General features: G+C 40.8%; 6 protein-coding genes across 8 annotated transcripts; 4 read left to right on the forward strand and 2 right to left on the reverse strand.

Annotated features, from left to right (window-relative positions):
• Nucleotides 1–2961: 2961 nt before the first annotated feature.
• Nucleotides 2962–22046, reverse strand: tnpo1 (transportin 1). The gene is made up of 25 exons (XM_080510418.1): nucleotides 21950–22046; nucleotides 21717–21834; nucleotides 19806–19881; nucleotides 19025–19174; nucleotides 18201–18307; nucleotides 13012–13145; nucleotides 12196–12277; nucleotides 11391–11513; nucleotides 10439–10557; nucleotides 10041–10101; nucleotides 9603–9771; nucleotides 9269–9421; nucleotides 8920–9145; nucleotides 8571–8742; nucleotides 8277–8363; nucleotides 8055–8162; nucleotides 7495–7653; nucleotides 7331–7418; nucleotides 7134–7232; nucleotides 6940–7035; nucleotides 5039–5114; nucleotides 3949–4048; nucleotides 3791–3865; nucleotides 3407–3546; nucleotides 2962–3325 (listed from the first exon to the last, which is right to left on the reverse strand). The coding sequence occupies exons 2-24, from the start codon at nucleotides 21819–21821 to the stop codon at nucleotides 3439–3441; spliced, it is 2673 nt and encodes an 890-aa protein (XP_080366544.1). The 5' UTR covers nucleotides 21822–21834; nucleotides 21950–22046; the 3' UTR covers nucleotides 2962–3325; nucleotides 3407–3438.
• A 2780-nt stretch (nucleotides 22047–24826) lies between these two features.
• On the forward strand, nucleotides 24827–32646 carry LOC308140594 (MOB kinase activator 1B). The gene is made up of 6 exons (XM_080510436.1): nucleotides 24827–25112; nucleotides 26741–26910; nucleotides 28457–28550; nucleotides 28918–29051; nucleotides 30202–30365; nucleotides 30486–32646. Exons 1-6 carry the CDS (start codon nucleotides 25099–25101, stop codon nucleotides 30561–30563), a joined length of 654 nt encoding a protein of 217 aa, XP_080366562.1. The 5' UTR covers nucleotides 24827–25098; the 3' UTR covers nucleotides 30564–32646.
• A 2357-nt stretch (nucleotides 32647–35003) lies between these two features.
• On the forward strand, nucleotides 35004–40827 carry dck (deoxycytidine kinase; the record flags this gene model as incomplete). The annotated part of the gene is made up of 7 exons (XM_080510100.1): nucleotides 35004–35094; nucleotides 35362–35477; nucleotides 37659–37852; nucleotides 38506–38653; nucleotides 38741–38856; nucleotides 39490–39589; nucleotides 40606–40827. The coding sequence occupies 7 exons, from the start codon at nucleotides 35004–35006 to the stop codon at nucleotides 40630–40632; spliced, it is 792 nt and encodes a 263-aa protein (XP_080366226.1). The 3' UTR covers nucleotides 40633–40827.
• A 2563-nt stretch (nucleotides 40828–43390) lies between these two features.
• LOC308140731 (electrogenic sodium bicarbonate cotransporter 1-like) lies at nucleotides 43391–78149 on the forward strand. 3 transcript variants are annotated; one of them, XM_080510631.1, is made up of 26 exons: nucleotides 43391–43573; nucleotides 47905–47978; nucleotides 48863–49039; nucleotides 57285–57417; nucleotides 58688–58848; nucleotides 59197–59376; nucleotides 60230–60306; nucleotides 61573–61730; nucleotides 61824–61911; nucleotides 63892–64046; nucleotides 64702–64818; nucleotides 65037–65211; nucleotides 67273–67406; nucleotides 68566–68828; nucleotides 70366–70418; nucleotides 70575–70760; nucleotides 71397–71510; nucleotides 72158–72319; nucleotides 72467–72645; nucleotides 72912–72984; nucleotides 73988–74056; nucleotides 74801–74974; nucleotides 75067–75231; nucleotides 75358–75451; nucleotides 75750–75823; nucleotides 75957–78149. In XM_080510631.1, exons 1-25 carry the CDS (start codon nucleotides 43554–43556, stop codon nucleotides 75791–75793), a joined length of 3225 nt encoding a protein of 1074 aa, XP_080366757.1. In that variant the 5' UTR covers nucleotides 43391–43553; the 3' UTR covers nucleotides 75794–75823; nucleotides 75957–78149. The 3 variants fall into 3 exon arrangements, with proteins under 3 accessions (XP_080366757.1, XP_080366756.1, XP_080366758.1); XM_080510630.1 differs by having other exon boundaries at nucleotides 75750–75827; nucleotides 75957–76079; XM_080510632.1 differs by lacking the exon at nucleotides 75358–75451.
• Nucleotides 78150–88004: 9855 nt separating this feature from the next.
• Nucleotides 88005–89859, forward strand: LOC308140196 (neuropeptide FF receptor 2-like; the record flags this gene model as incomplete). The annotated part of the gene is made up of 3 exons (XM_080509881.1): nucleotides 88005–88332; nucleotides 88763–88862; nucleotides 88956–89859. 3 exons carry the CDS (start codon nucleotides 88005–88007, stop codon nucleotides 89857–89859), a joined length of 1332 nt encoding a protein of 443 aa, XP_080366007.1.
• Nucleotides 89860–101135: 11276 nt separating this feature from the next.
• On the reverse strand, nucleotides 101136–107886 carry LOC308140197 (putative global transcription activator SNF2L2; the record flags this gene model as incomplete). Its single annotated transcript, XM_080509882.1, has 6 exons — nucleotides 107613–107886; nucleotides 105410–105642; nucleotides 104100–104205; nucleotides 101771–101872; nucleotides 101452–101596; nucleotides 101136–101269 (listed from the first exon to the last, which is right to left on the reverse strand). Exons 1-6 carry the CDS (start codon nucleotides 107787–107789, stop codon nucleotides 101136–101138), a joined length of 897 nt encoding a protein of 298 aa, XP_080366008.1. The 5' UTR covers nucleotides 107790–107886.
• Between the last annotated feature and the right edge of the window lie 730 nt (nucleotides 107887–108616).

Here is a 108616-nt window from a genome sequence, read left to right on the forward strand (position 1 = left end):
ATTCAACAGCTTATTAAAAAAAAGAAGAAAAAAGAACATCAAACCATGTCTATCAAAATGATGTCTTTGCTTTTATTAGCAAAAAGATGAAGGCAGGTAATCTAATCAAGTTTAAAGGCTAATCGAATATCAGAATACATGAGCTCTTTGACTAGACATTCCTCAATAGTAGTGGGTGCTTTATAAAATACACTTTTTCCATAAAGCTTTATAGAAAGTCAAACTCATATTTGCAAACGTTTTTTTCTTTAAGTTGTCAACCTACTTCTTTGCTTTTGAAATTCGGTGTTACCTGTTTCTTAAGATACAGTGTATTTCTGCATTTCTATCACGAAACACCAAGAAGCCTCAAAGTATTTGCTCTCAAGGCATTGTGTAGAGATCACGCTATTTACTCTAGTTTGACAACAATCACCTTTGAGAAAAGTACATAAAGTATGTGCAAGTTACCATTTTTGAATTGTTCTTACCCCCATCCCCCCCACACACACACACACTTTGCAATTGTAATCCCATTAGACAGCTGGCAGTGTCGCACGCGTTATCGGCAACACTGATTAACACCCACAGTTATCCATTTCTAATAAGACAGGGCAAGCTCTCTTTGTTTTGAAACTAAATCTTTAGTTATTAAGAGGAGATGCATAAAGGCGTACACATTGAGGGGGGGGAAATGATCAAAACAAACAACACTGGACACCAACAGCCTGAGGTCAACACATAGAAAACACAGATTCAAGTGGTGAAACACAATGTATAGCAGCAGTCGAGTCAGAAATACAGCACAGTAATAATGGGGATTGTTTCGCGTGTTTTATAGACCAACGCTCTTTCAATGAAAGAATAACAGGACTGTGTACACACACACACATATGCACGCAGATACACACATACATGCACGCACATACACACACACATACACCTCATCTAGATGTGATTACTCCAATATTTGCATGCCAAAATGCTGGAATGTGACAGACAAAAATCACTTCAAAACACAAAATGGTGTCTCACGCACGCACGCACACATACACACACACACACGCGCACACACACACAGACACAGATGTTTGCCTCTGTATTCCATGATGTTGAATTTACCTCATTTAAATGTTTCACCTAGGAAATCAGTTACAATATCGACAGTTTTATCTGATACATTAAACAATCCAATAACCCAATTGCATCAAGATGCTTATTGCATTTGGTAAGTACATATTATGATCATTATTATTAATTTTAGCAGCAATACTTCATTAACGATCTATAAGGTCATATTCTGAAAGGTTTTGGCTACATCATTCATTTCAAGCACTTGCTAGTTAAATTTTTTTTTTCAAGTGCAAGTCATGTGCATCATAAAATATTAAAATACTGCAGTTATTACTCTGGCCAGCAGAGGAAAGAATGCTGGACATTAAAAAAAACAACTATAAAAAAAAAAGTATCTCTCCAACCCATCATGGAATACAATCAGGCCCTTTCTAACTTAAACACATAGACACTTTTGTAAAATATAACAGCGCAAACCAAGCAGAGACGTTAACATTCTTGTACTTTCACAGTATTTAAAACTATACATCCAGCTATGGGGTCAAAAGTTAAGGGAGAACACTCCAGCGAAATTCATGACAAGTTACCAAAGTCCCAGTGTTTCAATACATAAAAGATTACTGTCGTTTTTGTGGGTGAATAGAAGCTTCCCCACCCTCCCTCCCTCCCTCCCTCCCTCCCTCCCCACAATTTGTCGGGGTGTGAGGGGCCACCAACATGCAAGAGATGAAAGCATCCAAGTACCCCACAGTGACAACCAGCCTAAACGTTACAGTCATCCTCAAGATCATGCTAAGTTAAGAGCACAGGAAGCCCAGACAACCACTGACACAAGTTCAGTCCACTGAGAAACGAACATACTTAACATTGATTTCGATGGTTTGAATGGATTTGACAGCCAAACAGTCACAAAAAAAAAAAAAAATCACAGACAGGATTTGTGTCATTGAGGTGTTGAGTCCAGAAGGGAACAATTTATAAAAAAAGAAGAAAAAGCCTAACACATACACATACACATACACGTACGCAAACGCACGCGCGCGCGCGCGCACACACACACACACACACACACACACACACACACACACACACACACACACACACACACAGGATGTCAACCTGCATGCTGCTCCTTCATCTGACGGTCACGAGGCTCAGAACAAACACAAAAGGACTGAAAGCATGTAAAGCTCTTGATATGCCCGCTAATGGACGTCCACTTCACACTCACGCCACGAGCCCCCCCCCCCCCCCCCCCCCCAAAAAACCCCAAAAAACAAAAAAAAAAAAAACAACAACAACAACAGCGATCCACTCTAAAAGCTACACCACAGCCAAGATTTGACACATTTCCGAATTTCAGTGTGTAAACCCCCCCCCCCCCCCCCCCCGTCATGCTACGTTACAGCCCGATGCCGTAAAATCTCTGGAAGAAACAGAAAAGTAGTTTAAATACAAGCGACGAGATCAAGGGAGACCCTTGTCGAAGGGCGATGGCAGCCGTCGCGATCAACACACGTCACTAATCGTCAAGAGCGTTTCACAATGATACAAGCATGCTACCTAACCCCTGAAAAGCTGCTCTTTAAAGGAACATGTTGTGCTCTCCGGTGACATATTTAACAGCTTCTTGCCCTGCGAGAGAAAAGAAACTGAACTATATAGGTGGCATACATATACATTTTCTTGGTGATATGCATTTCTATTTTCCAGTACTGGAGGGTATAAAAATGCATTGTTTAGCTGTACTTAAAAGTCCTCAGCTTGAAGCTATCTCTCTATTTTGATGCGATTTCAGCATCTCTTCATAATATTTGTTGTCGTTGGAACAATCTTCTGCCTTGAAGATCATTTTCGGCATCCAATCATAACATTTGGAACGGTTTCCTTCTTCTTTTTTCTGCGTATATTTCTGTTCAGTAACCCCCCCCCCCCTTAAAAAAAGAAGACATTTGGGGAAAAGGTGAAGGGGAAAAAAAACTAACAAAAAAAAAAAAAAAATGGTGATAGACTTCATTAATTCTGACCAAGATGTGATTACAATGAATTTTCCTCCCATGATTATGTTGTTCTGCCAGTCTCTTGTGTGCCCCTTGCCTGTGCAAAGGAGCACTGAGAACTGCAGCTACCACCTCCCTCCCACCCCGTCCGCCAGGTCGTGGAGGGGGTCCGCACCCCCTTCCCTTCCCTTAACAGGCTGGCCCTTCCCCCCAGTAAAGGGTAACATGTTCCCTGGGATGGTTCCCTATTTTATCTCCCATTAGTGAATGACCTGTGGAGAGAAAGAGGCCGAATTAGAAAAAGGCTTTGCTTATCATATGCTTCAAACCGTAGTGAGAAAGAAAAAACTGACCCCAGCAATGAGGCACAGTGCTGTGGAAGCGGTTACACCCCGTAAAAGGTGGCCAGCCGCTCCTTCAGCGGCATTGGGAACTGATCTGAGAAGCGCCGCCAGTTCTCCTCGCCCACCTGGTTCTTAAACCCGTGAAGGATCTGAAATCAAACACCGGGAAAACTTTATACCAAGTCAGAACCGAGCACCGCCTTTCAAAATAGATCTCGTGCCTGGCAGGATTAATATAACTGTCGACTTGAAGCTGCAGTTACTATATTTGACCAGTAGGCGGCAGCCAGGAAACTCCTATCCAAGTTCATACGTTTCCACTGCAGAGATTCTGAATTACGTGTCATTTCTAATGTGATCTAATCTCAGAATTGTGCATTTTCAGCTTTTTACCTTGCCGAACATATCTCTGAGATCTTCCTTTGGATTTACCCAGGAGGCCACGGCATCACAGAAGAATATAAAATCCTAATCCAGAGAAAAGAGGTGAGGCACATTTCAAGATCTGCAGCTGTTGGTGGCACGGGCACGGTGTCAACGCCGACTCTCACCTGCACAACACCTCCGGGGTTCACACTGATCATAGTGCAGATTCCTCTGAACGCAGAGTCTTTCTCCTCATTGTCTCTTATATTCCGAAGAGAGGTGCACCTGAAAACAGGCACGGCCACATTTATAACACCACACATATAGTGCGCATCAAACAGGAGCAATTTGAGAAAACTTGTATGAATTCATAACTCAGTTTGAATGACTATCACAAATATATGCTCGTATATAAAACTGTATTTAAGAAATAGAACAAAAATGCCTTCCTTAATGTAAATGTTTTCTCATCATCATCATCATCAATTAATGTCTTCCTGTGACTGTTCAAAACTATGTAGAAACTCATGTGATCTACGCTGACCTGGGAATACCACAACACATGAAGCATGCACACACAACAGACTAAAGTAAAAAAAAAAAACAAAGCAAACATTTTTACATTTAACACGTTGATCTGTAATAACGTCACTGTTTTCTATAAGCAGCGTCATTCAGCAAAACCTCAATTATAGCACCTTGAAAATTACGTTACTGTCTGACTAGAGAAGGGGAGGAGGAGGGGGGGGGGCACTTTGGGACAGGCACATGCAGCTGGGTGTCTACAAAATGAGAAAGGGGAATGCTCTTCAGCATTAAACGACTGCTTCCTTTCTCTGAAACCAGCAGGCACGTGGACAAATCTGATCCCATGCATCTATTTCTTTTTTTCTTTTTTTTTTTTTTTTCTTAAAAGGTTACTCGCGACAGTTAACAATGAAAAAATTTGAAATTAAACAAATCAATGTGTAATACATGAAGGTGCTACTGAGGCAAAAAAGAAAAATCAACATAAAAAGAAAAAGAAATCACAAGTAGGACCTAAAAGAGGACAGGGTTAGTCACACAGTTGGCAATGATTACAAACTGAGAAGAAAAAACAACTGAAAAGACGTCTTTTTTGAAAGTTGAGGAAGAAGAGGAGGAGGAGGAGGAGGAGGAGGAGGAGATCAGCAGGGGGTAGAGAAAAGTGGGGGGGGGAAACAGGCGACAGACGAGAAGAGAAGAAGAAAGCAGAGAGAAGATGAATTAAATAAAAGATTGAATAATACACACCAGGGTCTTATAAACTGCTGTAGCATGGGTGCCACCTCTTGAGGACAAACGTAACCAAGACGGCCAATTGTTATTGCTAATGTAACGCAACCACGGTTACACACCACCAAACGCCAACCAAGACATGAGCAATGAGGAGGGGGAGGAGAAAAAAATAAAGAAAAAACAAACAACTCAGAGACATAAAATCAAACAGAATCTGTGTATGATAGTAAAAACAGAAGATTTCACTAGCGTTGATTATCACTGCCCCCGTCAAAGTCGTGGGGAGGAATGTAAAATATGACAGGTCTAAAAAAAGACATACAACACGTTTAAGGGAGAACACATTGACAGCTTTGACAAGACATTCATAGAAAAAATGCAAACAATGGCATCTGCTTTCAGGAATCATATGGATCAAAACAGCTCTTGAAATCATTGCTGAATTTTTTTTTTTTTTTTTTTTTTTAATCTCTAACAAAAGAAACACAGGCTGGCGGAGCTGCAGCTTGTGCATGTGACTGTCCTAAACAAAGAGATTTCTCCCTTAAACTCACAAATGTTAATTTTCCATAAGAAAACAGAAATGTATATAAATATATATTTTCTTTTTGGAAAGAAATGACATAGATTACTCCAAGCCAACTACATGGAGGGAGACTAGTATCCAGCACAGCAGGTTCTTATGAGGCAGAGAGGAGGGAGGAACCTAAGTTTAAGAGACACAAAACTATGCAACATTCTCATTAACAAACAGGCATTTATGAACAGTCCAATGACACATGCAGAAAGCAGATGGTATGCTCATTAGAGTAAAGTTCAGTGCAGGATCAGCTGATCAGTGGCAAATTTAAAGAGCGCCACGGCGCACTCCAAGAACTTACAACCACATCCACTGTTAGCTGTGGTATTGCATGACTTTCTATTTCAAATTTTAGTTCCAGCGATACACTAGTCGTTCCTGGAAGTGTCTACGATAAGATTAATGTGCACACGTGGCTGGGACAGCACATTTTGGCAATGGTTAGTTTTGCAGCCTTCGGTTCATTGTGGCATTTTCAATGGAAAGATTGAAAACGTGCAACAAACCCTTTAGAAATTCAATCAAATCATTCTTAGGAGGCTTAACTTAGTTTCAATCATCATGTATCCTGCATCAAACACTGGCCATTTTTTTAACAACATTTAACATCTATTGGCAGATATGCATCCACATTTAAAGAACAGTAAATAAAAGCAACAAATAAACTTGACAGCAAACAAACAGGAACACATTTAAAGAGTCCCTAATTTTTCTTTTTCAACATTTTTTTGGACAGGTCACACTCTACCCTTGTTCACCCCCCCCCCTCGATTAGATGGTCACTATGAAATTATAACTTCCAATTGAAAACCACAAGAGCAGCGTGTGACATCTCGAAGGTTTTAGATCATTTTCTGTTACAAGCCCTAACGTTTAGTCAGTTTAGGTGTTACTTAAAGCATTCAGGCTGAGTTATTGTTTAGTAGTTAAATCAAATATACCTTAACCAAGTGAGGCTACCTCTGTGCCAGGTTATTTTGTGCTAATAAAATGATCAAGGTTGTTATTTCCAAGACTGTGCTCTTACATGGTTAGTGTAAGTGTGCAGTTAATGCTTATGTCTCAACTCAAAATGGCCATTGTGCCAGATTTCTAATTATTACCTAAAATGCTCAGAAAAAAACATTTGGTGACAAGCAGCCAAACCTGTAAGGCGCATTCCTTGGGATGCATTGTTTAGGTGGAGATTAAAGAGCAAGAAAGGCACCCCAAGTGAGTGTGGTGAATCCTGGCTGAACGGTCCTGAGAATCAGCACCTCCTTGTGTGTGTGTGTGTGTGTGTGAGAGTGAGTGTGGCGACCTTGCTGGCTGGCTCAGCACTACCACCGAGTGGTACCTGTGTTCTCCAGAAGAGTCTTTGGGGTATTAGGCCTGTTAATGATCTCCACCAGTTGGTGCAGCACCATGGCAATGTATGGCTGCATTTCAGGCCCTGAGAGTGTGGTGGGGAATTAAAAACAAGGGTTATCTTTCTTTATTAAGACAGAATGTGAGAGTGGTGTCATGTTGAGGCGGATGAGAAGCACTCACCCATCTGTATAGCTATCTCTCCGATTGCCCAGGTTGCATTGTTGCACACAGATATTAACTCTGGGTTTAAATTAGTGCCCAGTATGGGCATAAAATCAGCTGTAAGAAGGAAATCGGGGGGGGAAAAAAACTCAGCAAACTCATTCAGAAAAGCATCTCCTGACAGTGCTTAAAAAAATAGACTGCACGTAACCTACCGATGCATGGTTTGACATGTTGGAAACAAGCTTTGGTCAGATCCCCGAGCAGCGCAAAAGAACTCTGACGCACTTCTGGCATTTTATCCTTGACAGAACGACAATCGGTGAGCAATGTGAATATAATTGGGTTTATTACGGCGTCGACTTTGACTGCTCTTTACCTGCATGCACTGGTACATGAGGGTGAGGATGTTGCTACGAGCAACCAGCTGTTCGATGGTGCCTCCCAAACCTTCGGCCAGTCCACTGAGAAGATCCAGAGCTACGATCATGAAGTCTTTATCGGGGGCCTCGTACTGATCCGGCTGTGACTGATGAAGCTGAACAGTGAAAGAAAGAAAAGATGTCAAATTAGTTTAAAGACCCAATGAAATGAAACGTACCCTAGTTCCTCCATTTATATCTTTGACTGTGAGATAACTGTTGATTCCTCTCCTCATCTTTGCAAATAGTCTAAACATTTATTTCTGGAGTCACAACCAACAACTCCAACCGACTTTGGTTTTATTAAACATGAGTTTAACCTGAAAATACTCATGTAAAAAATGAATACTAAAAATAATACATTGTTCCATCACATGGGGGCAGTAAAGCCAAATATTGCCCAAGATAGAGAAAATTAAAAAAGGAGACATGGTTTGGCTTTGCAAATTCTCCAGATTGTGTGTTTATGTGTGTGTGTGTGCATGTATGTACACATTTAAGGGTCCTACAGACTCACCATGGCCTGAGCGAGGGTTTTCTGGACTAGGTTGACACAGCGTTGGTACACAGGTTCACAATATGGCAAAAAGCCGCTCTGCAGGGCCGTAGCTACAGAAGACAGACACTGAGAAAGGAAGGCAGAGTGAGACACTAAGTGGATTATTCAATCAAACAGAAAATGGCACCTCAGCCAGTCACAAAGTATTGGAAACATATCTAAGTGTGCATAAACACTCACTTCTAATAAAGGGAAGAGGTCTTTGTCTTCATCTTTCAGCTGATTCCATTTCTGGATCAAAGGAGGCATCAGCATCTGAATGTACTCCTAAAAACATTAATACAATCAGTGTAATCCAGTTGCATATCAATATAAACTTTTTTTTTTTTTTTTTTTATAAACACATTTTCAAGGGGACTTACCAATACTAGCAAATAAAGTAGAATGAGGAAGAAGGAGTAAATTGTATGTGCTAATGTCACATTCACATAAAAATGTGAAGTGAAACTGGACGCATACTTCTGTTTTGCATACCGGTTTATTGAGATGGTGCCCCACTGAATCTGCAAGAGTTCCTATGGCGTCATAAAGAATGAGCAGGTTTTTGTGCTGGTACTTGCTGAAGGCGAACACCAACGTATCCAGGATGAATGCCAGATAGGGCACCAGCTCTGTACAAGCCTCCTCCTCTAAAGTGGCAAAGGCACTGGTGGGGAGAGAGAGAGAGAGAGAGAGAGAGTACCGAGAGGATAGGAAAGGAAACTTGAAGCAGTGTGTGACAGTAATTTCTCCAAAACATTGATAAAACTGGATGTGCATCAACTCCTGGAGGGAGAACTATGGAGTGTGAAATGACACGGCTTTCTCTGGAGCTCCTGCTCACCTGCAAGCAGCTTCTTGCACACGCTTGTTGCTATCCAGAATGCGTTTGAGCAGCTCTGTCATTAATGGCTTCAGGTAAGTATCTGGCGGCTGGCTGACAACCCAGTGTGCGTAGCGGCTCAGTGTCCAGCAGGTGATGGAGCGCACCAGGGCCTTCTTGTCAGACAAACACTGGACGAGGTGGGGGATGAGCTCGGGGAGGTAAGGGATCATTCCTTGCATGCAGCCTGAAGACAAAGATAAGACGAAAGTAGCTTCAAAACGGGCGTTTCGTCCCGTTCGGTATTCTTGGGAGCGACATTATCCCCTCGGGCTTGTCCTGAGTTTCTTCTTTCTCTCTCCTTTCTTACCTTCAGCGATAGCCCCGAGCACCAGGATGCCGGACTCTTTAACGACCCACTCCGGATGGAAGAGCAGATCCTTCAAGAGCGGCAGAATGTGCAGCAGCAGATCATCCCTGAACACGTTGGCCAACACGTCCAGTGCTGCTGCTGAACACTTACCTAACATTCAGATAAAAGCGCACACACCCACGTGCATAAAAGTGTACAGGGAAAACGTACAAATCAAAAAAGCACGGCACACACAGACAGAAGGAAAAACCTTAAGTGTGTTTCCTCGTCCTCTGTAAAACTGAAGGAGGGCTATTTTGGCGAGCTTCATTTACACAGACGGCGAACTCACGCAGATTCCAATCAGAGATGGTATCATCGTCGTCCAGTTCATCATCGTCATCATCGTCTTCCTCAATCCCATCGCCCTCATGCTGCTGGGCAATGGTGCGAGAGCGGTGGAAGCGCGGTCGGATGTCTTGCTCGTTGTCTGGGATGGCCTCATCCTCCTCAATGTCTCCCTGGTGGCAAAAGCGTGGCATGAGAGACACTTGTGGATTTGGTAACTATGTTATTTTTAACGCAGCAAAGCAGTGCATGGATTGGAATGTTACAGATACACATGAAAAACTTCAGTGGACATGAACCGGATGAAAAAGCTGTACATTGGTGGCAAACAGACATTACTCCAGTTTATTCGCCCCGCCACATACAGGACGACTGAACTGTATATCACCCGAAGTCACCGTAATTCATTTTAGTTCCAACATATTAAGCTATATAAACTGACCTTGAGCAGGATAATGTCGATCTCGGAGTACTTCATCCCGTTGACAAGCACCGGAGTGAGCCTGGAGCAGGAGCCGGGGGAAAAATGACGAGAACAAAGGGCAAGGACAGGTCAGAGCTCACAGGCCGTCACTCACATGTGACTCCTGCTGTGGGCACAGTTAAACGTGACAGTCTGGTGACAGATGTTACAAGTGAGGTCAACAGCCAGTGGGACTCTTAATCAGCTTCCGTGAGGTGAGGAAGAAGAATTTCATCCTGGCACAAGGTCTATACTAACTTATAGCCAAGGTTGCTATGAATCACCTGCCTTCAAAAGGAGCACATCGGTATCAGACTGTGTGTGTGTGTGTGTGTGTGTGTGTGTGTGTGTGTGTGTGTGTGTGTGTGTATCCTTACTGTGAGAGGTGACCACAGAGCACCTCCTTGCACACCGGCTGCTCAGCCAGTGTAAGCCAGAACTCGCACGCCTCCAGCGCAACATTCTCATCGTGATCCTGAGTCCTCTGCAGCATGTACTGAAATCGACAAACCCCCCCACCCCCCAAAAATAAATCTCCATCATCTTAGTTTCAGTCTTGTGAATGAGCTAACTGAATATTTATTGTGTGTGTGTTTGTGTGTGTGTACAGTATGTGTGTTTGGAGGGGGGTTGAGCTGCATAGTGGTAGAAAATATAAACAGATGTAGATTCTACCTTTTTAGATGTGGTGCCAGCATCAACTAAACATCCCTAAGCTGTGCATGAGGCAGTACAAGCTCACTTAACATCGTGTGAAAAAGAAAGGAGGACAGAATTATCGTCATACTGTTTGCAACAGTGAAACGTTTATCGTCGATTTGTTGTACATCCTCGCTGCTGCCCGCAAAAATGGTCTTTTCAGTCAAATATTTGCAAGGAGGGCATTCTCTTGTCATTTATTTATCAAACCAGCAGAGTGAAAAACGCATTAAAAGTGGCAAAATTATATTTGTGTTCGTGCCACAGCATCCCATGAAATGACCACAAACAGTCTCTCAGTAGTTTGCAACCATAAAACCCCTGCTGGTCGTATTCAGTTCAATTTCCCATTTGCTCAGTTTTATTTCTAACAAAACATAAGATAAATGCTATATTTTACACAGCATGCTTTGAGAAAGGATGAGGAAATTGTGGGGGGATTTTTTTTAATGCTGTGCAAGCAAGTCTTTGAGTCGGCAGGACGTCATGCGCAAGACTTTTGTTATCAGACTGAAGGAATATAATCCAATAGTGCAACTGAGTGGAATCGATGGCGTTTCAAAGCTCAAAGGGGGTTAGAAAACGTTTTCCGCGAGATCATATCAATGCTCTTTGGTCAAAGTCCCTCACCTCGATGATGTTGTGCATGTGTGGCAGGAGACGATCCAGGCGAACCTCCAGCAGCATCACCAGAGCTCTGCACACATTCTTCCTCACTTCTGACTCCTCGTCTGTTGCCAGGGCAAAGAGGTTCTGCAATAGACAACGAGGAAAATCATTACATTCTGTCAAAATCACCAACCAACAATGTTTTATTTTTTTTTGCGGGGGGGGGGGGGGGGGGGGTACCTTATCTCAGTCACTGTTAAGCCATTTCACACTTCAGCCTCTTGCTGTTTTCTAGATGGTTGATGTTGAAATGTTACTATTGAACGCAGTGAGAATTTAATACGCCTCCTTCTAATGTTTCAGGGCAATACGCAGTCTAAGAGTGACTCCTGTAATTCGACTGGTTTAAACTGCAGTTTCGGTTTCGGTTACACGTGTTAAACACACAGTACAGTTCCATAATGCAAAAGAAAATATGACTGTATTGACACTAAAAGTAAGAAATGTCAAGAGGAGTTCTTAAACGTGTGCTGTCTCTTTTTAAGTAAATGTTTAGAGTTGGATTTGGCTAAACCATTTGCCTGAAAGGTTTTGCACAAGGCCTGGAACAGATATTGACAACAAACTGTCAATACAGCAGCTGTTATTTACTCAACTCAGAGACGGTGACCTGAACGCACGATTGACCAAGCAGGAATCATCTCTTCCCTTCTCGCTTTTGGGGGATCGGTTCTCTGCTCGCCAATAAATACTTCGGTGCGTGTTTCGTGTCACGTACACGCAGAAAGGTCTGGAAGCCTCGGGGATCATTACGGTCAAGACTTGCCTCAATAAAAGGGTCGATGTGGAGCATGAGGGCCTGCGTCCTGCTGATGATGAACTGATTCACACAGGCGATAGCATGAGACCTGCGAAGAAAGAAAAAAAAAACACCACTTGAGAGTTGCATCACCGTGTTTACTCGCATATCGCGTGCTGGCAATGAAACCTCTGTCTCCACTAAGATCAATCTTTTTGCACTTCAGTCAACAGGAAATGACCAATTGTAACATCACAGATGTCTGCTCTCTCAAGAAAGGTGGCAATGATCAAAGTAACGTTGACGTTCATTCTAAGACGAGATATGTTGGAGATTTTCAAAATGTATGTGATCATTCAAGGAAGTCCAATTCTGTATTATAAATCAATACAGAGCTAGGCATCACATTACAGAAGTGGTGTTTAAAAGGGTTGTTATACATTCAACTCTGTGTAATACTGTTGTGATTCAGGTTGAAAACGCCTTTTGTCTTTCGGGGTTTTTCTTAGCCTCTAAAAACTCTTCTGATGCATTGAGTAGTTTGATACAAGCCTCTTTGTCTTGCTGGCTGCAGCTGTGATTGTGGCAGAGGACACAAACTGGTCTCTACAGTTCCCAGCAGTCTATTCTTCTGTAGTTAAGTGCTTAGACATAAGGTTTAACCTCAATATTAGTTTTTGGACATTGTGATTCATCTAAAGTGACTCACAATAGAAAAATGCATGATACTAGCTTTTAAATACAATTCCAGATTTTTATCGAAAGAACATGTTACAATAGCATATTTTTTTGAGGGGGATAAGATAGACAAGAATGGAAAGGAACCCCAACAAAATACTGTACCTAATTTTGGGACTGTTGTGCTTGAAAAACTGCAAAAACTTGGGGATCATGATGTTGAGCGGACGGTCCAACATGTCACTGTCGAGGATTTCAGCCGAGTCCTCACATATCTTCTGCAGGGCGCCAAATGCACCCTGAAAAACAAAACAAAGCCAGCAATGAGAAATCCACCATGAGGCAGTCTGGGAGATTTAATAAGTCCACAATAACAGCCGCAAGATAAGCAGGTTTTTTTAGAGATAGTGCAGTAATAATGATGATGAGGCGGAGGAGGGGGAGGAGACGGAGGAATTTAGGATTTTATTTAATCCACAACATTAAAGCAGGTTAGGCAGCAGCCATAAGCTTACTTTTTCCTTTAAACCTTTGGACGATGGGTAAATTAACATGGTTAATTGTCCATACTTCTGGAGTGAACAGATATATTGATTCCTACATAGGACATGAAGGGCAGCAATTTCTCCGCAATGCAAGCAAAATGTGTTCAGTCTCCATATTCTTCAATAGAGACCATTTCCACTTCTGCTCTAATAACCTTTAAACAGTTGCAAAGCATGCACGCACGCACGCACACGCACACACACACACGCACACACACACCCCTATTTTAATATTAGCTGCTCAGCAGATGGTTAGTATGCATGCTCACGATAGGCTGCAGACTTCAGTGTCTCGCACAAAAAAAGCAGTCTGAACAGCAGATACAAGTAACAGCACAGCACCGACACCGACGCTGTCTGAAATGTGTTTCCATGGAAACCGCTCCCATGTCGGCATGCCTTTCAGATGACAGATACAGAGCAGTCGCACACACACACACACGCAAAAAAAAAAATGCGGAGGAGCTAAAAGGATGAAATAAGACAGGGAAGGGTGTGAGGCTCAGAGTCAAGGTCACAAACAGCAGGAGACGAGGTACAGTGACGGAGAATAGAGTCATTTCTTCTTATTAAAATGCCGACTGTTCACTTGGATCCAAAGCGAATGCATGCTGAACAGACCTAAAAGATGACGGAATTTGTGGATAGAAAAATAACACTGAATGCAAAAGATAATTTAGTGCTTAGATACTCAAATTAATTTCTCTTATTATACTAGTGAGGAGATTACTTCACCATCAGGCCGGAGCCAAAAAAAACCCCCAGCAACCTAATAGATGCATTTTTTCAAAATCGAATTAAAACAATTCTCACGTATCAAAACTCGCTTTTGACTTAACAAAGGTTTTGCAGTCATGATTTCTCTCCCTCTAGCTATAACATTTCATAACTTTACTTCTCATTAGAAAAATGGAATAAAACAAAAAAACCACAAGCACCATAATGTCTCATTTATAAACAATGAGGACCTTTGATTTCATGACTTTGAATTTTTAAAACCAATAAACATGATGTTAGAAAGAGGTATTGTTTCCACTCTAATTATAGCAGGAACCTTTCAGGTTCAGTCCTGGGTGTGGATGCTGCAGTTCCTCCTGTGCATGAGTGGATTTCCTCCGGCTTTCCCCCCCACAGTCTAAAAATATGCATTGGAGGCTAATTGGTGCCTAAAATTCCTTGTACGTGTGATATGTATGTCTGTGTTTGTCCTGACCTGCCTTCACCCACAATCAGCTGGGACTGGCTATAATTCAAAGTGGGTAGTAAAAACCAACGTGCTGCAATGTTTCTCAATCGTTGCCAAGCAAGACAGACGCAGAAATTGACGTCACGATATAATGGTCATTTGTGTCAACGGAGAAGGGGAGAAGAAACAGGGAGTGGCCTTCAGACATTCCTGCGATGCTTAAGTGTCTACGGTGTAATCCTCCTTTCAAGTCCTGCTATTCAAGGTCATTCAACGTGAGAACACAAGCCGTGTCACAAGATAACTGCGAGCCAGCACAAAGAGAAGCATGCATTCGGACAGCTAAACCGCTCATTCAAAGTCCACGTCCTGGAAATTTCAGTCCCGTTTTGGTGCGGACGACCACTGAGGTGACAGTTGTATTATCATATGTGATCGTTTGCCCTCCAGAGTGCCATCAAGTTGACACTCACGACACTATTGCAGCGACGTGCCAGCTGCCATTAATCAAAACGCCTAAACCGCTCCCGGGCAGAACCTATATAAAGCCATCCAGCGACATTACACTCGGCATCCGACACACCTGCTTGTTTCTTTTTTTAGAGCATGCGGTGGTGGGATACTGCAGGGGGCTCCGCTTGCAACCACTTCTCTTAAAAAAAAACAAGCAACGCAAGATTCATAGGTACATTTGCAGCTCCGGAAGCTTTCAAAGACATTGAATTATTTTGCAATTCCATATAGTGAGCATTCTATGTTTGGGAAGCTATCATGTTACATCATTTAACCACATATCCAAGGTCTCGCTTCACACATCAGTAGACATCGTGGCTCTTGTGGGACAGATGATCATTCTGAGTGTGGATGATTCACTAACGGGAGTGATGAGGATCATCTTGCAACGGTACACTGTAAACGCACAACACGGAGGATACGCATGTAGGGTAATCAAATAGCTTGATTCACACATTCTCTTTGCTTACAATACGAAGCAAACAGAAACTGTAGACCATGCAGGAACATGAAATATATTCCAAAAATTGACACCAAAGTCCTGCTGTGGCATGAAGGCTGTGGATTATTTACACTTCTCATCTCACTATCAACAGGAGGGAAAACTAGTTTGGCGTGTGTTGTCTGTAGTAAATCTTTCAGGTTTGCTCATTTGTCCTGGAAAGCTGCAGAGATTTCATGCTATCAAACATATCACGTGTAGGCATAAAGGAAACGACAGTCGAAGCAATGACGACAACAGGGATAAATAACATCTTGTGTTTGTTGATACAGCATCTGCACACACAAACACACAGCAGGAATGAAATGAACTGTGTGAACTCCACTTGGACAATAACCCACTATCGCGGAAAAAAAAAAGGACAAATAAAAAGAACAAAGTCAGCAAACTGCTCAGCTCCTAAAAGACTGTTTTTGGGAACAACGAACAATAATCTAAGAATTAGAGGCAGATCACTGTTATTTGCTGGGACAAATGTCAAAGCACAGAGGCCTTAACATCATTTACTTAAATGTGTATATTTACCACAGATAATAACTACACATCCCATACTAAATGTCAGCTCTTACTGGTATTTTCCTAATAAGCTTCAGACTAGAGCTCAAGCCTTATTTTAACAAATGATGGAGAACAAAAGATAGAGCCAAAAGAGGCTAAATCCAGCCGCTGTCTACACTGATGACTGCACACACACACACACACGACAGTGTTTATTGCTATTTCAAATCCCCTTTTGTCACCAAGTCTAGTGGGATTTAAGCCTTTCTCTTGAATAAATGTTACACTTTTGTATCCCCCTATTATATAGTACAGTCCTGAAAGGATCCATGCTGGTATATCGCCCTCAGAAAAGCCTCTTTCACAACAAATGGTTGGCCGCTAACTTCAAAGTCAAACCATTTAAAAGCAAATTATTAGAACAATAGAAATAGCGTTCCATTAGAGAATATGAAAAACTACTAAATAAAACAAAATGTTACATCGTGCTGTTTTTAGAATTGTATGATCAATAACAACAAATGAAGCCTTTTAACTGCATTTCGTAATCTTAACCCACAATATTGTGACACTGATGTTTTTTTTTCCAGTCAAAACCGACTTGACCATCTTCGACATGAGACATTAAGAAGCTTTCCAGCCTTCAAGCTGCTTTTCATAAACATAACGAGTCTTAGGAGGAGTTTCTACATTCGGTAGCTGTTCAGTGTTAAGCCTTGCACACACACACACACACACACACACACACACACACACACACACACACACACACACACACACACACACACACACACACACACACACACACACACACACACACACACACTTCCAAGATCCTCTGCAGTAAATAGCTGACCTAAATCTCAGCTTCTGAATGAGCTTTATGCGAGAGGCTGGCAGTGGTGCTGAAAGGAGATTCACCCCCTCCAGATGCACCTATTCCTTAAATTTGTGAAAACACAGCTCACTGGGAACCATCAGCTCCACAGAGCGAGGCGTAATCCCACCAAGATACGTTTCAGTTGCCCTTTGATGCAGCTGAATTTAACCCGACGGCGCAACAAGCCACTTTATTTGTGCACGTTCTCTCGTGTAACGTATCCAAATTTGCTATAGAGGCTGATGTCACAGGCACATGCTGCTGGTAACAATATTAGCAACACAAGAGTTTATTTAAGCCTGGGAGTATGGGTGCCGCACAATTACTCGCGTCATATGATTCAACAGCCACAACAAGCTACTGTATTGTAGCTTTAGACGTCACCACAAGAGTATTTTCCCCAGAATATTTTGGGATTAACTGTTAAAATTATATTTTCCACAACAAATGATCACTTTACGCTCTTATCTGGACAATAATGCTTGTACTGTGTCGCATTCAGGCGTTAAAAAAAATGCCTGCAGAATACCAAGTAAAAAAAAAAAAAACACATGATATTGAGTAAAAAAAGGAAGAATGATGTGCAGGAGGCGGCAGCGTGACATGTCAGAAAATGGGGTCATATGGTTTTTCTGGTAAAGGGAATAAATGATTCCATGATGAATAATCTGTGGTCTGTAGCGGCAGCTCCAGCTGTGAGGCTGCCTTCAGCTCATCTGGCCAGCAGGAGGCTATCCAGATGCTGCTTTGTAGCTGAGCCAGCTCTTGCCGTTGCAACACAGATAGATAAATAAATAAACAAACAAACAAGCAAACAAACAGGCTTGCATGCATACATGTGCCTAGACTGACAAACATGCTTATGCATGGAAGATACACAGTTGTACTGTGCACTCCTTGCCTCCACCTTTCCGTGCTAAACCGTAAAAAAAAAAAAAGAAAAAGCTGCAAAAACACATTTTATCCAACTGCTAATGAGCTGAGTGTGCACAGTAAATCAAAACAAAGAATTTGTGAGCTAACCAAGGTTGGCTGCTGGATTACAGTAAAACACTCCAGTCATGTAAATAATAGACATATCAATATTTAAAATATACTTATTTATCAAACCCAGATATGTTATGCTTATGTACATCTTCCATTCACCTTCTCTGTCAGCATCAAGACAGTAGATTGAAGATGTCATCAGACTCTGCAAGCCACGAATTATTGAACCGTTCCGTCCCTCACCTCGCACGTGTTGTAGTCCTCAGAATCCAGCAGCAGGCAGAGTTTTGGCAGAAGCTCCGGCCAGTTCTGCAGCTCTCCCTTGGAGGCGATTGTGGTAATGAGGATACCTGTTATGGGAGGAATTCACTGTTAGTTACACTGGCCTGACAAACCCTAATGAGACTGCAGACAAATGTGGATTATTCAGTAATTAAAACAAATGAACCAACATAGACGGGAATAAACAAAATGCAGACTTTCATTGCTGCAATACAGTTTGAAGGAATTATACTTTAAATTTCTCTTGGCATGACACGAATTTAATGCGGCAAAATGAATAATATCAAATAAAAGTCATAGTATATATGCAATGAAATGGATTTTAAATGCTCACAAACTGGCTTGAATCAAACTAATTAATATTTTGTAGTTTATACAAAAGAACGGAGCATCTAATAAGAGCCTTTTGTGCTGTGCTCAGAGCAAGGTTGAAAAGATGGTTGATTTATACACTACAAAAGGCTATACTTCTATCCGATGAAAACAATAAGAATGAACTCCATCATTCAATAAAAATGATCATCCACCCCAAAACAAAATGCAATCCATCTGCCATCACAAAAAATGCTAAATTATAAATTGATCAATTTTATAAATATAAAATAGAAATGATTTTTATTTCAATATCCATCTTCTTCCATGAGATGTTTAACTTTAACAAGCAGCTCAAGACTAAGATGAAGGATTAAAGTCTGCAAGCGCCACCTCCCCCGGTGGACTCGTTCACATCGCTGCATTCCAGGAGCGCAGTGTCATAACCAGTCGGTAAGGAGGGCAGAACTTACCCACGGTGGCCCGAATGAGGGGGGAAGAGTCTCCGATGTTCTGGAGGCACTCGCTCTTGATGAAATCCGACACGCCATTAGGGAAGTTCTGATAGTGGGCTTTCACATTATTCTTCAGTATCAACCCGCTCAGCGACCGAGTGGGTTCATCTTGGGAGAGCAAAAAGAAAATAACTCATGAGCAGTGAGTCAAAAGCACAGGTACAGTCAGGATAAAGGTTACTCTGCTGCGAAGGTTAGACGGATGACTCAAGCCATTAGAGACTCGTATTGCCATCAAATTCCGTTTCGCTCGACAATAGAACAGTGCACAAAAACATGAGCAAAAGCGTGTTTTAGGGGTGGGATGCAAATTAGATGCTAATAAAAGAGAACCTTTTGGCAAATTATGCAAATGCTATACTTTATGAATCACGTCACCAAAATCTAGATTTATTATTCTATTATTTTCTTGCTCGCTGCATCCCTGATATGGCATCCCAAAATCTCTTACCGCAACTTAACATTTGGGTCATCTACTGTGCACAGTCAAGCCAAAAGTTCAGCGGGGACAGGAATTAGGTTTAAAATTAGAGTGACCCATATTCCGAGTGCTGCCTCATCTGCGGCCGCCGGTTCAGCCGAGTCACGGCCAGACAGACCTGTCACTGAGCCGTTACGTAAAAGTGACAGGCTTCATTCTGTCCGGTGCCGCCGGAGGAATCGAAGAACACGATGCACACAAGAGTGGTAGAAAAAAAAAAAAAAAAAAAACAACAACAACACAGGGCTGGCAACTTACCTTCTGATTTTAACTTCGTCAACACGAATATTAAATAGTTGTTAAAGTCTGGATACTGGTTCAGCTGCTCGAGTCTCTGGGAGAAACGGTTGAGGAAGACAAAAGCGCCAACTGTACATACAGCAGGTATAAAGGCTATGAGTGTTTTACCACAGCAATGTCTGTGTCATCCAGGGAAATGTAGACAGACCTGTGTTTATCTGCTGTAATAGCATAATTACGTATGTGTGTGTGTGTGTGTGTGTGTGTGTGTGTGCGGAGAATGGCCGGATGTTTGTAAGGGGCCATAAATATGTCATTTGGCGTGAGTGAACATACACGCTGACAGCCAGATGGCGTCTTTGGGGCCACAACAGCGGCTTGTCTGCAAGTTAATGATGCAGTACACACAAAGAGTTACATAAGCAAATCATTGAGGATGAGCATGCAGGCAGACCAAACGCATAAGGGCCGGCACGAAGCAGATGATCGCTTCCTCAATAGAAAAACATGTTGGAAATGGGCAATAAATAATGATTGAACATTTGCATCTGTGGCACGGCTTTTCAAACAAGCTGCACGGATGCTAAGAAGCAACAATAAGCAAGGCACACTGCTGACTCTTAAATGCTAATCCATACGAGCATGATACATTTACCTCAGGGAAAACAACTGCCTTGTTTTCACAAATGATTGCGTGAGTAATCCCGTTAATTCAGAGAAACCACAGATGATCATTCTGAGATAATCGTCTGATTAATTCAGTCAAAACAAAGCCATTTTTCCAGTAATCTTTTTTCCCCCTCAAATTGAATTAGGACTGTGTTGGGTTGGGTTTTTGTTTTTTTTGTGCAAAATCGATTGTTTCTGCAATTACCAAAATCAGCATTTTAGTGCTTAAACGTAATGCTTTAAACAAACATATAGAGCCTGAGGGCAATGCTGCATATGAACATGCAGAATCTGATGTGATCCAGTAAAACAGCTTTGCTATGAACTACGCTCTCCTCAAGGTCATAACGTTCACTTTTGCTTAATCTCACCGGATAGGTTTAAATTGGTTCTCGGGGCGAGAGGGGAAAAGAATTCAAACTTCTTTCTAAGAGTTTGTCGTTATCATGTATGTTAATAGGGTGGCCGGTCAAAAATTAGAAACACCTCTCAATATAATGCAAACAAGTTCCAGGGTGTCACAGAAAAATGAGTACACGGTGACCTTAGGTCACAAATAATAATTTAGAAATGTATTTTTTGAGATTTTTTAACCTTTGAGCTGCTGGTACATGTGAATAGTGTTACATCTTATCTATAAAACATCTTAATAAAGACTGAATATTGTTTACCTTGTGCTGTGCAGGATAACAGATAACATTAATTATGTCTAAGTGACTGGAGACGCTATGAAGGAATTATTAATAGAGTTATTAAACTGTTATTGCAGGAGTAAATATTTTACTGCAATTATTTGTTGCACACAAAATGTGACAGAAGGGCTTTGATATGAATATGTTCTATAATGAATCTACACAGTCCAGGTATTGTAGACACCCTTGCAGACACGGTGTGTCGTTCCTTTATTTTGTATGCTGCACCTCAATGTAAATAAATGACGGATCGATTCTGCATGCGACGCCTGCTCGTGACCTCAGCCGATGCCGCCTACCTGTGGCGATACAGCACGGTCACGACCTGCTTCATGTCCAGCATGTCTGTGTTTGGACAACAACCCCCCCCCCCCCCAAAAAAAAAAAAAATTAAAAAAGGAAAGCAAAAGCTCCAGCAGCAGCACCGAGCGACTTGCTCATAACGGCAACCACCCTGGCTAGCGTTAGCCGCCGCCGCTAGCCTGTTGAGTCTGTCATTACGCGGTAACACACGGTGAACACACGGCTCGTTACCCGCGCCGGGGGTGAGGGAGGGAGAAAAGGATACTTGCTGGACGGATCTCTGCGTGGACGTGTCCGGAGATTGGGACTCCTTCAGCAGCTGTAATATTTGTTGGAGTCCCTGCTCGTCTGGCTTCCACTCACACTCCATCTTGCTGCTGCTGCTGCGGATAAAGAAAATAACACAAGCTCTCAACGCACAGACATGAAGGACCAGTGAGGGCTTCGTGAACCGGGGAGGCGGACACACGCAACCCGGGGGAGGGGGAGGGACGTTACCTGCTCGGGCCGGGCCGACGTGCTCCTGTGTGGGTGACTTTGTGTGGAAATGTGAGCGTCTGTCTGGGTTTTCAGACATGGGCCTGTTAGCGGAGGGACGTCCGTTTTCTCTACAAGCTGGAAAAGCTCCGGGACAGTCGGGCTCGCGACGCATTTAACTGGCTGCTCCGGTCAGCTGACACGCGGCTGCGGGGTCCTAAAGCCAGACGAGTCACCAACACACACTGTACTAAAACAACAACAACAAAAACAATAATAATACTAATAATACTACTACTACTACTACTACTACTAATAATAATAATAATAATAATAATAATAATAATAATAATAATAATAATAATGATGATAATAATAATAATAACAATAGAAACAAATAAATTAATAAATCTTGATAAAAAAAATAATACTGTAAAGATAATCGAATATTTTCCCCACAAACACACGATTCCTAACAATGTAAAACAAAAGAACTGCAGCATACAATAATTGAGTGTCCAATAATTACGTTCATCTCTAAATATATTCAAATAGTACCCTCTACAACCAATCGCCATCTTCAAATTATGATTATGTCACTCGCACTATTTATTTGTGTAAATTTGTTTCAGACATGTAAAAACGAAACGTGTGTGCAAGCACATATGCACACTGATACACCTATGTACATTCACGTACATATCCATATATAAACCTTTTGAAAATAATCTGTATAAATAGCTTCATTTGTATTTTCTGAAAATACACTAAATACATCTATATCTAAGTAAACCCACAACTATGCATACTGATATACATACGTGACTCGTATTTCTTGTTTGACATACCTGACAAGGGGTACAAAGAAGTAAAACTTATTTAATTCTACCCAATATTTAATCTATTTTATAATAATTATACTTCTGTATTATAAATATATTGTTGTATATATGTAAATACATACAGTAATAATGTGATATTACAATCGTATAACTATGATAAAGCAAAATGATATATTATAATTAGCACAATAACGATATCACCCAAGGTGTAAAAATTATTATCAACATAGTTTTGTTTTTGTGATTTCAAATCACATGTTCAAATGTTATTCTGATCCCAATATGACCCAATCATAAATATGGCACTGTTAAATGTATCTAAATCAATACATATAAATAGATATACACATTTATTCATGAATAAATAAACATCACCCGAGTGCACTGTTCCTTCACTGGAGAATGTTCTCTGGCTAAAACTAAAACTTTACCAATAACAAAGAAAAAGCAAAAATCGAAGCAAAAATGATAATAAAACAGAGTAACAAAACAGGGAAAAATCAAAACCCGCTACCCTGATTAAAAAAGAAAGATAACCTTACTTCCTTGCTGGTGTGATGCCGATCTGTGCTGTCTTTTGTTGCTGTGTGTTTGTCTGACGCTGGTCTGATGTTTGTTGATGCATCAGCACCAAAACTCAAGGTCGCTGGTTTAATGGCGGTCCAGCGTTTGAAATTAAAATAAATTGTATCCACCACCTCAGTTAAAATTAATGCAAACATAGAATGTAGTATTAATTAAAGGGAAAACACAAATATTTTGAGAAAATGCCTTTTTCCCAGGGTTCATGAAGGGGGCATGACGTCACGTTTGTGTTGACCGAACAGCACTGTCTCGAAGCTTTCTTTATTCTCATAAATTAAATAAAAAAGCGTTTTCTGCATATTTTCTATCTAAAACACATAACTGTGTTTATCATCCTGGAAAACAGTCAATTTATTATGTTGCCAGTCACAAGCAATAGGAAAAAACTACTAATACAAGAACAGCAATATAATAAAATATACGTAAATGCCATAATAAAAGCAATTTTATTATTTATTGGGGTAGTGATAAAACTGTATTTAATTTCCATTTAGAAGACAAAACAGGAATTTCTCTAATGATTAAAATTGAAAACAAACAGATCCTTACAACCTGGTAAAATGAATTAGAAACACAAACCATAACAAAATCAGCTCACTCCCATCTGAAAAAACATTTCAAGAAATAAAAGAATACTGACTCCACAACCATCAGATACACTTGCTAATGCATTTATTTTCAGCAGACTTGATTGTTATAACTGTCTGTTTACATGTCTCAGTAAAAGCAAATGTGTCAGATGGCTGTAGCACATCCAGAACACTGCAGCGAGAGTACATACATCTTATAATTACTTGTGTAATATGAACCATTCAGACCTCTGTAGTCCTCAGGAAGAGGTTTACTAAGTAATCCCAGTGTCAGGAAAAAACCAGATGAAGCAGCTTTCAGGCCCTCTGAATCAAGCTTCCTGAACACCTGAGGACTGCTTACTCACTCGCTTCTTTTAATCAGGCCTTAAAGCATTGTTATTTGCTTATGTTTTCCAAAACAATATATTAAACTTATTTTATTGCATTTATCTCAATACATTTTTACTGTATTTCTTATTTTTAAGCCTTTCCTTTAATCACTTAAGATTAAGATTCTCAATTGTCTTGTTTTAATGTGCTTCCTATATTGCCTTTTAAAGCACTATGGTTTGCTTTGTGTTATATAAATATATTTTCCCTGCCTTGCCAAAAATCATCATTTTGTCAATACCTTTTTAACATCCTCGTGTGTTTCACTGGTTTATATATTTGCAGTTAATTTACTTTAGTATATTTAATAATGGTATAAATTGTATGTGTGTTTGTATCTTATTCCATGATTGTCTCAGCATGCTGGTTCGACAAAAGAATTTCTCACACTGGAAGAAATTACAGCGCTTCCCTGCGCTACTCATTTTCTACAGCTTGGTGGCAGCACACGACAGAGTTATGTCTGTTCTGCCGGGAAGCTGAAAAGAAGAAGTGAGCGTTGAGTTTTCTTCTGCTGCCTCTGAGCGTACACAGCAGCAGCGGCGCAGAGTGAACCAGCTCATCCTACAATCACTCTTTTTTTTTTCTTTCTCCTCAACGTTCAATTATTTTCTCAGAAGCGGTCTTAATCCGGCGAACCCCTGAGGGAGGACTCGACAGAGAAGAACTAAGGACGTGTGGGAGCTCAGAGTTTTGACAAACGTCTCCCCTTTTTGCTCTGCCTCCATTCGGCTTGTTAGCCTGTTTGCCTTCAGAGACATTTCCTGTGGTCCCGGGAAACATGAGCTTTTTATTGTGAGTTTCACTTTTATTATTTACGCAAGTTTGTGCTTTAATGTGGATATTTAGGTGTGTGAAATATCAACAGTGCCGCCCGGCTTGGACGCTAACTGGCAATAGCATAGCATGGGCTAAGACTACTTCCTGGCACCATCCACATAATTCTTTTAGTACAATAAAGTCTACATTTCTGTTTATTCGGTTCCTCTATTTGTTATACAACACGGATAAACCGTATTCCACGTGGTATTTGAGTTGTATCATGGTCAGTGCAGCCGAGAGCGAATAGATTCAAGCAGTCTTCAGTCTGGCCTGTATATTTGCTGATGGCTGCTCTTGGCTAATTTAGCCCCAGTGTGACAAAACGCAGCCGCCTTCTCTGGCCACATCATACCGCTTCAAACAAGTGTGTATTTTCAATATTTGGTGAGCTCCTATAATGATTGGATTGGTTGTTAAAATCTCTGATTAGACGAGAATCATCTACTTCGAGGGTGTGTGGTTTTAATTTGTCCCTTTGGTTTATATCGTCTCTTGTATGCAAGCGCTAAACGAGTTAAGGTCGATGTTTTCAGCTATTCAAGTACTTGAATGTGTTAAGAATGCACGTATCTAACTTCAAAATAGCGTCAGAAGAGGTCCTGTATATGTTGTGCACATGGGAAACGAGCTTATCCATCAGTGGATGATACAAAGACGTAATCTGCTTCCTTCCTCAGGGTTTCATGTTCCTATGATCAATATCATATCTCATGAGACATAAATATGGATGAAGGCCTTTTACACAAGACCAATAAAGAATGTTTGCACTTAAAACTATCATAAAAAGTTGCGAACAGATCTTGTAGGACTACAAATGTTACATTTCACCTATTGTTTGGGTTTTAAATACCAGACTTTCTTGTCAAAGACTAACTAGTGCACCCTGATTTAATCTTATACTGACCAACAGTCAACAACATGCAACGGTTACTGTGTGTGCAACTGTCACACTTAAAACAAGGGAATTCCATTTTTTTGACCCATTGAAGTCCTGCGCTTCAACTTACCACAGGACCGAGGTAAAGTGAGCTCATTCTGGGAAATCTTGCCAAAGTGAGATCTGGACCTATATGAATGCTGATAATCTTTAGGCACAAGACTGGGCGTCTCTCCTATAGAACAGATGTTTGTTTTCTTTCCCAGATCGTACAATGAGCCCTGATATTCTAACTTTCTATGTTTTCCAAGCAGATATTGTTGAGTGGTGGTGGTTTGTCTGTATTGAATGCAGTTTTGTTTTACTGAATTGATTTACCCTTCATAAGCATGCATATAATATGGAGTGTTTAATTTTTGATAGCGATTGAACTGCAGTTTTATCCAAATAAAACAGTTATGCTGTGATTACGCCAAAATTCCTGTTTAATGGGGCAGCGAAACTGTTGAATGCAGCGCCTCCCGTATGGCCTCATTATACACAGAGCGACTCTGTTGTGGTTCTCCTACTTGATTCTGCTCAATTTCAGCAAAACAAATGCTTTTGCCACCAAACCATCGAAATCTCATGACAAAAAAAATCTGCGTTTTTCGGCCTTCTGTGTGAGCTCATGATTGCACATCGTTTATCACACTGTTTGTCCCTGTCTTCAAAACGTTATTAGCAGTGGAGTCCGTGGAAACAAAACGTTCAAGCCCAAGAAGAATATCCCGGAGGGTTCTCATCAATACGAGCTGTTGAAACATGCAGAGGCCACACTGGGAAGTGGAAACCTACGCATGGCAGTGATGTTGCCTGAGGGCGAAGATTTAAATGAATGGGTCGCGGTCAACAGTAAGCACAATTTCACCCTCTTTTCTTTCTCTACCCTCACTCCTCTTAAGATTCAAGTAAATTTACCTTAACACACCTTTTGATTCTTATATCTTTGCGTCTCATGTTACTGTGTACATCTCTGTGCTTCTCGTGGGACTTTCCCGAAATCTCAATTAGTACACATCACGACTCAGTCCAGATTGAACTATCAGGGTGTAAGATCTTGGCATTCCCTCTAAAGAGCATGTGCTTTCAGGCTGGAAAAACCATTGTGAATGTTAAAAGGCTCTCATTGTCTGTGCTGTGAGAGCCTTGTTTGCTTTCCTCTAAATTGAGACAAATTGACAGTCAGTCAAAGCTTAATTTCCTGTTGCGATGGATTGCCTTCAAGGGAATAAGATGCTTGGTGTTGGGACGCGTTAACAAATGACTATTTGAAAGTGTGTGTGTGTGTGTGGGGGGGGGATTTAAGGCACACACACACACAGATTATTATTTATTTTCTGTTTACACTGCCATCATTGAGTCCTCCGGATTCATTTAAGGGTTGTTGCAGTGGAAGTTTTGAGTCGGCTCTACACAAGCAGTTCATTCTGACTTCCCTTTATTGTGCAACTTTAAAGTGCTGTGAGCAATGACTTCTCCCATGATTACAGCTCACAAGGAGCATTTCACTTCTTCATTTACTTCCGTCTTCTTAAGTTGTGAAAAGCCGGTGAAAGATGACAAAGGAAGACTTGGTCTGGAGACAATGAAAGGATAGTTGATGAATGGAGTTGGAACCTGTCAGAAATGACGCATTGAATCTATCCGCCATCTAATTGAATAATCTTTCCCGATGGGTGTTTCTGTGATTTATTTTGTTGAGTGAGAAAACACTTGTGCACTCCTGAAGTGTAGAAAAATAAACTATTGGTTTTTTGTTGATATACACAACTATAATCTGCCATCATGACTTTCTAGGTCATCTTCTCTTGTCGAAATGGTGGCTCTGTTGTCCGAAGGCTGCGCATCTACTTTTAGGAGGAATAACAGAGCCACTCTGCGACCGTGCTTCCTCTGCTTTGAACGCACCATGTCTTATCCGACTGTAGCAATCTCAACATAAACAGCACTTTTGCCTTTCCGCTTCTGAACGGCAACATATAAAAGACATAAAACTGTACACTTGTAGCATGGGTAATGTTTTGATTTGGATAAAGTGTGGATCAGAAAGAAAGCTGGTAACCTCTCGAGCGGAACTTCACACGGCGCATATGCCATATCAGCTGCTCCAAGTGTATCTCCTGTTGGTGTGATTAGCAAATGGAACACCACCTCGGCCGCTGCCAACACTCAAAATGGATCTCCTCAACTGATGGAGAGCCGAAGTTGGCCGGATGCCTCTGGGAATGAATAACAGTCGGTGCCAGATAGCTTGAAGTGTGCTTTGGTCTACAGTTTGTAGTAAACAGTAAAGTGGGTGCTGAGAAAACTCACGCCAAGTTAGCACACATTGGATGTGTACACTTTTTTTTTTTTTTTTTTTTTATTATAATCCCGGTTTGTTTTTTGTTCCTTTCAGCTGTGGATTTTTTCAACCAGATCAACATGCTGTATGGCACCATCACAGACTTTTGTACAGAGGAAAGCTGTCCCGTCATGTCTGCAGGGCCAAAGTAAGTGCACCTCTTCACAGTTCTTGGGCTTATTAAAAAAAAAAAAAAAAAAAAGTAGCCTACAGTCATACCTTCATGCTTCAATTCTTTAATGCGGTTGGACCAGGCTGAACAGGGTGGGGCAAGGAGTTGAGTTTTGCAGAAATTGGCACGCTTGTTCTCATCATAATGGTAAACACCCCGTGACACAGCTCTGACGATCTGATCCACTACTTTCATGTTTACCTCGGTGGTAAATGATTCAGATCGACTTTGTTGGAGCAGTCAGTGTCGCAAAGAATAACATCTTACTGCCCATTGAGAAATCCATTGGTCTGACATAATGAACCCAGGTGTAATTCTTTCCTATCATCCATGACTCTGGCAGGTACGAGTATCACTGGGCGGATGGAACCAACATCAAGAAGCCCATCAAATGCTCTGCTCCCAAGTACATCGATTACCTCATGACCTGGGTGCAAGACCAGCTCGATGACGAGACGCTGTTCCCTTCGAAGATCGGTGAGATTTACCAGCTGATTACTCAACTTTCAAGGAGAGTTTGTTTATTCATACGTAGAGTTTGTCTCATTTAACTTCCTCAGTGGCAACATAACAGAATTGTCCACCAATGAAATGAGCTGTAACCAAGTTTGTAGCACATAGAGTTGATCATTTATTTTAAAAATGTTGAGAACCTTCCAGACATGATCTTTTCTTTCTTTTTTTTGTGGAGTCGCATCTCAACATAATGCAATAATGTATATTCCAGAGGTTCTGAAATAACCCTTCCAAAACTGTAAACAGTACAAGAACACTGAAAAGAAGCAGCGTTTCTATGCACACCTACACACTCCTCTGCCTCCCAACTCGTTGGGGCTTGTGCTGTCAAGGTGGGGCTTTGTTTTTTCTGGGCGGTAGCCAGCGTGGATTAATGTCTGATGGACCGAGGACATCTTCAGTGGAAAAAAAAAAGTGAACGCACTCCCCTGGAGTAACAAAATTAGCTTGATTGTCTGTGATGTATAGAGCTTTTATTCACCATACCTGAGGTACTTAAAAGCGTTCCACCATTTTCTTGGTAGAAGCTTCTACTATGCTGTGATTAAACAATATACATCTACCTCTTGCACCCATTAAAGCTTTTCATTAAGAGAATGTTAAGTAGTGAGAGATGTAAGTAGCTTCTTTATCTATTGGTTGGTAGTAATGTTTGAATAGTTTGAATAATTAATGCCCAGTTGTAGTGTTGGTGGATTTCCTCACTAAGCTTCTGCTCGGCGCGCCTGAAACGCCACGGAGCTGAGCAGCTGTACTCCAGCGGAGTTTCCTCCCCACAGATGAAAATTTGACACGACGTTCGTGCTGGATGTTTCGGTGTTGTTGTCATAATGGTTAGTGTTTCCCTCACGTCGTGCTGTGACCTGCCTGTGAAGACAGCTGCAGGAGAACAGAGGAGCTGGATTCTAATTTTCTACTGGATTGAAGCAAAAAAAAAAAACACCCATCAAATCCTGTGTGGTTGAATAAATGTTTGTATGTCTCTGCCTGTCCTCGCGTATGGATACGCCCAACGACCATAAATCGAGTATAAAGGAGAAATTGAAGGTGTTTGAAATGATCCAAAAAAATTGTTTTTGTTTTTTTTAACACGCTGTCTTTTGTTCCCAAGGTGTCCCCTTCAAACGCAACTTCATGTCCGTGGCGAAGACCATCCTGAAGCGCCTGTTCAGGGTCTACGCTCACATCTACCACCAGCACTTCGACTCGGTCATGCAGCTGCAGGAGGAGGCCCACCTCAACACATCCTTCAAACACTTCATCTTTTTCGTTCAGGTAAACCGTTGATCTGACTTTTATGTTTCGCTTGAGCGACCCGACCGAGACAAACCGAAGCAACCTTTGCAACCTTGCAAACCGATGCAACCTTTTCTTCTTTTTCTGTCTCTTTTACAGGAGTTCAACCTCATCGACAGGAAAGAACTTGTCCCACTACAGGAGCTGATTGAGAAACTGACAACCAAGGATAGATAAACAGCAATGGAATCCTTGTTTTATTGTTCTTCTAGTTTTTGCACAGATGCCCATCCCACCCTGGCTGTATGTATGCAGTATATACTATATTTCCATTTGGGGAAATGTTTTTAATAAGGCCAGGAAGCAGGAAGGGTCTCGATAGGTTTATGGCACCAGGACTAATGTTATCAGGGATTACACACTTAATTTGAACGAACTACAGATAAACACGAGAGAAATCCCAGTATTCAAGTCATGACTTACATTTAGGCTAATGTGCACATACATTATGCTCAGTAGTTTTCTATCAGACTCCACAGAATTTTCTTCTCTTGGATTCATGGCACATGTGACATTTTCATGTTTTTTTTTTTTTTTTTTTTTTCTTTTTTACTTCCAGCTCACTCACAGGCTAGAATGGTGTGTAAGCAAAGCAGATGCTGTATTATAGAGTGTTATTGGTGTGATAGAAAGAGTATAAGCCAGCATTTAAGCCAATTCAACAATAGTGGCTAGTTATTTTAGTCCTGAATATACATACATACATATATATATATATATATAGAGAGAGAGAGAGAAAGATGTTTCTGGGTCTTGGCTTTGCTACTATTCACATCTGTAACAGCTGATATTTGTCAATACAAAGGAAATCCTAAGTGCCTAGCATGGCTCATAATTGCCCTATATAAACAGTGAGGAGTGTAAGAAGTTAAAGGCCATATACCACGGATACAATTGACATAAACCTAAATTTTCTGCATCGGTTAAGGTTTATTTGGGTCTAAATTCCCTCTTACACCCCTTTTCTGTTTCACCTTGGGGCCACTCGGCGGCTATATTGAGTTCGAGTCTGTTTGCCTGGAGTTCTGTGCAGGTTAAGATAAATGAATGTGTTGGAAGATATAGAAGTGAGAATACTGTCATGTTGGGAAAAGTGATCGCATTGCCAACTGACACGTTCCCCCAAAAATGTATTGGGTAGCGACAAACTTATCAGAAAAGTCTACGAGGGATCTGCAACCATAAATTGTACAAAGCGTCCACAAAAAAAAGACCCGTGTTGGAACTGCACTGATTAAACAGGAACAAGCATTTGGAATTAGGTACTGGTGCATCCCGTGTTATCTCACTAGCCATAAAGCACTTTGAACAACACCCCCCCCCCCCCCCTCGCCTCCCGACCTCTCTTGCCTGAATGTCTCTTCTGCATAGACTGTGCTTTGTGAGAAGATGTGTCATGTGACTGATCAGTGCTGGTTTTCTCCCTCTTATCCCCCCCAAGTGAATGTTGAATGGCTTAACCTCCGACATTGGCTACAAGGCACAAGTGAGATTTGTTACGCTTTTATACAGTCTCGGTTGGTGTGTTGCTGTGCGTCAAGCAGCAGATGCATGACCCCCCCACCCCCACCCGCCCCCACCTCAATCTCAAAGTGTAGTTTACTATGCAATAATTGACATGACACTAAAACGGTTACCGGTTGGCTCATTCATACTTTATACCCGATATTGCCCTTCCTTTATAGTGCGTAATTCAGGTGTGTGATTTAAAAAAAAAAAAAAAAACTAATTAGAATTGCTTCTCTGTCAGCTTTAGTTTTAAAATGAGTGACATGAACGTTTTATATATGAAACCTGTCGGAGAAGTGTGAAACTTCAAGGCACGCGTGTAAATACTGAGGGTTAGAGCTGTCTTGACAGTAATTTTAAGCAAGCATGGAGTGGTCGCTTTTGGTTTATTGAATGCATTGAGTCTTTTTAGAGGCTGCTTTCTTCCTCCCCATTTGGATATTAAAGATCTTGTTTGTTTTTAATTGTTTAGTGTCTTTTTTTCCCCCCTCCCTCTCGTCACATCCTTAGCCAATTACTATGAATGTTACTGCTCACCAGATATCAGAAAATGTAATAACAATCTGGTCATCCTGAAAGCATCTCATCCTTTTGAAATGCCCGCAACATAGCCTATTGCCTACAGTTTTATTTTTTCCTTGACTGTAATAATTGAAATGTTTGTACATAATGGCTTGGTAGGGGTTTTCAATGCTACTGAATTGATTTATGCTGTTTACAAGGCAAATAAAGGTGGTCTTGACTCTTTGAATGAATTGCAGTTTTGTTCACTTGTACTTTTTTTATTTTTACATTTACCCAGAGGTCTGGACATTTGACATATAGAGCATAAATCTTAAGTTATTCAAAAAAGACTATTGTGCATAAAAGTGTGATTATAATCACATTTTCTGCTGTATTTTTGCCCTTGCATCCTTCAATTCTGTCACCTTGAGTTTATACAGCATGAATGCCCAGTGAATAGAAACATATCACAGTTAAGTCTTTTCAGATGTATAAATAGTTGAACGATACATTAATAGTATACCGTGCAATTGTAATGGGACTTTACCGTTATGTAATACTGACGGAAGGCAACTGGTGGCTCTAAATGTGTGATGCAGCAGAGACCTCAAACAAAAGGGTCCATGTTTATTAAGAGACGATTTCAGTGAAAAGAAGAGCATGGTGTCCTGGAAGTGACCTGAGAAGAACCAAAGGTGGTCATACTAATTTCTATCATGCAGTAAGAGATCAAATAAACCATAAAAAAAAAAAATTCACGCACCCTTGCTTTTTTTTCTTCAGAAAAGAGCAATTTGCAGCTTGTGAGCCACAAGTAGCCCTGCACACACGGGGTAATTTCTCCCAAAATAAAAGTTAAGTTGATCGGTGGGAAGGAAGAAGAATCAGTATACAAGCTGTGAATGGCAATTACTATATAAATACTGAGTTACGTAAAGAATTTCTTTGCTCTCTTCACATAGTGTATGGCTCTGCAGCTGCATGACTTCCAAATCTGAAAGAAACATAAGGAAGCAGATTCCAAAACTAGAGGACTATATAACATCATAAATATAATAAACCATTAAATGTTGTGACTGAGTTGATTACATTACATTAGTGCAGGTTTATAAAAATGTTCAGCGCTTTTTTCCCCCTCCGAGTCCTATTTGTAGTCCTTTCTTTCAAGTTCTTACATTATAGAGCCAATGTGAGTCTGAGGTGAGAACAAGCCAACATGGAGGAAGACATTTCAAGCACACAGAAGTCACGTATACAACAAACTGCCCTGAAGCGTCTCAGAAGTCGCACTATGGTTTACTGGACCTGCATTCCTTTAACAGCCAGCTGAGCAGTCAGAACAAGATACGCCCATTGGTGTCTACGCTTAAACGACTTCTAATGCCGGTGTTCTCCCAGGAAGGGGACTGGTGCTTCGATACGTGTCACTACGTGCTTCAGCAAAGGGTAAAAAAAATAACGTTCCACTGAATCATACAGGGAATGGTCACGCTGAAACACACCCATGCAAAATACAGCCATCATTATCAGAACAGCACAAGGACTATAACAAAGCTTTCTTAGAGAACTCACGTCTCTAAGAAAAGTCCACTTTGGTCCTTTCATTGATCATCACATCTGCCCTCTTAATGCGTCACGAGCAGACGCAACATCAGACGTCACTTCTCAGAGGTAGCCATCCGATTTGCTGGTTTCTGCATCACTGGTGGCAAGGGATGTGTGACTTTTGATTGTGTCACAGACTGAAAACCTATAGCTAAGTGTGGAGTTCAGAAATTGACTGATCCCTCACAGGGCAGGCTGGGCCTGGAGCCACACATTTATTAATGTGGGCATGGACGTGTTGGGACACTGGCGCCGAAGAAGCCTGCGCAGAACTGAAGAATTTTCTCTCTGAAAATGGGTAAACTTAGTCTTTCCACACCCCCACACTCAAACTCAAAGCCTTTCCAACACATTGAGCATTGAGTAAATCAGACACTTTAACTATTAGCGCTGTATGACAGGATCTGCCTCGCAAGCGCTTTGCTTCATAACACTTACAGTTAGAAAAAAGTATTTCACTGGCTTTGCTTTACTATATTGTTTTATATTGCTCTTATATGTCTGTAACCCTTTATGTTTTTATGTGTGTGACAAAGGATGTAAATGATCCTTGTGCTGAATCAGGCTTATTTAAACCTTTAAACCTTATGAAAACTCATGAGACTGATTGTACATTAAAATGCACTGTCCTGTCTAAATAAATGAATAAATTAAAACTAAATAAACGAATGATCTGTGAATGACTTAATGCAACTAATTCTTCCCAATTAATTAAAATATATAGCGTTTTGGTGTTGATGACGTCCCTGTCGTGCCACAGGATTAGCGCATGCGCATATTGCAGGCGCGTCTACGGTCACGTCATCAGTCGCTGCCGTTGCTGCTTGGTCGCACTGCAAACAGCTGTTTTTTTGCGCCTTCACGGAAGAGCCGCGCCGCTTCCTGCCGCCAAACTTTAAACAGCAGCAGACGAAGGGGACGTTTGCGCTGCAGCAGCTGCAAGCCTCACTTTAATCAACCAGCCAGGAAAACATTTTCAAAGATATATATTCACCGAAGATGTCTGTAACGCCGAAGAGACCGTGTCCGGACCCGATGAACGACTCCATGGAGAAGAGAATAAAACGCATTTCAATCGAGGGGAACATCGGTGAGTAGATGGAAGCAGATATTACACGTTATTAACAGCATTATGCGTTAACTTGTGTATTAACATATGAGAGAATCGTTGGAGTATTGGTCTGCAACGATTGCATAAAAAAAAAAAATAGTAAGCAATCAACATTTCCCGCCAGTTTCAGCAATACTACAGTCTTTCTTCGTCATCCATATGTGTAAATAAAAAAAGGTAGGTATGTGATGTTCTGTGTAACAAGAGTAAAGTTGTAATATCTGCGCCTTTTGTGCGTGTCTTCAGCGGCGGGTAAATCCACCTTTGTGCGCGTTTTGGAGCAGCAGAGCGCGGACTGGGAGGTAGTACCGGAACCGATCGCCAGGTGGTGCAATGTGCAAACAACAGGCAGCGACTTTGAGGTATTAACACACAGTCAAATCTGCATTTTTAAAGCAAAGTGCACACATAAAAAAGAGTAGGGAATTCACGGGGTTGTAGATCTTAGGAGGAGGAGGAGGGCAAAAAGTGAAGGAACACTTATGATAACAGGAACTGTTGATCTGTATTTAGAGTGCAGCTGCTATATGTCCATATATATGCTCTTGTACCACTACACACACACACACACACACACACACACACACACACACACACACACACACACACACACACACACACACACACACACACACACACACACGGTCCCACCCTGAGCAGATGAGCATGTCATGACCAGGACAAACATCTCTAACCTCCATGCAGCCTCACCCTCAGTCTCTAATGTTTTTCTCTGGTTGTACCCAAGTTTTTTCACGTTTCACAGAGAGCACAACATTTAGAAGTGTATATTAATGTGAGTTTTAAATGTTTTTAACACAAAAAAATGAGATGCTGTAATAATAATCTAGAAAATGATTCCTGGACGCAAACGTTGTAATCAACACTCATCAAAATGTAATAAATAAAAAAAAAAAAAAAGCAACGTGACTATTCTACCATCGGGTTACACTTTACGCAACAATAAATTGTCTATTCCTGCAATAAAAATGCAAATTTGCAACCAGGAAATAATTTATGACTCTTCACGCACCCATTTCTAATGTATTCTAATATATTCAAGCACATAGCTTGTAAGTAAAAACCTCAACCAGCAGATTGCATTGTGTTGCCTATGATCCAGAATATGATTGGCTCTGCTGAAACTGTCTGTGCAACTACTTTTAAGACCAAAAAAAAACCCCAATGAGATAATCTGGTTTTGTAAGAAAGATACTGGCGGAAAGGTAACATTTTCAGACTGTTAAACCATGTGAAAGGGTGTGGGAGTAGTGTAACGTGATAGTGCGGAGGTATTATTGGCATGCACAGCTTCAGCTGACGGAATCTTCTAACAAGACTCCCCTGCTGCCTCACAATGTGTGTGGTTTGGTGAGGCGCCCTCTGCCAGTCAACTCGCAAAAGTGTTTCTGTGCAGTGGGACCAGGGAGTGACGGGCTAAGATGTATGCAAATATCTGTTTTAAAGTGAAAATATGCTCTGAAATGAGGGAATCTTCAAAACCCTCGCAAGCAGAATTGATCTTAAGCTTTGCTTAATTTCTATTAAATGCCATTTCGTTTTCTGAAATGGTTTTTTAAATGTTTTTGGGGTTTTTTTGTATCCGGTGTCAAAATGAGACAAAGCTGAATTGTTACATGTTAATAACTTCAAAGGATATACTTTTATTATTTCTAATTTGTAGGAAATCTGTGCATATAATCAGCAGAAACATTTATAACATAAGAGATATTTACCAAAAAATCAGTATCTTGCGTCTCAGATCCTTGTAGAATTAGAAAATGTTTTTCGATCCAGTATTTATTTATTTAGAAGATTCTTTACTGATATTGGTTATTTTAGCAAAATACACAACTTAAATGATGTACAGCTAAAACATGACTGGCATCACCGGTGTAATGGAGTTATTTGTCAATTACTACTTACAGTAATTTTAAAATGATACAAATTGGCTTTTGTGGCTTTAACAAGGGTTGAAATTAAATAAATCTGAATTGATTTAGGTGATTAACCATTTAAAAAAGCTTGTGTTTGGTTTAAAAAAAAAAGGGGGGGGAGTAATTAAATTATGGATTTACAGCCTCTACATCACAAAATCTTTTAAAATTCAGTGAGTCAAATATGTTCTACCACGTCTTAAAAATGCTGAGCACAGAGAGTTTACTCACTTAATGAATGTAAATGTTTTTGTAATAATAAAGTTCTCCTGTTGCGTATGGAACAAAACCGTGCAGACGCAGCGTCAGCAGAAACTTAAAGCTGATAATTACTGGAAATGTCAGCTCTGATACGAGTGTACTTTCCATGCACCTCCTGTCCGTCTTTATGAGAGACACTAAGGTTTAACCAACACGATTGTTATATATGTCAACACGTGGAACGTGAACTCAGAAAGTGTTGTGAGTGAAAACACAAATCTCTACCGCTGTGCACGCAAGCGCCGTGTTTTTGAGCCTAAAATGAACAATTTGAAAAATTTAATTTCTAAAGCCCTGAAGTTTCTTTACTTTTTTTTTTTTTTTTTATTAACCGTGACGTCCCAGGAGCTGACCACGTCTCAGAGGAGCGGCGGGAACGTGTTGCAGATGATGTACGAGAAGCCGGAGCGGTGGGCCTACACCTTCCAGAGCTACGCCTGCATCAGCCGGGTGCGGGCGCAGATCCGTTCGGCCAATGGGAAGCTGAGAGACGCAGAGAACCCCGTGCAGTTCTTCGAGCGGTCCATCTACAGCGACAGGTGTGAGCGGGGGGACCTGAAAGCAAACTCGCCTGGGAGGCGTTGATCAAAAATGAACGTCATATTTGCTGAATGAGGCACAAATTGCTCGTGTACTGAAACGGTTAGATATAACGAAGGCATAATTTAGGTTTGTGTGTAAATATAAATGATAGGCATTGCCTTGTAAAAGTTGTTCCTTCAATTATAATTAATATTCATTACATGATCTCCAAATTGTTACCCTATTGGCAGATATTACATGACTGGTTGTTTGGTTGCAGTAGAAAGGTCGTCTGGTCGGCAGTGCAGGTTGCCATGGTGACGCCTGTAAAAGGAAGCAGAAGAATAACTTAAGACTCATAGTTTTAATGTCAATAAATGTGTTGATTTTCCTTTATTTTGTCTAAAATCCGTATTCTGTTTTTGGACATTGTTTACCTAAACAGCCAGGGGATCGGCTGATGACATAGTTGCTGTACTTGGAGTGTTGTCGTTGAACGCTTATGTCAAATATATAATAGTATTTTAACTCCAGGTGGCACCATTGTGTTTCACTGTGCGTTAACAAGCAACTCCAGTTCAAGTTAATAATGACATCACTTGTTTCTTTGTTGCTAGAAATGCAAAAATGTTACTAAAAAAAAACCCCAAAACAATTTCTCATGTTTCAGGTACATTTTTGCCTCCAACCTGTACGAGAGCGAATGTCTGAATGAGACGGAGTGGTCGGTGTACCAGGACTGGCACGGGTGGCTACATAACCAGTTTGGCAAGCACATTGAGCTGGACGGCATCATCTACCTCAGAGCTTCCCCAGAAGTACGTCACCGACTTTGTGCGCATTTCTTTTTCTTTTTTCTTTTAAATAGAGAACTGATTTTTTTTTTTTTTTTTTTTTCTTTGAAGACCTGTTTGGAGAGGCTGCACCTCCGAGGTCGAGAGGAAGAGCAAGACATCCCTCTGGAGTATTTGGAGAAGCTGCATTTCAAGCACGAGAGCTGGCTGCAGCACAAGACCCTGAAGTAAACGTCCACGTCGTGCAGTGAACAGTAGCAGTGTTTGTAAAAACCGAACAAAAGGTCTTGAGGTTTTCTTTTTTTTTTTTTTTAAATCACGCCCTGTTAAGTCCCCGAAAGAAGAGAAAGACTCCATTCATGTAGCATCCCCGGGGGGGGGGACGACAAAACACGAGCACTTTGATGCTTGTGACCATCATGTGTTATTACTACTTAATGTACCTCCTGTGGATTAATGTGAAAGGTCTCAGTCGTTCCACACTCGAGGGCGTTTACTCATCTCACCTCACGTACAACCGTTTTTTTTGTTTGTTTGTTTTTTCCCGCTACATTATTTTATTTATTTTTAGAGATGACTAGCTCCAGTTTTGGGTTATGAAGTGAAGTAGAGAGGATGTAGAATGAAGGTTACTTGTGGACCAATACATTTGAATCGACCCATCCTTTAGCTGCAAGGTTACTTTTGATTCCCGTTAATTCCTCAACGCTGAAGCCCTCATTTCTGATGAATGGATGAGTGCTTCAAAATATTGGCCACAAAGTGGTTTCTGTGTGTGAAAGCCATGAAGTTGTTTTTTTTTCTTCTTTTTTTTCTTTTTTAAATTAAAGTTACTAACTTAATGACGTCTCTGCTTCCAGGATGGAGTTCGAGTATCTTAACGACGTGCCGGTCCTGACGATGGACGTCAACGAAGACTTTAAAGAGAGCGACAGCAAGAGCGCCGACATGATTGAAAAGGTGAATTATTCAACCCACGAGATCTGAAAGGATCAAATCAGGGTTCATTCGCGCAATCAATTTCTGGAGATTTAATGAACTCAGAACAACAATACTGTGTTTCACACATGATCTGTATCTCAACATGTGTAGATCGTATAGAGACATACTGAGGGTACAAAGCGTGAAAAATGCAAACACAACGGTAACAGCTGGTGTGAATTAGGGGCAAGAAAATGAGCAACAACATATATTTAAGTGATGATATTAATCTTAAATCTGATTATTTCAACCCAAAATTATTGCATGTTCATTGGCCAGCCCCAGTTTTATCTATATTATTTTTGCCGTTTTTGAGTACTTATACTATGTTTATTTGTGTGATATTATTGCGTCTATATATTTTTTGCTTTTGACTTAAATGCAGAGGTACCTATTTAATGTAGTTTCACGCTTATGTATTAAGAAAAAAATTTATTAATGTAGCTTTCGTACATAGAATGCAGCTCAAAGCTTAAAAGGAGGTCAATAAAATTGAACTTTAGTCTTTAAACTATTGATAGATATGATAGAAAAATACATTTCAATGAAACAGCTACTATATTTTAGCAACCAGAACATTAACATGATAAAATGTCAAACGTATTGAATAAACAGCACTTTCTCATCTTACAATATTTTTTAGATATCAGGTATTTCTTTATGCTTTCATTCTTAAAAAAGTCAGAAATCTCCCGTTAAAGGTTTTGTTTGTTGATTTCCATTTTACATGAGCTGACGAGAGCCTTTTGGAATATTTCTTCTCTGGTACTCTGAAATCAGGCGATGTGATCTGTTCAGAGTTTGATCTTTAACTCCAAGACACACGCTCACATGCCACAGCGTCGGTCATTAATTCATATTCTGTACCAAGGGGCCGATGTTAGCTGACTATAAGGGAAGGCAGGGCACCTTGGGACAGACACAGTGGGATCGCGAATGACCAAAATAAAGGTTAAAGCTTATTAAGCAGCTTTGTTTTTTTGTTTTTTTTTTAGGTGAAGGAGTTCCTGAGCACGTTGTAAACGTCCTCAGATGATGGGACGATTGAAACGACGCCTGATAGGAAGAAGAGCAGCACTCGTTTTTAATATTATTTAAATGTAACATTGACAATTGTTTCGTTGTTTTTACTATTCTGTGGTTAAAACTGCTTCGATGGGCATTTCTTATTTTTTTTTAACTGTCCCTTTTTTTATAAATATATTTATCCATGGTTTTCTGTGCGCAAATGAACTTTATGTCTTAAAGACAATACACTTTAAATACTTGAATTATTGTCTGTGTTTGTGGCTAGTTTCTTTTCCTGCAACTTATAACTGTTAAGTTTCTCCTGTGACTTCCTGTCGCCACACAAAAAAATGTAATTTTCCAAATCAATTTAAGCTGTCTATTTTAAAATTTTGTGTAGTGTTGCTCGACTTGCTTTCTTGTTTGACTAAAGTACCACAGATAATATTTGCAATGTGTGGGCTAATTCATAGGTTGTGTGGTGAGGGATGCCGTTGATGTATATTGTCTTATATCATATATATGCGAAGCAAATATTGTTTGAGATACGCATTTCTTGTATACCTCAGTCTTTCACAGGCGATGTCTGGAATTTCAAGTGACAAATGTGTTTATTTTAAAATGTTTTTTATAGAATAAAATGTGCCACATCCAGGGAGTGAAACTAAATTGCATGTGTATGCCACTGCTTTCCACTATATATTGAACCACGTGATGCAGCAGAAGAGCTTTTTGAGGACTTTTTTCACTGCTTTTGGACTGACCTCGCCACTTGCACTGAAAACCGGCGTTCCTCAGGGCGGGTCCCCTATGCCTGTAGGTGCAGTCGGGCCCACAAAAACATCCAAATTGCTCACTGGTAGAAGAAGAAGGTCCTGAAGTAAACAGGTGGTTTCCATTCATTCAGGTTTCTTGGTTTCCTCATTTCTGATGAGTTTTTGGCCACATTAAACACAAAACATGTCAAATTCTGCAAGCTTGTTTTTTTCCCTCCTAACAGAATTTGAGAGGTTTATTCAATCCACCACAGGTCACAGTGTCTTCATATCTAAAGATTTTTGCATATCCACCACATTCATGTTTCCATGTAAAATAATGTTCCCACTCGGTATTACTGCGCACAAACTTTTTGTCACGCCTTTCCCCTCCCTGGTAGATATTTACACCTGCTTCTGCCTCAGTAAAGCACAGAACATCATGGGCAGCTCACACACTGCTGTGTTTCACCTGTCTGACCTGTTGCAGGGGCGACAGGTGCTTCAAAAATCCTAAACTCAAATATGTATCGACTGCAGGTTGCAGACTGCTTCCGCTCGTGAAGTATTCGTTTGCATTTTTGCGTTTCAGTGTGTTATTTGTGTGAAGTTGTGTAGAATATTCCTGCACTTGGGAAGGCGAAGCTCTATTGGCTTGTATCGCTTAATAATTTTATAGTTCGGTTGTTTTGGAAACAAGAAGCCGTTGTTTAATGTAGGAACAAAATCTGCTTTTAGGTAAATAAAATCAAATGTGAAGAAAAGAATTCTACTTTTGCCAAATAAATACTTTTAATTGAAATTAAGTAATATGTACTTGAGTTTTTGTACCTTCGCTCACATATTTTACCTGGCCTCCATCTTTTATTGCAGGTGAGGACTGTTGAATTACCGACCCTTCAAAAAGAAAAGTATTGTTGGAAATGGAGTTGAATTGAATGTGGACCAACACACAGACCACACTTCAAAGGGTTCAGCCTAAATTAAATTACTGTGATTCCTCGACCTCCAGCAGCTGTAGAGTGCTGCACTGTCCCTGGTATGTGAATAGGATGGGTTAATTCCATTAAATTTCTAATCAAAATTTGACGTCTGGAGGATTAAACTGGGCCTACCACCACCTGGAGTTAACTTCTCTCATAAAGGCCTACACACTGTTATGTCTGTGTCTATATAGAGACTACAGAAGATGTTTGAGTGTAAATAATGTCTATTTTGACATTAAAAGTTGCAGATCTTCTACCTGCTGTTCACACACCTCTTCCAGAAGATGTCGCTAGTTCACATGTCTATCGACTATTTTTGACTTTCTCTGCTTGCATTTACCTGGTAGTTCCAATAGGATTTAAGTAAATCATCCTGAAATAGCTGCTACAATGTTCAGTAATAGCAAAGACTAGAATAAATAACATATGTATAGACTTTCAGGCACACTTTAAGGAAACATGGAGGGCCAGAAATAACACTTTTGGAGGTTTTTGATGTATTTCTATGCTTTACAAGTTAAATGATTGCATCGTTTATGTGGCTTGGATGACTCCAACTTCAAATCACTTTTTTTTCTTTTGTTTATTAACTGATATATTTTAAAGATTACGTTCCTTGTGTTATAGAATAAGGAAACTTTGAATCGCTTCATGGGGAATTAACTTTAAAAACAATGATCATTTTTTGTTGTTTTTTAATAGATGTGATTTATTCTCAGTGACAAAGTGTTTAGAGGAAGGAGCGTTTGGAGGAGTTTGGTGCGCCTCCCTGCGGGCGGTGTGACCTCCTCCTCCTCCACCCCCAACCCCGGTGGCGTCACGCAGGAGGCGGGATGGCACTTTAAATATGGAAAAAGACACGCTTCGCACGGAGTCTCCGAACACGCTTCCAAGCAGACACAAAAGCAGCCTTTTCTCTCCAAAGATGTTACCCCCCCACGACCCGAGGAAGGAGGTGTCCCGCGAGATATGAGGATTGCGTTTTACGCGTCAAGTTTGGTTTGTAGAGTCGAAGAGATCATCCCAGCGAGATAGCCCCAGCTCCTCGAATTCGTTCTTTTCTTTTAACACAAAAAAACCCCAACTTTTCTTGGCCCGAGACGCGCGTCAGCTTTTAGAGTAGGTGAATATTTTGAGAGGACGACGGCTTCTGGACGCCAAACTGATCAACTTTGAGGACGAAATCTATTCACAATGAGCTCCGACAAGAGCAAGTAAGTTTATGGTTTCGAAATGTCGAGGTGTGTTGGGAAGTTTTGTTGGTTAAACAACAGATTTGGGTCAGGTGAAGGTGTGAAACAAACTGGATTCTCGTATATACATTACGCGCAAGTGTATAAGAACTTAATCGGAACGTTTTCTGTGCGTAAATTGTCTATTTTAGGGACCTCCTTTGTTGTTTTCGGCCATTTGTGCCAATTGTACATGCATCTAATGTTTCAGTTTTGAATATCCCAAAAAAATTTAACTGGTTCGCACTTATTCTCGCTTCTGTACACCTGAATTATCACAACTATTTATAGGTGTCTGAAGTCTTGCGAGTCAGAAAGTGTGGGGGGGCTAAACCAAGCAGGACATCGGTCCACCTTAACCCGAATTTTGTAAAAACTTCTCTAAGATATCAATTATATTAGCAAAAACGCATAATTCATTGGCGTGAAACCCTCGTCTTGGATCATAAGCCTCTGTTGCAGCACCGCTGTGGCTCTGAACGGACGGTAATCTATTTTCCCGAGAAGCTGTCACTACCAATTAGAGAGGGACGCGGAGCGCAGGTCAGGCGGTTGAGAGGTGCATCTCCGTTAAAGAAAGCACACACACATACACACCATGTGGTGTGTGAGCTCTCCAAATATCCACGCGGGCCAACGTGGTGCGTCCCCGCATTGCGCAATGACGCGTGTGTTTGTGCCGCAGCCTCAACAAATCACACGCCGCGCTTCCAGCCAAACACGGAAATTCGTGTGAAATTAGGTTTTCTTTTCTTCTTCTCGAACACAAAGTGTAAATCCTCTGGAGATTTTTAAATCACAAGGGGTTGATCCCCTAAATAATATGGATTTGAGAGACTTCACTTGTGGCGATAATCTTTCCTTTCTTAACAACTGAAACTGTAAAAACACAAGCTGATTCCTCATTCTTCTGTCCTTGTAGCCGTGACACCTGCTTTGCAACAGGGAAATGCTTTACTGTTCTTTGTGTCTACTCATTTACTCGAATGACTGTTCCTCTGGGTGCCGTCTGGAAGCTGAAATGCTCTTTTGTGCCTCTGATGAGTGATGCAATGAGTAATTGGGTATAAGTCCACTTCCTTGAACATTCAGGTTTAAGAAGGAATTCCAAAAGTCAAGGAACATGTCAAGCTTTAATCATAAAACGCACCTTCATTATATAAAGTCATTGAACTTCTGCCCGTGTCCTTTTTGAATGAAGCCAATTCAAGGTTGGGGGGAAAAAAAACCTGTAAACTTCAGAAGTTTTATTGCTTTCATGTTTACTTTAATAGTAATCGCTGTGAATCAAAGCGCTCATTGCACTCCATTGCAGCCCGTTAAATTCACTCTGACCTATGAGTGTCGGTGTGGCAATTAAAATGTTTTACAGTCACCCTTTTAAGCAGATCTGGAAGCTTGTTTTTGGTGGGAGTATCACTTCTGCGGCTCATAAATCAACACTTTCCATGCTTGTTACGCCGGCAGTGGAGGAGAGGGAGAGAAGGAGGGGGTGCACCTACCGCCGTGGTAAACCTGGCTGGTGGGATTGGATGCGTCATTCTGTAAAGAGATGGGGATGATCCCTGATCCCCAGCAGCTGATCCCAGCTCCTCACGCACTGACAGGTTTATCCAGCCTCTCTCGAGGTCACCGGGAAACCAGCGCAAAGTGAGAAGTTCACCGGCCTGGGATGAAGGCGGCTGATTTGTTGTGAACGTCATGCACATCTTGGGTTTTTTTTCTTTTTCTTTTCCTCTCCTTGTTAAATTAATCAGGCGCAGGAAAAAAGAAAAGAAGAGAAGATCAAGAAGATTTTCTGCATTTGTAGTGACGTGAATGAGGACGTGGAATCTTATCTGCTTTATGTTTTCAAACTGAAGATGTGCATTTTTTTTAATGTTTAGGGTATCAGATTCTTGATTTCAACTGGAGTTGCTTTGACTTTGCAGAGTTTATCACATAAAGCATTGTCAGTTACCCCCCACCCACCCACCGATATCCCAGTTCTTCCTACCCGTGCCACTCGGTCTAAGTGAGGAAAGCTTAGTTCTCCCTCTACATCCTGGAAGCCTGCGTACCACCTGTGGCATGTTTCTCATCATTAGGGTTTCCTTGGTTGAGGCCGCAGCGTGGAGTGATTAAACACGACTCCTCGGACTGGCTGTAACCAGCAGTAAACCTGAAACATGAGCTGGCTTTGCTCTCCTGTGTGGCCAACGGTTTTTCTGAAGGCCCTCTCACTGCGTTACACGACCTGCCTCCATTGCGCCTCATCAGCAGCACTTCAGTACCTGTTCCAGAGGCGACGCACCGAAACGCGGACTTTCCAATTTGCTCACTGAATGTCAAAGAATTAAAGTAGCCACGCCCATTTGTTTTTAGAGCTATCTGTGTGTGTCTTTTGATAATCTTCAATGACGCTCGGGTTGTCTTGGTGTGTCTGATTACGTAGTACTCGCCCGCAAAAGGAAACGGCGTGACAAAAACTTGTTCCGTGAAGTTGAGGGCATTTCCTGTGCACTTTGTCCTGGGAGACAGAGGTCATTAAGTAAATTGTCACACTGAGAGACATGTGGAGCTTTTACAGGAGACAATGGCCACATTAATATTACCTATAAGCTTGGCACCAGACCTCAGCCACTCCTCCTCATCGCTCGTTTGATCTGAGAGCTTATGGCTGGACATTACGCCCGCTATCAGCGATATACCACAATCTTCTCAAGGCCAGATATCGTATCCACCGGGGAATGTAGATGTGCCAGCAGAGCAGTTAGAGGAACAAGTTGTATCCTTCCTGACTGTGTTTATTTAGTGATTTTGTACACCGTGTTCATCCCATGTTAGTTTCCACCAATTGAAAACTAACATTTCACATTTCTGTTAAGAAGGAAGTAATTAAGCAGTTTCCATACCTGTGCACTTTCCCTTGGATTTGTATTAATTGACATATTGCCACAACATGAGTGTAGCAAAGGTTAGTGTTGAATTCAGTTTATGCCTTTATGGGTTTGTTTTATGTGACTTCCCCAGTTTTGAGATCTATTTCTCTTCTGAACACAGAAGAAGAAAAATGTTCATAACATGGATTAGTCCACACTTGGCTGAACGAGGAGAGCCACATTCCTTCCTAAGTTCTTGGAAAAATGAGGCTGCACGATCAAAGAAAACTTCAGTTCATGGAGCAGATGAGGATGTTTTCTGATGTTGTTGTGACCCAGAAGTGCACGTGAGGTCTTCCGTGTGCACTCGAGCCACCAGTGTGACTTCCTGTTGCAGGTCCAAGTTTAGGTTTTAATTGGTTAATTTGCAAATTTATTCCACGCATTTATGGAAAACAAAAGTACACGGTGCTCATGAACAGAAAGTTCCCAAATGATGTCGCAATTTGAAAATGTGGAGTTGAGAGTTAAGTGTGATGCGATGGTCTGAAAGTCCAGCGCTCGGCAAAAAACCATGAACAATAAATGAGCAGAGCTGCATGTGTTTTGAATATTCTCTGCAAATTCTTCGCAGCTGTTGTTGGTGCTGACAGTTCACTGCAGTGATGTCTTCTGGGAATAAATTGTCCCTGCATTTGGAAGTGCTTGTTTTTGTACAATGGACTTAAATAAGAGACGCCAAAAACAAAGCATTATATTGAAATGTTGCTGGTGTTCCCAGAGACTATCCATGTTTGCACAGGGAGAACATGCTAACTTTACATAAAAAGCCCCCCTCGGTCTTAGAAACGAACTTAGGCCTTTAAATCATGTGGTGACAATAACTATCACTCTTCCAATGTGCCACCCTGTGAGAATGCCATTGCATCAATAATGCTGCACTTTTAACATAAGAGTTGAAAGTCCCTAAATGCATGTTGGCAAAAGCTCAAAATTAACTTGGTAAAGCTGCAAACAAATGGAAATTTAAGTACAGGTGCATTAAACCCAGAGTTTGAACAATGTTTTTGAGTCATTCGTCTCAGGTGTTGTTACAAAATATTGCATGTGGGCTGCAAAGTAATGATTGAAATCAAAACTAGAAGTGCAGTGATATTACTTTCACTTCTTCCTCTGATCTGTCAGTATCTTTCATCTTCATTTTTTTGTCTTTCCTGTTTAAAGTCGACAAGCTCATAAATGGAAGCACATTGACTTCACTAGTCTCATGTTGTTTGCTGAATTTGTCTGCTGTAAATTAATATAAAAAGGAACATTGCAAAGTAATACACAAGTAAGTAATTACAGAATTAATATATGTGGATTTTACACACAAAAAAAGTTTATCGCAAGGATTATGCATGATGCAATGGCTCTCATTTGTAACGCTTTTCTCTGTATTTTGCTTCTCAGGATGGAGGATGAGGCAGTTTTGGACAGAGGAGCAGCCTTTGTCAAGCATGTGTGCGATGAAGAGGAAGTAGAAGGTAAGGAGAGCGATAAAACTCTGAATTATTGTGACGACAGACTCATGACAAGCAGGCACTCGCATGCAGCATTCTGCAAATGTGAAACTTGTCATTGCTCAACTGCTGGCGCACAGATCGAAAATCTAGACTGGAGCTGACGTTTCCGCGCAGAACAATATTTCCTCTTCAAATGTAATCCGGTCCACTGCTTGGCTGTCGGCTAAAGCAACAAAATAATTCCTATGGAGACACCCTCATGAATTCATTCAGACGTTCACATGTTTCACAAACCACCACACCAGGAGGGCAAACAAAGGGAGTGAACATCAGCTGTCCTGGGCCTCGCCTCAAGTGCAACAGTTGTAAAATCTTTTTGCTTCTCATGCGTGAACGTTTGGAGGTTTATGACGTCGGGACTCAGGTGAACTCTGCCTGGAGTCGCGGCTGACCAACTCAGGGCTCGCGTGAGTGGTGAACATTTGTCAAAGCTTCAGGCCCACTTGTGAGAGTTTTCTCTCCCCTTCTTTGTAATTGCTTCCTGAGAGACATTAAGTCACTGCTTCCTGTATGAGCCGCAGTATCGGAAGTTGTTGACGTGTATTTAGCTTTGCAGTGACTGACTGATGAGGCACCGTATCTTTTCCCGAGAGGAGAAGATAGTTTGACAAAACCATAAATTACCCTGAAAATGACTTGAGCTTTGCCATAGGTGAAAAGAAAACACACATTATAGCCTCTGTAAGACACGCAAACATTTCGCAGCACATCACCGAGGGCCTCCATTGTTTGTGGTCTGCCTGTGGAAGATAAGGATTACCAATATCCAGGATTAATGTGATTTCCTTTTTAGCCGCGAATGTAATCTGATCTGCATTCCCCCGCATTGTCTTGCATTGTCACAGGTCACCACACTGTGTACATTGGTGTGAACGTTCCCAAGAGCTACCACCGGAGGAGACGCCACAGACGCAAGTCGAGCCACAAGGAGAAGAGGGAACGGGCCGAGCACAGCACGGAAGGATACAAGTCCGATGGCGAGAACGTGGACGACTTCTCTGCGAACGCCCTCAAGCCTCTCAGTGAGTCCTGCAGCGTGAGGTCGAGTGACAACCGTCCAATGTACATGAAGCAATTCCCCAAAACAACTTGAGATTCGGGCTGCCACTAATGATTATTTTAATAATCAATTCCTTGGTCAATAATTTTTTCAATTAATTGATGAATCGGTTAAAAAAATTTTTTAAAATTGTAGGACCAGTTGATATTGAATGAGCCAAACACCAAATATGTTATAGTTATTAAAAAGAACATAACTGAACCAATACAAAGATGCATACAATATAAATACATATACAAGATTAAATAACATTTAATTTACTTCAGGGACCACATACAGTCCAGTTTCATCCTGAGTGGACTAGACTGGTAAAATATTATAATCTATAATCACCTTTAAATTTACACTTCAATGTTTTTCTTTGTTGTGGTCACTGTGTATGTAATGAAATTGTCTATTTTTACAAGATCAAAGAGTTGGTACTGAAAATTACTACAATCTCAACATAAAGTCGCGCAGAACACCGGGCAGCAACTTTTAATAATCAAATTTTAGCAATTGTTATCAATTCGTTGTTGCAGCCTGACTTGAGATCATGAGTTGAAGTGCAGTAGCTCTCTGGAAATGACAGGATGTTGTTGCTGAGGAGGAAGAGAAATGGAGAGAGAGAGAGAGAGAGAGAGAGAGATGGGGCGGGGTGGCAGCAGGAAAAGCTTGTAGAAACCCACACTCAACTAAAACAGTTGCGCTAAAGACTGTGAGCATGTCGAGGTCTAATCTGAAAATTGCATCGGCTTTGGTTAATGTGTGTAAAGTGAACACAGAGTAGTATGATCCATCACCTCGGTGGGATTTAGCAAGAACGGGTTCTCAGACGGTAACAACCAGGTGGACCGCAGAGAGGAAGCACTGAGATGGAAAAGGGAGGCCTGACACGACCTTCTCTTTAAAGAGAAGGAATGTTCTTGCAGATAGACATTTGGAGTGATGTTTCATGACGGCTCCAGAATTTATATTGTTCAGCATGCTCTGATGTTGCCTCCACCATTCTGTATCGCTGGTTTAGACATAGAGAATTAAGTGTGACCGTAAGAACAACAAAGCGACGTATATAAATCTGTTTGACCTACTCTATTCTTACATATTGGAAGTAGAGTATATGGCGATACACTTGAAAAAGTACTGAATGAATAAATTCCTCTTCAAAACGTTTTTTTTTTTTTACAAACTGCACAGTAAATCTATCCGTTGATGTAAATATCTTGAAGTCTCCTCCTGCGAGATGAGAAGCACACCAGATGTCTCTCCCTGTACATAGAAGCTTACTAAAGTGGCGTGGTAGAAAGATTAATCCTGCAATTGTGTTCCAGAGCAAGGGGAATTATAATTCTGAGGGACTTCTTTAGATCCAGGTTCGGATTTATAGTCAGAACTCTTGAGAGTTGCTACTTGGGGAAATTCCCATCTCTGATGTGGGAGCGTTTCAGTGATATGTCATATAAACAGCCCACAGATTAGTGATGGGTTTGAAAGTGAATATGTGGAGAAAATGCATTTCTTTTAATCTGGTAAACAATATACCCTAACACAAAGGACGTTTTGATATTTCATTTGGACTGATATGTTTGTTTGTTTATTTATGGTGCGTATCGGAAAGAAATACTTTTTAGCCTTCAGATGCATCCTGTCAATTATTCCTCTCAGATTTTCCCACATAATTCAGATGGGAAGTTTTGAGTTGACCAGTATGTATTTTCCTTAACTGACTACTAACACCAGTGGGAACGATTGAATCCAGTAGTTGTTTGAGGTATTGTGCAGGTTTAGCACCAGTTTATAGTAAATGAGCCTTGTAATTGTATATTGCTTTGATGCAACCTCTGTACCATCACATAAACATCTTCTTTTTTTCCCAAGAATTGCCTTAACAGTACAACAATAATTAGCCAGCCATGTCGTTATTATTCACAATCCTTGAATTGGCTCTTAAAATGGCATAATCGGAGGGTCTTACTCAGCGTATCGGGATAAGTCACGCGCACAGGAGGAGGAAGGGCAAAACGTTTGCCTCCCCTGAACTCATCAGGGCGTGTGTGAACAATGGGAGCAGTGCCACGTACCCAAGGGCTGCCGGAATCAAGGTAAGCTGGTAATTCCACTGATATCTCAGTGATCCTAAGGGCAGAAATTGAAAAAAAAAAAGACAGTATTTTGGAGTTGTATATTTAAACAAAAGCTCAAAAGATTGCAGCGAGGGAGGTTTAGCTTTGTTTGCAAGTTTCTGTGTAACATTTTTTTCTGAAGATTAATTAATTAATCGTTTGGGAAAAGCGTCTCTAAAAAAAAAAAGAAAAGCAAATGCTGAAACATGCCAAAACCTTTAGGAAAGTGAAACTGTGTAACGTGAGCCAACAATCAATTAAATAAACTTGCAGGACTAGTTTGTTTTGTGGTTTTTTTCCAACCACAAGAGGAAAGTTTATCCTGTCCGGTTGGCTGCAAACAGGCTTATGCTTGTATCGTATGTGTGGTTGACACTTTTCCGATCGAAACGAGACGCGACTGTGGAAGAGAATGAGCAAAAGTAGATTCCTTTGAAATCCTTTTTTCACAATTCATGGTTGTGCAAAAAACAAGACTTTTCTGTCAGACTTGACAGTTAATTAGAATATAATGTAGACGACGTCTCCTCCAGCCTTCTCATTCATGAAGCAAGTGTTTCAATCACTTTTCATGTTTTTATGGGGGGTGGTTTAGTCATCTTGAACTAAAGGTCCATTGATGTGAAATAAGTCCAACTGTTAACAGAGAGAGATTGGCTTCTATCCAGAATACCTGTGATGCTCCCCTTCGTATAACATGTGAACCAGGCTCTATTTAATTGCCACTAGTTGTTTTTTCTTCATAATACAACCACTCATGCACACAGTTTAATGACACTTGAATGTTTACATTCTTCTCTTATCTGTTGTTTCTTTGTCATATAGGCCCACTCAGTAAAAGTACTTGTCATGTAATCATGTACGCTTTGTTAGATAAGCACCATTAGATTTAATTACATTACCCCCCCCCCCATTGTTGTTGATTCACTCACATGTGCAGTAATCTGCATTCCAGAAAAGTTAGTGGGTGCAGTGCGTTTTGTCCAGCTTCGCACTCTGAAAGCGGTTTTCAGAAATGGCTGTTTTTCGTTGACCCTCAACGCTGTTGTCGCATAAACAAAACGGCCAAAATGCCGCAGTTTTCACGAAAACATTGTGGTGTAAAACAGACCCGAGTCATCAGATTGACCCACACGGCTCCTGACAGCTCAGCAAATAAATCATCAGCTTAAAGAAGAAGGGAAGTTTTACTTTTTTGAGTAATAAGTTACTTTGCTGTTGTATCAACTAGTAGAGCAATAGGAATTGATTTGCAACTGCTGTTGATCACTTGCTGAACATTACTTGCAGAATGCAGTCATTTCTGATCAGCACAGAGAACGACGGCTGTCGCTGCAGTTTTTTTTTTTTTTTCTTTCACTCAAACTGCGACGACATGATACGGAGCTGTCGTCTCTCAGACACAGCCAAGCAGCAGACAAGCGCCTGATTAATCCTCTCTCCTCTGACGCCGTAATCCTTTGTTACACCTCATAGCCGGGTATGAACCGGCCCGTGTGCTTAGTCATCCAAAGGTGCCACGATATGATAAGAGCTCTGCTCATTATCTCTCCATCTAGATGTCACAGACCCAAGCCGATTGCCGTGTGAGTCATGCAAACTTTGGTTAGAGGGTTACAGGATGTAGGCAAACATCATAAAAGAAAATGTTTCTCGGTACTGATGCGTACTCGTTTTGCGGCTGACGCGCATTCCTGGAGGCGGTTTCTGTTCCCCAAAGTGTGAATATTCCTCTTGTGTTGTCTTTCTGATTTGCCCAAAGGTGAAGAAAAAAAAAAGAAATTTGCTTTCTGAACTGGTTCCCTTTCTGCTCACGCTGACATTTTTTTTTTTTGCCCCCCCCCTTCGGATCACAAAATGTAAACAAAACGCAGCCGTGCAGCTGCAGTGGCCTATATTCTGTGACATAGCAGTGCGATACGCAATAGGAAGCATGTTGGACTACTGCAGTGGTCTTTTTACTCTTCACCAGTGCACAAATGCAGCTCACCAGCTCTTGGAATTCCTTATTTTTGCACCAATTTTGCGAGAATAGTGTTTTTCAACCCTGTTGCATCTGTTGTTTGGTCTGTTGTTAGAACTCTTTAGACTGCAGACGTCTATCAAAACTGCACAGAAGTTTGTTCAAAAGCCGAAACCTGCATTTTTAAACTCGATCTTGTCTGCCTTTTTAGTCTACGCCAGACTTCAAATGACATTGTTCCAGTTGTGCGGAAATGGATGAAGGGGAAAACACGTAGATGAAGGTTTGGCGCTGTTGCTTGATGGCAAGAACATCCTGGTTCAGTTCGAGTTGGGGCGTTTTGTGTGGAGCGTGCAAGTTTCTGTTGGGGTATTTTAAGGTTGAATTGTCTGTCGGCGTGGATTCGAGTGTCTGGACTGTTTACCAGTGGACAAAGTGGCGGTGCAGCTTTATTTGCATGGCACATTTCAGCAAAAGTACATTTCAAAGTGCTTTAAATGGAAAAGCAGAAAAAAAAATGGCAGGAAAGAGAAATAAGGACAATGAAATCTAATAATGTAAAAGTTTTATTTAACGTATAGAAGATGGATACTTGGATGAACAGACAAAGTCACCGATGATCATGCTTTTAGAGTGGATGTTTATCATTCCCTTGATTTAAGCTGCAATTTGTATTGACGTAAGAAAGAGAAACCGCTAATGTGTAAAGACAGTTTTAACAGTGTTTCCTACGTTGCAGGAACGTAGGAAACGTTCCTGCGTTTCCTACATTCCTGATACTGGAAGAAAGCAAATTTCTTCCAGTCGCAGCAACATTGCAGGTTTAGGCTTTGTTGCCGACTGTTTTGACCATACAGTTCGATGTCGGACTGTATGTCTCTGAGCGGCGGGACTGTCGTCCACATTAAGTGGCCCTACTGAGACGCACACAAACAGACGCACCCGCATTTCTTTCTCATCCTGCTGAATCTCCGGAGAAGATCTGAACTGTAAACAGTCCTGTAAGGTTGAGTGAGAGGGTGGACCCTGCCGGATGAGTGGACTGCAGCCACTGTTGAGACAAACCTTCCCCTCTTGTTTGGGAATAAACCACTGCAGCGTCCCCATGTGCAGACTTTGAAATTGCCCGTTCCCTCCCATTTGCATTACATAAGAGGACATGTTGCCTCTTGTGCATTTGCTTCATCTGCGGCCTGTATTCAAACCTGTGCCACACAAACTCGAGGAAAAGTACACTGGAGGAAGTGACCGATTACAAATATTGGTTGATACTTTTGGAGTAAATCCGGAAACTGACCATACTTTGATTATCTGATCCCACATGTGACTGAAAACAAAAACATTGCTGCTTGAGTAAGAATTTTATTTTTTCTGTCAATTTACCAAAACGTTACACTTCCACTTCTGCAAGACAATTTGTTTGGCTTTCCACATAATTCTTGCTCTGAGGACAATTGTCAATCAAATATTCTCTTGTATGTCTTGCTTCTGCAAATAACATTGTTTCAGGATAGGTGGAATCAATGGCATATAGGCAGTCCTAAAATATGCTTGAACAATATTCCAAGATTGTGAATTCCTTTATGTCCATCATACGTGCCTTTATAAATCGTTAATGTTGTCAAATCTTGAATTAAACACCCATGTCACTTGCACCGTTGTTTGATAAGAAACACCTTTTATTCACAGTTGATCACTTTAAGTATTAATCAAAGATGGCATGACATGCTCGTATTCTCCACTTTTGTGAAATTCAAGTCGAGAGTAAGAACTGACCCCTGACATACCCTTCAAAATGTCCCTCTGGTGGGAATTTTCCACTTTCCAAGTATTTTATGGAGAACCTTGAAACAATGTTACTGCTTTTTATCTATACAACTTTAACACTGAAAGTTATAGAAGTATAGCATTTTTTTGGTTTTTAAGTAATCTGCTTTGAATGTTGACATTTCATAGAAGTAATTTAGAACCGAGACCTTTTTTTCCCCAAGAGTACTTACAGATGGGTACACACAAAGCAATATGAGGGTAGTTGTCAGAGTACTTTTTAAGTGATTTCCAGCACATTTTCTTGCAAGCACAGTGGCGGTAGACCTCTGTGCCCCAGAACACAAACACAGCCCAATGATGGTCGTGGGCTTTCATATGAGGGTAGCTTGACACCTGTCGGGCGACAGAAGCCCCGACTCAAAACACACGCGGGTTAGATGTGCACACAAAGGCTTCAACTTGTTGGATTTTCCGCTGTTTTGCCCTCCGACTAAACCCCGGTAATCCTGTTGATTCTGGCAAAAGGCCGTGGAGCTGTCCACTTAACGGCTGTGTGCAACCACAACAGAGGCCGGGTTTTCATTGATAACACAAGTTGTGAGACTTCAGAGGTGAAGAGTGTTGTACACACTGCGTGACGTCAATGCGGCGTTTCTTATGCAAGTCGGCATGTATGCAGAAGGACAGGAGACGCATCCTGCGGGCCATGAGGGAAAGTTAAAAGATATCTTGTGTTTCTGCTTTGGGTCACCGGCGTTGGCTTTGAGCTGTGATAGCGACATGCTGGATGTTGCAGATCTCTGCTGTTTAAGCTTTCCAACGCACACGACTTGACCTTCACTTGGCTCAATATTGGATCTACTCGCCGCGGTACAGCAGTCCCATGTGTACTATTTTTAAAAGTAACCATCCTAAATTGAGCTTGGACGTGGTGATTCAGGATTAAAAGGTTACCAGTGCTGTTACATTATCAAGGCATCAACCTGGTTTGGTGAATCAAGAAAGCCTCATAAATAGACTCCTGTGTCTTGCTACTTAACCTTTACTTTGTCTTCCTGCTACATTGCACAACCTTCCCAGAAGTGTTAACAAGGGAAAGTTATTTCTCCTTCCAGTAAATATACATTTCAGTGATCATCTTCATTGTTGCATAACTGATTCTCCCGACACAATTGCGAGAAAACTCAAATTTTCTTTTTACGCTCTGAAAGAGGAAGTGGAAAATCAACACTTGGTGTGAACTGATCAAGGCCGCTGACATGAATCTTGGCAAGACTTCTCAGGAGGAAGAAAGTTGTCATGTCCCACGGAAGAGCTCCTCTTGGTGAGGATGTGCTGTCTCAGTTGAGTTATTGTTAGAGTAGAGGTGCTGAATCCATGTCCGGAGTGTTTTTAGTGTCTCTTTTGTCTTAACCCCCCCCTTGAATCAAATAATTTGCAAGGCAGCTTTATGTGTATAGTGCATTTAATCCAAAAATTGAATCGATGTGTGTTACACCATCAACAGTTCACCTGTAAAACATTAAAATAAAGATTAAATAAAAAAGTGCAGATAAGCAGATTGACAAAGGGAACCAACTTAAACTATTTCTATGAAGCTAAATCATCCGCATAAAGTTTTTTACTTGTATTCAAAACCTCTTACAATCTGACTCTTTTGCAGTCACCAGTTGGTTTAACGTGCATGTCTTTGGGCTGTTAATGGAAGCTGAGGAAACGCACACAGAATGAAACTGAACTCCTTCTGTAAGAAAGGAAACCACGATTTCAAGATGCCCTAAAGTGAGCAAATGTAAGAGAAAGGTGCAAATATGCTTTATTTTTGGCAATGTCCAGTGTTTTAATCAAATCCGACATTCAATTTCGATTCCCTGTGATTGTTTGCATGTCATTGTTCAGTGGTGGTGCATGGAATCGTCATGTCAGAACTGCTTGAAACGGAAATAATCTTGCCACTTTTGTAAAGTACTGTAATTTGAACCATGGTTGAAGTTTTTTCGTGCCTTATTAAAATATCTACACAGCTGATTAAGGAATACAGGTGAAATCAAACATTTTTTAAGTGGTCACACCATGTAAAAGGGGGAAGATAAAAAAAAATAAAAAAACCTCAATAGCTATAAATCTGGTTTGAATTGTTTCTACTGAACGGAGGAAATAATCATTAACAGCTAAATCTGCAATATTTTGTCAGTTGATAACTGGATATTCAATGTTTACAGCACCAAAATGTGGATTAAATGATCTTTTTGCTGTCTCTGCATGATCATTTTTATCTTCATCAACCTTAATGCTGTAAGATGGAGCTTAGCCTGCATGGGAGTCCTGATGTTTTGGGTTTTTAAAAAAAATCATCTCTTTCTCCTCCGCAGTCTCTCCGGCCGAGAGGATTCGGTTCATCCTTGGCGAGGAGGACGATGGCCCGCCGCCCCCGCAGCTCTTCACCGAGCTGGACGAGCTGCTGGCCGTGGACGGGCAGGAGATGGAGTGGAAAGAGACGGCCAGGTGAGCCAGACTGAACCGCCTCCACCACCAGCCGGGTCCGTCCGCTCCACTTGTATTAAAGAGTCTGTGGAGGTGGAGGAGAAAGTAGTCCAAAATTTCCTTCTGCACTATTCCGAACGTGGAACACAATCCCTTTATAAATAATCATGTTTTGTAATGTGCAAAGGAAACGGGCTGCGCTCGGCTGAACTCCCGCTGGACTCTTATCTGATCAGTACCTGCTCTCTGGGACCAGGAAAGGGAAGAAACTCCCACATTATCAGAACATGACGGATTTTTACAGTCGACACAAATGTACTTTTACTCGATGTGCAGAATTGTTTCACAAGCTTACGACTTCTTTTTTCGATGTTTTTCTTATTGACTTTTTTTCTTCTTCTTTTGCTTTGAAGAAAAAAAAAAAGTGATCAAGCTGCAATAATGTCACAGATTTTCAACCAGTAGAACGTCATCATTTCCATTCCTTCATGCAGAAATACAGCCAAGCATTTAAAAACATTGCACGCTATTAAAGAAACTGCAATGCCAAGTTTAAAACAATAAATGCACGTTGAGAAGTACATGAATAAATGAAGCACTTTTCTTTTTCCATTTGTACGCTTTTTGACGAGTATTTAAATCCCTGTCCTGAAAAGTGGGGTTGCCTGAAAGAAAATCTGAATGACCTCTTTAAGGTGTCTGCTGCCGCTGTAGTCGGACCGCTCTCTTTCCCGGCGAGGCGGCCGGACGCAGCCATGTGGATGGCAGCCAGAGGGGACACTCTATCCCCCAGAGGAAACCCCATCCCCGGGCCTCGGGAGAATAGCTCTTTGTGATGGTGACATGCGAGGCATTATTATTAAAAGCAATCCTTGTCCTGAGGCTTACCTGCAAGGCAGAGCTCATTCCTGGTAAAAACAAAGTCTCGTCTCTCCGTCTGAGCCCTCCGCGGTCTGAAACCTGCCGACGACTGTCGCCGTTCCAGCGCGCTGCATCCTCCAGCGAGTCTGGGGATGTATTTTTAATTTCTACGCTGCCCTGCGTCCCGTGTTCTTTCCTCCATGACCTGTGACCAACGGAAAACACCGCCAGGTTGTTTTGTAAAGAAAAGCAAATCGATCTCGTCGCCTTTTTTGTTTTCAGTCTTTATTTGTTCATAAACACGCAGCTCCGCTGCTTGCGTGCTTTCACTCACATCCCGCGGTGGCCTTCACCTTTCAGGGATTCAATGTGGCGGCAAAGGCGTGCAGAGATGCGTGCAAATTCAAACGCGTCTCAACTCTTTCCCCAGGTGGATCAAGTTCGAGGAGAAGGTGGAGAAGGGCGGCGAGCGCTGGAGTAAGCCCCACGTGGCCACGCTGTCCCTGCACAGCTTGATGGAGCTGAAGAGATGCATAGAGAAGGGCACCATCATGCTGGACCTGGAGGCGTCTACGCTGCCTCAGGTTGTCGGTGAGTGAGGTTGAAGAGACCTCCCAACTCGAGCGTAGGTTTGATGTCTTTTAACACATTTTGGAGCCGGACGAGAAAAATAAAAAGGCTGGTTCTCTGAACTAATTATGCAGAAGCATATTTTTTTGATTCCATGCACCAAATAAGTAGTAAAGGTTCCCAGAAACCTCATTTCTTTAAAGAAAAATTATTTTATGCTGCACTGTATATACTGTATAATTCTTGTTTTCCATGCTATATATATATAACTTTAATGAAGCTTCATTAGGTGTTTTTTTTTTTATATCATTTTGCTGATGTGTGCCATAGAAATAATGCTACCTTGCTTTAATATTTCCCTCTTAACAGAGATAATCACGGACAACCAGATCGAGATCGGCCAGTTGAAACCGGAACTGAAAGACAAAGTCATGTACACGCTGCTCCGAAAGCATCGCCACCAGACCAAAAAGTCCAACCTGCGCTCCCTGGCAGATATCGGCAAGAGCGTTTCCAGTGCGAGTCGTCTCTTTTCCAGCCAGGAAAATGGTGAGATACAACTTTTTTTAATTTTTTTTTTTAATTCCACCTTTTTTTCCAACTCAAATCTTTTCTACTTGATTTCCTATTTCCACTAACGGCTTTCTTTTTGTCTAACCTCTCTTTTATATTTTCCTGCTTATTTTTGTCTTTTCTCCACCCTCTCTGTCTTCCTACATGCTTTCGCTGTCTTCCTGTCTCTTGGGTGTAACAGCACGCAACCCCCTTGAGCACCCTGTGCCTTGTTTTACCCCACAACACTCAGAGGAACCCTGTGAGGTCACGAGGAGCTCCAGCATGGGATACCTCTGTAAGTGAGGTCACGCCCCCCCCCCCCCCTTCGCAGCATTGTTGACGCGTGAAAGGAAAAACTGCCAGGTGTCCATTCAAACGAACAAAAAAAATGTGATACTGCAGGAAATTGACATGGAAGTGTATTTATCAGCATTACAAATAAATGTGGAACCTCTTTTCATGTTGTCTGCAGTTAAAAGTCGAGCTTTGTTCAGTAAAATTTGTCGGAAGCAGCCGAGGAGTAAAGTTTACATTCTCGCTCATTTGCCAGTCGATACCTGAGCATGTTTCTGCTGACGTGTATAAGCGACAGACTTAACAGCAGCTCTTGTCTCTCTCCGAAGAGCCTGAATGAATGACCATCTGGCATTAGTCCTAAAGCTTAAGCCTCGCCACATTTAGCCGGGTCCTGATGTTTTCTGGCTCGCTCCATGTACTTTTCCTCTTCGCCTTTTCTCGTCACCGGCTGCTCTTCCTCCTCAGCCCCAAAAAAACCTCCCAAAAAAAACCACGTTCCCTCCCAAAATCACTCTCCTGCCTCTTGTAATGGTGTGTCTCCTCTCTGCAGGCAGCCCCACCACCGCCCACCGAAACCTCACCTCCAACAGCCTGAGCGACTTCTCCGACAAACCGGAGAAGGATCAGGTAAATGAAATGGAATTTAACATTTTTAAAATAAAAACAGAAACAATGAAATGTATAGTTTAGCAATGGTATCAATAGTATAAAAATAAAACACTAATCACATTTTATGTAGCTGTTCCCTATTGTACAAGAACTTAAATTATTAAGTGAGAATGTGTTTTACTGCTACATGTATATTATGTTTTTTTTTGCTTTTCCCCTTGAGCATACTGTGACTGCATAGATTTATTATTATTGCAACTAATAAGGCAAAAAAAGGGAAATGCAGATTTACCGCACACTTTTATTTGCAATGTATAAAACGTAGCGTTCCTGCAGATTTAGTGTTGTAATCATCACAAAGTAAATAGGTTATTGCACGAATTACTGTAATTAGTTAAGTCATTTAAACAGTCCTAAAAGTAATAAATTTTACCTGCATGTGCCCTTCAGTCATCTCAAATATAGTGCATAAATAAAATGAATCGCCGTGCATTTGTCACATCTTGGTGAAAATGTATTGTAAGACACAAAGCGGTGCTCTGTGCTCGACTCGTGCGTTCGGCCGCGTACACGATGCAGCTTGTGACCCCTGATGATCCGGCCCTCGGCACAAGAGTAACAAAAGCTCACTGTCTTTGTAGTTGCCGAGTTTATCTGGGTTTTTTTTGGGTTTTTTTCCCCAACCAACTGTTGATCTGCTGCACTTTCCTTCGCTGTCGGGACTCATGATGGAGTAGCTGGCTTGTGTGGTCAGCGCTGCACGTCGACGATAAGATAACGGGGCCAGTTAAAGTGTAACGCGGTGAATTACACTTCGCCAACTGTTAATGAAGCTTGTAGACCTGTCAGAATGGTTTGGCTCTTTGATGTTGCACCAAGGACTTAGTTAATCATCTTCCTACAAGTCGGTTGTTTGTTTCAATCTCACGCATAGTTTCTGTATCCAATTTTCAGCTTAATCCTGAAAAAAACCCCAAAAAACCAAACCCCTGCGGTTAGACTTTGGATACTAATTCGATGGCATAAAGTCAAGTTGCTGTGAGGCACATAATTCTAGGAAAGGGCAGGAACTACCTGTTCCTTCAAGCTTATAGGGAAAGGAAAAACATCACACCAGCCTTGTTATAGCCACAATCAATCACGGCGCTTGTCCTACTGCATGTTCATGGTGGAATGCACCGTGAATTCATGTGTTTGCCTCGAGTGAAAATGCTGGGGTTTTTTTGTTGTTGTTTTTTTTTTTTTTAATAAAAAAATTTTTTCCCTGCGCTATTCATCTCGCAGCTGAAGAATAAGTTCATGAAAAAGTTGCCCCGTGATGCCGAGGCGTCGAACGTTCTGGTCGGAGAGGTGGATTTCCTGGAAACTCCCTGCGTGGCGTTCGTACGCCTGCAGCAGGCCGTCATGCTCGGAGCGCTCACCGAGGTCCCCGTGCCCACCAGGTAGAGCCCACATCCTTGAAAATAAGAACCCCCCCACCCCCCCCCCAAAAAAAGGTCTTCACTTTTAACGTCACTCTCTTTCTCGTGCCGTAGATTCCTCTTCGTCCTGCTGGGGCCAAAAGGAAAAGCCAAATCTTACCGGGAGATCGGGAGAGCAATCGCCACCCTGATGTCGGATGAGGTACGTCGCCACCGCAGATTTCATTCTCTTTTAAAACAACAGACGGGACTGCTTCCGTTTGGGTTTGGCCTTGAACTTTATTTATAGGACTGACACGGCACTGGAGTGATTTTGACTGCAATAGATCTGATCCTTTTAAAGTTCTAATTGGACTAATTAAGCCTGCCTGGTATTCCTGGGATTCCCTTGAAAGAAGGTGTCCTCTCCTTTAACTCGGGTTGAGGTTCTCACTGCAGCGGATATGAAATGAATGATGACAAAGTAAAAAAATTAGGAAAAATAAGTTGGTAAAAATGTATCTTTTAAATATCTTTGTGTAAAAATATCCCAAATCATGCATTTTTTTTTTTTTTTTACTATTTCATAACTATAATAGAGGTTTTTATAGTATGAAAATAAAAAAAAAATTCTCACTCCTTTCCGATTAATCCATGAGTGAATTGTCCATTAAATAGTGGAGATATCATGCAGAGTGTTTCAGTTCTGGACTGCAGTTTTTGTGCGCCTTTCCCATAAAGAAATGACACCAAAAAAAAAGTGATTTTCTCACTGGATGTCTGAGAAAAGGCTATCCAGTCCCATTTCCTATACATTAGATAGTATTGGTGTCCTAACTTATGAAGCTTTATCTGCAAAAACGATAATAGATGATTTAAAAACTGTTAGACAGACATCACCTATGAACTACTTACCCAGAAACTCCGATTGTACACTTTGTTGGTTTTGGAGAAATGTGAAGAAATGCAGACTTGATCAAACAGTCAAGGCTCACTTTGTTGTTTTTTGTTGTTGTTTGTTTTGGTGGTTCAGCTCCTCTCACTAAAACACTATTAGTGGCTTGTCCCCCTGAACCCTGCACAACGCCATCGGCAGCTGCTGCCAAATGTGAGCTCTGTGGAAATTTGTGAGATTAATAATCACAGCAGTGGCCTTGGTAGGTTCCTGTTGGCAGCAACTAGTTCACAGCTTAGCGATTAACCTATTATCAAACAATATATGTGGAGGTCAGCGGACTGTATTGCCCTTGCCGTTCAAAAAAAATCTCAACTCACGATGACTTAACTTTTAATCCTGTTTTCCCTCCTACTGTCATTATCTCTTAACTATAACTCTCTGTGATCTCGAGAATAATGATTAAAAAAAAAAAAAATTCCAGGTGCAGAGAAATAATGCTTCTTCTCACTTATCTAGAAGAACCGGCCAATCTTATAAAGAGGCGGAAGCTCTCACAAGCTGCTTTTTTTTTTGTTTTTTTTGTTTTGACATCTTTACAGACATGACATCAAACTGAACTTGGGCGTCCTACTCATTAATAGGTTAGCATGATTAAATGAAAGAAAAAAATTATCAAGTCATGTCAAGGATGATTTGGCAGCAGAAAATGTACAACAGAACAGCATTGCTGCACAGGGTTATATGTTTGTATTGTGTATATATACTGTATATATTGTTATGTTTTAGTCAGTTTATATGTAAATGGTGGTACTTTAATCTGAATTCTTAGCATTTTGAAATCCCAGTGTGGTTGAAATTGTAATTTTCCAAGCATTTTAACCCCCTTCTTCTTCTTCTTCTTTAACTTCCAACCCCTGAATGTTTTCACCACTTTTGAGCGTACCCTGGCTCAACCTCGCAGCAATGCTAACCAGTAACACTGCTAATCCTGAGAGCACCTGGCCTGCAGATTCCCACAGGCTTCAAACCTTCCACGCATATCTCGTCTGTCAACACGACGCCGTCGGAAGCGTGTTTCCAGGATTTCCTCAAGTTAAACTTTGTCCTCTTCTTCACTCCCCCGTGACGGTTGTTTTCACTCTGTCGCATTTGTCCCAGTCCCAAAGCTGTTTGTTTCACGTCACACAGATATCGACTTGTTGTTTAAAATAAATTCTGTTGTAGATATTCTCATGTTGAGTTTCACTTACACATGCCACACAAACGTGTTCTTTTTTTTTTTTTTTTCCCTTCTACCCCCGGTAGGTTTTTCACGATATCGCCTACAAAGCGAAGGACAGGCAGGACCTGCTGGCCGGCATCGAGGAGTTTCTGGAGGAGGTCATCGTCCTGCCTCCCGGCGAGTGGGATCCCAACATCAGGATAGAGCCGCCAAAGACTCTGCCCTCTCCAGACAAGAGGTCTGAAGCCTTGTGTGGCCTTGTCTTTTGCTACGTAGGGTTACTGAACGGCTTTTTTTTGTGTGTGTTTAGTGTTTACTATAAATATTTACTATCAGTGAGTCTATTTTTCAAGAAAATAGCCATCGAAAATTGGACTTTGAATTTCTGATATATTAAAATAACAAGGACAAATCTTGTCTTGCATTGGGGAAAAGGGGAAAAAAAATAAAATTTAATTTAGCATTTTATTCATATATAATTACTTGGTCTCGCATAATGTGTTAATATTTCACCACATTGCTATATCATGATATGTGAATGATGAATACATATCGTAGAAAGATTTATTATTTTTTGTTGTATGACATTTCTTCATGATAAAATGCAATATGTTGCTATGCTACAATGGAGACAATATTTCTGCTGTGTCAGCATTTTACTCATCTTAAAGTATGTCCCAGCTATTCAAAATGACAGCAATTTTTGTAAAAATTGGTTATTTTCACGACATATTTTCGACTTGATCGGTTATATTGTATGCATTTTAGCAAATTACACAGTGTATTTTAAGTTATGTGCTTAATTGCACTACCTACAACAAGAAAACGTGTTTGATCCAGGTTCCTCCTTCATGTTCATCTTGACCGACGTGTTTTGTTTTCCGCTCTTAAAGGAAGAACATGTACGCCGGATTGGAGCCGCCTCAGATGAACGGCGACGCTGCTCACGACGATGGACACGGGGGAGGAGGAGGGCACGAAGTTGGAGAAGAGCTTCAGCGCACGAGGAAGTAAATAATCGACTTCGGGAGAATTATTATGTCTGAATCTTTTCTGTTGATGTAAAAAAAATTATGAATATCTGGTAAGTTTTGTTGATGGTCGTGATATCGCTATGATCACTGTTTGATTATCACTCACTTACAATCTAAGTGATGTCCTAGCAACGAGGAAATGATCCAGACAGAACTGGACGACAATAATCGGTGTTGCGGTTTCTGTTTTTAAGGTTTTGCGGGGGTCTGGTTCTGGACATCAAGCGGAAACTGCCATTTTTCGCCAGCGACTTCTACGACGCCATTCACATCCAGTCTCTGTCGGCCATCCTCTTCATCTACCTGGGCACCGTCACCAACGCCATCACTTTCGGAGGCCTGCTCGGAGACGCCACGGAAAACATGCAGGTGAACCCCCACCTCGGTTTTGTTTGTGGAATAAAGGAAAACGGAACAAATGAGCTCTTTTATATTGGGGGCAAAAAAATCTTGAGTTATGACTGAAGTGTAGCAGTCGGATTATAGAGCATTTTCTAAGAGCTTAATTCCAGTTTAACTAGTTACTCTTTAATTGCTGTAATTTGTGAAGTTACCCAGCTAACTACTCCAGTCCCAATTTTCGTTAAGCGTTGTACTTAAACTGATAAATCCAGAGGTAATAAACATGCACATGATTTCAGGTATAAGAATTATTCCTTGTACTTGTATTACTATACTAATATATTAATAATCAAGAGCCTGTGAATAGTGCATATTGGTGTAAATGAGCTGTATGACTTTGCATTGGCTCCCTCAAATGTGTCTCCGTGTGTTATTAATTGATAATGGATTAATTATATGTATGCTCTGGACAAAGCTTGAGAGATAATTTGCTGTTTTCACCACCATCTCCTCATGCTAAAGTCATGCAGCCACTTCAGCTGATAAGCCATGCTAATTTTCAGCTCAGGCTCATTCTGCATCCATCTGTTGTGCCTGCTGTTGGCATGATTTCACATACTAGAGGTGTAAAAAAAACTGGTATGAGTGCTCTCTTGACAATCCACCCTGTGGTGCCTCTGTGTGCCAAGCAGTTTTTTTTTTTTTTTTTAAATAGCCGCCGTCGGGTGATGAAGGCGCTTGCTCTGGGCTTCTCTTATGACTAAGAGGACCTGCAGAGCATCAGCCTGGAGGATTTACCCCCGGCCTGTAAATAACCACAGAGCCAGATTACTCAGCTGCAGTAGCCTCATCATGGCTCTGTGTGTTTCCAGTGAAGTCCCCCCCCCCCCCTCCACCCCCACTGTCAGCGCTCCTCAATCCCGCCTCGCTTCCCAACGGAGGGAATCCCTGCCCTGACGTAACCCTCCCTCTGTGCGTGTGTCAGAGGTGCATCTCCTTCTGTCTCTCGCTCGTCCCTCATTAAGCCGAGGAGAGCATTGGAAAAGTGACATAACTGGAAACTGAACAGACCTGTCCTGATGTGCCAGAGCCGCAGTTACACTGTGTGTGTGTGTACGTGTGTGTGTGTGTGTACGTGGGGAATGCAGCTCCTCCAACTGCTTAAGCAGAAAAAAAAATCACCATGTCATATTGAAGAACGTGAAAGAAATCAAATCCCCCCCCCCCAACTTTCTTGATTCACATTTTATTTAAAATATGGCACATCAAAGACAGGAAATTAACATTTCAACCAAATTTAGAGAGCCATATTTGACTTTTTTCCTCTTTTTAGCGCAGTTTACAAAACATGAGCAAACCTACATATTGAAATAAAAGAAGTAAAATTAGATTTATTAAAAGAATAAAGCAAATAGTGGTTGTGAGGTTAGAAAACAAACGAGAGAGGCTCTCATTAACTCGTACAACTTGGAGGAATCCGCTCTCAATGAATATCTAATCTTTTCTATTAAAACAAGACGCATCATCCTTGAGCGTCTTTGTAGATTTTCAGTAAAGAAGAATGTGCCGTCTTTCCAGTAATGAAGTGAAAGCGATAACATCCAATTGATAAGAACTGTATCTGTTGTAATCTGCTGGACAACCAAATATTCACTGTGACCAAAAGCTCTTTGGAAATAGTGTCAAAGTACTTTTGCCAAAATAAAAAAACATCATTGGACATGGGTAGGACACATGGGTTAGGTTACAGGAAAACATTTGACATTATCACAGCGATACAATTAGACTTGTGACGGGCGTGTATCAGAAGTGAATTCTATACAACACTTTGAATTGACTAAGTTTCAGACGAGCACCGGTTGAGCCTGTATGGACTTTAAGACAATCGTCCCAGCAATTGTCATTTAAAGTAAACCCCCAACTCGCCCTTCAAGGTAGTCTTGGCTTTAATTTTTTTTTAGAGAAACTGCTCCCATGATTGGAAAGAAATTTGGAAAAATGGATTTATTGCAGAGTCTTGATTTGTAGATATTGAAGGGAAAAAAACCAAACTGGCCAAAGTCTTAATATACTTGTCGTGTGTTGCAGGGGGTGTTGGAGAGCTTCCTGGGCACAGCGCTGACGGGGGCCGTGTTCTGTCTGCTGGCTGGACAACCCCTCACTATTCTCAGCAGCACGGGGCCAGTGCTGGTTTTTGAAAGGCTCCTCTTCAATTTCAGCAAGTGAGTAGTTACAGATGTCTGTTAAAAGCACTGGAATCAAAGATGAATCACGGCTGGAGTATTGGAACTGGAACCGGCCATATGGAGGCCGACCTCGTTGAGTTTCTTTGTTCCGAGTTGCAGCAGTGAAAGCGGAACTAAAGCCGACAGCGATTTGAAGAGGTGGTCTCCGAGACATTGCAATCGAACTCCTGAACGCAGGTTGAAATCGATCCCATTAGACTGTGGGCCAAGGCTGAGCTGAGAATGCTTGCGTAGTGTGACAGGGAGATTTTCTTAATGCACAGCAATCACCGGCTTTAATCTGTATGTGTGACTGCGCAGCATAAAGATCAATACATTTGTCTCTATAACCTTGTGGACCGCGATGCTCCCCGTGTCGCCATGGCAACATGACATTCCGCCCTGTTAATATCGGCGTTTGGTCAGGATAGAAAAGTCAAACTTGGACTGCACTAACTCGTGTGAAAGCATTTGGCTCAAAGATCTGCTTCAAAATTAAATCTGTTGGAAATGTCTCAGCAGTCACAGATTGTTTGGAGAGTCGTTCCCAGCTGATTGTTGATTTCTCCTCCCGATAGATTCATGAATGAGCTCCACACACAGACACACACGCAAACATTATAGTACTCGATAAAAACACATTGGAGTTTGGAACACTGTCGTATTGAATGAGTACATTGAAAAGCTGCAAAGTACTAAAGGCTGTTATATGCTGACTTCTCCCTGCTTCCACTGTACAGTACTCCCTCCCTCGCCCGGGGGGGGCGGGTCTCCTAGCATTACCAAGCACCACGCCGATTACGTTCCATTATTAATAATTCACTGTCGTTTAATTTCGCACTGTGAGCGAAGAATGTCGTGGTGTCTGTGTCCCGCAAATGTTTCCATCCTGCTGCCCGTCAGTCGGCGGCTGCTGAGTCGGTGGCAGCTGCTGGCGAGCCGTCTGCAGCTGTCGTGTATCAGCGCTCCGCCACGAAGGCAAAACCTCATGAAAGCTCGAGTTTCAGACCTGTAAAATTAACATTGTTTCACTTTAAAGGGACCTTGAAGGGTTGTATGTTATTGACTTAAGCTTAATTCAAGTTTTCATTCTTTTAAAATAAAACACATTTGCTGAAATGTGCTCTCAACTTGTGTCCGGTTGTTCCGTCTTCAGGGAAAATGACTTCGACTACCTGGAGTTCCGGCTGTGGATCGGCCTGTGGTCGGCTTTCCTCTGCCTGGTGCTGGTCGCCACAGACGCCAGCTTCCTGGTGCAGTATTTCACACGTTTCACCGAGGAGGGCTTCTCTGCGCTCATCAGCTTCATCTTCATCTACGACGCGTTCAAGAAGATGCTGAAGCTGGCCCACCACAACCCCATCAACTCCGACTACGACTCCAACCTCGTCACTCAGTACGACTGCCGCTGCTCGCCCGGTAGGTGGTCTTCACTCCAGAAAAGACTGGAATGTGAACTTTATTATTCATAATGTTGACAGTTTAATAAAAAAAAATAAAAAATGTCACCTCTTTAAATTCACACCACAAAACATTTCAAATAAAGAAATGATGAATAAAAAGTATTGTTCAAGATGAAAGACTGACATAGGAAAAAATGTTTTATATAAGTATTGGTTTCCAAATTAAGAGAAGAACGTTTTTCAGGGTTAAAAATATAAAAAATTTTCTATGTTGACTGATATTCGACAAATTATCAGTCGGTTTTATTTATTAAAGGTCTCTCATCGTACAACTATTTCATATGCGTCTTGCTGAACCAAAAAAGGTTTTTTAACGTTTATTTGCCCCAAATCCAGCTTTTTGTTGATTTTCCTCCATTTGGGTATTTGATCAAAGAAGCTACATTCAGAGTCCGTTGTGTCAGTGTGAGCTGGACTGGCTCCGCCCACACATGCCCATCTTGTGAAGAGGAGAAAGTGTTTTCGTTTGTTAAAAGCCGCATAAAACCAAAAATGTCTTTGCCATACTCGATCAGTGAAGTGATGCTGAAACAGAAGTTTTGTGATCTCTCGTGTTCGATTTTGTCAGGACCGTAGTTGCAGTTTGTTAGTACACTTCTTGAAGCGCTCAGTATGACGTGCACTGACTTTCAAGTGTTGGGCAATGAAAGGAAATTCCCAAATTTACAAATGACGCGGAGTGTTCCAGGTGAGGCTCAATAAGATTGATGGGAAAAACTCTGCAAGGACTGATAAATGTGAACAATTTCGTAAAGTGGTGAAATTTGTAGTATTAGTAATAGTTTATTCGGTCAACCAATTACAAAATGCAACTATTTTCTGCCATAAGTGGACGTCGTAATGTAGTTGTAAAACTGACACCTTAAAGAAGAGTCATTATTCCCCCAACCTTTTCTCTCATAAGTTCATCCTGCAGGCAGCTGACTTGCTTTAGTCCTATTTTCTTCATAGTGTTAGATGCCATCTTAAATGATTTTTAACATGTAACCCAACCCACATTATTAACTTTCATAAATATTTTCCAGCATGTAGTGTGGCTCATAAAACAAAATAAACAAGAAATCAACATTTCTTCAGTATTTCAAATTAGCATAAGGCCCATAAGTATATATTGGAGTATTTCACATCACTATTTATGAAATTTCTTCATGTTTTCATTCATGTTTTGGGTCATTACCAGAGTTTCCATAACAGCGATCCTGCATATTAAAAGCTGAGGGGTTATAATAACCGGTGTGGTATCCTGACAGCTCGGAGCTTCGAGCTTTCAACCTTCCTTTACTGTGTTTGCATTGGAAATAACAAATGATAGCAGTTTGTCAACCTGGGGGAGATACTACTGTTTACATTCTCAGCAGCCCTATCAGCCTTTGTGTCATGAGCTACTTTGAGCATTGTTGTTTGGGGAAGAGACATTTGCCCGGATTATAAATGTGTGATAGTTGTAGCGCTCTCAATTTATGCTGATGTGGGCTCGTCTCTTTCTTTCTCAGGGAACTCATCAGAGCTGCTAGATATCACTGCCTGGACAAACAGTACTGATCTGGTATGTGACGTCCTTCATGTGCCTTTTCTTTTTCTTTTTTTCATTCTTCTACATTTAGTAGCATTATTTGAGCATTCATTGTTTCAGTGCTGTTCATCAGTCACACTCACACAAATTCCTTTTGTTTTTGTTTTTTTTTCTTCCCCCTCTGGTCAGCCTGCGAATGCTACCTGGACGTCCTTGACCAGGGAGCAGTGTCTGCAGTTTGAAGGAAAGCTGGTCGGAGAGGCCTGTGGCTACGTGCCCGACATCACCCTCATGTCCCTCATCCTGTTTTTCGGCACCTACACCTGCTCCATGGGTCTGAAGAAGTTCAAGACGAGCCGCTTCTTCCCCACGAGGGTGAGTGACGGTGCTGCATGTCACAGGAGGCGCTGCAGAGGAAGTTGTTTATTTATTTTTGTATTTCCTCTTTGTCTCCTCCCGAGACTGGCCTTGTGCAAATGAAATGAAATAACTAAGATGTTTGCTCGTTTCACAATCATTCCGTGGAAAACAAGTGTTTGGCATCTCTGTCCAAGGCAGGGTTAGTGCTTCATATTGGATAATGATAGAATTAGTTACTAAAGCACAACCAAAAGGAAACTCAAGTTAAACTTCCACTGACGACTACATAAAAACAAAAGATTTAAAAAAAAAAAAAGCATGTGAGTGTGGCTGAACTATTAAAGGTTTGTGCTCCTCTGGTAACCCTGTCATTTAAAAAAAAACAAAAAAAAACGTTTTTTACCCAGTCTCTGGTTCAACTGGTTAGCGGTTTCTAAACAAACCATGTTTGCACACTATGAATAACGGGTGTAGTTGAACTCGCTCCCCTCCAGTCGTGAAAACACTCGCCTGACAAGGTCCCGGCCTCCAGCGCTCATTTGTCTGCAAACATCTTGTTTGACAAGGTTTTACTCTTGTGTTTGATATACAAATGTCAATAGCTTAAACTCTGTGTTTGTAATTATAATTTTTTTTTTTTTTTTTTTTTAGGTGAGGAAACTTATCAGCGACTTCGCCATCATCTTGACCATCCTCGTCTTCTGCGGTGTGGACGCCATCGTTGGCGTGGACACTCCGAAGCTCATAGTGCCAAGTGAATTCAAGGTAAAGCCTCACGCAGGAGAAAGCCACTTAAAAAGTAGCCGTGACTTCACTGCGTGCTTGCAGTTCGTTGCCGTCTTTTGTTTGGATTTGAGTTACAATGGTCAGTCCGGGTGTAGTTTCCTCAGATTGCACTGATAATGACCCATGTTTCTGCTCCCAGGTTGTGTTTTTTTTTTTCCCCTTTCTTTTCTTTGTAACGCTTTAAAATCTCAGTATAATGCCGTCTTTGTGGATTTGCCTGTTAAGATACATATGAGTATCAAGGCTCAAATGTTCCTCAGCTGGCAGCCCACCCCGGTGGTGCAGCGGGAGCTTGATTATAGGTGACGTGAGAACATAGTCGCTCTTCTCGTTCCAAGTACAGAGTGAGCTTTGTTTCCTCACAGAGTCTTAATTCACAGTCTTCTGTCACGTAACGCTGCACCCGGAATTTCAAACTCCATTCGGCACTCTGAGTCACTGCGCACGATGAGGGAACATCCGAAAACTCTGTTATTTCCCGTTTTGGTGTGCGTGTATTATTTGGGGTGTCCGCAAACAAAGGTTTGGTCAGCAAAGATTACAAATTGGCCGTCTTACAGTATTTAATGTTGAAGTAGATGGAATTGTAAATAAGTGACCACCTTCTTCTTTCTCACCTCCTCTAGCCCACAAGTCCACTGAGGGGCTGGTTTGTTCCTCCTTTTGGAGGAAACCCCTGGTGGGTGTACCTGGCAGCTGCGCTGCCCGCCCTGCTGGTCACCATTCTCATATTCATGGACCAGCAGATTACGGCTGTGATCGTCAACAGGAAGGAGCACAAACTCAAGGTGGGTGCAGCCCTGTGAAGACGATGAATAATACACTACATACCCCCCCTTGACATTTCGTCGTTGATGCAAGAAGGGAGCATCTTATTACATAGTAACTAAAAAGTTAGTGGTTACTCCTCACCTCCCTTCTCTCTCTTTTTGCAGAAAGGGGCCGGGTACCACCTGGATCTGTTCTGGGTGGCGGTCCTGATGGTGGTCTGCTCCTTCATGGGCCTGCCGTGGTACGTGGCCGCCACGGTCATCTCAATCGCCCACATCGACTCTCTGAAGATGGAGACGGAGACGTCGGCGCCCGGGGAGCAGCCCAAATTCCTTGGTGTTAGGTGAGTTCGTACTGCTGCTGCTGGCGGTCCTGATAAAGAAACCCCTTTTTTTTTTTTCTCTCAGAGTTTTCTTTGCTCTGTTTGTAATCTAATTCAACCTGGAGTCCTTCATGTAAGCAGATCTACTTGCAGCTGCATGTAGTTTTATTCACTTTTAACGCTTTTAAACAGGTAATTCTTTTAATTCAATTTTCTTGCATTGACATGGGTCTAATCATTTGTACATGTGTTGTCCCCCTCTCCTCCTCCTCCTCTCACCAATCCAGGGAACAGAGAGTCACTGGTATCATCGTCTTCCTCTTGACGGGACTCTCAGTCTTCATGGCTCCTATCCTCAAGGTAGATCGCCACATCTTAAAATTCCTCCTTGGAAACATGGATTACTGTCCACCTCTTTTAGGACAAACTCCTGTCGCGCCTCTCAAGTGTCCAATAATTTCAAATCTTCGGGTTCATCCGATTAGGAACTCCCCATAGCTAAAGTAATTCGATGTGAAATAAAGCATGTTCATCAGGGCTTAAGCTCCAATTGCAGCAGAGTGACTTCTCGAGTTTCCATTCCTTCATTAAGCTGCTGAAGAAAAAGTTGTGAAGCCACCAAGTGAGGATGTGGTTGGAGCATGTGCGCCCCCTTGTGGGCGTTTTCTCAACCCTCTCCACACTGGACTTCACAAGTCTGTTTTTAGTAAGCCAAACACATAAAAGTCCAAAGTGCTTTCCATGAAGTAAAACACAATTTTTTTTTGCATATTTATTCTGTTTTGGTGATTTTTATGCCTTTTTTAAAAAATTTGCTAAATTGTTACTGAAGCTATTTCATGTTTTTTTTTTGTTTTTTTTAAATCCTGTTTTATCATAATCACATCAGAAATGACACTTTCTGAAAAGTTTTTTTGTTTTTGCTGTGTTAAATGTTGATTTTTATTAAAGGGTAAAATTGTGAGATTTCCATATATGAATGTTTTAAAAAAGTATATATATATAAAATGAAAGGATTTCTCTTGAGAATCTTCCTTAATTTAGCATGCATATGTTTGGGATCTGTGTCTGTGTCGACCATATTTATCATATTTTTGGAGTTGCCCGACGCCTGATAAAGGGTTAATATTTGACTGGCACATTTAAAGCTGCATCAGCAGCTGTCGGGTCACATTGTGTCCACTCAACTTAACAGAAAAGCAGATGAAATGATGCTATAAATATAAATTATTGTTGCCTCTAAGCTGTTTGCAGTACATTACTTTAAAGTTGTGTTTAAATATTTTATTTATTTATTTATTTATTTATTTATTTATTTTTAAATATTTTAAACCACATCTGGCGCCATTCTTGTGTTCTTCAGTTCATTCCCATGCCGGTCCTCTACGGTGTCTTCCTCTACATGGGGGTGGCGTCACTCAACGGCGTGCAGGTGAGACAATGTGGCCTGTCTGTTGCTGACAACAAGAAAACTTCATTTTTTTTTTTTTTTAAAGCAGTTGCAGATAGTAGCTGCCCAACATATGTGGAAGTAAAAAATCGCATGGAGGAGCTGGAAATCAGCTGCTCGTGTTGGCTCGGCTCCATTTGCCATATATCAGCACGCCTCTGCACACGCCTTCCAGCTCACTAAACCTGCTCGTTTGCGAGCTTCAATAAGAAAAGAGAACAATGACTTGTCTGTAGTTGACACTGGGCGTGGACTCTCTTGTAAATAGATCTCAAGTTGGAAACGTTTCCGTTGAGAAGATATGAAGGAAGAACTTTTTATTGATAGCTTTTATATCATGTTTGATTATTCTATCACGTGTGTACACGTTTTTGGGGTTTTTCCTATATCTTCTCATCTTGTAGTGGCTGAAGCTTGAATGTTTAAACATCCAAAGATTTTCAGTGTGACCTGCAAACTATGCCACAGATAAAGGCCGTGCGCTATCTCATCTGGCTCTGAGAGAAATGCACATTTTGCATGGAGTCTAGTGGTTAAAATGCGAAATTGCAGTTGGCTTGAGATGTTTGTGTTTCTGAAGTGAAAGCCTTTTGACACCTGTAGTAAAAAATGTTTTCTCACAAATGGCAAATACAGATTTATCATGGTCGCTGCATGCAAGCCCTTCTCTCATGTGGTGTTTTTTTTAATTATTAATTAATTAATTAATTTCTATGTTGACATCAGTTCATGGATCGCCTGATGCTGCTCCTCATGCCCGCCAAGCACCAGCCGGACCTCATCTATCTGCGCCACGTCCCCCAGAGACGCATCCACCTCTTCACCTTCATCCAGGCCTTGTGTCTGGCCCTCCTCTGGATCCTCAAGTCCACCGTGGCCGCCATCATTTTCCCCGTCATGGTAAAAAAACGACCGTGGTGGGCGGTGGGGGTGTTGCCGTGCCGTCATTCAAGAAGTGCTTTGTAACTATAATAAAATCGCTGAACTTGCAGATTTTGGCATTGGTCGCTGTCCGCAAAGCCATGGACTACCTGTTCTCCCAGCATGACCTGAGCTACCTGGACGACGTCATCCCGGAGAAGGACAAGAAGAAGAAGGAGGACGAGAAGAAGAAGAAGAACAAGAAGAAAGGAAGCATCGACAGTGAAATGGAGTTTGTAAGTACATCTTTTAACCCTCTTGTACATTGTTGTTGTGATTGTCTTCACCCCCCCCCCAATTAGAGCGTCCCCTTAAAACCAAACATACCTGTGTGTTAATGTTCTCCATCCCTCCTCCCACAGTCTGACTACCCCTACCATGAAAATATTCCCAGTATAAAAATCTCAATGGAAGCGATGGAGCAGGAGCCCATGTTGGGAGATAAGTCTCCAGATAGTGAGTACTAGGCAGGGCTGCTCAAACTTTGCTTCTTCAAGTTTACTTTTCCTTTCCTGCCACGCTTGGAGTTTTCTTGTAGTTCTAAAGCGAGTGTCATAAAATCAATAAAAAAAAAAAAAATTATATATATATTATTACTGCTGCTCTAAATCTGCCACTTTTAGCTGCTGAATGCTGATTTGATTTGAACTGGAAAACTGCTCTGCTGTGCTTTTCTTCACTTTTCTTTTAAAGAACATTTTTTGTTTAATCACTTTTCCATTAATTTAATTTATTTTTTCCTTTTGTCTACCAGGAGATCAATCAGCGTCTTTCCTTGGCCCGCATTCCCAGTGCTGAGCGCTACTTCGAGTCTCCCACTGTGGCTGAGTAAGTGAGTACCAGCTAGCCTTTGTGTCCCTTGTTTTTTTTTTTTATAATTTTTTTTAATTTCCACCTCAAAGGGACATATTTCTATTTGAAGAATTTGTGTTTTATGTTTGCTGTCTCTTCCATCTTTCAGTCTTGAGAGTGGTTCGTACACAAAAGGGCTGCCTCAGATCCGAATAGGCCGCGGCTCTATGGACAACGGTTTCCTCTGGAGGAAGGGCTCTGAAACTGAACTGTGAACAGAAAGTAAAAAAAAAAAAAAAAAAAACCAAGTCCAAAGATGCAGCACAACACAGTTAAACACAGCCATTGTTCTGTACTGAAGTACCATTTACTTATGGCATTTTTAAAAAAAGATATTCTTCATGTGTGGATTTTAATCCGACAAGGCTGGAAATATCTGTCTTAAGCGCTTCTGGTTGGTGCTGAATTTTTACCCGGCGGGGCCGATGTGGTCGCTCGCTCCTCACCTGCATGATTTCATGCACAAAACTGAAATGGCTTGCGCACGCTCATCTGGGTGCAGTTGATACGGGACGTCGTCGTCCTAATAATGTAAACGCTCATAATGTAACAGGCATCATGTTGAAGAAGTGTAATCACCGAAGACGTCCATGAAGGGACCGTAACTGCAGCCATAAACGCCATATAAAGGTAGCATCTACATCACTTCTTCCATATTTACTCTATGCAAACAGGAGGAGCTCTCCAAAGTTACATAACATAAAAAAGTCACTTTTTCCCCCCCACATGATTGTACTGTTTTTAGTCAGTTTGTTTTTTTTTATTAAGTTTTAAATCTTAAATACCATAATCTCCAGATTCAAACCTTATAGGAGGTACAGCATCAAACGTACAAGGCAAAGCTCCATCCATGCAGACATGACATGACCTTATAGATGTAGTCATTATTTACCTCCACTCAGAACTAATTTCTCCAGCTTCCTTCTATTCTTTCTTTCTCTATATTTATTATATTTCATCTTGCGTCCAAAAAATAAAAAAAAATAAAAAAAATTGCTGGTTGAGTTATGTTTGATTTTTGCCATTTTACCATCCCAGTTTGTGGAAATTTGGAGATTTCTGTGGCCTGTGTCCACTCGGCTGACGTCTCCCTTTTTTGGGAGAGTTCTAGATGTAGCTCTACCTCCTTTCTTTTTTTCTTTTTTTCTTTTTTTTTTGTAGGTGCCAGGCATTATATATACCAATGTATATTAAAAAAAAAAAAAAAAATCCATTGTGCAATGATTTGTGATCAAACACTGATTTTTATTTTCCACTGGCACTGCATGGATCGCTGAATCTCCACTTTCAGTTTCCTTGCGTTGTGTGTCAGTTAATTATTGTATTTTTGTCTGATGTCAGTATGAACAATCATTTGCGATGTGTTTTAAAGGGCAATTCTACCCAATTTTGTTTTTCCTCATAAAAATAAAATGTGTTGCGGTTATACCGAAGAATGCTTAAGATGGGTGAACAATATTACTTGATCCCGTCTCATGACTGCCGTTTGTTCTCACACTCTTGACCATCGACTCAGTTTTGTCTTTTGAGTTGAATTTCGCTTTAAAATGTGATCTTGTACTCAAGCTGATAATTTAAAATGTTTTCAATCTCATATTCCTTTTTTTTTTTGTGTGTTTTTGATTTTTAATAATGTATTTTTTTTTAAATGCAAATCAACAATCACTGTGACGAACATATTATTGCAACTTACACTCTTGGAAGAACGACTTCTTTTTTTGCGTACAGGGTTAAAAGTTTGCGCAACTTAACTTAAGAGTTTTCTGACACTTTTGTGTCTCTACTTTCCAACTAGTGACGGGTGGTTGATGGGCAATAACATGCTTTAATCTTTATTTTCCTACAACAATCGAATACCTTGATCCTGCTTCTGGCACGGTTTGAAGTATACACTGGTAACTTGAGCTGATTCATTTGACGTAAATTATTAATGCGTATTGGACTCTTGATACATCCCAATCATTTGTTGGTTGAAGGTAAAGACATGCACACTCGGTGTTTCTGAAATTTTGTGCATATAAAGGCTTTATTTCGTGCTTCACACATCAATATTGTCAAAATGAGAAACCGTTAAAAAGTTGCATTAAAAAAGAAAAAAAGCCGCATTGTCTTCCACTTTGTTCTGTGATCTGTATATCTTGATCTTTTGACTTTATGGTTCTGATTCCACAATTGATGTAATATTTTTGATGTTTTAAGTCTGAAACCAATTTTATACAAGCATCTTATGTGCTCAAATAACCATAGGTTACACAGAAGGAAGAAAATGTGTTTTTTTTTTTTATGAAGTAGTGTTTGAAATGAGAGCAATAAAACTGTTCAAGTGATTCCTAAATTCCTGGTGTGACTATTTTATTTTATTTTTTTCATTACAAATCCAACCCCAAGATGTAATTTTGTGAATTGACATTTTTTCAAGTTTGGTTACATTTCCCCTCCAAATTGGTTTGTTGGGGAGATGCATAATGAATGAACCAGTTCTCCCTAAAGTTCTTTATTACCCCCAAAAATAAAACTTTCAATGTTTTAACTCAGATTTATTTTACGTTTGAGTGACAAAGAAATATAAAAGGTTGACCTTTGATTCAACAACTTTATCCTCGGGGGTCAGTAAAGTGACTAATAAGCCAGTATTTGATCACTACCAACTCAAATATATATATATTTTTTAGCCGTCAGGACATTAAGCAGCCATGAACCGAGGAACATCACTGAGTTACTTACCTGGTTTTTTCTCCTGCTGTCCAATAAGATGGATGGCAGGACCAGGCTTTTGCAACCAGAGATGCAGGATTATGGAAGTATCTGGGTCATTAGTCTTTCAAAAAAAAACAAAAAAAAAAAAAACTAGTGAAGTAAAAATGTGCATTAAAAAAGCCACCCAGCCACCTGTCGGTTCAGAAACTATTCACTTTCCCAGATATTGCCTCTAATGTGTACATAGACTGAGTTTACCTTCAGAATAAACACTCTATGGAGGCATAAAAGTGAGTTAACGGATCACAGGCTGGTTTATGAAGTCTGCCATGGCCCATTACGAGCACAGCAGAAAGGTTATAACTGCAAATCCAAGAAGAAAAAAACAAAACAAAATGCTCTTCTTCATCTGTATGAAAGCACAAAACTGGGGTGTCTTTTAAATCGATGGATTGGAGTGCACTAAGCTGTAGACACTTCACAACATCCTGCTGTCAGCTGCTCATTCTCCCAGCAGATAGAAGAAAGGAGAGCCGCATAGTTTCCACGATCATCAGACTTCAGTCTGCTGTAATGAACCGAATGGGCTCATTACTCTGAGTCTCATCGCTCAAGGGGGGGAAAAAAGGTGTAATTAGGTCTTCCTCTGGTGCTGGAGAGAACATGGTGTCTTTTTTTTTTTTTTTTTTTTACTTCCTGCAATCTGCTCAGGTCAGTCGTGCTTAGTAATACAGTTCTTTTTCTGATTAAATGACCTCAAGTGATAGGATAGGCTTTTTTTTTTTTGCAGCTGTATTCTCATAATTATTGAAAAGTCCATTTCTCAAAAAGGTATTTCTCAATCATATATTTGCATTGAAATGCTGTTCATATATTGCATGCACTTTGACCTCTATGCAATGTGAACGACCACGGAAAATACTTATTGTATCTCTAGTTTTAATCAACATACAATACATTTATTTTGACACATTTTAGCTCAAGGGGGCAGCAGAGGCTTTTACCAAAGACAATGCACATTGAGAAATCTGGAGAATTTACTACTACAACTACTACTAATAAAAAAGAGCAACATTTTCAAGATATTTTGAAAACTGATTTCGGTTTTCTTTTATCACATAGAACTAAGTGTAAAGCACCAGCTAATAGAATCAGATGGCCATTGGGATTATGAAAGTCTGAAATGGACAGGGATAAATTAAGTCTTAATATATAATTTGTGTAGTTGAAATCAGTTTTACTTATTTATTTCAATTTGCCCCATAACACTTTGAGTAAAATACATAATAAATAATCAATTGACTCTTTTCATTATTATCATGATTTCTTAAAAAAAAAAAAAAATTACAATCCTATCATTTTCGGAAAAGCTATTAAGTTATAAGTTTCAAGTTAAACATCCTACGTCCAGTATTGGTTTGCAATTCTACAAAACTGAATCCCTTAAGTTGTTCTTATCATTAAACTGCAATGTTTTATTGTTGATTCATTAAGTATTGGCACCTTGTCTGTGCTATTGGTTGCACATTGCATTGTAACACCAAAGCTTTCTGTCTTGCTACTGAATGCAAATACAGATGCAAAAAAGTGAAAATGCAAACGATGCATGTGGTTTGCGAGTTCCCCGACTGGACGACACTTTATTTCAATGTATTTCAGTATCTCCATTCAAACGCAGATCCTGCAATAGAAATAATCAAGGAGTGATATGAGGACAACTTTGACAAAAGCAATCAAATTGTGGAATCAAGAAGACTTTCCCCACCCGGACTATTTTAATGCTCTTAATCAGCTGATGCACCACCCACTGGCTCTCGACCTATACTGTACGTTACCCCTGTGACACCGTCTCCAAGGTCTATAACAATGTCCTGTGATTGCTTGTCCAGACCAGCTCGGTGTGTCATTTCTCAGCCAAGCCGAGCCATTAGTGTGTTTTTCTCCACCCCCGACCCCCCCCGGGCATTTCTGTCCAGTTCAACAAGGCCATGCTGTCAGGATGTTCTCTTCCTCTCCTCTCACTTTACCAGGCTTCGCAGTCATCTGATGGATTGACTCGTCATTAGCATCGTCACCCCTAATCCAACCAATCTATACTTGTTCTGTGAATTTAATTTGGTGCCACTTATTTCCTGCGTTGTGGAGCGTGTGTGCATTAATTGATATTCCTCTTTACACTCACGTGAGAAACATGTTCGCAGCAAATCGCTGTAGCAGCAGCATCAGGCACAGTGATATGAGTCATCGAAGGGTTGTGTGACACCACCTTTCCACTCACGCCCTGTTGTCTGGTGACAATGGTGGGGAGCTCCATAATTACGCTACCATTACTATTTGTAAACGGAAACAAATGCAGCATGAAAAGCCATACGTGACCTGACGAAATGCGGGTTACAATTAGTCCTCAGCAGGATGTCATAAAACAAGGAGTGTGACATTTGGCTGACAGTATAATAATACAGTAAACAGCAGAAAACCACGCTGCTGAGTTTCCCCCCTTTGAGTCGAGAAGGCTGTAATTATTGTGCTATTTGAAAACTTAAATGGACTTTTAACTCATGTTTGGAAAGTTGTTACCTATTAGAGAATTCCCACAAAACCACGTGTGGGCATTTCGGGATCGCAAAATGATTTTATATTTGTAAGCTATTCGATAATGGATCTTTACTTTTTAACTTTGAACTGCTCCTGATGTGACTGCTGCAGTTCGGTCCAGGTTTTACCACTGAAAACACATCAATTATAATACACAAGTATAAGTAGCTGCAATCCTAATAGGCGAAAATTCCATCAAGCACATTGTGGGTGTGATATGAAGTAGCACTTCAAAATGGTGCATATGGAATAATGGCTATTTTAATGCACAATATGAAGCATGAACAGAGGATAATTGCGACAGCTATTGGGTCATTTTGAGTCACATTCATATTTATTGGTAATGCAGTGAAAACTCTTGACCGACTTAATAAAGCCCTCGTAGGGTTACAATCCAACATAAATAGTTGAAACTATTATTTCTCTTTCATCAGCAATGACACACGCACGCACGCACGCACACATGCACAGATACAGTGAGAATATAAGAATTCTACAGTGAAGAAACCCATCTGGATGACTGCTTCAACCTAATGACTATCCCGCTGTGACACGTGTGCCAGTGTCAGTCAGTAATTAGGGTATACACCGAGTAGCCAATTTATTCGGAACGTTGAGCTTAAACATAGCGTTCTCTAAAGAAACATCAAATTTAAAACAACAAAGAAGGCTTGTCAATTTAATTTTGGCTGGAAGTCAAATTAAAAAAAAAGTCTTGGGATTAGGTTATTTTCACTGTATGCAAGTATTTGAACTAAAGTAAATGTTAGGAAGACGCATTGAAATTAAGCGGGATTTACGTCTAATGATCCACCAAGCTCTTAATAAAGCACAATAAAGAGCCTCTCATTGTAATGCTGTGTGTTGTAGCAGGTAGAGACCTAAATCATGCAGGATTGGACACTGGATTAACAGGTTGCAGACCTAAAGAACCTGTAATTAACACACCAGGTATTTCCTCCCAACGGGAAGTCCATTATCATGGTTGCAACCAAAATTGATTCGACCTCGCCTCCATATGCAGGAGCTGGCATCTCTGCTCTACTCTACATTATTTGACTCACGTTGTCTGCTCGACGTAGATCGACGCAGTCCCTCCCAACTATAATAATAATAGTTATTAGCAGAAGAGAAGATATGTCAATCCCAGGATAGATCTCATCCTTACACTCCAATACACCCTGTTCCAAACCTTTAGATAAGAGAAGATTCTGTGCGGGATTCATGTACTCAGTTGCTTGTGCTTAGTATTTCTGATTAGCTGATAACAGTTCATACCCATTCACAGTCTTCAGCAAAATATATCACTGCATTATTTAGGCATTTATACATTCAGTGTCTTGTACCCTGAACAAATGGACATTTTACCATTTTATGGAGACAATAACAGATTTTTGTGATGACACATCCCACATCATTCGCGACACGGAAAAGCAGAAGACAAGAAAAGGGAAGAAATTGTACTAATAAAGAACATGTGGACGAACATTTTGCAACCAATTACGTTTAATCAGCCAAAAGGTCAGTAACATGACTTCTATTAGCGACAAAGGATTCCGCAGAAGAAAAGATGCACATACATCTACCAATTGGTTAAAAGTATGTGCAAAAGTGTTTCTCAATGTAAAGTCTAGAAGGATTTGAAGACCTCATAACAAACGCTGTGGAAAAGATCTGAGGTTGGACTGGCTTTCTTTTGGCACATCATAAACTGAAAACATTTTGTTGTTTATAGTTGTTTGATGTTATATGGGGCATAATGTATGCAGTCGCAGTGATATAGCTTTAGTAAAGCTTTAGCTTTAACAGTAAAGCTGTCACATTCTGTGCATGAATTTCAAAAGACATCAGCTGAGGAGAAAGCAGAATGTGCACCATATGATCTCTGTAATGATGATTACAAGGGAAAAAAACCCGATGTAGTTTAATATTAGGTTGGGGCAAGAGTTTAACCTGATCATGATTAATGCTAATTCACATTAAAAAACCAGATCAAACAAATATTTTACAATTTGAAAAGTGAAGGTCTGACAGCAACTACCTTTGTTTTGTTGTTTTTTTTTAACTAATGGCACCATCAACACCCATAAATGAAGATCTTTTTTCTTTTTAATGAAACTGATTCAGAATGGTCCTTTCCTGCATGGACCACTCCATTCATAGACATCAGTCGTATGAAAATAATTTCATGTTAAATGGGAATTCAATTTCAAACGAAGGTGATGGAGACTATAATAGATGACCCACAGGTGGGACAAACAAAGTACTATTTGAGATTGATATTGATTTAGCCTCTTTTAGAAGATGAGCTAATCAGTGGAGGCCAATGGATAGTGTTTTATTCATATCTGCATGTAATAATTTCAGGCAATTTGCTTGCTATTAGTATTAAATTACACTGAGAGTGCTTCCCTGGTCACCATTCAGAGGAACTGAGGGGTCTGTGAGGTGAAACCGTTAGTCAGTTATGATAATCACCATGCAATGATTTTCAAGGGATCATTTGGGTGTCAAGCCATTTTCCTTTATTTGATTTAGTTTTAATGTTAGTCTGATGACAAATTGTGGATTGGTTTCCACACATTCGAGTTAGAAAAACATGTGTGGCATGTTTTCCCCATCTCACTTTGGTGTGAGGCCATGAATTCCTGCTGATCTGACAGGGTTTGAACAATTTAGGTGTTAATTAATATCCTCCAGCAGCTGCTGTTGAAGTAACTAAAGGATGTGTCAGACATTCACATGATGTTTTTTTTTTCAGGCGGACAAATCTGAACACACGTTGCTTCCCCTTTAACATTATCCCTCCACAGATCAAGCGCCTTTTTTCTTTTCAAACATTAAGTTGTACTCCTGTACCTGTCAGATTATAAACCTTCTTTGATGTCTCAACCGTTAGCTTATCATTAATCAGTTTACCATTTATGAATAATTCAGTTTGAAATATTGCAGAATCTTGAACGCGCCAGGACAATGTTTGCTGTTTCATAAAAGCGATCCCTGTGTGAGAAGCAAAAGGTGATAATGGAAGATCCAAGAACCACGATGGACTGAAAGCAAGAGGAGTTTATTCTTGAGCAAGAATAAACAATGAGAGAATTGTAGGTGTAGGTCTTTTAGTCGGTTGATCTCTGGATGGAAGTGAAATCTTCCCCCTAGTGTTTTCTTGTGGAGGTGGTCATGTTCTGTGGTTGAGCGAAGCTGCAGGGGTGGATTTGTGGAAGCGGCTCAAGGAAGGTACTTGAGAGGGAGAGGGGAATGCAACACGCCTATTGCCGCTCTCCTCTCTCCCAGCAGTGTGGCGGTATAAAAAGGTGAGCACTCTTGAAGGTGAGAGGGAGGAGATCAGCTTGAAAAAGGCAACATCCTGAACTGAAGAGTGCCAAATAAATCAGGAGTAGGGAATCTTGGTCCTCGAGAGACATAGTCCTGCACAGTTTCAATGTGCACTCACATCAAGCATCACAGCTGACAGCAATTATTGGCTCGTTATCAAGCTTTCTGCAGAGCCTCATCATAACTCAGGTGTGTTTTGAGCAGGGAGACACTGAAAACATGCAGGGCTGCGGCTCTCGAGGACCAGGATTCCCTACCCCTGAAATAAATGGTCAAATGTACTGTCAGGGATTCCAGGTGGAAATGCAGACTCGCCAGGTCAAAAAAAAAACAGTTTATTAAAGAATTAAAAGCACAGGGAAGTGGGGCACTGGTACCGGGACGAGGACGAGACAGGGTGTGGACACAGGTGGAACTCAGCATGGGTGCACAACAGAGGAAGAAGGCCACTGGTTAATTGGAACCATGAGGTGAGACACACAGGGACAGATCCAGACACCTGACAAGTCGTTGTCTGCATTCCTTCTGTAGACCCAGACACCTGACACATAGTTCCTTCTGTGCTGGGGAAGTTAAGAGATTGTCAAAGACAAATCAAAAGCCATCTTCACCGCCCACTCTTCTTCTGGATTTGTATGTGTCCAGTTGCCTCTGCCTGCATGATCTCCCTCATTTGTGCCCTGAGGGTGTTTTTTTTGTTTTTTTGTTTATGAAGGTCTGACAAATAATGTGGAGGTCAGGCGTTGCTGCCAATTGCAGCGGCGTTGTGAATATGTGAATATATTCTGATGCAGAATTGTGTGGTGTTTTCACAGCTTTGATAATGGTGGGCAATCAGTCTTGCACAAATGCAGTAGGGGGAGGTTCCTCTCGTGATGAAGACATAAGATCAAACTCCAGTACCAGAGTCGGTCGGCTTACTTATGACTCCACTGAGCTCCCCTGGAAGAAGATGCATTATGGAAGTCATTTAAGATTGTCACATTTATTTTTGATGCATATATGTATTTGGTCTCAGCCACTAATCATTGAACCCTAATGGAGGTGTACATTGAAGGGTATTAAGAATTTCTTCACATGACCTTTTGTGAAACCTTGGCAAAATAGACAATCTGCATCCTGAAATGTCTTTACAATTGTTTATATTGTACCTTGGTAGAACAGAAAATCACATCTTGGGTCGAGGTTGAAAACCTTCCTGCCTTCCAGCACCAAGTTTGTATGTCTTAACAAAGTACTGCAAGAAGCCGGTAAGCATCAATGAGAGCACATTTCTTTACACTATGTCAACGAGACCTGGGGGGGAGAGAGCTATTCATATTGATACACAGAATCCGAGTGTATGGAAGCACTGTCGACTATCAATGCCAGAGCAAAGTCCTTGATCCAGCCCTCGGGCACTATACTGCAGGATCCCACCTCTTCTCACACATAGTTAAGGGTAGCAATGAAAAGAACGAGTTAACTGAAGAGAAATAAGTCCCCAAAGCAACCTGGTAAGATATCAAATTTACTTACCACCATACAACAATTGTAAAACCTGTATATCAGCATCAAATCTACCTTTGTAGTAATATTGACATGGGTTCAGTACCACAGTCAGTTGTTTACCCACGTATATGACTTGTACCCTTTACTCTCGCATATCTGCGAGAGTACAGGGTATATACTCTGGCATATTCTCGCTGGGGATTTAACTTCTCCATTTCCCTACAGCACAAGACACCTTCATCATTCACATGGCTCAATCAATCAACAGTGCAGGTAAAGATTTATTAGAATAGATTTAGGTTTGTATTCTTTGCATGTTTTAAAGTGCCTGTTTGGGACAAAAATACACCTCCACAGGTGGTTGAAGGCGACACTCCCACAAGCCAAACCCTACCAGTGAATGTCAATCAGTTCACCCACCATTATGTCTATATACATGCATTCCTCCCAGCCCCTGCACCACCCCGCACATGTTCTCTTCCAAGTGCATCTCGCAACCTCCTCTCGTCAGCGGCAGGAGCTCCAGCATTCTCTGCCTGACAGGCATTGTCAGTGTGTGCGTGTGTGCGTGTGTGTGTGTGTGTGTGTGTGTGTGTGTGTGTACAGCGTCTCACTCAGGGATGAGCAGCTTTTTGCACAGAATGAATGGTTGGATTTTTTTTTCTTTTTCTGTGAAATGGATATATACGAGCAAAGAAGAAAGGAATATAACTAAGATAACCTTTTCACTTTAAGGTAAGAAAAATAAAAAAGCCAAGAGTGTTTAGTGCAATATTATTTGGGATAGTTATACCCACTCTGGATTGTTTGTCTAAAAGATCTTACTTTCTGTTCCAGCTCTGGTCAATTAATGCAACAAACAAAGAAAAAGAGCTAGACTTTCCTTCAGTTTTCACTGAGGTGTTGTGAGAACTTTTCAGAGAAAATTAAGCACAATGATTTTATCTTTTGGATCACGGGGGAGACAAAGCTGTTTGACCTTTTTATACCGAATAGAAATAGCAAATAGCAAAGTTATTGCAAGAGAAGTAGAGCTAAAGTGAAGCGGCAAATTTCATCTGAAGGGGAAAAAAAGAAAGAGCAGTTCTTAAAAGGTAATTTTGACATTTCTAATACAAATGTAAATTAAGCTCATCAACAATCATGGCTTTCAAATGTTGTTGTTTTTTTTTTTTTTAATAAATCATAAACTCAAGAAGGAAATGACCTCCATGATTTTGTACGTTAACTTGTTCAAATATTGATTATTGATTCAAACCACAATGTTGATTGAATATTCATTACTGAGAGAACATGACATACATTCATTGCTGATAACAATTTCCATTATATGAAGAAGGAAAAATGGGACCTGACAGTAAAAACTTGTGTGTTTAGCAGGATTCAGGCATATGAAATGGAAAAATAATCAAGAACAATTCTGGGCAGCAATAAAAATTTAAATGTCCATTGATAAAACCTGAATAATAACTTTGTTTCTTGATAGAACATTTTCACGTGTTTGACTAATTCAAGCCGACAGATCTTCATTGCTTGTGTAATGATCATTTTGGTTATATTGGATTAATCAAGAAGTGTCAGCAAACATGCACTTCACTGAATCAATGACAATCAGATTCAATTGTTTAATTTCCCATTTTTGTTCTCTGATCTCTGCGTTATGAAGCTCCCAGACCATGTGCGTGACAGTGATTTGTCACTGCAGAATATTAAACATTTAACTCGGTCACATGTATTGATGTATCTCACATAACAGGTTATCCATTAATCATCATCTCTGGGTTTTGGGGACATTGCTCTGCACCTTTTAGATGTCTCACAGTTCAAACATATCTGATGCAAATGAATGGCCCATAAACAAGCTTCTGTGGAAATTCATCACTGATTTATTCCTTTGAATCACATGTATTGGACTCAGGGGATATCTTTTAAACACGAATGGTAATATGATCCCAACGACCAAGATTAGAGAAGTCTGGCATCCTTTATAGTATTAACTGTCTACATTTTCCCATCTCCCTTACAGTCACAATACACAATGGCAGAGAAAACAGTTCTCAACACCACTTGGAAAGACTTGGATACTCCCAACTCTTCGAGATTGGAGGAAAACCCTTTGACACACCAGAACGTCACCTACGTGGATTTCTACCTCCATAAGCTCCCCGTCGCTGCCGTCTTCACCGTCTCCTACCTCCTCATTTTCCTTGTCTGCATGGTGGGCAATGGCATGGTGTGTTTCATCGTGCTGCGCAGTAAAAACATGCGCAGCGTCACCAACCTCTTCATTCTCAACCTCGCCATCAGCGACCTTCTGGTAGGCATCTTCTGCATGCCGACAACCCTGGTGGACAACATCATAACAGGTAAAGGTGTCATGTGTTCTCCCCGGTTAATGTCGCTGAACGGAACTCATTCAGATTCAGATTCATATTCATATTCAGATTCAGAAAACTTTAGTGATCCCTTCCTTTTTGTTTTGACAGTACAGATAAAATAAACTCTCATGGAAAAAAAAAGAAGACATTCTATTTTCCCATTTATGCAAGCACATTGCAAGTCAAACGTATGTGAGTTTTCATTGTGGATATGTACATACACTAGTTATAAAGCTTTTGAGTCAGTCGACTTTTGAAATTAATTTGCATGGCTGCTCATCATTGAACTTGTCTGGTATCATAAACAATACTTTAGCAGACACAAAATACTTTGGGGCGTATGCAAATGTATATAAATGTAAGATGTCACATAAGTTAATGATCTAACAATTTGAAATGTTATTTTCTTGTTTTGCAGGGTGGCCATTTGGCAGTGTCCTCTGCAAGCTCAGTGGGATGGTGCAAGGAATATCTGTGTCAGCATCTGTTTTCACTTTAGTGGCAATAGCTGTCGACAGGTGAGAGCTGAAAGCCGTTACTTGTTTTACGTTGGCTACTTTTGTGATTGGTTTCCCAAAACTGTTTCCTTTCTTAAACTCCCTCTGTGTTAGGTTTCGCTGCATCGTCTACCCTTTCAAGCAGAAGCTGACCATCGCAACCTCAAAACTAATCATAATCATCATCTGGGTCTTGGCCGTGTCCATCATGTGTCCTTCGGGGGTGATGCTCCAAGTCACAAAGGAGCGGAGGGTGAGAATCGTCCTGGGTCGCAACAATGAAACTTGGCCTTTCTACTGGTGCAGGGAAAATTGGCCCAATCAGGAGATGAGAAAAATCTACACCACAGTCCTCTTCACTAACATTTACCTCGCTCCTCTCAGCCTTATTGTCATCATGTACGCGCGCATTGGCGCCGCCCTCTTCAAGACCTCCATTCCCCCATCGAGGGGAAGTGGAAACGGGTCCAGAGAAGGCAGCGGAAACAACAAACTGAGCATGGAGAGTCGCTCCACCATTTCCTGGAAGAAGAAACGCGTGATCATGATGCTGCTGATCGTGGCTCTGCTCTTCATCCTGTCCTGGCTGCCCCTGTGGACGCTGATGATGCTGAGCGACTACGCCAGCCTCACCCAGCACCAGTACCGCGTCATCAACATTTACGTGTATCCCTTCGCCCACTGGCTGGCCTTCTTCAACAGCAGCGTCAACCCCATCATCTACGGGTTCTTCAATGAGAACTTCCGCAGGGGCTTCCAGGCGGCCTTCAAGTTCCAGCTGTGCTCTGCCGACGTCGTGCAGCAGAGGAACTTCTCCCATCGGATCAGGGGGAACGCGGTACTCCCGGTCCAGCCCGTCCCCCTCAGCAGATCAGGCTCCCGCCTCAGATCAGTGCCAGCGAGGAACGGCCTGAGTTCACGAGAGGAGGGAGAGTGTTCGGCTCGGAAACACGACGCCAATGAACAGGACCTGGTCTTGGAGAACTTAGAGAACTTGGAGAAGGTGTCACATATTTAGACGTTTTGAAACTTTGTCTTTTATCCTTGTGTCGCCTATGAATCAAAAATGCTTCAGAAATATCTGACGATGTGTATTTTAACAAAGAATGTAATTTTCTGTGGTGTGACTAGAACAGGAATGTAAACAACAGGAAAACCTTGATGTAAAATATTCAGGAAAAAAAAGTTGCAGGTAGATGTTCAGAGAGATACAGCAATGCCCTTGGTATTTGTCATCTTCTTAAAAATCACCATGAGGGATTTGATGATGTCTGGATCGGTTACGATGGTAACAGCAGTCATTACAGAAATCCCCTCCCCCTTCCCTTTGTCGGAAATTCAAAAGATCACCGACTGGTGTGCCTGTTTACAGCACAGCCGAACCAAATCCAAGAAGATACTCTATGGTAACTACATCTCAAACACGTTTTCATTTTTTTCCACATCTGATGCCAAAGCATGGCAATATTATATAGTGCTGATGAGTCATTGTGTCATGACAACCCAGTATTGTTACTTTCATTTGTTAAAGAGACAAAAAAGACAATGATCTGTGGCAAACCTTTAAAAAAGTTGATGTTGTTTGGTGAAATATTAGAATGCAAAAGTATAGTTTAAAACACAATGGTTTTTTTTAACTATCATCATTTCTGCTTTCTCAAGCTTATTTGAGTCTAAGTTGAGCAGATTTAATGTGACTGTCTCTTACATGCATAGGAAAATGTCAGGTTTCCACAAATCACTCAAAGAGTTTCAGGTACATTAGTGTCACCTCGAAAATAAGAATAGAGCCTTTTTGACAACCGAGCTGTAGTTTTGTGGACATATGTTGTTATTCATACGTTGTAAACTTAAATGTATTACAGATTCTGGTGAGATCCTCTGAAAAGGCACACAGGTGCATATCGATCAGGTTTTATTGCTCCTAAGGTGCAGTGAATGTTGTTTCTCTTTAGTGTTTAGTGTTCAAGTAGGAATGAAAGCTTATACCGCTGGTAGTCAAAGACCTTTAGAACAAAACGTGACAGCGGAAAGTCGCCCCCCCCCCCCCCCTTCCAATGTTGAAGTACAAGGCTCTGTTGATTTCCTCCAGTCAAACTGCATGCGTACCGCCTGCAGGCAGCTGGCACTGACGGCTATAACATTCACTGACGTGGGAAGAGAAAATCAAGTGGAAATCATGTATGTGCTGTGACTTCCTCTGCCTCTCACGCAGCGCAATGTGAGTTGAAGTGAGTTACCGTCAGATTGATCCTTGATCGAATGTAGAAACAAAGAGATGATCCTTCTGATTGTGTATAGCACTATTCTATAACTCGATGGCTCTAAATGGTCCTACACAACTGATTCAAATGAATGAATCAGTCTTGAAACTCTGCAGAAGCCTGAGAACAATCCAAACAGGCTTGTCAGAGCAAGGTAATGTCTATTATGATGATCTCCAGAGATCGAGAATGCTGAAATACAAAATATATAAAACACATTTCAACAAATCAGCACTCTGAATGTACTTTATAGATTTTTTTTTCATTTATTTATTTGTATGTATTTTTTAGAACATACATACTTGCGAAAATGCTATAATTTGAATTTGTACAAAAATGTTAAAGCTGAGGTGTCCAGACTTTGACGCATGGTCCATTTACAATTCTTCTGCAGCAAATTGTAAAATATTTAGCACACATATGAAGATTGTATCTCTGATTTTAAGTTAGTCATGTTAAGTTGTAAGTGAGTTTCATCACAAAACAAGGATAGCTGAGGACAAATAATTCCACACGGCGTGTAAAGATTGCATATCGTAAGCGAGTGCAGAAAATTCCCCTCTCCTGAGCGGCCTTAGCATTTTCTTCAGCTCATGGCCTTCAGTAATAAAATCTTGCTGTGGTTTCTTTAGCAGTGCTATGGAGGAATGTTTTTCAGGTCACACTATGCTGTATTTTTTTTTCTTCTCATAGGATTAATTTCATAAACAGCAAACAAACCATAGTGCAATTCAATTTGAACTCATTCAAAGAAGTATCCAGAGGATGTGACAGACACAGATCTGCATCTTTGTGCTCGTGGAAAGAATCATTACAGATGATTGTACATATTGAAGACACCTTAATTGATTGTTATAGTACATCGCTGTGCACAATGTTGTGTTATTGTAGTGTTGCTATGGCACATTAAGCTTTCAGCACTGTGTGGGTCTGAGTCACTTGTTGGATTAAGCTGAGATCAGTTATTTAGAGGAAATGTTGGGAAATGTAATTACTAATGTCATCGATTTCTTGCCTGTGGATGCCAGAAGTGCTGTAAAGCCATATTTCCAACATTTACAAATGCATTCGATATTTTATTGTGCATGTTGTCGAAGTTCAGCCACATTTTGTACATATTTGTATCGCCTGACAGAGGGAGGCCATTGTGAATGCAGGGTGAAATGGTAAAATTCAATATTTTCTCTTTTTATTTGCTTTTCACCACAAACTGATCCAAGTTTTTTTTGCTTCCAGGGGAAGTATTTACTCCTGTACGATGCAAAACCAACAAAGATCCTGTATCCCCAAAAAATTTCAAAAAAGAACAAAAAAAGCAGATGACAAAAACATGCAAACATGGATGTAAACAAACAAAAAAGATTTGCGCAACTTTAATATGGATGTTTATTGAGTCCAAACATTGCCTTTTTGTATTATTAGAAATCATCTGTGTTAAAATGTGTAAAAGTAATGAAGCTGTGAGTCATGCACATTCTTGTCTTTCTGTTTATATTCCACTCTAGTGCTTGTGCAGGTTTCCGCAGTGTGTTTGTGAACTGTTCAACAGTAAATCCTTCTATATGTACCGATATGTTTTGCATTTGCGATGGTAATAAAAGTGCATTTTCAAGATATTATCAAACGCAGTGGAATAACCAGCCTCAGGGATAGGAAGAGGAAGAGGAAGAATACCTCATCGAGAGAGCTATGAAGTGTATGCAGTGTGCACAGTGTCTATGTGATCTGTTTTAATAATGCTTTTTTGCAGCTTTCCTGCATATAAAAATGCTGCAGACTGGTTTTCCCCTGTTACTGGAAAGATGTTGGTGTAAATGCTTTGTAATCGCATGTGAGCTTTTTCTGTAAATGTCTATATTGTGTTTGAAATATGCACCATGCCATTCTATTTATTGTGTTGGCCTGTTTGTATTGTTTATATATTAATAAAAGAGTTGAGTTAACTTTAATCATCCAACCATTTTGGTGAATTTGAGGACCACTTGACAAATGGTGACAAAGCAATAATCTTTTGCAAATTTCTATTGTTGTTTTCAGAAATCACACATCCAAGTGTTTTGTTCCCCAGTCCCAAAGTCGGTGTGCAGTTTATCAAATCCCATCAAATTTGGGTTTTGGTGATATAAAGCCAGCACCTTTCAAAACACCCAAAGACGCTGTCCATCAAGATCAGGATAAAAGCAGCAAATAATAGGTCTTGAACCAGTGAGTTGTGAGTCTGGATTCATACTGAGTAAGAGAGTCTTAGGCTCCTGTTTGCGCAACAACGTTTCAAGTGAAAACAGATTTCCTTTCCATTGCTGTGTGTCAGTTTTGTTCACTTTTAGGAAGTTTGAATCAGAACTTCTTTCCACGAGGCAGGAGATAATGAAGGACACTGGTCATTTTATTGCCAAGGGGAAGAAGGTATGTGAACAAGTAAAGGGGCCCTGGGACAGAGCCCTGTGCTGTTAGGTGAGAGCGCAAACCACTGCGCCGCCATGTGACGATCACCAGCTGTGCAATCAAACAAATTATATTAACTTTTAATGGTTTTTGGTGGCGGCAATGTTGTGTGATATGAAAAAGATATCCAACATTCATTCTATTGAAAGGAAAAGTAAATTCATTTAAATTAAAAGAAAAAGAAAAACACAATGCAACTCTCGTCTCCGCCTGTTACAGACGTCGTATTCATTGACAATGTGACAGCCGAAGCAAAAAATGCATCTCAGTCACACCTTGAGATAACAAAAAGAGATGTGTACTGCTCGACCCTGAACTTTTTTCCAGTGAAAAGGAGGCACCGAATAATAGCTTTCATGGGTTGATCCTCATAGACTGAAATGGTTGCATAATGCTTTCTTTAGCAGTCATAGTGATCTGAATGAAAAACCCTCCCTTCCCTGGTGACATTTTCTTGGCACCAGCACCCTGTTATTCTTGCCCCGATGTATGTTCTTCCTCATTCATACAATGGTGGATAATGGGAAAGGCTACAGTGAGTTTCCTTAAATAAATGCAGACAAATTGTGGCTTGCAATGAGAATAGGCGGGCAAAAGAAGGAAGTGTCAGTATATCATGATTTAACAACAGTATATATTGTGAGTGGGCTGGATGACCTTCACCATCCATTTCAGAGAATATGGGTTTAGAATTTTCCTGATTGGCATAGGGAATAGCTTTTCATAGCACCCTTCCATTCTAATAAAAAAGTGGAGAAATTATCTTTCAGGCACATTGAAAATATAATTTCTATTGCAAGATCATGAAGATAACATGCACAACCGTGTGCGTCAAATACATTTCTGTTACTCCAACAACACTATTGGTTGGATTTTTGTTCACAGTCGACTCTGTGCTCTCAAACCACGACAACTAAGCTTCTTGTAAACCCATGAGCTGAAAACAAAATGAAGACCAGTAGCAACCATGCCATTGGAAAGCCCTTAATGGTTACCATGGAAACCATTCAATTCAAAACGCCAGCTTCATCACACCTGCAGAAAACCCTCTTCTCTTCGTCCATTGGTACATCTTCTGCCACACACTGACTTATACAATAATGTATGACTTTTTATTTATTTAAACTTCTTATGTATCTGAAGTGTGATTTATCGATTGATGGAGGGGAAATCTCACACAATCAGATGACAGACACATTTATCGAAAGGAATGCAAAATACTTGCACAATCGTTTCAACTGTTGAGCATCGTTACTGTGCACGACGGCAAAAGACTGCAAATCTAAAGGTAAATACAGTCACACAAAGCTGACACAGATTGTGTCCACATTATCTCAGGTTAAGTGTGTGTGAGCTGCCTGTCCACCTCGACATTTCCTCGGCAGCTCATTGCCAATCAGCAGACTGGGAGCCCCTGGGCCTGAGTGCTTCAGCAGAGGATAAAAGGCTGGAGGCACTTTCCTGCTGTGGGCTCACTTCCTGCCGCAGCGCTGCCAGCGTCGCATCTACTCTTGTTTTTGCACACAGCATTCACCGTTTGCACTCATCCATCACTGTCGCCACTGACAATCCCTTCTCGTTCTGTGGACTTTCCTTCTCTGATGGAGATTTTGTTCAACGAAACAACCTTTCCATTGTTGTCATGGCCCTGGGGAGTGGTCATGACCAGCGTTGCCACAGTTACCTTGGAAAAGTAATCTGATTACGGATAGTTAATTTACTGAGTACTTGTTTTTCAAAGTAACTAAGTTAATTACAAGTAACTTTTAGCAGTTGCTGAAAACACCCCACCCACCCACGTGAGATGGGCTCAGCATAAAAATGACAACTAGTTTTAATAACGGTGCCTCATAAAATACTGTCTGCCAGGTAATTCTGCTTACCTACAAACAAAAAAGTCTCTTTTTGTCAAATGTTTATTGTCAAAGTTTAATTTCAAATGTGAAAGTTATAGGAAATATGTACCATGGCGATGGCTTGATTTCCAGATAACATGATGTCATACGACTTCTCTCACGGACCTCTTACAAGATCCACTTACCGAACAAGCAGCTCAGATTTCACATTGCCTGCAGGTCTCATCACTCTCAGTGCAACTGTTCCTATTTCAAGGCTACCTGTCATCTCACAGTGTCCATCACTTCCACAGGAATCACTCGCCACTTTATACCGTTTTCCCTGAGGCTGGACATCTCTCCAATTCTTTGGTCATGTCAGCTCAGCAGTGGAAAAAATATCTCCATTAACTCTGATCACCACACTTTGGCTTCTATGGGATTTCAATCATTTAGTTCTGCCTGCGTGCATGTTTCAGTATTGGGAAACGCTGTTACTGAGCAGTGAAAAGGTTCTAATATAATCCTGGACTCTGGTCTTTCTGTGTGGAGTTTGGATGACTCAGACTGTCTTTGCTTTAGCCTTTTCCCCACAAAAGAGTCTCTCTCTGTATTTTCCCTGTGCATCTGGACCTAGAAGATTGATGGATGTTTTGATTTGAATACATGCGGCAACAGCATTAAACCCACAGAGAGCAAGTGGGCTGCTACTGTACATCACGGTCAAGAGGTGATGGGTCATGGGCCTCCAGCAGTTGGCTGTGGGATTTGAACCTTTCAACCTCTGAACCCAGGTTTGCTTCCTTAACCCCAAGGCAACTGCTGCCTGATTGTATAAACTTCAGAGTGTCCATACTTCTATTGAAAAAAATGAGAATAGTATATTCTCAAACAGTACATCTAATTGCCAAAGTTCCGAGTTTCTCTCTTGTGAAAAATAACATGAAAATACAGCACTGCTGAGCTCAGCAAGATTCGACTGGTCGGTTTTCCATAGGGTAGAGTTACACTATATGTTTCTCATTGAAGCGAAGAACAGCAGTGGGATGTAGTTATTGACTTTTCCATTCATGTCGTTATGGTTCTTGTTACTGTATCCTATAATGTTGCTCCCATTTGTTTGATACAGCAGTTTTGTTGTAGGAACCCTACATTTATATCTGTCTGGTGACAGGATCCATCTTTTTTTTTTTTTTTAATATAAACCGGCTTGTCAGCAGTTTGTAAGTCTGAAGCGGTGGCTCAGAAACTTGCTGTGAAAAAGATTGTGGTAATCGGTGATGTAGAAAAAATTATATATGCATCATAAAAGCCAAATGATGGGCAATGGTGGGCTAAAGAGCATATTCATTGAAGGTGAGATAGACAGAATGCAATTGATGAGAAATGTATATATATTTGTTACAAGGCAAGGTAAATGTATTTATACAGTATAGCACCATTCGGAAACAAGGCAATTCATAGTGCTTTACAAGGAAATAAAAGATTTGCACTAAATCAAGCAATTTAGAGTCTCAAGCAATTAAGAGTATGACTAAAAACTGCATACAAATGAGAAGAATAATAAGAAAGGACAAATGAAAGAATTAAATCTTTCAAGATATTATTAATATGTACATGTGTACATGTTATTTCTAATGCAATGGGGATGCTGTAACAGATTAGGATTAAAAAAAGGTTAAAATGATCGCGTGACTGAATGATTGTTTGGGTGTTTGTTTCTCTGCGATAAATGCTCTTAACACCAGATGGGAGGTTCTCACTCAGAGTTACTCGCATCACCATGGCAGGGCGCCCGCCCACTCGGCCCTGCTATACTCAGACCACGTCCAGGCCACCTTGGAGGGAGTCTGGCGAGGACGATTTGATAATTTTCCATTTACGCTATTTATTAATTTATTCCTCCTGCAATTTATCTAAACAACACAGAAAAGAAAACAATTCTTCATCGGTATCACAGCATTTGAGAGGCATCCGGAAATGCTGGTGGTGCTGACAATTTGCCACGAGTGCCGGAGCAGCGACATCAAACCTAATTAACTGTTATTATAGTTAATTAGTGAATTTGATGATGAATGTGGAGGAGACTACAGATCCACGAAAGCGCCATCCTATGGGGAGGGGGAAGAGAAAATGGATTGTCTTCCCAACAGATTACTGTCACCTTGTGGACCGCTAATCTCCAAAAGCCATTAGCGCTTCCATCTTGTGTGATATCGCCATCCGCGCTTCCATTAAGGTCTACGTGTCATTTTATACCAGGTTTTCATCAAGATGATATACGCCCCACTTCATTTCCCAGAGCTACTCACTGTAAGAAGAAAAGACACTTTAGCTGCTTGTTAATCTCTAAACATCTATCTGCAGCTTTTTCCTACAATAAATGTGGAGGGACATCTTTTCGTGGTGTAATCGATTGATTGGTTTGGTTTTCATTCTCTTATTTGACCATTATTTGACAACACGAAACAGCGGTTTCCTGGCTTTGTCACGACATGTATTCAGTGTTTCCCAAATCAAGGCCAGGAGATTCATTATTTACTATTGACAGTATGGTGATGTAGTCACTGGTACTCTTTGTATTCCCTTAATAAATAATTCCAGACACTCATGATGACTGATGAACCACTTGGCTTCCAGCTAATGAATCAATAATTTGACTGATCCACACTTTGTTGACAGCTGAGCGAATGTGTCACAGAAACCCTACAGTAAATCAATTAAGACAGTCCTAATAAAAGATAATAAAAAGTAATGCACTATGTGTTTTCCCTTGTACCTATTTACATAAAAAAAAATTAGTAACTAGTAAATAACAGTCCACTTATTTAAATCAGTGTCTTATAGCTTCAATGTTTAGAACCATGAGCACTGATATTGATAACTATAATAAAAAGTCCCAAAAGTATTTTGTTCTGTAGAATTTCTACCACTATATATTACGAAATTGTTCAAAACTATATGAAAAATGTAGTTTGGGACTTTTGGAAAAGCTGGTTTTCATTTATTTCTTAAAAGCTACATGTGTGTACGTGTGTATACCATTTAGCGTGAAAGATACTGGATGATATTATTATTTTTAGTCTGGACAGGATCCCATTCATTCTAGAGCTAATTGTTAGCTAATTATATTTTTTTCGTTTAATATTTTACAATATTTCAGACACGCATTGTAAACTTGAACAAACAAAAACTGCACTTTCAACTTTAATTAAATTGGATTAATTTCCTCTTGAACTGAAGATAATAGTTCAACACCTCTATTTCCATTTCCTGTGTATGAAAGTCTAATAATTTACTCTGATTTCCAACAGACAATATTTGTGAATTATGACAGGTTTGACATTAAGTTTTGTATAATTTTGCAGGTCTATGCTGCAGGTGAACAGGTGAAGGTAAGATTATCTATGATCTTTCTAGCTATTTATAATATGAACTTATCATTTTTCCTATTCATATGCTGGTTTTTTTTACACTTCAGCAACTTTAGGTTGCTGTATTTTTTTCTTTTGTAGCTATGTTTTTGTCACCTGACACCCCCACAGTGAAACTTTTCTTTTACACACTGATCTTTACTTTTCCTTTACTTTCCTAGTATTGGTGAAGATTTCAACAACGTCCCTAAGACTCTCATATTAAGTCATTCTATATGACGCAAATTGAATCAATAGAAAGCATGGGCAGATGGGTGGGCACAGACTGCACATGACTGCTATATGATGTGGCAGATATATTGGACATTATGGCGCCAACGTACATTATGGGAGAGACGAGCATGACATTTAGGCTGCAGATGCTTGAGATTGCACTTCAAATCGGTGTTGAACTCCATGAAAATTGCACAGCACAGACATTGGAATTGATTGGCTGGAGATAATTGACCACCTTAACAGCTAAATTTAGGCTAAATCTGTAAGTTTAGTACACTGAAACTGAAATCAGTGTTTTTCTCATTTGATATTTTTTGCTGCACAAAATACACCATATTTTAATCCTTAGTTTGGATTTTTAAGGCCATGAAAAAAAACAAAGATGACTATGAGGCAGAGTGCAGACCTGCAATAAAATCACATTTACAGAAACCACCAGTAGCAGTTCTCTGGCACCATCTACTGGTACAGTAATATAAATACAGTTCAAATGCGTTCTGGATCATAAACCTTCAGTTCTACAGAACTTCATGAGGAGACATTCATACGAACCAGAATAGGAGAAATTATACATAAACACATAAAATAAAAATACAAACTTGCCAAATTATGTAATTTATGTTAATTCTTTGCGTTGGTATCTGATTTATCTACCCTTTAATGTCTGGGTGTTTTGTCAAAGGCCGCCCAACATAGAGCTAAAACACAAAGAAACACACATTCACATGTACAGTAAGAACAAGGTAAAGACACTTAACCCAACCTACAATCAGCCATTGAAGTGGGCTTTTCCCCCCTACTTTTCTCATGATAAACGGTGAAGTTTGGTTCAGGATGTTCACCCAGCTTAAATAAACAAGCTCCCCACATTACTATTGCCCTGTAACAAAAGTGACTGGAGGCGGATGTGGCGACTCAACAAGAGAAGAACCAAAAGACGGAAGAAGAATTAAAGTAACCCAAACTACTAAGCCACATTTTGGGATAGTGAAAAGTAAGCAAACTCCCACATGCATGTGGGAAACATACAAACTCCATGCAGCTTTGCACTTGACCTGAGCAGCAACACCACCATGCAGCCTGTGTTGAACTTTACGAATTCTAAATATTAATCTGTCAATAACAATACAAAATAATGTCCAACCAGTGCGAGCGTTTTGGTAAAATTTATTTCTCAAGTTGTTTTATGTGATACATGTTTCCAGGGATTGTCTTTAACAATGATGTCTTCCATCCTCTCCAACAACTAGGAGAGCAAAGGAAAAAGAAGTTCAGTTACTTTTTCACACAAACTGTACAATAAGTGAATATACTGCTGCACAAGGGATACAAATGTCCAACTTTAGTACCCTTGGTTTGACCCCATACTTAACCCATCAAGTATCAGAAACAGACAAAAGGCAGACTATCAGAACAGGTTTTTTTTGTTTTGTTTTTTGACTTCGTACCTCTACTGCTATGTGTTTGTTATTTTTTTCTTTTTTTTTTATATCAAAGATGTGTCATCTCTAAAAGCACATTCGGATATTTTAAACAAATTTACAGAGTCCCGTTTGTCCACAGTTCCTTGGAAAAAAAAAAGAAAAAAAGTCCTCTCTGTGTGCTTCGTGTCTGCGAACACATTGAACTTTCATCGCCGCAGAGGAGGGAGCCGGCTTCAGGAGAGACAAGATACATATCATGCTCCAAAGACGTATGAAGGCATTTTATACAATCAAATATATTGATTTCAAAACAGTCAGTGGCACTGGTGTCTTACATAATATCTGCAGTAGCGATCACGGGGACTTAAAAGCAGATAAATTGTATTTATTGTAAAAGACCAGCGGAATGAAACGAACTGCACGATGCATTTGCGTGGCGTGAGTCATCTAGAGGAAAAGAAAAAATAACGCATTGTTCCATAAGTGCCTCTCTTTGAGTGGTTCTCTACCCCCCCATGCCCCCCCCCCCCCCCAACCTTTTTTTTGTTTTTTCATTTTCAAAGACGCTTTATTCTTGGAAAATAAATGGAAGAAAATGAAAAGGGATGTGGCGGAGAATAGACATGGACAATAATACAAAGAAAAAAAAAAAAAAAAAAAAGGAGGGCTGCTGAGTTCAACCCTCATCTTTTGTGGTGTTATCCTCTAGATCCTCATCAGAGTCTAAATCACTGTGAAGTCGCTTGACCATCGTATTTCTGCTCCTCTCATCCTTAGTGCCCTTATTTATTTGGACCGGTAATGGTTTCACTGGTGGGAAACAAAAAAAACAAACAAAAAAAAGGACAGATTTAGTCTGATTTAAATATATGTATTGTCAGTTTCACAAAGCTGAATCCTAAAACAAATAGAAAATGGTGATGTTACGTATGATAAGTATGTTGTTTTTTTTGTTTTTTTTTCCCTTCTATCATTTCTCACCCTGCACTCACCTGCTGATGGAACAAATTGGTCTTCAGCTCTGCCGCCATTATCGCTGTGACTAGCGCTAACCGCTTCTCTCTGTTCCTCGTCTGTGACGATTCGCTGTCTCGCGCTCTCAAAAACAGACTTAATGACAATCGAATCCTCATAGATCTGTGGCGATTACAAACACAAGGCAGAGTGATAATCGGCACGCCGGTGCTATTGTTGACCGCATCAACACGCACACACACACACACACACACACGACGGCGAACGTTCGACCACAGGCGAGAGGAAAAACATAACGTGAATACTGATTCTGTTGCTTTGCAGCAGCGTTTTTACCTGAGATCCCTCCAGGTTGTACGTCTGAGCGTTGTGACACAGGAGGAATATATCCTTTTCCAAATCCCCCACGCTTCTGTACTTGTGATTGCGCACACGTTCCTGTGAAGCAGAAGGTCATAAATAAAACATGATTAAATGATTTATCTAATAATTTAATCAAAGCACATTTTAGTACAGGGACACTTCAGGTTTGCATTGCTTGGTTGGGACTTTTATTTTTTTAACCTGATATAACAAAAACCCAGTTTTACTCATTTTTAATAATTCATGTTTGCTGTACCTATTCAAAAAGACATGGCTTTATCGCTAAAAATGTTTAGCTTTATTTTTAAAAAATCTTTATATTTAATATTTCGCTTACAGTTGATTATGCATGTTCCCCCTTAGGGTGCGTAAATTCTCCAGTTTCGCCCCAAAAATACAAAAACATCAATCAGAGATGAAGCGGCGACTCTAAAGGGCAAGTCGGTGTCACTGTTAGTGTGTTTGACCTCATGGTCGACCCTAAGTTGGATAAAATGGGATAAAATGTACATGGCCAGAGGACAAGCTTCCTCAGCTTTATATTAACATGGAATCCTTTCACACGTGGCTCTTCAGCCCCTCAACAGTGACTCCCTGAAGCTTTCATTAAATTAGCTTTAACTTATATATCCACCCTCAGGGGCAGGGTCCAGCCTGGACATGTTTGCCGGTTCATCAAAATACGAAGAGATGGAAAAACTTACACAATTTAAGGTCGCCAGTAAAACTCACATGCATGTTTTCTAGAGAGAAAACCCACACATGCATGGGGAGAACATGCATTTCCCTCCACTCACCTTACGTGACCTAATTTCTACCAGCTAAAAAAGTCTCGCCGTCATGGCGTCTATAAATACAAACTTTTATTTTTTGTGGTAAAATGGGTTCAACAGCGAAAACAAGTTAAAACGGTGAAAGAAGCTAAAATGGCTAAAATAGCTAAGACCGCCAGTAAAAAGGAAAAACAGCATAAAATGGTTCAAATTGCTTGAAGTGGCTACAAACGAACTGTCCAAGAGTCAAAACAGCTCAAGGAACCAAAAACTAAAATGGCTAAAATACCACTAAAATCCTCAATAAGGTCAATCAACTAAAATGAGTAAAATAGCTTCAATCACCAAACAGGACAAACATTTAGAAAAAAAAAAACCATACCGCCTAACATATAGAGTTAGATTTTCATCTTTTGAAGAGAAAATACTGTTTTGACAATAACCAGAAAAAACCTTGTGTGAAAACAATCATGTAAGATCGTTCAAGTTTGTATGGGAATGTTCATTAAGGTGACGTGGTTGAATGGTTTCAGTTAAAGTTTGTTGAGCAAACATGTTGTCCTATAAAGTCTTTCAGCGTGGAGTTTGCATGCTTTCCTCACAATCCACAAACACGTGTTTTTAGTCATTACAAATAGTTAATTGACCTGAGTTAAGTGTGTGTATGTTGGCCTTGTGATGGACTGATGACCTGACCAGTTATTGACCAAGGATCCGATCAGGGGAAATAAAATACCTGCATTAGCCTCATAATCCCAACATGGATTAAGTATGTATGACATCTAGTGGCGATAGTAAGTATAACAAGTCTCAAGCAGACTCTTGACTGAAGGGAGCAAAATGTTCATATTCAGAGGAGGGTGGGGTGGATGGATGAACACATCAACTTTCATTTTCAGGTATGTGAAATGTGTGCTGAAAACCCCCCCCCCCCAATTTTTTCAGATTGAAACTCAACCCAACACCGAGTGCTTTGCCACTTTTTCCATCACATTTATTTGTGCTGCGTGACCTAGTGTTGACCTTCGTAAAAAAAAAAGAAAGCAGCCGAACCGACACTCTTTAGCGACACCTCATCTCACACTGTTTGGGTGTAATGACGTGTTTGGTCATGCTGAGAGTGTGAGAAATGAGTGGAAACTGACTCATTGCGTCGCTTCAGTATGAAAGAAAAGTTAACGAGAATAGAAGACAGGTGACGTCATCGGGATTTAATAAAGCCCGCCGGTGTTTTTTAGTGTTTAAATTGTTGTGTTTTTTTTTGGCTCACGATGCAGGATGTATTCTGCTTTGTTACCCTTTTAGAGGTAAACACGTCGTTATAGCCTGAGTCAGTGGGGGGTGGTGTCGGTGTGAATTGCTGTGTTTAAAAAAAAAAAGAAGAAAAAAGACAGCTCTGTCACTATTTACTAAAACAAATGTATGCATTGTTAATGCAATGGTGTTTTGATTGAATGTATAATTAATATATTGGTTCACATCGAAATGAAAGCTGTTGGAGAGTTATCGGCGTATTGAAGAACACCAACCCGAATTCTCCTGAAGTCCACGGGCTTCCGGATCAGCTCGTAGTACTCGGGCACCTCCTTCTTTGAGGGGAGCTGGACGAAGCCTTTACTTATCTGCCGCCCCAGCCTAGGAATAAAACGTGCAATATTAAATCTCACACAAAAAAAACCTGACATTTATTAAGAGAAGCTTGTAATATTTTGTGAGCAGGTGGTTCATATTTAGTGATCAAAGAATAACTACCGTAGGAGCAGAATGTACATTAATACATCCATGGTACATGGAGTACATGGAGTAGTGTCAAAAAGTAATAGGTAGATTATATGCGGGGGAACTTTTCATGCTTTTTGACCACTGAAGCCGGTGCATGTCTGGATGTTTGGAAACATGAGTGTGAGTCTATTAGACTCTGTGAGTTTTGGGTTTTAATAAGTTTATTCTTCTTTCCGCTCAATTTTATTCAGGAATTTGAAAAGTTTTGCTCTCTACTGTTTTGTTCTTTTATTTATTTATTTATTTTTACAATGAATGAAATAAACTACCGGTAAACTAAAATAAACTATACTATACTATAGTACACTATACTATATGAGAGGCACAAGTTGTTTAATTGTAGATTAATTGTCTTCCATTAATTCGATACACCAACAATCACAGCACCATTAAAGTAATTCTATTGTAGCATCCTGGTGGCTTAAAGCCTTGGCTTGGCCTCTATAACTCCAGCTTCATTATTTTAAATATAAAAACAAGACAAAAAAATTTGCTATTTGAAACATTAGTATAAAGCATTAGCATTTTGCTCACAGCTAATGAGCTTCTCCACGTTTTTGTTGGTTAACTCTAATTGCACTAATTTCGGCTGTAACTAAACTAGTTGGTGAAAGAGAATGATCAAAGTGTCAGTTCGCTCATCACTACTATGTTACTATTTCCCTAAACTCCTTCTTATTAGAAAAGGGCCTCCTTAAGCGTTGAATCAAGCCATATGGCAGCAACACCAAAGCTTGTCAGGCTGTTTGTAGCGTTAGCATTAGCCGGTATATTCATAGTATAAGTGATACGTTAAACATAAACAAACTCTCTGTCTGTTGCCTGTCGACAGTTTATTTGCAGCTGCAGGTTTAAAGAGCACTGTCACTGACTTCAGCCGCACTTAAAAAGTGATTTAGACCTCGGACACCGCTCAGGTTACGTGTCACAGCAACTCGACAATAATTCAAGTGAAGAGAAAAGTAATGACAACTCATTGAATCACTCCACTCACAGTTTTACAAGTAACCAATCAACCGTTTCATCACGCGGGATGCAAACGCGCGTCGGCCCTCACCCGTCCTTGTAGTTGATGACCATGTCCACTAGCGTGTTCAGAGTTCTGGTGAGCTCGGGCGGATTCGGGGGCAGCTTCTCAGCTGGCGGGCGTCCCCGCTTCCTCTTGACCTTCTCGCCAGTTTCTTGGCCGGCCTGCAGCTCTTTGGCTCCGTGCTGATCGCCTTTGCGCTTCTTCAGGCTGATGTCCTCCTCCATGTCCTCCAGGGAACCGTTGACTCCCGCAGGCTTGGGCTGCGGGGAGAGGCGGGGACGGATCTTTAGAGGTCACGCCACAGTTTTGCAACAAGTGAATTGGAGGGCCAGAAGAAGGCGCGCCATCCAGCACTCTGCTTTTTTCGATTCGTTTTTGAATCTTTCTGCTGACTGTCACGTGGGGGAAACTGAGAAACACAGTGTGTGTGTTCAAAGTCTGACACACCTCAGACACCAAGATATACCTTGAAAAACAACTGAAGCCCTTAAAGCAGCACCAGTCTCCATCTAATTAGTGGCGCTTGGCTGTGGTTCAAGTGTTCAGAATTATAGAGGGTGGCTTTGTATTTAAATGAAGCAGGAATTATTTATTTATTTATCACAACGGCGTCTGAATTTACACAGACTGGAGCGACCCAACTGCCGCCGTGCTGTCTCTGCAAATTTAGGACAGATTATTTCATCTGGAGGCTTTGATGTCAGGCGATTATCAAGGGGATGCTATTTTTTGTTGTTGTTGTTGTTGTTTTTTAATACACAAAGAATGTGAATACATTTGAAGATGCATTGCTCTGCCAAAACAGAGACTGAAACGCTACAAACCAATAAATATTAATCCACATATTTATAGTTTGCACGCCGCTTCGTGCACAACAACAACAACAACAAAAACGAGAGAGAGGGAAATATGATTTTTAGGTGTGTTCGACAAGGGGGAGCCTGCTGCACCCTGAGTTATTTTCGCCCATTTCATCGCTGCTATTTCTCAGCCCCCCCCCCACCCCCCACCCCCCCATATCTGCAGCAACCACTGTATTTTCCACAAAGGCAATTAGAGGCCAGAAACATGAGTATGCATGCAGCAAGAGCAGCTCTAACAGCAGCAGCAGCAGCGAATCCGGCTGGAGAGGAGAGGAGAGGGAGGACATGGAGGAAGCGTGCTGTCCAATATGAACAGAATATCGACGCATCAATCACACAGGATCACACATCATATAATAGCACATGCACTTGGGAAAATGTATTCCTCAAGGACAGACAAGGAAAGCAAGCTGAGATATTATATTTTGCACATATTGTTCAGGAGGAGGAGGAGGAGGAGGAAGAAGGAAGGAGGAGGAGGAAGGGGGGGGGGTAAGCAGCAGTCAGTACTGCCATGCAGAATTATGACAGTCTGGTGATAATAGTGAAACATCACAATGCATGCCTGCACTTTCTCCCAAAAAACGAGAAGAAGTAAAAAAATAATAAAAAAAAAAAAAGAAAAAAAAAAGAGGAAATGACATGGCAGAGGACTGAGTGAGAGGAAGGCAACAACGCTGGAGGGACAACAATAGAGATCCCGCTCATCATCGCTGGGCTCAAATGCAGGGCTTTGAAAGCCCCGCTGCTCTCTGCCTCTCTCTGAGGGGCTGCAGTCGCTCCAGCGGAATACTGGAGGGATGGAGGGTAATCCTCAAAGATGTATAACACAGCTGAGAGCTGCCTGATTGACTGTGTGCACGTGTGAGTGGAAAGGGGTGTCAGCGTGTGTGTCTGTCTGTGTGTGTGTGTGTGTGTGTGCATGTGATGCTCCATGCCTGTGCTATCTCCTAACAAGCCTTGCCTCTTCCCTGACTAATCTGGCAAAGATTCCCTCTCATCTGTTACAACACACACCTACACACTCCCTCTCTTCCTGCTTTCTCTCTCACGCGCACACACCCACACACGTATAGAGATAAGCGTGCACGCGCGCGCATGCATGCCACACACTCACGCACGCGCGCACACACTCTCAGACAGACAAGAATAAAACTCGCAGACTCCTGTTTTTTTTTTTTTTTTTTTTTTCCCACCCGACGCGCGCTCAAACACGCGCACACACACACAGACACAGACACAGACACACAAACACACGCGCGCATGCACATTTTTTTTTTTTTTTATCCATCTCTTCCTCTCTTCCCATGCGATGTAGCCCTGGCTGAATCCTGGAAAAAAGAGAAGACATGGAGGAGGATATTTACCTGACTGCAGTCTGCAGGCTGGCTATCGGGATCGGCTGCAGCTGTGGGGGAGAGAATTAGCAAGCCAGCATAGCGGCGAGCTGCTAGTCTCTTCATCAGCTGATCACTCAGAAGCGGAGCCCAGAAGGGGGGAGAATAAAAAGCGCTATGTTTTTTTTTTTTTTTTTTCTTTCTCATATACAAATCAATGGGCTGGGGGAAAATACAAATGCCATACCCATCTCCCGTCTGCAGCTCTCCGAAGTCTTTTTCCTGACTCTGGAAGGCCCCGAGCTTGTCTCCCTCTGCATGTTTTTAATATCGACTGTTGCCAGACGTTTTTTTTTTTCCCTCCTCTCTTCCTACCCCGCTGTTAAAGTTATCGGGTCCATTTTTTTTTTTTTTATTATTTCTTTAATTTTTTTTTTCAACAGCATTTTTTTTTAGGAGAGAAACGTGGCGTTTTTGTAAGATGTTATAAAAAAAATTAAAAAAAAAAAGAGTCCAACATGGACATAAATGGTTAACAGTGAGAGCCTCAGATTTCCAGCAGGCTGATTAATGCATCAAATGTTGACTCGGATTACACTTAATTCCTGTGCCAAGATAGCAAAGGGAAAAAAAACAAAAAACAACATACTCACCATTGCAGTAAAACAAAAATGAAAGGGGGGGGGGGGACTTTCCCCCTACTTTGTGGCTGACATTCACAATACATCTGGTTTTTGTGAATCAATTAGTTTTCTTTTTCCAGCATGTTGTGCAAAATGCTGCTGGAAAACAGCACGAGTTCAAACCTCACATGGCAGGAAGGCATACATGAAAAAACCAGACTGCATGTTCTTCAAACAAGAGATCGGTCCCCCCTCTTTTTTTTTTCTTTTTTTTTTTACAATGTTGAAAACTTGGCAACTGCAGGAGCTGAGTTACTGCAAATGGAATTTAATGGAAACAGAGAGAACAAATCATGATGCACATTCATGCCATGCAATTGAGTCAATCTTCTAGCAGATGGTCAGGGCAGT

This window comes from Blennius ocellaris (assembly GCF_963422515.1).
Source record: "Blennius ocellaris genome assembly, chromosome: 15".
Lineage (NCBI taxonomy): Eukaryota > Metazoa > Chordata > Actinopteri > Blenniiformes > Blenniidae > Blennius > Blennius ocellaris.

Coding starts and splice junctions, on each gene's coding strand:
- tnpo1 (XM_080510418.1), bottom strand. CDS start 21,821: ATGGAGTGTGAGTGGAAGCCAGACGAGCAGGGACTCCAACAAATATTA. Junction 19,882..21,716: donor CGCAGAGATCCGTCCAGCAA/GTATCCTTTTCT, acceptor CGTTTCTCCCAG/AGACTCGAGCAGCTGAACCA. Junction 3,547..3,790: donor TCAGAGATATGTTCGGCAAG/GTAAAAAGCTGA, acceptor GTTTGATTTCAG/ATCCTTCACGGGTTTAAGAA.
- LOC308140594 (XM_080510436.1), top strand. Junction 28,551..28,917: donor GTCATGTCTGCAGGGCCAAA/GTAAGTGCACCT, acceptor TGACTCTGGCAG/GTACGAGTATCACTGGGCGG. Junction 30,366..30,485: donor ACTTCATCTTTTTCGTTCAG/GTAAACCGTTGA, acceptor TCTCTTTTACAG/GAGTTCAACCTCATCGACAG.
- LOC308140731 (XM_080510632.1), top strand. CDS start 43,554: ATGAGCTCCGACAAGAGCAA. Junction 68,829..70,365: donor CGACTGCCGCTGCTCGCCCG/GTAGGTGGTCTT, acceptor TTTCTTTCTCAG/GGAACTCATCAGAGCTGCTA. Junction 72,320..72,466: donor GGAAGGAGCACAAACTCAAG/GTGGGTGCAGCC, acceptor CTCTTTTTGCAG/AAAGGGGCCGGGTACCACCT.